The sequence below is a fragment of the Panicum virgatum genome, chromosome 6N, assembly GCF_016808335.1.
Source record: "Panicum virgatum strain AP13 chromosome 6N, P.virgatum_v5, whole genome shotgun sequence".
In the NCBI taxonomy this organism is placed as follows: domain Eukaryota; kingdom Viridiplantae; phylum Streptophyta; class Magnoliopsida; order Poales; family Poaceae; genus Panicum; species Panicum virgatum.
The window spans coordinates 5,651,298-5,773,193 of NC_053150.1; the positions used below are offsets into that span (position 1 = coordinate 5,651,298).

General features: G+C 46.5%; 13 protein-coding genes across 17 annotated transcripts in view; 6 read left to right on the forward strand and 7 right to left on the reverse strand.

The window, feature by feature from the left end:
- The window catches only part of LOC120678920 (FBD-associated F-box protein At5g60610-like), a 1,973-nt gene extending 1,049 nt beyond the window's left edge, over window positions 1-924 (forward strand). The window contains exons 1-3 of one of the 2 annotated variants that reach the window (XM_039960369.1): window positions 1-7; window positions 126-257; window positions 389-924. The exon at window positions 1-7 is cut by the window's left edge and continues 1,049 nt beyond it. In XM_039960369.1, the coding sequence (XP_039816303.1) occupies window positions 1-7; window positions 126-257; window positions 389-763 (514 nt within the window). In that variant the 3' untranslated portion in view covers window positions 764-924. The remainder of the gene's footprint in view (window positions 8-125; window positions 258-388) is intronic. The other variant, XM_039960370.1, reaches the window with a different exon arrangement.
- A 6,675-nt stretch (window positions 925-7,599) lies between these two features.
- LOC120677841 lies at window positions 7,600-8,664 on the reverse strand. Its single transcript, XM_039959044.1, has one exon. It carries the CDS (start codon window positions 8,662-8,664, stop codon window positions 7,600-7,602), a length of 1,065 nt encoding a protein of 354 aa, XP_039814978.1.
- Window positions 8,665-15,012: 6,348 nt separating this feature from the next.
- On the forward strand, window positions 15,013-16,816 carry LOC120677842 (F-box/FBD/LRR-repeat protein At2g26030-like). Its single transcript, XM_039959045.1, has 3 exons — window positions 15,013-15,954; window positions 16,044-16,181; window positions 16,297-16,816. Exons 1-3 carry the CDS (start codon window positions 15,013-15,015, stop codon window positions 16,699-16,701), a joined length of 1,485 nt encoding a protein of 494 aa, XP_039814979.1. The 3' UTR covers window positions 16,702-16,816.
- A 13,689-nt stretch (window positions 16,817-30,505) lies between these two features.
- LOC120678921 lies at window positions 30,506-33,503 on the forward strand. Its single transcript, XM_039960371.1, has 3 exons — window positions 30,506-31,850; window positions 31,948-32,016; window positions 32,109-33,503. The coding sequence occupies exon 3, from the start codon at window positions 32,354-32,356 to the stop codon at window positions 33,401-33,403; it is 1,050 nt and encodes a 349-aa protein (XP_039816305.1). The 5' UTR covers window positions 30,506-31,850; window positions 31,948-32,016; window positions 32,109-32,353; the 3' UTR covers window positions 33,404-33,503.
- Window positions 33,504-34,765: 1,262 nt separating this feature from the next.
- Window positions 34,766-39,099, forward strand: LOC120678918 (zinc finger BED domain-containing protein RICESLEEPER 2-like). Of its 3 annotated transcripts, none has more exons than XM_039960367.1 (4): window positions 34,766-34,878; window positions 35,643-37,631; window positions 37,749-37,891; window positions 38,392-39,099. In XM_039960367.1, the coding sequence occupies exon 2, from the start codon at window positions 35,666-35,668 to the stop codon at window positions 37,193-37,195; it is 1,530 nt and encodes a 509-aa protein (XP_039816301.1). In that variant the 5' UTR covers window positions 34,766-34,878; window positions 35,643-35,665; the 3' UTR covers window positions 37,196-37,631; window positions 37,749-37,891; window positions 38,392-39,099. The 3 variants fall into 3 exon arrangements, with proteins under 3 accessions (XP_039816301.1, XP_039816300.1, XP_039816302.1); XM_039960366.1 differs by having other exon boundaries at window positions 37,749-37,848; XM_039960368.1 differs by lacking the exon at window positions 34,766-34,878 and having other exon boundaries at window positions 34,953-37,631; window positions 37,749-37,848.
- Window positions 39,100-41,081: 1,982 nt separating this feature from the next.
- LOC120677843 lies at window positions 41,082-44,394 on the forward strand. The gene is made up of 4 exons (XM_039959046.1): window positions 41,082-41,150; window positions 42,721-43,018; window positions 43,930-44,081; window positions 44,185-44,394. Exons 1-4 carry the CDS (start codon window positions 41,082-41,084, stop codon window positions 44,392-44,394), a joined length of 729 nt encoding a protein of 242 aa, XP_039814980.1.
- A 9,777-nt stretch (window positions 44,395-54,171) lies between these two features.
- On the reverse strand, window positions 54,172-55,973 carry LOC120680216 (UDP-glycosyltransferase 83A1-like). The gene is made up of 2 exons (XM_039961826.1): window positions 55,400-55,973; window positions 54,172-55,307 (listed from the first exon to the last, which is right to left on the reverse strand). Exons 1-2 carry the CDS (start codon window positions 55,875-55,877, stop codon window positions 54,433-54,435), a joined length of 1,353 nt encoding a protein of 450 aa, XP_039817760.1. The 5' UTR covers window positions 55,878-55,973; the 3' UTR covers window positions 54,172-54,432.
- A 7,557-nt stretch (window positions 55,974-63,530) lies between these two features.
- Window positions 63,531-65,589, reverse strand: LOC120680093 (cytochrome P450 89A2-like). The gene has a single exon (XM_039961727.1). The coding sequence runs from the start codon at window positions 65,455-65,457 to the stop codon at window positions 63,790-63,792; it is 1,668 nt and encodes a 555-aa protein (XP_039817661.1). The 5' UTR covers window positions 65,458-65,589; the 3' UTR covers window positions 63,531-63,789.
- Window positions 65,590-74,571: 8,982 nt separating this feature from the next.
- Window positions 74,572-75,173, reverse strand: LOC120680173. The gene has a single exon (XM_039961792.1). It carries the CDS (start codon window positions 75,132-75,134, stop codon window positions 74,790-74,792), a length of 345 nt encoding a protein of 114 aa, XP_039817726.1. The 5' UTR covers window positions 75,135-75,173; the 3' UTR covers window positions 74,572-74,789.
- Window positions 75,174-76,005: 832 nt separating this feature from the next.
- LOC120678434 lies at window positions 76,006-78,435 on the reverse strand. Its single transcript, XM_039959620.1, has 4 exons — window positions 78,204-78,435; window positions 77,966-78,078; window positions 77,030-77,199; window positions 76,006-76,753 (listed from the first exon to the last, which is right to left on the reverse strand). Exons 1-4 carry the CDS (start codon window positions 78,283-78,285, stop codon window positions 76,315-76,317), a joined length of 804 nt encoding a protein of 267 aa, XP_039815554.1. The 5' UTR covers window positions 78,286-78,435; the 3' UTR covers window positions 76,006-76,314.
- Window positions 78,436-79,045: 610 nt separating this feature from the next.
- Window positions 79,046-82,267, reverse strand: LOC120678433 (protein ENHANCED DISEASE RESISTANCE 2-like). Its single transcript, XM_039959619.1, has 3 exons — window positions 82,005-82,267; window positions 79,691-80,610; window positions 79,046-79,328 (listed from the first exon to the last, which is right to left on the reverse strand). Coding segments are annotated over exons 2-3 (921 nt in total). The 5' UTR covers window positions 82,005-82,267; the 3' UTR covers window positions 79,046-79,327.
- Window positions 82,268-85,185: 2,918 nt separating this feature from the next.
- Window positions 85,186-97,752, forward strand: LOC120678458 (sphingoid long-chain bases kinase 1-like). 2 transcript variants are annotated; one of them, XM_039959649.1, is made up of 11 exons: window positions 85,186-85,431; window positions 86,027-86,401; window positions 86,663-86,756; window positions 86,851-86,888; window positions 87,400-87,546; window positions 87,778-87,877; window positions 88,629-89,071; window positions 89,239-90,993; window positions 91,279-91,377; window positions 93,998-97,171; window positions 97,290-97,733. In XM_039959649.1, exons 1-8 carry the CDS (start codon window positions 85,402-85,404, stop codon window positions 89,392-89,394), a joined length of 1,383 nt encoding a protein of 460 aa, XP_039815583.1. In that variant the 5' UTR covers window positions 85,186-85,401; the 3' UTR covers window positions 89,395-90,993; window positions 91,279-91,377; window positions 93,998-97,171; window positions 97,290-97,733. The 2 variants fall into 2 exon arrangements, with proteins under 2 accessions (XP_039815583.1, XP_039815581.1); XM_039959647.1 differs by lacking the exons at window positions 85,186-85,431; window positions 86,027-86,401; window positions 86,663-86,756; ... (4 more) ...; window positions 89,239-90,993; window positions 91,279-91,377 and having other exon boundaries at window positions 94,464-96,538; window positions 96,662-97,171; window positions 97,290-97,752.
- Window positions 97,753-98,770: 1,018 nt separating this feature from the next.
- Window positions 98,771-102,870, reverse strand: LOC120679081 (transmembrane protein 120 homolog). The gene is made up of 10 exons (XM_039960579.1): window positions 102,643-102,870; window positions 102,149-102,227; window positions 101,938-102,032; window positions 100,762-100,866; window positions 100,580-100,659; window positions 100,289-100,385; window positions 100,109-100,216; window positions 99,847-99,933; window positions 99,396-99,464; window positions 98,771-99,313 (listed from the first exon to the last, which is right to left on the reverse strand). Exons 1-10 carry the CDS (start codon window positions 102,853-102,855, stop codon window positions 99,131-99,133), a joined length of 1,116 nt encoding a protein of 371 aa, XP_039816513.1. The 5' UTR covers window positions 102,856-102,870; the 3' UTR covers window positions 98,771-99,130.
- Window positions 102,871-121,896: the final 19,026 nt, after the last annotated feature.

Here is a 121,896-nt window from a genome sequence, read left to right on the forward strand (position 1 = left end):
TTTCAAGGTAGGCAGGCGTTTCTTCCATGTCTTCAAAGTTCAACTCCATGCTGGCATGTTGCTGCTCCATGACATGGCTCTCGATCTTGCTCTGATCTTCTGATTTATTTTCATGTTCATTCCAGGGAATCGAGCTCGTCAGTCTGTCGAACGCGCTGCGTACCGTGAAGATCCTGGCCCTCATCACGGGCTCTGATCTGGATGTTGTTGTCGACTTGTTGCAGTGCTTCCCGTGCGTGGAGAAGCTGTACATCGTGGTGCCAATTTGATCATCCTACTTTGCTAAATAAACAGAACCTGCTAATGATAATCTCACACCTGCTTGTTTGAATTCTTATGTTCAACACCACCTGACGATGTGTGTTTGCAACTCCTTTCTTTCGATCAGGCATTCAGTGGGCGATGGCCGAGCTTCAACACTGCGCAGCACAGCAATGTTCCACTGGAATGCCTTGATGCGCATCTCAAGACGCTGCAGGTGACGCATTACAAGGGCAAGCCGTCAGAAGTGGACCTCGTCAGATTCTTCCTCTCGAACGCCCGGGTGCTGGAATCCATCAGGCTTGCAGTCGGTGTTGTCAACTGCTACCACAAATGGGTTGCGACTCAGCTTAAGAAGCTACGGCCGGGCACCGGATCAGCTTCTTCTCAAGGTGCTAAAATCGCCTTTGAAAACGATCGCCGGGGGTCTGACCGCGTGCCCGTGGAGCACATCCATGATTTATCGCTGGGTGATCTCTTTGACAGATCAGTAAGAGAGTAGCTAGCCACATGATTGTTCATTACTGAATTATTATCTGTCATCGTTGCAATGTTTTTGGGCTTAGCTTTCCTGTGAACCTTGTTATTTTGCTTGCAAAACGTACAAGAAGACTTCTTGTTCTTTTCTGTACACGTGCTGAGTTATAAGCTTGATTTTCTGTACACGTGCTGAGTTATAAGCTTGATTGATTCAATGCTTGAGATGCATGTCTTTTTTTAGGGGAACTACGGCGGGCAAGCTGCTAGCCTGAACGATGTATTATAAGGTGTGGCAAACCATAGATTACAACAGCAACTGCTAGCGTAGCACAACACAAGAGGAAAAAATAGAACACACAACTTAGCACGCACGATACAACAAAAAAGAGAGACTACTAGGGTTGAAAACGGGATGGGAAAATCCCGTCCCGACCGGCACCGTTTACTGTCTAAACCGAACGCCGTTTTCGCTGGAAAATAGGAAAACGGGAGAAAAAGGGAAAACGGACGGGAACGAGAACGAATTCGGTTGGGATGTTTTCCCGACCGTATTCGCGGTTCCCGTTTTCATCCGGGATATTCCCGCGGGAAATTCCTGGATTTATGTACCACAATCACCAATTCATGTCACGAACAAGAGAACGGAAGAACAGAAATGGACAGTCAGGGGAGGATTTCCAAGGGAGAAGAGGGAAGAACCGAAGAACAGAGGAAGCAACGGAACGCGAAGAAGTCTTGTTTTGACGGTTATTTCTGTCGCTGTCTTGCCAGCTCATACAAGGTCTATTTAACCACACTACTCAGGCACAGCTGGGCCTACAACCTGGGCCGTTCATGGGCCAATACAATCACACAACCCATACTATGGAATTCGAATCAGCCACTCAACAGCCTTGCCGCCTGCTGCCTCCTCAGGTCCGCTTGGTCATGACATTCCCCACCCCTTGAGAGCCAGCTTGACCCCAAGCTGGTGCAGTCGGGTAACGACGACGAAGATCGGCTTCATCTTCCTCAGTAATCAAATCAGTAGAATGTTCGCCCCACTGGACCTTGATTATTGCAGCACTGGCTCCCGCATGAGGCACAAGACGAGAGTCCAGGATGTAGATGGGCGCCAAAATAGCATCACTTTCAGAATTGACAGAAGACAAATCAGTGGAGACTGACTGATGAGCTGAGATATGTTTCTTGAGCTGAGAGACGTGAACCACAGGGTGTATGCAAGATCCTTGAGGCAAATCCAATTTGTATGCAACCTCACCAACCTTCTGCAGAATCTTGTAGGGACCATAGAAGCGAAAGGACAACTTATGACAGGTTCGAGTTGCCACTGTCGACTGCACATAGGGCTGGAGCTTAAGATAAACCATGTCACCCACCTCAAAGACTCTTTCAGAAAGATGATTATCAGCTTGAGATTTCATTCGCTGTTGAGCACGTGCCAACTGTTGTTGAATCATAGCAGTGAGAGAAGCTCGCTGTTTCAGCCATTCTGCAAGATCAGGCACAGTGCATTCCTGAGGATCCACAATTCCCAATTGTCGTGGTGGATAACCGTAGAGGACCTCAAAAGGAATTCGGCCAATAGCAGATTGGAATGTAGTATTATACCAGTATTCGGCCAACGGTAACCATTTACTCCATTTGGTTGGAAAAGAATGTACTGAACAGCGCAGAAAGGTTTCCAAGCACTGATTTAACCTTTTTGTTTGCCCATCCGTTTGCGGATGATAAGACGAGCTCATCAGCAACTTTGTATCTGACAGGGAAAATAGCTCCTTCCAAAGTGTACTTGTGAACACTGGATCTCGATCTGATATAATGGCTTGTGGAAGACCATGGAGTTTATATATGTTGCTGAAATAAACCTGGGCAACTTGCAGTGCTGTATATGGATGAGCTAGAGGCAGAAAATGACCATATTTGGAGAATTTATCAATGACAACCAAAATGACATAAAAGTGCCAGATTTAGGAAGACCCCCAATGAAATCCAGACAGATAGTAGACCATGCTTGAGATGGCACTGGAAGAGGTTGAAGAAGCCCAGGCAACTTAACATGATCACTTTTGGCTTTCTGACAAATGTCACATGATTGCACAAATGCTGTAACAGTTTCCTTGAGATGAGGCCAAGCAAATAAAGATTTAATGCGATGGTAAGTAGCATGAATACCAGAATGACCCCCAATTATAGAGCCTGAAGTATGTGGTTCTGAGCTAGCAAATTATTCCCTATCCACACTCGGCCTTTAAACCGAAGAATACCATCAGACAGGCTGAAGCCCTTATCATTCTCAGGACTGATACTCAGTTCAGTTAATAACTGTTGAGCATGAGTATCATCAGAGTAACCATCCTGTAATCTTTGTAACCATGAAGGAATGCTAGCAGAAATAGCAGCTACTAGTAGGTGATCAGGATGCCTAGACAAAGCATCTGCAGCAGCATTGGAAGTACCCTTTTGTACTGAATCTGAAACTTAAGATCCATCAACTTGAGTAACAGCCTTCTGTTGCAACTTGGTTGTGGCTTTATGTTCAGTTAAATACAGTAAACTCTTATGGTCTGTTCGAATGATAAATTCCTGAGCAATAAGATAGGGTCTCCATTTCTCAACAGCCAAGAGAATAGCCATACATTCTTTCTCATATGTTGAGAGAGCTTGATTCTTTCCACTTAATGGTTTACTCAGGTAAGAAATAGGGTGGCCTTGTTGCATCAACACAGCTCCAATCCCAAAGTCACAAGCATCAGTTTCAATGACAAAGGGAAGCTGAAAATTGGGAACAGCCAGAACAGGAGCATTGATCAGTGAAAGAGATGTAATTTGTGTGGAATAATTGCTTGATTAATTGGGAGATACACAGGTTACATATATAGGGCTGAGAATAACTTGGGGCTAAAGGAAACCCCGAAACCAAATCTACTCAGGACTCTAACTAACTATATCTCTAGCTTGGGGCTAAAGGAAACCCCGAAACCAAATCTACTCAGGACTCTAACTAACCATATCTCCCTAACCAAACACAGGGCCGGCCGGCTTATACATGCTTAGCGCAGGACCCACACACAAGTATATATAGAATCTGTCTAACACGCCCCCGCAGTCAAATCGTCGGGTGACCGAACATTAAGACTGGACCTAAACTCCGTGAAAACGGATGAAGGCAACCCCTTGGTGAAGATGTCGGCGAACTGAGATGTCGTCGGGACATGAAGAACACGCACATCACCAAGTGCAACACGCTCCCGAACGAAATGAAGATCGATCTCCACATGTTTGGTGCGCTGATGCTGAACGGGATTGGAGGACATATAGATAGCACTGATGTTGTCGCAGTACACCAAGGTTGTCTTGCGCAAAGGAGTGTGCAGCTCAAACAGGAGTTGGCGTAACCAGGTGGCTTCAGCAACTGCATTAGCGACAGCTTGATACTCAGCCTCTACACTGGAGCGAGAAACAGTGTTCTGATGCTTGGACGACCAGGAGATCAGATTATCACCAAGGAAAACCGCATAGCTTGAGGTAGACTTGCGTGTATCTGGACAGCCAGCCCAATCAGCATCAGAGTAGACCACCAAATCTGACTGAGAAGAGGGGCGCATGAACAAACCCATATGTAATGTGCCACGGACGTAACGCAGAATGCGCTTCAGAGCAGTGAGATGAGGCTCCCGGGGATCATGCATGTGAAGACAGACTTGCTGAACTGCATAAGAGATATCTGGCCTGGTGAAAGTAAGATACTGGAGGGCACCAGCAAGACTGCGAAAATCCGTGGGATCTGAAACAGGAGCACCATCAGCTAACAACTTGGGATTTAGGTCTACAGGAGTCGCACAGGGCTTGCAATCTGCCATGCCAGCCCTCTCAAGGATCTCAATCATGTACTGCCATTGAGATAGAAAGAGATCTGAACCCACTCGTTGAACCTGCATGCCAAGGAACTGACGAAGGGCCCCAAGGTCCTTCAGTGAGAATTCCTGTTGGAGAGAGGTGATGGTGCGCCTCAGAAGATCAGCGGAGGAAGCCGTTAAGACAATATCATCAACATACAGCAAAAGATAGACCACATCTTCGCCATGATGGTAGATGAACAAAGAAGTGTCTGACTTAGCTTTGACAAAACCAAGCTGCAGAAGATGTGAAGCAAACCGGCTGTACCATGCACGAGGCGCCTGCTTAAGACCATAAAGTGAGCGATTAAGCCGGCACACATAACCTGGATGTGTGGAGTCCTCGAATCCAAAAGGCTGAGCGCAATAGACCGTCTCAGACAGATTGCCTTGCAAGAAAGCATTGTTGACATCAAGCTGATGAACAGGCCAGGAGCGTGACAGAGCCAGAGATAGAACCGTCCGAACTGTAGCAGGCTTGACCACCGGACTGAAGGTTTCAGCAAAATCAATTCTAGGATGCTGAGTGAATCCACGAAGTACCCAACGAGCTTTATAGCGCTCAAAAGATCCATTAGTCTTGAATTTATGTTTGAAAATCCACTTGCCGGTGACAACATTACACTGAGATGGTCGAGGAAGAAGATCCCATGTATTATTAGACAGGAGGGCAGAGTACTCAGCTTCCATTGCAGCACGCCAATTGGGATCAGCGAGGGCGGCACGATACGTCCGAGGAATCGGCGATAAGGGCGCCGCATGATACAGAGCCGGCAGGCGAATACCACGCTTGGCCCTAGTGACCATGGTATGCTGGTTGGTCACAGGGTTGACTCGGACGGCGCCACGAGGGAGGGGAGCAGCAGGTGTAGCCGTGACGGGCGCTGGAGCAGCAGGCTGAACCACTGGGCGCCGGGAGTACACCAAGCCAAAGCGTCCCAGTGGCTGTGCAGCATCAGGACCACTGGGGGAGGATGAAGTCGTGGGTGGCGACGGTGCCGCGCATGGCGCAGCTGAAGTCGGTGAAGAAGCTGCGCATGGCGCAGCAGAGGGCGTCGTGACCGCGCGTGGCGCAGCAGGGGGGTCGAGGCCGCGCGTGGCGCAGCAAAGGGCGTCGAGGCCGCGCGTGGCGCAGCGGGAGACGTCGGGGCCGCGCGTGGCGCAGCTGGTGCAGGGACCGCAGGTGGCGTAGGAGGTACATCGCTGGGAAGGGTAGCAACCATGCGGGACTGCATGTTGCTTACGGTAGTACCTGCCGGCAACAATTGCGGTGATGGTGGAAAAGGAACAACCACCGGATTAGTGAACTCATCCAAAAAATCGAAATCCGCACGTGAGGGAGAGGGAGATGTTTCCGCAAAGGGAAAGGAAGTCTCCTCAAAAATCACATGGCGAGAGATGATGATCCGATTAGTATGACGGTCAAGACAGAGATAGCCCTTGTGGTGATGAGAATAGCCAAGGAATACACACAAGGCGGAACGAGGAGCGAGTTTATTTGTGACGGTGGCAGAAAGGTTAGGGTAGCACTTACACCCAAAGACACGCAGGTGGTCATATGACGGTGGTGTCCCAAAGAGGGAGAGATGTGGAGTAGAAAAATCGAGCGTCTTGGTGGGTAGAATATTCAGGAGATATGTAGCAGTGTTAAGTGCGGCAGCCCAAAACCTGGGGTGGATGCTAGCCTGAAACGGAAGGGAGCGAACGACATTATTAATGGAACGAATAATGCGTTCAGCCTTACCATTCTGTGGTGAAGTATGGGGGCAGGACATGCGCAGACGAACGCCATTGGCGAGGAAGAAGATGCGCGAGCTGGAGTTATCAAACTCCCTGCCATTGTCACACTGAAGGCCCTGCACACTAGTGTTAAATTGTGTGCGCACATAGGAAAAGAAATCAGACAAGGTGGAGGTGTCAGACTTAAGGCGGAGAGGGAAGGTCCATAAATAGTGAGAAAAATCATCAAGAATAACGAGGTAATATTTATGACCCGAGACACTAGCAACTGGCGAGGTCCAGAGATCACAATGTATTAACTCAAAGGGGCGCGAGGCGCGGGATGATGACATATGAAAGGGAAGACGAACATGACGACCAAGTTGACACGCATGACAAATAGATTTGCTAGCACTTTTATTACAACGAATGGCGGAAGAGTGTGCTAATCTAGACAAAACTTCATGACCAGGGTGCCCGAGACGCTGATGCCAAAGCGAGGAGGTGCTAGATGCTAGGAGGGCGAATGCCGGAAGCTGCAACGGATAGAGAGGTCCGGAGCTGTTACATCTGACGATCTCGTTCCGAGTGGGAAGATCCTTCACAGAGCAACCAAAGGGGTCAAATTCCACAGTGCAGTTATTGTCGATAGTGAATTGACGAACGGAAATAAGATTCTTAACTTAATAAGGTTAGGAGAAACCAAAACTTTATTAAGATGGAGGTTATGTGGAAGGACAGTACTGCCGGTGGAGACCACGGGAAGGAGATTCCCATTGCCAACAATGATAGATGAAGGAGAGTGACTAGAAGGAATAGTGGAGGTCGAGAGTATACCAGTATCGGAAGCCATATGAGTGGTAGCACCGGTATCAAAATACCAATCTTGTTGCGGCGGCTGTTGGAGCGACATGGTCTGGAATTGGGCCGCTAGGGCCTGCTGATCCCAGCCCGGAGACAGAGGCGCAGCAGGGGAGGGAACACCCCACTGGCCAGCCCATTGGCCAGGTGGGCCAGCGACGTAGGTCTGGTGTTGAGCTGGAGGAGCGGCCCGCGGAGGCATCGGGGCCCGTGGACCCGGCCACATGTAGATCGCGCCGGTCCACGGGTTGTAGAAGCTGGTGCCGGTCGGTGGAGCCATCGCAGGGGAGGAGGAGCCTCCGCCAGATGCGTTGCCAGAGGCGCCGCCAGCGGAGGAACCCCCGCCGCCGCCGCCTTTGTTGAAGCGCTTGCCGCCGCGCTAGAAGCCGCCGCCCCCGGAGTTGGACGCCGACTGCTGTGGCGTCTTCGGGGCGGAGTCCTGCTGCTGGGGTGGTCGAGGCAGCGCCGGGGTGGGTGGCTTGGATCCGCCAGAGTCGCCGGTGTTGGAGCCGGAGAGGGCGGTGAGGGCAGCGGCGGGGGGAGCTTTGGCCATGGTCAGCTCCTCGAGACGAAGGTTGTCGCGCACCTGGAGGAAGGAAGGGAGCGGGGTGCTGCGACGAAGATGAAGACCAAGGGCGCTGAAGCGCTCATTGAGCCCACGGATGATGTTGAGGACGAGCATCTCCTCGGAGATCGGTTGGCCGAGGTCCCGAAGATCTTCCGCCATGCGTTTGAAGCGGCGGCAGTAGTCGACGACGGAGAGATCGCCTTGGGAAAAGGCCCGGAACTCTTGGTCGGCGTAGAGAGCTCGGGTGGTACGGTTCCCAAGGAATTGGGACTCGATGGCGAGCCAGATCGCACGAGCGGAGGCGCCGCGCTCGGAGACAGAGTCGGCGAGATCGTCAGAGATGGCGCCGAGCAGCCAGGTGCGGACGACACAATTCATCCGCACCCAGGAAGGAGAAGCAGGGGCAACGGCGTCGGAGAGAACATGGCGTTCCAGCGAGTACTTTCCGAGGACGTCAAGGAAGGACTCTTTCCAGCGGGCGTAGAAGGTGGAGTTGACATCCAGGAGCAGCGGGACGAGAGTCCGGATGTTCTGGACAGAGACAGCTTGCGCATGGAGATTGAGGAGGACGGCGGCCTCCTGTTGGAGAAGAGCGGCCTGGAGGTCGATGTCGTCTTCGCCATGGTGGAAGGCGTCGGCGTCATCTTCCTTGGAGGGCGCGGGCGCGGCACGTTCGGCAGCAGCGCGCTCTTGCGTGGCACGGAGACGAGCGGCGGCGGCGTCGAGATCGGCCTGAGCGGAGGCGGCCTCCCGCTCAGCTTCCTCGGTGCGGGCCAGAGCAGCAGCTCGGGCAGCCTCGGCTGCGCGTGCTTCCTCGTCGCGTGCAGCGTTAGCGTCGGCGGCAGGCTTGGCGGCGTCATCATCGCTAGAAGTCATGGCACTAGGCCGGGCGGGCACGCAAAGTGCAGCGCCGGCAGGCAACGCAGAGGCGCGCTAGGAGCAGCGCCGGTGAGGTGGGGCGCGCGTACAGCGGTGCCAGCAGTGGAAGGAGAAAACCTAGTCTTGTGATACCATGAAAGAGATGTAATTTATGTGGAATAATTGCTTGGTTAATTGGGAGATACACAGGTTACATATATAGGGCTGAGAATAACTTGGGGCTAAAGGAAACCCCGAAACCAAATCTACTCAGGACTCTAACTAACCATATCTCTAGCTTGGGGCTAAAGGAAACCCCGAAACCAAATCTACTCAGGACTCTAACTAACCATATCTCCCTAACCAAACACAGGGCCGGCCGGCTTATACATGCCTAGCGCAGGACCCACACACAAGTATATACAGAATCTGTCTAACAATCAGGAAAGTTTTGAGTAATGTAAAAGCCTCTTGTGTCACAGGTGTCCATTGAAATTGCACTCCTTTTTTAAGTAGAGATGTCAGAGGCCTGCTTATCATAGCATAATGCTGGATAAATCTCCTATAATAGCCAGTCAATCCCAAGAAGCCTCTAAGATCTTTTACAGATTGAGGGACTGGCCATTCAGAGACAACTTGAACTTTAGATTGTTTAGTAGAGACACCCTGAGAAGATATAGTATGACCCAAATATTCCAGTTCACTCTTTGCAAATTCACATTTAGACAGCTTCAGAAAAAATTGATGGTCTTGTAGGATCTGAAAGACCTGCTGTAGTAAAGCTGCATGGCTATCAATAGATGGTGTATATATCAATATGTCATCCATGAAGACTAAGACACCCTTCCTCATGAGTGGAGCAAAAACAGAATTCATAGCTGCCTGAAATGTTGCTGGGGCATTGGTTAAGCCGAAAGGCATCACTAAAAATTCATACAGCCCATGGTGGGTCTTAAATGCTGTTTTCTTCTCATCACCAGGTGTGATCCGAATCTGATGATAACCTGAACGACAATCTAGCTTTGTGAGCCATTTGGAGCCATGTAACTCATCTAACAATTCATCAACAATGGGCAGTGAATGCTTGTCCTTGACTGTAATTGTATTTAACTGACGGTAATCCACACAAAATCTCCAGGACCCATCTTTTTTCGTGACTATTGAGTTGCATGCACCGACCAGTTCAACCCAAAAGCTTAAGCTGATGGGGAGAGGTGAGAAATTCACTTATATTCCAACACTCCCCCTCACGTGGAGGCTCCCTCAGGCCTCAGACGTGGAATAGGAGCGAGCGGCAATTATTTTATTTAATTGCGCTAACCAGAATTCGAACTCGAGACCTCTGGCTTTGATACCATATTGAGTTGCATGCACCGACCAGTTCAACCCAAAAGCTTAAGCTGATGGGGAGAGGTGAGCAATTCACTTATATTCCAACATTGACCAATAACACCGGGGATGCAAAGGAACTCACACTTTTCTGAATAATTCCTTTGTGTAACATGTCTGCCACCTGCTTCTCAATTTCTGTTTTCTGATGGGGGGCATATTTGTATGGCCGAACATTGACTGGTTGTGCTCCTGGCACTAATGGAATGGAGTGGTCAAAATCTCTAGATGGTGGTAAAGATGATGGCTCCTGAAATAAGTGAGAGTATTGCTGAATTATGGTCTGAACACAGGAAGGAACCGAAGCAGGCAATTCCACCGGATCAGAAATGGCTGGCACAGAAGGATGATCAGCAGAATTAACCAGTTCAGACTCAGCCACTTGTTGGACCTTGACACAATGAGTTACAGCATTTCTTTTGAGTAGACCTTTCAATTTGCGAGGGGATACCCTGAAGCAACTAGAAGTATCATCTTGCAGACCTTTTAACTGAATTCTGCGTCCTTGATGAGGTATTCTCATAATCTTTTTCTTCCAATGCAACCACATGGGACTGTGGTCCTCCAACCAATCAGCACCCAAAATCAGATCATACCCTTTGAGTGGTAACACTCTCACATCATAAGCAAAGGAATGGCCCTGAATACACCACTTGAGCTGAGGAATAAATTCTGTAGATAACAGAGGACTCCCATCATAAGCTACCAGTTGTAAAGAGTCACAAGGCTGCACAGACTGGTGGAGAGATGCAGCAGCCTCTTGACTGATGAAAGTGCCTACACTAACAGAATCCAACAGAATAAGAATCTGCAACTTGCCAATAAACCCTCTGAACCTCATAGTTTTTCTTTTCTTTGGAGTAACAACAGTGGTGTCCTCAGGCAAGGAGGGAGAGATAGCCATAACTGAATGAGCATCCTCATCATCATCACTGGATGGATAATCAGGAGTATCTTCTAGTTGAAAGAGCTCCAGTAATTCCTGAATAACACTGATCGATACTTGATCTGGACACTTGTGTTTCTTGTCCCATTTTTCTCCACAAGTAAAACACAAGCCATTAGCCCTTCTGAATTCTTTGCGAGCTTGCCATTTATCATCCAGAGAAGCTTTATCTGAGCGTTTGAAGTCATCTTTCTTGAGAGAAGATTTCATAGAATCATTGGTAGTGAAACCCTTGCTACCAGCCTTGAACTCCTTCCCATCAGATTTTCCCCAGGGATGCTTTTTACTGGATTGCAATTCCTCTTCCTGCAACAATGCCAGAGAACTAGCAGCATCCACAGTTGTAGGGCGATGTAAAATAATAGGAGTGCGAATCTCTTCTTTCAAGCCATTCAAGAACCGGGTAACAAAGAAAACATCGTCATAGGAAGTATTATAGAGCAAAATGCTATGCGACAACTGCTCGAAACGGTGATAGTAGTCAGCAACAGAACCAGTTTGGCGCAAAGCATCTAACTGACGCATATGGATTTGATATTGATCGCGATCAAAGCGATCACAGACAGCTGTGCAGAGATCATCCCTAGTCTGAACACGCCCGCGCAACTCAAGGGTTTGCATCCAGGTTGCAGCAGCACCATCAAAATTCAGAGCTGCAAATCTAGGCTTCATAGACTCACTGACTCCAAACACCTCAAAATACATCTCGCACCTATCCTTCCACAAACGTGGGTTCTCTCCATCGAATTTTGGAAACTCCATTTTGGGAAGGGGCAAGGATTTGCGAGGAAAAGCACGAAAATCATCACTACCACCAAACTCCGGGGGAGGAGGATCAAGACACATACCCGTGACCGGGTGTGGCGGGTGGGAACCAAGGATTCCACCGCCAACATCCTGGTGATCGTGGCGACGCGTTGCCCATTGGGCCGCTCCGAAGAGGATGCTGGTGGGCGCACCTCCTGATGCGGAGCCGTGTTCAGGTCGAACTGATTGGGCCACCGTGGCGGAGGGTGCGGCGGCGCAGTCGCTGGGCGCGCAAGTAGTCGTGCAGGCACTGGAGGTGGTATGAACTCGATGGTGTCCACGCGAGTCGCCATGCACTCTGACTGGGCGAGCAGCTTGTCCATGGAGGTACTAGCTGCCGACTTCCACGCGTCCAGAGCCGTAAGCTTGTCGAGCACCTTGGTCATGGCGGCGTCAAAGCCATCGAACTTCTTCGCCAGATCATCCATGGATGATGACATCTGGGCTTCAAACTGCGTCGGCTTCCGCGGAGCCAGTGCGAATGCGTCACGAAATCGAGGGTACGAGTGCGTCCTCCAAATCTAACCCTAAGCGGCACGAGAGAAGGGGGTAGGCGACGACGCCGGAATGGCTAACCGACGCGTGGCGGTGGCCACCGCCGACTGGGAGTCGGTGGCGGGGCGAGGACGTCGGAGTCGGAGTGAATCCAGCGGAGCAGACCAGAGCGCCGATGAGGCGGTCGTGGTCAGAAATGAAGAACGCGCTGAGAGATAGAAAAAAATTCGGATAGAAATCACAGAGAGATTGATCAGAACACAGCTCTGAGTACCAATTGTCATGAACAAGAGAATGGAAGAACAGAAATGGATAGTTAGGGGAGGATTTCCGAGGGAGAAGATGGAAGAACCGAAGAACAGAGGAAGCAACGAAACGAGAAGAAGTCTTTTTTTGACGGTTATTTCTGTCGCTGTCTTGCCAGCTCATACAAGGTCTATTTAACCACACTACTCAGGCATAGCTGGGCCTACAACCTGGGCGCTCATGGGCCAATACAATCACACAACCCATACTATGGAATTCGAATCAGCCACTCAACAGCCTTGCCGCCTGCTGCTTCCTCAGGGTCCGCTTGGTCATGACAATTCAGCCCACAGCCCACAGTATCCTCTGCTCCTCCTCCGCAGACCGCAGGCGTCAAAGGCCAAAGGCCCATAACCGGCCCAAGGCAACCCGCAACCCCCCAACCCTAACTGCGCCTAGCCTCGGTGCCTGCCCTCCCATTCCATCCCGACCCGGCGACCCCCACCTCTAGCCACCGCCACCGCACCGCGGACCTCGCCCCTTGCTGTCACGGTGGTCGTGCGTCGGAGCCGGGTGGCCACCGCAACGCTCGCCTAACGCCTCTTGCACCCGCTCGCAGCCCTCAGACCTCCCGCCATCCGCCACCGTCAGCCTCGTCCGCGCGTTCTTGCACCCGCTCGCCTGACGACCGCGGCCTGCGACGAGCGCGTCACCAGGCGCCACACTCTACTCACTCCCCCCCACACAACCACCATTGTTTCTAGAACCTTCCAGAACCCAAGGCCTCCGAGAGAGTGGTGCAAGTGGCCAGAGATGTCAGCGGCGGGGCCCATGGCTATCCCGTGCTGAGGACGGCACACACCAGCGTGCGGCATCCGGAGGAGGGAGGTCAAGACCGATGCATATCCTGGAGGGGCCCGTGCTACGTGTCGCGTCGTCCGCCGTCGGGGTGGTACGGTTGCCGATGTCCACCAGATGCTCGCCATGTTCGCCACCATAGCCTCCTTCTACGTTGCTGGAAAAAGTTTGATCCAGCCATTTGCGCATTCGAGAATTACCACTAAAGTATTCAATCCTTGGAGTCCACTGTATGCTGGAATTTAGTTGCGAAGCAGCTTGTTTCTGCAGCTTTCTGTTCTTCCAGTGTTTCAGTTCATGCGTGGAGTATTGATCCAGTTCATGTGTCTTGGTTTAACTTTATTTTTGCTTATCAGTTACATATGAATGATTGATGGTTGTAACTATTATGTCAAGCTAAATGTTTCGAGTGGTTACATATGTCGTGTTCCCGATTTGAGTTATCGATTCCCGATCGTAATCGACATGTTCCCGACCGATATGTTCCGTTTCCGATATCCCAGAAAATCAATTTCATTTTCTTGTCCATCTTTTCCGTTCCCGTTCCCATTCCCGACAAAAAAAATACAGGAATAGAAATAGTTGGAAGGTTTTCCCGACCGTTTTCAACCCTAGAGACTACAGAAGGAGGAACACAGCTCTCCAAAACAACCAAAGACTAAGACCTGCTTCGGGCGAAGGCAAACCACCGATCTCTACTGAGCACCGCAACCAAGCAACATACTTGCCAGCTTCGCAGAAACCAAATGCGCTACCCACCACCCCTCGTAGCTACACCTCGCCGCTGCCGCCCTCCACTATCCAACAAGGGAAGGAAAGCCTCGAAGGAATGAGGAACCGCCACAGCGGAAGGGGACTAAAGATGGGGGAGAACACCGATCAGAGCTTCACCGGAAACCCCGATCTCCCGTCAAGCTAATGGCAGCACCTTTCACAGCACATCCGGGTTCCCGTCTACCGCCATCCGACGCCCAACAAGGGGAGGAAGCTCGAAGGAAGGAGGCCCGGCAACAAGGAGCGCCCGGCATTTGATTTGATGAGACCACCAACAAGGAGAGCAGTGATGAAGAAGAGGTGCCAGAAGCGGGCACAATTTGAACCATGAATGCCATCGACAAACACGCTGATCAAGGACCAAGGCCAAGGAGAAGAACCCTGTAAGCTCCACGCCGGAGACCAAGACCCTACACTGCCTGTGCCCCTGGACGACCAAGGCTACTCACCCATGGGCACCACAAACAGTCACAGAGCGGTGGTAGGGCCTCGCCGACGCCGGCGAGCCGACAAGGAGCAAATTGGCAGCGACGGCCAACTAGCTTATTAGTACGTAACTACAGCAAGAAATACAGAAGTATGTACATGTTCGTGTGAAACTTAACTGAATTTCTCTGAAAGCGAATACGTGCTTGCTTAGCACTTAGCAGTTAGCACTTACATCTGCTTGACTGCTTCTTTGTGCTGGGCCCACACCGTTTCAAATCCAGGATCGCACACATCTGCTTCTTTGGGCTGGGCCCACACGGCCCGCCGTCGAGGAGGGTTTGCGGCAAAGGCAAAGGCAAAGGCAAATGGGACGGTCGGTTAGCGTTTGTTTCAGAGTCCAGACGACGGCGCGCGATCGAGTCATGGATGTGGTGACGACGAGATCCACCCAGCGGCGGCGGCTGGACCTGGATGACGAACCCCGGCCCCTGGGACAGCAACCGCCGCCCGGAGGAGGCGGAGGAGACGAACATGACGACGAGGGGCGGCTCGACCTGATCAGCCGCCTCCCGGACGACGTCCTCGGCGGTGTCATCACGCTGCTCCCCGCCAAGGACGGCGCCCGCACGCAGGTCCTCTCCCGCCGGTGGTGCCCCCTCTGGCGCTCCGCGCCCCTCAACCTCGAGGCCGATGGCTTCGCGGCCGCGCAGGCCATCCTCGCCAGCCACCAGGGCGGGCCCGGCCGCCGCTTCTCCCTCACCTGGCGCGGCCACCACCTGGACGGCTTCTCCGCGGTCGACGACGTGCTCCGGCCGCCCGGCCTCGACGGTCTCCAGGAGTTCGAGCTGCGCTACTCCCCCTCGGCAATCATCGATACGGATTTCCGTCTAGATCCGGCGCCGCTGTCCGTGTTCCGCTTCTCGCCCACCCTGCGCGTCTTCACCGTGCACTGCCGCCGAAGAAGGCTCCAGTTCCCCACGGCCTGCCCCGTGCTCCATCTCCCGCGCCTCGAGCAGCTGACCCTCAAGGGCGTCGTCATCTCCGAGACCACCCTCCATGGCATCTTGTCCAGCTGCCTCGTCCTGCAGAGTTTGGTGCTGCAGGCGAACGCCGGCTACCGCCATCTCCGTATCAGCTCCCCGACGCTACGCAGCCTCGGCGTATGGGCTAACACAAGCCGTGAAGGAATGCTCCAGCAAATCAACATCGAGGATGCTCCACTGTTGGAGAGGCTTTTCACAGATGGTGTATGCTATGGCGGCAATGGCCAACAGATCCAAGTTATCCGGGCACCCAAACTGAAGATACTGGGATATCTAGCTGATTGCGTCTCTGAGTCTGAGTTTGGAATCAGGATTCTCAAGGTAGCCGCAACAATTTAGTAGCTCAACGCATTTTATTTGCTGCTGCTCAATGATCGCTCAAACTCATTAGTTTTCCCTGTGCATTTCAGAAAATGGAGTTCCTGAGCCTACCTAATTCTAGTGCGATGCGGACCGTCACAATTCTAGCTCTAGACGTTGCTCCTGACAATCCGGATGTTGTTGTTGACTTCTTGACATGGTTTCCATGCGTGGAAAAGCTACATCTGGTGCTCACACTTCAACCTTTATATACGTTACTTAAACCTGATTGCATGCACATTCTGCCAGAATCGAACATTAATTCATATATACTCTGTTCTCACCCTGCGTTTTCCTTTCCAGTCAATGCGCCATTGGAAGATGATCAAACGGGGGAAGCCCAAGAATGCGAGGCGTCATGTTTCGCTCGAATGCCTTGATCAACATCTCAAGATGTTGGAATTGAAAAGTTATCGTGGCGACATGTGGGAAGTGAGCTTGGTCAGGTTCTTTCTCTCAAATGCTAGAGTGCTAGAATCCTTAAAGTTTCTAGCCGATCGTGGCGAATACAGCACGGAATGGATTGCAAATCAGCGTAAACAGCAACATTGGAGCACCAGAGCTTCTCGAGGTGTTACAATCTGCTTTGCGCCTGACCCTGATCATCGTCGGTCAACTTGTGCACCCACGAAGCACATCCACAATTTGGCGCTGCATGATCCCTTTGACACATCGGCATGTACATGCCTAAATGATGAATGGAACTGATGAGGTTCTCCAGAGTCCAGCTAGATTGAGCTAGCTAGACTGATCATGCGTGCCTTGTTTTTTTGTTTTTTTGTTGAAGCTTATCTATCAATCAGGCTACATGAATTTTGGTGCACACATGAGCACAAAAATTTCAGTTCTCTATACTTTTCATAGTAGTAATAGTTATAACATACTTATGAATACAATTAACACTACCAGATTCAGCGTCTTTGCCGAGTGTCGGGCACACTCGGCAAAGGCCGCTATACACTCGGCGAACACTTGACCACTCGGCAAAGCCCCTGACGGCAAAGGAGGCTTTGCCGAGTACCTTTTTTCGGGCACTCGGCAAAGAGGTTGTCGAGAGCCGCGGGACTCAGCAAAGTTGCCACGTGGGGCAACCATTGACGGCGGCTTTGCCGAGTGCCAGACAATGGCACTCGGCAAACTTTCGAAGCTTTGCCGAGTGCCAGAAGTTAAGCACTCGGTAAAAGCAGCTTTTTCTGCTGACCCTATAAAGGCCACTTTGTCGAGTGTTTTGCCTTATGCACTCGGCAAAGTGACCAAAATTTTTTTTGTTCCTCTTTTCTCTGTTTTTCGATACCAATACAACAAAAATATATCTAAATGCAGGGATATTACAGGAAGTTATTATAACAAATATATAATTGACAATTACGACAATAACACCGATACAAATAACACAAATCCATCACATATATCACAAGTCCGATACATATCACAAGTACGATACATCTGCCAACACAAGTCTGATATATAGAACGGGTCCAGAATTATACCACAATATCTAGTACTACAAGTCACTCACGGTCAGGTGGGGAGGGCCAATTTTGCCACGGGACTACCGGCGAGTTCTGGTCCGGAGGAGAGTCGTTCGATGCGTTCCACGAATGATTCTGTAAATAGGAACATATAAATTGAGTAAAAATAACAAAGATATAATAATACCTACTAACAAAGCATACTCACAGGAGTGCCAGAAGGTCCCGGAGGGAGGTAAGGCTGAGCTGGAAAGGGGAAGGGAGGAGGCGGCGTCGCATAGTTTATCGACACGCCAAGTCCTTGCATCCAGGTGACCATGCTCTGCAACATCACCGACTGCTCCTCCCTCAGCTTCCGCTCTTGCTCCAGCTTGGCCTCCATCTCCAGGCGGCACCTCCTCTCCTCCGCCCACTTTGCCTCCATCTCGGTCTATAAGATTTTAACATCCATGTTACAATACGAAGCAAAGTTACATAAAAATCATAGAACGACAACTAAATCTAAACTAACCTGTCTTTGGTGCACGTTGGCCATTGAAGTCTCAGGCCGCGGGCGTATGGGCGGGGTCGAGTCGGTGGTACTTGCCCTAAGCTGCGAGAGCCTGGGCGTACTCGCTGTGTCGACCAAGCTGTTGGCGATCCAGTACCGCCCATTCTTCTTCCTGCCACCCGCCCTCATGATGGCTTCTCCAGAGAGTGGCACGGTGGTCGGATCCCAAGTCTCCCCGTGGAGCACCTTTCCCACCTCCGTGTACGCATTGAGGCGCGCGTGGATGTTGGGGTTGGTGTAGGCATCTGGTGGAGCCACCGGGTTGTAGGCCACGTCCGACGTAGCCCTGCCCATGGGAGACGTGGCGTATGCTATGAAGTCATTGCAAGACTGGCCGGAATGAGACTCCGTCTGCCAAGAAATCAACAAGATGATTAGTAAGACATCAAAATATAGCTTTAGAAAGAATGAAGAAATTAATAAACTTACCCAAGTTTCTTTGTACTCGGCGAGGCTACAACTCCCTTGATGATGTGCCGGACCCGGCATCATCAAGCGACGCTCCCGACATAAGGCGTGCTGGCGAGCCCAGTCCTCGCTGATCCACTTGTCCACCATCATAGACCAGCACTCTGCCTTCTTTGCGCACCAGTTCGGAGGCACCTAAACGTAATCAAGTGCATGACATATTGTAATATGAAATGCAAGATAAATGAGTAGAGATGGCATTTATTTACCCTTAAATACTGGTCTCGCGTGAGGAAGATGTCCCTTGCGGCTGGTTCCTTGACTTTTCTCTTATCGAATTCGGCGCAGTACACAACAATGGCCTAGACACGCGCCTCGTAGTGCATGTCCTTCACCAGCTTGTAGCAAGCCTGGTGAGACAGCTCATTCGCCCGGGCCTCATAGCCTTCCTCGCACCTGTAGAAATCGTGCATATATACCCACAAGATAATTGCACTCATCATTCCAAAAATTGAAACATAATGCAATATTTCGACCATTTTAGTGCGAGGATGACTTACCCACAACTCCCTGACCACCCGCCTCGCTTTGGTGGTGAAGTTCCTTCCTTCGCTATCAGTAGCGTCCAGGTTGGCCATGTAGTGGTCCCACGTATATGCCGGCTCCAGGACCCCAGCATGCATCACGAGCCCGGGGAAGTGCTGCCTGCACAGAAGACCCAAGATACCATTGGTTTTCCGTTTGTGCTCACCAGGCTGCACAAAAAACCACCCCCTGCAAGAGTGTATAAGGTAAAATTTTAGTTAGTATTGTGAGTTTAAACATATATAATGCATAATAAAAAAGTACTAACATACTTACTTAGGCTCTAATGGACGAATCATCGGGCGTCTCGCTAGAGGTATCAGACGTCGCGGGAGTTGCGACGGTCCACGCAACCACACCTCCCGCTCACCTCCTGCCGCCCCCTCCTCGTCCTCCTCCTCCCCCTCCACGTGCTCCTCCTCCTCGCTCCCCTGCTCCTCCACCCTCTGCTCCTCCTCCTCCTCTACAGGTGAAGGGGTCCTCTCCCTCCTCCTCCTCATCACCTTACCTCCTCCACCCCTCCCACTACCTCCTCCACCCCTCCCTCTCCCCCTCCCTTTCCCTCCCCCTCCTCCACCACCTTTGTGAACACTACGGCTCCCGGACCCCTCGGGTGCGTCGGACCCACTACCGCCTCCTCCACCACTACCCCTGTAAAAAGGAGCGCAGCCAAGTCATCTTACCACCGCCTGGCATCTTTGTTTAGTTACCTGAAATCAAAAGGAGTGAACGAATCTGTCAAGATAAACAATACATGCAAATAGATGAAAATGAAGAAAATATAACTACAAATTAACATAATATATATTAAATATTGCGAGTCATACATGTATTAGAAGTAGTAATCATAATCGGGATTAGCTGGATCGTAATCCTCATCATCACTATCAGCTATGTCAACATAACTAGCAGAATCTGAAGGAGGAATGTCATCTTCACTATCTCTGCCTAAACGTAGTCGCTCTAGTAATTGTAAGTCCTGGATATTTTGAACCTCATCTCCACCTTCCTCGTCAACTTCTCTTTCATTGTCGACTTCTATTCCGATCTCGTCGGATAAGTCTATCTCGAAACTCCCTTGTAGCCCCTCTTCTTGAAAAAACTCTATCATTGTTGTAATCTTTGTTGTTTGGGAGAGGAAGTTTGCCGTGTGGTGATACTTTATACACAACATCCCAACCCCGAAGACAGTGGTCGGTTTGGCATGGGTATGAAAGATAATAAACTTGTGTGGCTTGTTGAGCCACAATGTACACATCATCGCCTTGTAACGTTGAATCCTGTCGAATTTTGACTAGGCCAACATTAGGGGTATGCCTTGTTAATGTTGGATCGAACCAATGGCATTTGAAAATGACTGAAGTGAACGGTACAGAACCATGAAACTTGAGTTCGTATATTTCTTCAACTCTTCCGTAATACTCAACTCCGTCTTGACCTGGCGTAAAAACACCGGTATTAGTGGTTCTTCGATTGGGTCGACTCTGCTCGTATCTCATTGTGTGGAAGCGATATCCGTTCACGTCATAAATGTTAAACGACTTGATCCTGTAGCTAAAACCATCGGCAACCTGTCTCAACTTGGCACTCATGGACGAATCACTTTGGCCCTTCAAGCGTATGCATGATAGTTTGTCATATAGTTCAAAGGACAACGAAATGAAATACAATTATGAATTGAAGACTACCTTCGGTTGAAACCAATAAATGAAATCGGGTTGTGAATTTCCTGCACCAGTTTTAAGAAGACTCTCCACTTCCATCGAGGTTGGAGCCCTTGAGCTATGCCAAAATAGCTGTTGAAATTCCCTGTATCAAAAATGACAAAGGGGGTTGGATGCTAAGTAGTGGAAATTTGTGCAACGGAAACTCGTGAAGTGGTCACAATGTTGAGAACTTACGCAATATACGGCTCCACCTCGGAAATGTTGGTCAACACGTATAGCATGATACGACGCCAGTCTTTATGGTTCAAGGTCTTATACCTCGCATCACTTGCACTTCCAACTTGTCCTTGGAAGATGCTGAGACTCGATTCATTATCGCCAGCTTTGTAATGAGGGGGTGGATTATGCACGCTGGAAAGATTGTCACCATAGTATTTGGTAGTGAAGTTTGACACCTCCTCCTGAATATATGACTCTGCAATAGAAGCTTCAATTTTACATTTATTTTTGTATTTCGTTCGAAGGACCTTCTGACATCTCTCAATTGGATATCACCAACGGTACTGCACAGCCCCCCTCATCCGTGCCTCGTACGAAAGGTGTAGAAGCAAACGTTGCATCGGATTGAAGAAGCCGAGTGGAAAGATCTTCTCCAACTTACATAGCAACACATGGGCCACTTTTTCCATGTCCGAAATAACGGCCCAAGATAACTCCTTAGCACACAGCTGGTGGAAGAAATTGCTCAACTCAGCCAACACTCACCATATATTATCAGGGAGATAGCCTCGAACCATCACCGGAAGAAGCCGCTCAATCCATATGTGGTAGTCATGACTCTTAAGCCCGTTGATTCGCATGGTAGTCAAATTAACTCCCCTCCTCAGATTCACTGCATACCCATCTAGAAATTGTAACTTTTGGATCCACTCTAGTGCTTCCTTTTTTGGGGGCCTCGTTAGGACGAAATCCGCCGGAGTCTTCCTCCATTGTCTCCCTGATCTCGGAGTCTTCATTTCGCATCTTGGTCTATCACAAAACATTGCCAGATCCACTCGAGCCTTGACGTTGTCCTTCGTCTTATCAGGGATGTCCATGATAGTTCCAAAAGGAGCCTCGCCCCAATTCTTTTCAGTGTGCATGACATCAATGTTGTGTGGAAGGAGAAGATCATTAATATAGGGAAGCCTCCACAAGCCAGAGATCTGAGTCTAGGAATATTCTTCGCCATATCCCACAAACACCTTTCGTGAAGTTCTTAATGTCTCTTCTAAATGGATGGTCAGCAGGAAGGAATTGTCGATGTTTGTCAAATGATGAATACTTGCCCCCCTTTCTCAACCAAATGAACTGCAGAGTTGGCTTGCATGTTGGGCATGGGAACTTTCCAAGAGTACACCATCCGCAGAAAATGCCATACGCCGGGAGGTCATGCAGTGAGTAGTGGAACCATACATACATTCTGAAGTTTGTCTTTGTCGCTCGGTCATACATCCACACCCCCTCCTCCCATGCTTTGATCAACTCATCAATTAGAGGCTCCTTGTAAACACTCATTTTAGTCCCTGGGTGCTCAGGAATAATCAATGACACAAATATGGTATGTCGTTGAAAGAGAACACCGGGGGGGGGGGGGAGATTCAAGGGGATAACGAACACCGGCCAACATGAGTACGATGCGGCCATCATTCCATAAGGATTGAACCCATCAGTTGCCAGCACAACACATACATTACGAGCTTCTTCAGCTTTTCTCACGATGAATCTCATCAAAATGTGTCCATGACTCACCATCTGAGGGATGCGCCATCTTATCAGGGTTGTATCGAACACCTTTTTTTGTGTCATGTCATCTGTTTCGTGGTTTCCTCAGTCATATAGAGTCTTTGTATCCTCTGAATGAACGGAAGGTAACGTACGATTTTCATAGGAATCGTGAGCTACCTCTTAGGCTGACCGTCACCAGCATCCACCTCCAGGAACCTTGAGGCTTTGCATTTTGGACAGTAAGTTTCAGCCTCGTGCTCTTTCCTAAATAAGATGCACCCATTAGGACAAGAGTGTATCTGCTCATATGGCATCTTCAGTACACTAAGGATTTTCGTCGCCTAATACATTGTCTTGGGCAGAATGTGATCTTCCGGAAGCATGCTGCCAAAAATGGTCAACATACTATCAAAGGCGTCTCGACTCAGCCCAAACTAGGACTTCAAGGCCATTAGGCGTCCAATGCCGTCCAACTGAGAAACCTTTGTTTGGCCATGAAGGGGCTTCTGTGCCGCCTCCAACATCTCGTAAAATGCCTTTGTAGTTGCCTCTGGCTCCTCCTCCTGCGGTCCTTCACCAAAATGTGCCTCCTCATAGTCGTCTAACATGTCTCCAATCCCACCAACTGCATCACATTCATCGATGCGTTGCCGAACGACCTCGTCTCTCAAACAATGCGCTTCACCGTGAAAGATCCACCGGGTATAGTCTGGCGTAAACCCATACTTGACAAGATGTTCGCCCATGACCTTGTTGTCTTTCGTTTCTGGTTTCCACAACTGCTGCAGGGACACCACATGAAACTCGACCCTTCAGCTTGCGCTCATGCCCCATCCAAGAACTCATTGGTCTTCTCAATCCATTCATCGGTCATGCTAGCTCGGGTAACCCGGCCCGTGTACATCCACTCACGGTCATTCATCTTCGAAGATATCAGCGACTACTATCAAAATTAAATGCATGTAGACGTTGGGTCTAGACTCTAGTAGGTGAAGATAGGTCCTAATCCCACCCGACCATGCGTAGATGCGGTCAGCTTCCATGATCCACTCCTATCCGAGACAGAATTTCGGCAGCACCTCCCCACTGTTCTCCAGATACACGTCCCGAAAGGGAGATTGTGTATCCCGAGAACAACAGGGAGATGATGCCGAAACTCTGCCTTGGATCGGAGCGGACCATAGAAACTGACCCATCTACGCATCCTCGAGCTGTCCAAAAAAGCGTGGACAATTCGAAATAGATATGGCCATCAATATGCAAATATCTGGTGGCACTCGGCAAATAAACGCCGTCAGCCACCCTAACGGCCGGCGCATGGCGGGCGCGCATGCTAGGCACATGCGCGGCCTTTGCCGAGTGTGGGCCCAGCGGCACTCGGCTGTTAGAGTATATTAGGGTGTGTTCGGTTGGAGAGTGAGGTAGGATGGAGCGGTTCCATTCTTATTTTTCGGGATGGAGTGGTTCTTACTAGAGTTGTTTGGTTAGAGGGACAGAGTGGCTCCATTTATTGTTTGGTTGGAGGGATGGGATGACAGAATTTTTAGATCTGTTAGCCTCCATTTGTGGGGCCCGCTCGCAGGTCATCTTCCTCCTCGAGCTCCTGACCACGCTGTTGTCTCTCGGGCCCTCCACCCCGAGTCCGTCGGTCCGCTAAGCCGCCCGCACGCCCGCCCGCCATGGCAGCAGCAGATCCGCCGGCGAGCGCGCTGATGGAGGAGCTCGTGGAGGAGGTCCTCCTGCGGTTCCTACCGGTGGACCCATCCCGCCTCGTCGGCGCCGCGCTCGTCTGCTGGCGCTGGTGCGCGCTCGTCTCGGGCGCCGGCTTCCGCCTCCGGTTCCGGAAGCTCCACCGCGTGTCGCCCCTGCTCGGCCTCCTCTGCAACGCTGGCACCGAGACGCGCTTCATCCCCGTGGGCGGCCTCCTCCGCAGCTGGCGCGCCCTTGACGCACGCCACGGCCGCATGCTCCTCCGCTGGGACCCCGCCCGCGAAGCCGCCAGCCCCGCGTTCGTCGTCTGGGACCTCATCGCCGACTGCGGCACCGGCCAATTCGTCATCGTCATCGTCGGCAGAGAGGGAGCGAGCGAACGGCGCGAGACGGCGTGGAAATGCTCGGTTCATCCGACTTTGCCGAACCAAGCCATCCCGAATCTGCTCCAAATATTTGGTCACGGGAATCGCTCCATCCTCAGGCCCTTGAACCAAACATGGGATGAAATGTCTCCGCTCCAGTCCGCTCGTCAACCAAATAGACCCTTAGGCAACCCTGGGATAACCTTCCTTATTTCTAGGAGAGGCTACTTGCCCTCCAAGCTATGTACTCCTATATATACCGCTCAAGGGGCTCAATGCAATACATCGACTGCATTATACGCATCCTACTTTCCTACATCGGCAAAGATCAATCTTTGCCGAGTGCCCTTCTTTGCCAAGGGCTAGCACTCGGCAAAATTTGGGCATGTTGTGTGCCAAAGGTTTGCCGAGTGCGCTGCCTCAGGCACTCCGCAAAGCGCCTCTTTGTCGAGTGCCCGTGGTCTGGCACTCGGCAAAGCCTAAGACACTCGGCCATTATGCGTTTTCCGGTAGTGTAAGGTGTAATTTGTATCTATAAAAGTAATTGAGTTCGTACTGTCATTTTTTTTGTACCCACCACTATGAATTCATTAGTAATCATCACTGTTACTGACTTTAGTAACTGACTTTTCTTCTTTACAAACTAGTTTATTCTGCGTGTGCAGTGAGGTATGTATTTCTAGTACTTCAATACAACCATGTATTTCTAGTACTTCGACTAGCAGTATGATTTGTTTGATTTCTATAATTTTTTCTAGTTAAAAAACATGTGTATATATTTCTTCATACCTTAATACATTTTTTCCTTTTGGAATGTCCTTGTGTCTTTGTGCTTCAACTAATGTCAAAGCCTGGCATTTCTTGCTGATTGTTGCATATGTTATCCTTACATATTTGTTCATTTTAGTTCAGATTAATCAAACTTACAGTGTTAATTTGTGTGGAACTTACATATTATCAATAGTTAATCAAGTAATTAATTATTACATAGTTATTTTGTTTATTGCTTAATTAAATATTTGGCATTGGACTTTGTTGTTTGTTATCCTTTTTCTTTACATCTTGACCATTTGCTTAATTTATTTGAAGGATATGCAATGCATGCATTCAATGGTCATCCTAAATGATGTTGTATTTAACGGTCTGACAGGTACCATGATTAGAAGGGAGCAAAAGTTTGTCATGGCTGCTAGAAGGTTTATGTGGGTGCTCACATAAAGCACACTTTTTTCCATTGATGCTGACATCATTGGCGCCGCCCCCGTAAAGCCTTCTACGGTCGTGATCCTGGGAGTGTCAGGTGGGGTACGTGCTGTCGTACGGATGGGATGCTCTGGGAGAAAGCCTTTGCCAGTATTGCTGGCAGCGATGATGGTGGCGCCTTAGGGTGTCGTTTTCCCCGTTAGGGGCGTCATCTTGTATCTCCATCCCTGCGGCACGGGTTCTCTGGGTGACAACCCTGTCCAGTTGTCTGGACGAGCAACGGCGGTGTCACTAGCGTCGTCCCCTCCATGGAGGCGTCGTCTCTTGAGACCCAACTCTGCTCTGGCATTACCGGTGATGACGGCTCTTGAAAGGCCCCTTTCGGTGGTGGTGTCGAGCGGTCTTGTGCAAGTTGGCGAGCTTCATGGGGGTTGCAAAGCTCGCGCGGTGGCGTTCGCACCTCTGATGGCGGTCAGGGGTTATCTCACTTTGTCAGTGTGACTGTTGGTAGCGGACCGTGGTGGCTGGCGTTGCTAGGCAACTGTCAGTGCAGTGCGGGACAACGTCAGGCGACGGCGCTTGCGGCATCGACATCGTGTGACAACTTGGCTTGCAGCGGATTGCGGCGGGTGGCTCAGCTCTGCTAGACTACTCCGGTGTGATACATCGTCGGAAGATGGCACAAGTAACTACCTTGGCTTGCTGGCATGGCGGCGAGAGCTTTTTGCGCGGGTGGAGCAATGAGGTGATGTTGGTCTTCTGTTGGGGCATGGCTGTTCTTTGGAGGCTCTTGGAAGCGGGGCAACTCTGCCTCTATCTTGATGGCGACTTCTGAAATTGATCTGTGATGTGGAGTGCTGTGGCGGACATGGCGAAGCCCCCGCGTGCAGTGTTTCTTCGAGGCGATGAGAGTGAGGTGGAGTCCAACAGCAGATGTGGCAAGGCCGCCGCGCATTTGTGCCTTTGCGAGACTGCGAGGCAGCCTGCGAGAGGACTGGATCTGGTGTTATCATCCTATCAGGTGGAGTGTGGTTCTGCAGCGGTACTTCGGTGATGGGTCCCGCACGGCGGTGGCCTTTTGGTGCGGTGCGGTCTTCTTCTCTAGGTTCTCCGTTGACGCGAGGTCACGGCGGGAGTTTGGCGACAACTTTTTAAGAGTGTTTGTTGGTGGACGTCATGCGCCTTCAGGTTGTCTTTCCTTCTCGCTGTGTTCTTTGTTTTTTCTGTATGTAGTCTTCCATGTCTATCTACTTGTATTTACTTCTTCTTTATCAATGAAATGGGCACCATCTTGTGCCAGTTTGTTCTAAAAAATGGAGATAACAATGATATTTACTCAACTTCTTAATTACTTGCGTGCATGCTGGGACGGAGATGGCACGGAGCGGCCGCTTCATCACCGTACCCGGCCGGGACATCTCCAGCCTCTCGGTGAACTCCACCGGCTCGCCTGGCACCTCCTTCCACTCGAACTCCCTCACCAGGTTGGCCATGAGGTACTTGAGGTGCAGCAGCGCCAGCCCGAGGACGGGGCACATCCTTCGGCCAGCGCCTAACGGCATCATCCTTGCCTTGCCGCACCAGTTAGGTCCACATCCTCCCCCTCGCCGTCCGGAGGGAAGTGCTCCGTGGTGCTGGTCAGAAATGCAAGAGAATGGCATCGGTGCATTCATCGTGCTAGTGTCCAGAGAATATGTCGCCAAGCAAAGAGTCTAGTGTTCAGCACCGGTTGAACCGATGGTGCATCGGTGTAAAGCATCGGTACAATAACGTCAGCACTGCAGGGAGCCGAGGAGGATCTCTTGGAGACCGGTTAAACTTCACACCCAGACACCGGTTTAACTGATGGTAGCTGAGTCAGTAGCAGAGCATGTCAGAAGACTCAACAGCTATGTCAGAGTCATTAGTGACCGGTTTAACCGATACTTGTGTACTGGTTAAACTGATGCCTACGCAGAAAAGTGGACAATGGATACGAGCGGCTAGCTCGAGTTGGAGGGCTATATATATGCCTCACCTTGGGTCATTTGAGGTTGCTGGAGTTCAGGGAGACCCCATACACATTGAAGAACAACTCCAAGCCATCCAAGTGGTTAGTGATCAAATTATTAGTACTTAGCACAAGCTTTTTGAGTGAGAGTGCTAAGCTAGCTCAAGTTTGAGTGTGAGAGTAATGTGTAGTGCCTTGTGTGTTGTACTTGAGGGCTGCTCAAACTTGTATCTTGGTGTGCCGGCCTCTTGGATCTTTGGTGGCTCGCAGGCAAATCATCGACCCTACTGTTTGGTGTGGAGCGACGGCGACGGCTTTGTGCAGAGGACATGGAGACTCCCATTCTTCATGGAGAAGCTTCTTAGTGGAAAGCGGGGCCAAGGTTACCGGAAACTTGGCAAGCCTTTGTGGCGTGGCCTTGGTGGCAAGTCAAGGTGTTTTCGAAAGAGACTTGGTGGCCGAGAAGCGATACTCTTTGATTGAGTGCTTCAACAACGTGGACTAGAGGTGACATCTGTCTACCGATACCATGGGATACATCATCGTATCAAGAGTTCGCTTCACTTCATTCCCTCTTTACGTTTCTACATTTACTTGCAACTTATGTGACATCACTTTACTTTCTTAGTGCAAATAGGATTGACTATAAGTTGCAAAACTCTTTTGGGATGAGGGTTTCACACTAGAAGAACTATAGTTCAATATCTAGATAGTTTGCTTTAGTTTTTAAATTTATGGAAACTAGTTAGAGCTTGAGTTAAAGTTTTAAATTGCCTAATTCACCCCCTTCCTCTCTTAGCCTACGAGCACCTAATTCCTTTCATCATGCTCACCCACCTCGCGGAGGAGGAAGGTGGGGGGAATTTGGAGAAGGATATGACAAGAGGGGCCGGGGCTAAAATGGTCCTAGTGGTCCACGGTTCAACCCCTGGCAGCCGCTGCCTTTTTCTTTCATTGTCGCCACAATTTTTGCATGGTTTTGCATGGCGTTGTGCCGGTCGTGTTTGGCCGTTCGCGCGCGCTGTGTTTGGCCGTTTGGCCGCGCATTGTTTCGCTGCGTTTGGCTGTTTGGCTGCGCATTGTTTCACGGATCGTTGTTTCGTCGTTCGGCAGCAAGCCCTTATACTGCTCCATGAAAATCTCGCAGTCAACCTTGATGCGCCCGAGCATGGCGTCGATGGAGTAGTCCACGTGGACGAGACCACAGGTAGGGCATGAATAGAACCGCGAGTGTGCACGGTTCCATGCTTCGCGATCCTCATGAACGAGACCACAGCGACCGCATACAAAAGCCCCCGGCGGCAAGGAATCCGGCACCACCTCCATGGAGTCCGGCGGCAGCTCCAGCAACTCTGGCGTGATGCCCTCGTCCGGCTCCTGCGAGTCTAGTGCCACGCCGTCCGCGGCGACCTCCTGCGAATCCGACACCATGCCGTCCACGGCGAGCACCACGATGACCTCGTCCGGCTCCTGTGAATCCTGCGCGACAGAGAGCAGCAGGTCGGAGTCATCCACAGACAGCAGCGGGTCGACGACGTCCTCCGCGGCGACCTCCTCCGACTCCGGCCCGATGTCTTCCGCGGCGAGCGCCTCCGACTCCGGCCCAACGCCGTCCGCGGCGACCAGCACCCGAGCGCCGCCGGTCTCCATAGTGACGAAACGAAGTAGGTGTGCGCGTGAGGGAGATGAAGTAGTCGTGCGCGTGCGCTTGATCTCTTCAGTCGAGGAGTCCGCGATTAATGACGAGGAGACCATGTGAACAGGCGGCGCGCGTGCCTGGCTAGGGGCAATCACGTCCAATGTTGCCCTCAGCCTCCAGAACGTCCTCTATTCACGATACGGCGGGAGTATTATTAGTCATATTTGATATGGACTCTTCATCCAATTGGTAATTTTTATATTTATATTTTAAATTTAGCTAATTACTAATCATATGTAATGTATATGTACTGTTTTCCCATGTGCGAGTTTGTTTTATTTTGAACTTAGGTATTCTAATCGTATTCGTCATGATCAAATTCAAATTTTTTATTTTTTAAATTTCAAATTTTGCTAGTTACTTATTCACAAGGATTCTTAATTATAAGTGTATTTTTTTTTACAATGTATTCTATATGTGGTTCTTGAAGAGACGTGCGCTGCGCTCCTTCTGCCGAGCATGAAGACTGAAGAGGGTGTTAAAGCCCATTCGCGTCTCCTGCTGTTCCCACCATTCCTGAATGGAAGCCTCATCCACATTATTGAAAACCTGTCCAAGTTGTGTTTGTGCCGAGCCGTGAGGCTAAACACGAACATGAAACAATGATAGCGGTTTAACTTGCAAAAGGGCTGGAATCCAAAAAAACTTGCAAAAGGGCTGAAGGATAAGAAATGAACGAACGGAAATGTGTCTAGGGGAAATCGAAAGCATGGTAAAGACGACGAAAGCAAAACAGCTGGCTCAGACTGCTACTGATGCAGGTGCATGCATGCGGAATTCCATGCATGCATGACCAGTCAGGACCCCTGCATAGGCCCTACGTAGTGCGTGGTGGGCTTCGTGGAATCGTGGTGTTCGATCTGGTGCAGTCTCACCATCAATTCTTGGACATGTAGAAATGCTGTGTTGGATTGATCTGCCAGGCTAATGCCAAAGGCAGCAAAGAAGCAAAAGGCAAATTGCTTATTGTCTTGATTGGGGGAAAAAATATCCAACTGACAGGTGGGTCCTCCCCATGATGCTGTGACTCTATATATATGAAGGAGAGGTCTCCAAAAGCTAAGAAGAAGTTTGAAGAAACCTCTCTATCTCTCAAGGCTGCCCAATTACAGCCAACACACAGAAATCATGGGAAGGACTCTCCTCTACCGATCTTCACATCATAAAGGCATGAACAGAGCAAGAACTAAATGGGAACTCAAGTAGCAGAGGTATGTGCTCATCTTCATGCATATGAGTGGTTCTTTCTTAGTCTAGTTGATCCAAGAACCAGAGCCACCTAGCTCTAAGATTGAATCCTCTAAAGTTTCAATTTCAAGACAAGAAGTTCCTGTTAACATATATGATCATGCTTTTATGTTTAAGATCAAGTTCTTCCTATGAATAAGCCCTAATTCACGTCCTGTGCAAGCAAATCATAATCATTTTCATGTTTATCTTTCAATTGCTCAAGCATGTTCATTGAGTTCATGCTTAATTAGATAAAGTTCTAGCCCTAATCAAGCATGTGCGCCGCATCAGAGAGCCAATTGGGCTCTAGGGTTTCGGTTTAACTGTTTAAGTACTACTCCCTCCTTCCTTGTTTGTTAGGCGAACGGAGGGGGAGCCCAGAGACCAAGGTAGATACGTTGAACCAGCCACGTCGCAGCCTCGTCGCTGGTTTCCCACGTACGCCCGGCAGCCTCGTCGCTTCGATTCTCGACAACAACAACTGCGCTATTTTTTCTCTCGCCAAAATCTTTCCCAACAGTTCACGCCATAACAGATCAAATTTTCCCTTGCCAAATCCAAACCCAAACCCACAACCGCGGCGCCTATTTTTCCCCTCGCCAAATACTTCCCCAACCGCGCGCTCGTACCTTCTCATGGTACCTCAAATCTGACCGAAACTTTGAATTTCATCTAGAGTTTTCAAACCATGCCAAAGCAAATGGAATTCAAGTGTATAAATAGGCCTGCCGAGCTATCCTGTTCCCATCGCCACTCCCTTTCTTCAGCTCCAATTAGCCATGGCAGATCCACACCCAGTTCGTGGAATCGATCTCAATGTTCCAGGGTCTGAAAATGATCCTGAAGAGGACGGTCAGGTTCTGGGGCAACCTGTTGTCCAGGTTTTTATAAGTAACCCGATTGACTGGGATCAGGTGCAAGAGGATTTTTTTGATTTGGGCAACCCCATATTTTTTCATCAACCTGAAGAAGGTTGTTCCATTACTTCAAGTTATGTCTTTGTTTTGCTCTTTTTTTGGTCGTTAAATAGTATGTCAAATTCGTAGGAGATTATTAAGATTAGGGCACTGGAGAAGATGTAGAAGCTCACGGCGCGGGAGAAGATGCACCAGCTCAGGGCGCTGGAGAAGATGAACGAGCTCCTGATGCTGGTGGAGATGGACGCCACAGTGGCCAGGGATCAGTACTGCCTGATCTGAATGCAATGCCTGGTAATGTCTTGAATCTTTTACACTATTGCCAGGGATCAGTACTGCCTGCCTGATCTGAATGCAATGTCTTTTCCTGTTGTATTGCCTTACTGTACAGATTTAGATGATGGTACTGATGACATATTTGAGGACCTTGGTACTAATATTGGTCTAGGTAGCAGCTCTGGTAAGATTATCACAGTAATAATTTTTGGTCTTTTAAGTTTGAATGACAAAGGATGGTGTTCATTGCAGTTGATGGCCTATTTTATTTCACAGGTACAAGTATTAGAAAAAGGAAGCAATACAGTGATGATACAAAGCGAGCAGTATACGCCATGCTATTAGAGGGATCAGTGCAAGGCCATTTGCCAGAAGGGGTGTCGTTGCATGTGTCTTTGGCTATGGATGTTTCGCTGAGATGTGTGCAGCGCATATGGAATGAAGGCCAAAAAGGGGGAGGAATACATGCTGTCGTAAACAAGAGAGTGGGGCATTGTGGACGTAAAAGAATTTAACTTCCAATGGAATCGATCACTGCCATACCATTCCAAGACCGAACAACTTTAGAAGATCTAGCAAGGAGGCTGGGAGTGTCAAAGAGCCATGTCCATAAGCACTTGAAAGAAGGAAAAATTGAACGGCACTTGAGTGCCATCAAGCCATTTCTTACAGATGAAAATAAGAAGGCACGGGTGCAGCATGCTCTCAACATGTTAGAACCAAGTACAATTCCTCACCAGCCGGTCTTTAAACATATGTACAATGTGATTCATGCAGATGAAAAATGGTATTATAGGACTAGATCGAATCAAAAATATTATTGTGCGCCGGGTGAGGAAAGGCCTCGTCGAACTTACAAGAGCAAAAGTTACATTGAAAAAGTTATGTTTTTTGGTGGACAATCTCGACCTTGGTTCAATGATCAGAATGTCTGTGTTTTTTATGGGAAGATTGGCATATATGCATTCGTTACCACTGAACCTGCTAAAAGGAAGAGTCCTAATAGGCCACGTGGTACTCCGATCACAAAGCCAATCACATCAGTAACCAGGGATGTAGTCAGACGGTATCTAATTGATAAGATGTTGCCCGATATCAAGGCAAAATGGCCAGCTGAGGGACGCCATGAGACAATATGGATACAACAGGACAATTGTCGAAGTCATATCCCAGTTGATGATCCTGAATTTTGTGCAGCGGCTCAAGCTGATGGATGGGATATCCGTTTGACGTGTCAACCAGCGAATTCCCCAGACACAAACGTGCTTGACCTTGGATTGTTTGCAGCCATACAGGCATTGTTCCATAGGAGTGGCATGCCAAAAACCATTGATGAAATTGTGAATAAGGTTCAAGCAGCTTATTGGAATTTTCCAGTTGGCAGGTCAAATAGAGTATTCCTCACTCTTCAAGGTTGCTTACGGGAGATACTCAAAGAAAAAGGAGGGCAACATTATCCTGTGCCTCACATGAAGAAGGCAATGTTGGAGAGATTAGGAACGCTGCCGAAGACTTTGTCATGTGATCCAATGATTGTTCAAGAAGCAATAGATTTTCTAGCCTCTGTCTGATCTTGTTTAGTCAACTTTGAAATCTCTGAATCTTAATCGATTATGTAAGCTGTGAATTTTGTAATCCCTAAATTTTAATGAAATTATCATTTGCATCCCACTATGACTTACTCGCATGAAAGCTTACATTAGTCACACACATCCTTGACATAACAGTACCATGCATATTTCCGGAGGGGGTACAGTTCCATGCATATTGTAAACATGGATCCTAAGATTGTTTCATCAACCAAAACATGAAATCCTAAGATTCTTAACACACGGGTAGCATCTTCTACATTGTCATTTGCCAATATGTCTAAATCATCTTTCATGGTTGCACCTCAGCGGATTGCATCCAGTGCAAATGCAGCTTCACGTACGTCACTTGTGTGGGCACCGAAGTAGGAAGGGATCAAGAGCAGCCCCATTATCCTGAAATCTTCGTGCTTGCAGAAACTTGACATGTAGACTTCCAAGGGCAAAGAAGAGAGATGCACGAGAGCTTGCGCTGCCTGTTTATCCTCGTTGGAGAGTACGACCCCGCCGCCGTCGGAGACGACGACCTCATTGCCAGCGGAGCGGACAACCTCGATGCTGGTGGAACGGACGATCTCGCCACCATCGTCGGAGAGGACGACCTCATTGCCTTCGGAGCGGACGACATCGTTGCCGGCGGAGCGGACGATCTCGCCGCCATCGTCGGAGCGGACGACCTCGTTGCCGGTGGAGCGGATGACCTCGTTGCCGGCGGAGCAGACGACCTCGCCGCCATCGTCGAAGTGGACAACCTCGTTGCTGGCGGAGCGGACGATCTCGTTGCCGGCGGAGCAGATGACCTCACCGCCATCAGCGGAGCATACGACCTCGTTGCCGGTGGAGCGGACGATCTCGCCGCCTTGGTTAGACTACGATCTCGTTGCCGGCGGTGGGAGCGCTAGCCATGGGAAGAAAAGAGAAAGAGCAAGATGGAACGGAGAAGGGAGAGATCGGTCCATCTTTGTTCCCGTCCGCTGGACTGCTCGGCTTCCACGATTTAATTCACGACATGTACCGAGGTCGGAGGAGTCCCGAGAGGGTGCGCCCTATATTTAAAAAAAGCAGAAAATGATGTGACGCCTAACAATCGAGGAAGGAGGGAGTAGCATACACAAATAGCTCACTTTGTCACATGTCAACCTGCAAATGGTTTGGGCCAGAGTGGTTTTAATGGATTGGATTTGCTCTGGGCTTGATTTGGTTGGTTGTAAATGGGCTTCTCATATTAATTGGTTTGGTATGAGTTGGATGCTGAAATGAATAGTTTGGTCTGATTTGGATTGGGCCTCAATGATTTGGTTCTAAATGGGTCGAGCCCATGAATTGGAAATGGTTACACGGCCAGGGAAAACCAAAGGAACCCTATCCATGTGCTGCGACCCTGCCCCGGACGGAGCGTCGCCCACCCTCCCCCTTCTCACCGGAGAATCTGTCCCCCGGAGTCGTCTTCACCTCAGGTACCGGCCTTGCTCCGCCCCCCCCCCCCCCACCCCCCATGGGCCCTTGTTCATTGTTGCGTGTCCGCTGGTGGTCATCGCCGCGCTTCCTGATTTGTTCTTGGGTTCCTCCGCGGTGACGGGAGGAAGGCTGCTGCGGGTTCGCGCGACGCGGTTCCTCGGGCCTGGGGTCAGCTGGTTCTTGTGGGATGCCAGACATATCTTGGGCGCATCGTTCTGCGTGGCGACTGTGTTCGGGGTGGCCGGTCGCGTTCTTGACTGATTCTGGTGCGGCTTGAATAGGGCGGAGGAAAATCTCGATGGCGTTTTGTAGCTGTTAGCCTCTGCGCTCATTGAGTTCGTTCTATTTTCCTACACGAACCCATTGTAGGCTACGGCTCCTTTGTGCCCAACGAGGATAATATGGTCAGAAAAAAGGCTGAACTGAACGTGGGATTGACTGTCAAACGTTGCCTCTACAAGACTTCTCAACTTTAGATGGCGAGGTCTTGCTAAGTAGTTTGGTCAAGCAGGGCATATAGCATGATGGATTCGTATGGGCCTTAGACTGGGGATAAGGTTAAGCCTACTACAGGATATTATAGCATATACCTCTATCTTCGAAGCGTTAGACGGTTAGGTGGGAGTGTTAGATCATCCAGGCTTCTTTGTGAAAGAAATTTAGCTAGCTGCTTAGTTCGAGAAATTCTCAACTTGTGTTAATTGTCCATAGCGACTTGGATCTTGAATTTTAAGTGGCATTACAGACTATATCCCATGTGCAGATTCATTGTGAGCTACCTCAAAAATGTCTGCAAGCACTTCCCACACAATTGATAGCTCTGGAACCGATGATGAGCATGATTCATCTCAACCACGTGTTAGGAGATCAAAGGTATGGCAATTCTTTGAGCAAGATTTGGTGATGGTAGATGATGTTTGGAAGGCAGTTTGCAAGTATTGTGGGCTGAGACTTGGGGCTCAATCGGGCACTAGTAGTCTTAGAAGTCATATTGCTACAACTTGCCCGGCTATTGGGGATGCTGATAGAAATAGGTTTTTAGACACCATAAAGAAAAAATCTTCAGATACCTTTGTGTTTGACCCTGCCTTAAGTCGTGAGCGCATGGTTCAGTTTGTCATACATGCTGAAATCGAATTCAATAAATTTGAAGACCCTTACTTTGAGCCATGGATGGAAAGTCTACAACCAACAATGAAATGTGTAGGGCGCCAAACCGTTCATAATGATTGCCTCAAGATGTATGAGAAGATGAAGCAAGATCTTCACAATGAGTTTTCAGTCTTAGACTCTCGTGTGTGCTTCACATCCAATATGTGGACTTCCCTTCAGAACTTAGGATATATGGTCATAACTGCACATTATGTGGATGCTGATTTCAAGCTTAAGAAGAAAATCATTAGTTTGAAGGAAGTCAAGTATCCTCATACCGGCTATGCTTTAGAAGAGGCTATTGTAAGCAGCCTAACCGAGTGGGGTTTAAGGGTGAAAATGCTTACTTTAACCTTAGATAATGCAGGCAACAATACCAAGGCATGTGAACTAATAGTACAGTATCACAAGCATGAGTTGTTATGTGAGGGAGCACATCTGCATGTTAGATGTTCTGCACATATTTTGAATATTCTAGTTCAAGATGGAATGGAACTTATTCATGCTGCAATAGAGAAGATTCGTGAGCTGTTGAAGAGCATAGAATCTTCACCGTCACGAATTCAGAATTTCAACTCAATTGCAACTAATAAGGGTCTTAAAGCAAAACGTGGCATTTATCTGGATATACCAAACAGATGGAATTCTACAATTAGAATGGTACGAGAAGCATTAGATTACAAGTCTGTACTTAGTACTTATGCTGAACAATATCTTGAAGTTGCACCAAATGAAGAAGAGTGGTCAAAAGCCAAAGCGATATGTGTATTTCTCAAGGCTTTTGAAGAAGCCACAAATCTTGTATCGGCTGACCGAAAACCAACTTTGCACAAATTCTTACCATTAGTGCTTTCTATTCGATATGCTTTGAATGATCCAGCATGGCAAAATAATGAAGTTTTGGTAGATTTGGCTGCTGCAATGAAGGTTAAATTTGCGAAATATTGGGAGCCTAAACCAGTGCCTAATGAGTCTAGCCTCCGGAGAAGGAAAGAGTACGATTTTAACGTTGTAATTGTCATTGCCACTATCTTAGATCCAAGAAGAAAGTTTGATTATGTGGAATTCTTTTATGAGAAAGTATGCAGCAGTTTCGATCAAGCTGATAAATGTATGAAATCAGCACAAGATTGGCTGAAGAAGTACTTCAATGAGTATGAATGACTTGCAAGGAGTGATGGCTCAGCATTTGTGTCAAGTTCAAGTGGAAGCACCTGTACTATTGGTTCACCTGTGCTTGGGAAAAGGGTACTAGAAGAAGAATTTGTTGATTTCAAATCTCGTCGTCGAGTTGTTCGTAGGCCAAAATCAGAGATTGACACATATTTGGAAGAGGATCCTGCCGAGGATAGTAAAAGATTTGATGTGTTGGGTTGGTGGAAGGCTCGTGCTGATCAGTTTCCTGTCTTATCAAAGATGGCTAGGGACTTTCTTGCTATCCCACTCAGCACTATATCATCTGAATCGGCTTTTAGTTGTGGCAATAGGATTCTTGGGGACACAAGAGGCTCGCTAACACCACAGATGTTGGAGGCTTTAGTTAGTGCGAAAGATTGGCTCACTATAGTCCAAGATAAAGATAAGGACAAGGACGATGAAGGTACCCACTGTTTCTTTTACCTTAGTTTCTTTTACCTTCAATGATCACCAAATTCTTATTTGAAATCTGCATAGATGAGAAATTATTGTTCTTAAGACAAGTTCCTCTCTTTTTTAGATGCAGGGATCTTAAGTGAAGTTGTTGGGGGTTGGTGCAAGGCAAAATGTGCCACAGGTGGAATCAGCTGGACCGGTGGGGGCTTAACCGATGGAATTAAGTATGTTATAACTATGACTCCATTTGCATCTCCCTGGAACAGGGTATATGTTCTGCCTTTCTGTCTCTCATGGCATGGCATCTAGTATACAGTTAGCTTGCATCCTTGACTTAATGATTTCACGGTTAGCTATTTTTAGTTACCAGCAACCACCATTTTTGTTGAGTGGTCGTTAGAATATCTTGTTTTCCTATGCTGCAATGCATGGTCGCCCATGAAATAGTCACCACAAATGCATTACTGATATGGATATTCTGAGCAACTCCTTCCCCTACTGTTTAGATGATGCTTTATAGCATTGGGTTATTTTGCTCCTAGTTGAGCCATTCAGTTTTGCTACCTAATTTGTGATAAGCATACTGAGTACTGACTAATGAGCATACATGTGTTTTTTTCTTTAAAAAAAGTTCTAAATCTGGTAGTATGCCTGTTGCAATCCAAGAAAGTTTACAGTTGCCAATCATACCGCAACACAGTTTACTCTCTTGTTCTTTTGTCAAATATTGAGATTGCAAATACTTACATAAGCTCACTTCCTTGCAGGGGTTACTACAAGTGTAGCAGCGTGAGAGGCTGCCCGGCAAGGAAGCACGTCGATTGGTGTGTCGACGACCCCTCGATGCTGATTGTTACCTATGAAGGCGATCACAACCACAACCGAGTGATAACCCAGCCAGCCTGATGTTTCAGGCTTTCAGTTGCAGACTGCTTCTATAGCCATCCTCCCTTCCTAGACAAGGGATGACAACAACAACAACAACCAGAAGAAGAGCCTAGTGTTTGTACATATGTTCTGCTTCTAACAGTTGGCGGGGAGAGAGTCAGTTAGCTAGCTCTTTCAGAAAAAAAAAATCAATGGTGAAAGAATGTTGTTACAATCTTGTTGAGGCAGTGGTTCTGTTTGGTCTGTCGTGCGTTGTTTGTTAGCGCGAGCGTAATGCTGCGATGGCATGGGATTGGCTCTGGATCGTGCAGCAATCGTAGCGGCATTTGTACTCGGACGTCCTGCCGTTTGAGAGGCCGGTTCCCTGCCTGCTGAGTCTGCCTTGGCGTTACCTGCATGGTGGAGACACCATGGATCCACAATGGGTTGAAACCATAATCGTGGGTGGATTGGTATAGTGTATAGGATAATGTAATATAATTGTGAGGGTGGATTGATTTTTGTAATTGACGGATTGGATTGAGGTGGATTTATTCTTTTATGATACTAGTATGGATCGGTGTGAATACAAATTGGATTTCAGCCCACTAGCAGGTTGAGTCACATGACACATGTCTTTTAGTTGCTTAATACCCATGGCACTAAAAGGCAAAATAAAGAACCACTGCTCATTCATGTTCACAGATTGAGGATAAGTTGTCCACCAGACATACTGTTTTTTTTTCGAAAGAAATCCCCCCGAACATTCTGTTCTTGCTTATAAATTCCATGATGACATGTGACGTTTTGATAAGGCATCTTGCTGTCGTTTTGATAAGGCATATAGCTGTCATTGGACGACTCCAATTACACATACACTACACATGCTAGTAAATAACGGACATTTTGCTTTCTGACGCCACCACTGATTCTCACAAATAACCAACACGGCAACACCCCCAATCGGTCTCGAGGTTTCAATTGGGTGCAACAAAAAGGCCAAATCTCCTCTGGGCCTAAAACTGGAGCCTCGCTAGTTGGACTGGCCCATGAAAAAATAGTTTCAGGCCGGATCCGAGTTTTTGGGTTTACATACGTGTGCAGGGTTCTGTCGAGTGGGCCCAATGGAGCTGCATGGGCCCACAGCCCATGAGGTTTACGTCGCTGGCAGGATGCTCCCGAGTCCCGATCTCTCTCTCTCCAAAAAAAAATGCTCCCGATCCCAGTTCCATGGATGGGAACTGATCGAGAGAGAAAATTTCTTCAAATCCTCCTCGAATTCGGATCCGTGATTCCACTTTCCACCGCTCCATGCCGTCCAGATCATGAAGACCAGCTCCGGGCCTCCGGCAATGGGCGATGAGGCCACGACACCCAAGAGGCGGCGGCTGTAACACCCCAGGTGTTTATCACCATAACTACAAAGTTAATCCCATAGTTAATATGATTGTTAGCACTAAATCTACTTGAACAAAACCACTGAAGAAATTCTTGCTAGCAATTTAACCTGTGAAATGAGAAAATCTCTTTTGAAATGATTTCTAAATAAAGGTTCGCGTCATTTTTAAAATCAAATAATATTAAAAGGCAGGAACAGGGAAAGAAGAATGTTTAGCTAAAAATATAGTTGGGGGTGCCAAATGACTCAATTTTGATGTTTGAACAAATTTTCAAAACAAATCAAGTCGACTCAATCGCAATTTATCTCTGGGAATCATTGTGAACCCGGAACTTCCGGATGTGAATCCAGAAATTCCGGAATAATCCGGATACTCCGGGTTTGTTTCCGGATACTCCAGGCGTGATTTTGTCACCGAGGACTCACCAACATTTTAAACCTCTCTCTCACTCACCAGCCCATATCAGTCTCTCTCCCTCACGCTCTCACTCCCCCCCCCAAACCCTAGGGCTCAAACCCTCTCTCAATTTGATCTCAAGGCCAAGGGAGCCTCCAATCTGCGTGGAGGACCTTCTACTCCACGTGCTCCTCTCTAGGGTGCTGTGGATTCCAAGTTCCTTGCGGGAGAAAGGACTCATCCAAAGTATTTAAACTAGGGTTTGGCAAATCCATCTTGTTAGGAGGTTTTAATCGATTCCCTTTGGTCAAGCACATCTATATGCATCCCTAAACTAGTATCAAACAGGACCTTGAGTTTTGGCGGGCTAGTTTTTGCACTGCAAGGGTTTTCAGTTTTGGGGGTAGAACTGCGAGCAAACTCGGAAACTCCGGGTATTAACCCGGATACTCCGGAAAATCCGGATATTCCGGATGTAAAATCCGGATATTCTGGGTTTTTGCAGAATTGTGGACGTCGGGTTATCTCAAATTAAACTAGAGGGTTCTGTGAGTCAGTTAAATGAAATCCTTTAGTACTCTCTTTTGCTTTTGTGTACATTCATAGCCTTCTAAATGAGTTTAGTAAGTTTTATTTAAAGGACACACTTCATGCTAAAACAAATTGAATGAACTCTCATAGTGTAGCGTCGAACCATTTTCCTTTTAAGCTTGCTTTGTCTTTATGATACATCACCCATTCATTCATACATCAATATTGTTTCGTTTCATTTAGATACGCTAGATATGCAAAACATGGACCTGAAGCACGCGATGTTGGAGCCGAACCCCAAGACAGTGTTCGGTGGACATCTCCAGAAGATGGTAGGACCCTAAGGGGCAACCGAAGACCCGGCCCAAGGTCGGAAGGGCTCAAGGCCTTGATAGCATTAACACTGACTTAGTGTTACCCCCAAGCAAGCCCCTGTGCATGTCCTATTATTTTAAATTATAACACCTATATGTATGTATTTATTACTTGTGCATTACATTTTAGGAGTTGTTTGGAACCCTAGTTGCATGATCCCTAGATTTCCCTGAGTATACTAGTAGGTATAGGTCGATAGAAGTGCTATGCTTAATGGTTCCCGGTAGAAGACGAGTGATTTCTTGTCAGTCGCAAGGTATAGGATGTTTAGAAGTCGAGTAATTTTCGGTTACTCGCGAGATATAAGATATGTCCATATTCCAGTACTTGAGTTGTGAATTTGAGATAAAATGAATGGAGAAATGAGACCGGACGGGAAATGATGAGGATGCATAGGTATGGCAGCAGGACGGGGTTTCTGGGTGCCTTAGTCCCGTCTGTGTCGGTTAAGGACCGGTCGTTGTGGCAGTGCTGATCGGGGATTGAACTGTACTAACCGTATGCCGGGAGTAGGAGGTAGTCGAAACCGGTAAGCCGAGTACTGCCTTGCTTCGAAAGTATAGAACTTCTACCCACCCCTAAGGGCGAGTCGAGTGGCCGCGGAGAATTGTGATGCATATATTTACTTTTGGTGATCTCTCGTAGGGCTCGGCTGACTATATGCAGGTCGGGCGGTTCTTTAGTTCGAGACAGGGAGGGGAAAGGTTGGTGCGTGGGGTCCGACAGGGCTTTTGCGTGCCGTGTTGGTTAGGTCCACCTTGCAAGGTTAAATCGAATTGATTCGCTGTGTCTCGCGGATATGAGGGCCTTGATCTCTTTGCTGCATCGTAGCAAAATATTAGATGGTGAATTATTTATATATATATATATATATATATATATATATATATAATGTTGAACACCTTGAATTATGATTGCTTCACCTTGTGTGCAATAGTTGAATTGTGCAAATATTAGATTGAGGTTAATCTATATAGAACCTGGAACTAAAATATTGAAAATAAGCATCCACTTTTAGATGATTTTCTGCAAAATAAACCACTAGCCAAATGCCTTGCATGTCTAGATATGTAGGCTAAGTTATACCCACTGGTCGGGTAAGTCTTGCTGAGTATTAGTTGCTTAGTGTTTGTTGTTTACTCTATTTTAGGTTTAGGAGCTAACTAGGTTTTACATCGGTGGACTCAATGTGGCGTCTTGTCTTCACGTCTCGGTAGTCCTCGACTTATTTTATTTGTTTTATTTATTCTTTAGTAAAAATGCTCTGTAAGTTAGTTTCTTTCCCGCTGCTATCTTTTCTTTTGTATATTTTAAATTTAAAGCTGTTTTTGTAAAAATCTTAATTTTATTTACTATTTTTGTAAAATTGTATTATGATGGTACCTTCTGTGCTCGCCTTCGTGCGAGATTTCTGTTGTGTTTCGATCGGCCTGTAGGTTGGAAACAGCCTGTCAAGTTACATTTAATTAAACTAATGAGCCTGATGTATTTAAATGATGGCGGTTATACTTAATTAAGCTGTCACAGAGGCAGGCGGAGGACGAGGACGCGGGGCCCGACCTCATCAGCCGCCTCCCGGACGACGTCCTCGGCGATGTGATCACGCTGCTCCCCGCCGTGGACGGCGCCCGCACGCAGGCCCTCTCCCGGCGTTGGCGCCCGCTGTGGCGCGCGGCGCCACTCAACCTCGAGGCCAGGGTCGCCGCCTCCCCGTACGAGCGGCGCGCGGCCGCCGCCCTCGCCGCCCACCGCGGCCCGTCCGCCGCCTCGCGCTCACCTGGGACGCCTACTCCAGCGGCTTCCCCGCCAACGACGGCTGGCTCCGGTCGCCCACCCTCGATGGCCTCCGGGAGCTCGAGCTCCACTACCGCGCCACGAGGTGGTTCGGCCGCGCCAGCCACGATGACAACCCCAGCCCGCTGCCGCTGCCCGTGCTCAGGGGCGGACCTAGTGGGTGGGCCACGTATGCCACGGCATACCTAAAATTCCAGCCCACCCAGTAAAAAAAATGTTAGCCAGTCCAAGGCCCAGCAGCATAACTCAGCCTGCTTAGTGCTTAGGGTGCTCAGCCTCTCATGGTCACGGATGGAAGACAGGAAGGACGCATGGTCGGCCCCGCACGGGACCTCTGGCGGCGCTCGTGCCTCTCGACGTCTCGTGGCTCCGCGCACTGCTGCGAGCCGAGCGGGACTCGGCGATGGCGACGCGCCACCGCCGGCCAACGGACGCCGATTCGTCCCTGCGCCGCATCGTCCGCGTAAGCCTCTCGAAATCGACGTTATTGCTGCCTGCTGTGCTGCTGCATTCCCCGGTTCCGCCCTTCTGCAGCCGTAACCCGGGAGCTAGACCTCGGTGCCTCGGCCCTCCACTTGGCAGCTGCACTGCCTCCACGCACATTCTAGATTTCTGGTATGATATTTGTGGAAGTGAAACCCAAACTATAGTTCTGTAGCGTATAGAAATTATGTATTCATGAATGTGTGTGGACATTAAAAATCGTAGACCAGACAAGAAATAGCTTATGTTATTCATTCGAACTAGTATATTTGAACTATTTGTACTATAATTATGCAACATCGGTATTTAACTATTGAATTTAACATTTGAAATGTAATTTTTATTCTTGATAACTGAATTTCTCGGTGATATTTATTTACTTTTTTACTGAATTATATATAAATTATACCGAATTGCAAGTGGAAAAATTAGTGTGGCATACCTTTTTTGAAATCCTAGGTACGCCACTGCCCGTGCTCCTCCGCTTCTCGCCGATGCTGCGGCTGCTCTGCGTATCCTGCGACTGGTGCAGGCTCGACATCCCCTCCGCCGCCGCCGCCGACGACGCGCGGCTAGTGTTCCCGCACCTCGAGCAGATGACGCTCAAGGGCGTCCGAGGGCACCCTCCACGGCATTCTCGCCGGATGCCCCGCCCTGCGGAGCCTGGTGCTGCACTACAACATCGGCTACCGGAGTCTCCGGATCAACTCCCAGACCCTCCGGAGCCTTAGCATCACCGACGGCCGCAGGGACCGGGAGGGGAGGTTCGAAGAGGACATCGTCGAGCACGCCCCGCTGCTGGAAAGGCTCATCCCTGACGGCCTGATGCACGACCTGCAGATCCGGGTGATCCAGGCACCCAAGCTGAAGGTGCTAGGACATCTGTATTTCGTGACGGCATCTCCACCAGGGTTTTCAAGGTAGGCAGGCGTTTCCATGTCTTCAACTTCAAGCAATTACATGCTGCTGCTCGCCATGACATGGCTCTCGATCTTGCATTCTTGCTCTGATCTTCTGATTTATGTGTTCATGTTCATTCCAGGGAATCGAGGTCGTCAGTCTGTCGAACGCGCTGCGTACCATGAAGATCTTGGCCCTCATCACGGGCTCTGATCTGGATGTTGTAGTCGACTTCTTGCAGTGCTTCCCGTGCGTGAAGAAGCTGTACATCGTGGTGCCAATTTGATCATCTTACTTTGCTAAATAAACTGAACCTGCTAATGATAATCTCACATCTGCTGCTTGTTCGAATACTTCTCATGTCCAACGCCACCTGATCGATGTGTGTTCGCAACTCCTTTTGTTTTTTTCAGGCATTCAGTGGGCGATGGCCGAGCTTCAGCACTGCGCAGCGCAGCAACGTTCCGCTGGAATGCCTTGATGCGCATCTCAAGACGCTGCAGGTAACGCATTACAAGGGCAAGCCGTCAGAGGTGGACCTCGTCAGATTCTTCCTCTCGAACGCCCGGGTGCTGGAATCCGTCAGGCTTGCAGTCGGTGCTGTCAAGTGCTACCACAAATGGGTTGCGACTGAGCTTAAGAAGCTACGGCCGGGCACCGTACCGGATCAGTTTCTTCTCAAGGTGCTAGAATTGCCTTTGAAAACGATCGCCGGGGGTCTGACCGTGTGCCCGTGAAGCACATCCATGATTTATCGCTGGATGATCTCTTTGACATATCAGTAACAGAGTAGCTAGCCACATGATTGTTCATTAATGAATTATCTGTCATCGTTGAAATGTTTTGAACTTAGCTAGCTTCCTGCGAAACTTGTTATTTTGCTTGCAAAACGTACAAGACTTGTTCTTTTCTGTACACGTGCTGAGTTATAAGCTTGATGGATTAAATGCTTGAGATGCATGCCTCGCTCCCATGTTGTGTATAGGGAAGATTGGAGGAAAAACATCTCGAACAAGCTAAGGTTGTCTAGCTACTAGTAAATACTAATCTTTGTGTAGCTTACTGAAAGTAGTGATTGGGTGTGCTCGTAGTTTAAGAGGGGAGGGGTGAATTAGACAAACTAAAAATCTTAAACTCAAGTTCCAACTAATTTGCACATAAAATAAACTAGTGCATACTATCTAGATGTGCAACTAGTGTTCTTCTAGTGTGAAAACCCTCATTCTAAAAGATTTATGCAACCTATAGCCAATCCTATCAAAGTACTGCTCCAAAAAAGTATGGCAAATAAGTTGCAAGTATGAAATACGGAAGCTTAAACGAGGTATGAGAGGAAGCAAACTCTTTGATATGAGGATTTATCCCGTGGTTCGGTTAGCCACAAAGTTACACCTACATTCACGTTGTTGAAGCACAAAAAAGTGTATTGCTTCTCGGTAATTAAGTCTCTTCCGGGGACACCGAGTCACCACAGTCACCTTGATCACGATTTTCACTAAAGAGCTTCACCAAGAAGGGTGGGGTCTCCACGTCCCCGCACAAGGATGTCGACGCCGCTCCACACCAAGAGGATCGTTGACGTACCGGCGAGGCACCGCTCCAAAGGACCGGCGCACCGAGATACAATGTTGGTTTACTCTAGAACCACAGCACAAGGCACAACAACTTACTCTCTCACTCACTTAAGAGCTAATTTAGCACAAATACTCTCAAAGGTGGGCTAAGAACTAAAGGTTTGATCACTAAGCTCTTGGATGGCATGGAGATGTTTTTTGGTGTGGATGTGATGTCTTGGAACTTCAACCCCTTCAAAATGGCCGGGGTGAGGCATATATAGGCCACCAAGTTCATAGAGCCGTTACTAGCCGTTACCCATTTTCTGTGTAGGGCATCAGAAGAACTGATGACTTGGTACCGGTGTAACCGGTCACACAAGGATCTGAACTAGCCGTTTGCCATCTGACGCGCCTGTCCTGATGACTCAGCAACCATCGGTTAAACCGATGCATTGCACCATGGGGCGTTGGTTGAACCGGTGACACTTGACCTGGCACATAGCTGTTGCACTTGATCCTCTTCTACTGACACCATTGCATCGATGCATGCTTCGATGGTGTGTCGGTTAAACCGATGCTGAAAGACTTGGCTCCTGCGCAGTTGACATCGTCTCTGGATGATAGTATGATGAATACACCAATGCCTCCAAATATACCGACGGTTAAACCGGTGCCTTAAGGATGTTCTGACTTGATTCCATTTGGCACTAAAACTTGCACCAATGCATGGGCGTCGGTGTATTCGATAACCATCGGATGAACCAATGGTGTGGTCGTCGGTTTAACCGGTGCAGCTGATTCTACTTTTTCACTGCGGTTTGGCGTCTTGACGGTGAATTGGACACATCTCTACGGCGAATTGGACACATTGGATTTTATCCATGGAACTTAAAAATCCTATAAATGAGATTTCACAAATTTATTGTTAGTATCATTGATTATGTTGTCACTCAATTACAAAAATCACAAACAATGGCCTAATGAGATTATGTTCCTTACACTAATCCAACTTATTAGTACGTAACTACATAAAGAAATACAGAAGTTTGTACATGTTCGTGTGAAACTTAACTGAATTTCTCTGAAAGCAAATACGTGCTTGCTTAGCACTTAGCAATCAGCAAAGGACCGCATTAACACGCGACAGGTCGCGTGGGTGGCGCAACGCGCGACACCATTTCAGTCCCCTTTTACCCACGCGCAGCTCTGTCCTATCAAATCAATGTCCGCTGTAATAACCTTTTTAGTATGAGATAGTTTTCTAAAAAATATTATATCTCTTTCATGCAAGCTCCGTTTTGAATACCAATTGCATCGTTATGTTCTACATGATAAGACGGTCAAAACGAGATCCCACTTGCATATATTTTGAAGATGTTTTACACTGATAGCAAGTTGCTATATGCTATATACATAAGTTGCCACAAAAATATAAAATTTTATACACATAAGTTGCCACACATATAAGATATAAATTGCCATAAGAAATATTTATAAATTATTATAGAAAAAAGTTATCAAAAAAGTATAATATACTTTACATATGAGTTGTCACACATATAAGATATAAGTTACTATAAGCAAAATCAGTTGTCACACATATAAGATATAAGTTACTATAAGCAAAATCTAGCATTCACTCATATACATAAAGTTGACACAAAATAAAAATTGTTATACACATAAGTTATTATCACCACAGCGAGTCGATACAATAAATTGCTAGAGAAAGAAATAAATTATCACATAAAAGAAGTGCAGGCCACAAGAGCATGTCTGGGTCAAATCAAGGCTACTTGCATTTGCATATAGGAGGAGATGAGTCTTAAATTGAAGGCCATAAGGAATGAAAGGCTGCTGGAGGGAGGCTATGGCCACGTGGGGGTTGTATGGAGGCGCTAGGGTGTGGCCATGTATATAAGTTGCCACGTAGCAACTTATTTTTGAAAGACATAGTAGCAACTTATGTACGTACAGTTTAGCAACTTCTTCAATAACTTTCAAACTTAAATTTACATATAAGTTGCTACTAATGTAAAACTTCGCTAAAACATATACAAGTGGGGTCAAGTTTTGTTCGTCTTGTCGTGTAGAACTCAACAGTGCAATCGGTTATCAAAACAGAGATCGTATGTAGGAGATAAAATATTTTTTAGCTCAAAACTTTTTATGTTTGATAGACTCCGAAGCTAACTGTATTAGAGTGGAGAATGTGCGGATGGAGAATCTTACCATGAGGATGAATATAGACTGTGACACTTTATTAGGCCATAAGCAGGCCGTGGTTAGATGTAGCGATCGGTGGATGGTTAGATTTTAACTATTATAAGAGGCCGAGCAGGGGTAGCAGGCCGCCAGGCCTTGGTCCGCTGGGCCAGTCTGACAATGCGCTGGTCGCGCGATAAGTCGCTAGCGCGTCGCCATGGAAATGTTGCGGGTGGGCTTACCTTGTTGATCCTTGTGTTAAGTTGTTATATGGTATTGCGAAATAAGTTTTGTTTCATCTTCGTCATATGCATGCATTAAGTTGAAAATTGCAAGTCTGCAGCATTTGGATTCCAGGATGTGTGAATTTTGGGCAGCAGAGCTTTTGCGAAAATCAATTATACATTTAATTTCTTAATTTATAGCACACATTAAGCGCGTCGGTTACATGTACCACACGAAGTTTTATATTTTGTTTTCACTGAAATTTATATCTCCATCGAAATCAAATTTGAAATTTTTTGGTCAGAATGTTTGCTTCAAATTTGAAAATTAAATATTTTAGAAGATTATTAAAAAATATTAGGGAAGCTATACACACAACTTGGGTCATAGCTCAGTGGTTTTTTTAATAATAATAATATAATATAGATATAGCTCAGTGGCTGCTCTCTACAATGCAAAACCACTACGCTACACTTCGCACTTGCTATTTGGCACTCGTTAGGTTTTATATATTGACTATATAATTCTAATTCTTATCAAAAAAAAATTTATCCGAAATTAACCTTTCCCACTGACATGTGAAAAATGCGAATTTTTGTGAATAATTTGGAACCATTTGAAACAAGCTGAACTTCACTGAAAGAGAATCACAAGATACCAAAGAACTTCGGGAAGATGTATTCTTGCGAAATTTAGCTGAACTTAGTGAAAGAGAATCACGTGTCCTTATGACTCAACCAACAAGCGAGCAATGCAAAACTAAGTAGCAGTTCACTCTCCCGTTGTGCACCGGACGATGCTGGCACGGAGCCGCCGCCGCATCACGACGGACAGCTCCTGCTTCTTGGTGGAATGCCACTAGATTTGGCACTGTTTTCATTTTTCTCCTGAGTTTTTGGGATAGACAAGATAAATTCAAGCAATGGATGATATTTGATGACTGGGAGAAGTGTATGTGGGCTAGTAAGACTGACCATGATTTCACATATGATTGTTTGACCAGCAAAAAATGGTGGAGACAAATGGAAGTGGTGTTAAAAGCTGTCTCACCAATCTACTCTGTACTTCGTTTAGCTGATCAGCAACAGAAGTTCTATTCTATCTGCATTCGTTCCAAAAATGATGGAATTTATGGCAGAAATATGTGACAATTTAAGTGATAATACCATCCAAAAAAATCTGCAGAATAGGGTGTTGGAAAAAGTCCAAGGAAGACTTGATTATCTTGTCAATGATACACTTATGCTTGCAGGTGAGGGCTGAATTGATAAATTGTTCAATTCATGTTGTTGTTTCATGCATCACTAATTATTAAGATTGCTGATTTTTTTTGTTAGCTGCTGCACTTGATCCTAAAGCACTGTACACTTCCGAGCTTGCAAGAAAACCAAAGTCCAGACATGCTGTCACATATTTTCTCTGATTATGAATCAGAATCGGATCAGGAAGGTATCCCTGTTTATGCTGAGTCAGGGGAGGGTAGTTCTGATGACAGTAAAGGCAATGGTAAGTTTAATTTTTGACGGGATTCTGCATATTGTATACTGCAGTTTTATTGAAATATTAAGCTTTTTAAAGGTGACGGTGATGTTGTTCATGCTTCCGATTATGCAAGAGAACTTGGAGAGGGAGGCTCTGGAGCTCAGGAAGGAGGTATGTTCCTGGTACCAGTACCTGAACAACTTGCTATAGGAAATTTTAGTCCAATACTGTTTAATTTCTATTCTCTTATCAGCTGGTGAGGAGCAGAAAATCCCTCTCCGTCCGATATCCACAAGGGTGAAAAAATGTTGTGTTAGGACCTTGTACTGAAGGTCAAATTCGAGCATCCATGCATAATGTACTGCTATTTGCCTGGGTTTGAGCTTGTTATTGTCTTTTCGTGTGCTTGTAATATTTAGGACCATGGACTGATTCTATGTAGTAATTGTTGGAACTTGGAACTATGTATGGAGACTGTAATATTTGGGACTTACCACCTTTGGGTGCAATATTTGGAACTCCATGTTGAACAGACTATCTGTTGCTTGATGGTAGCAATAATTCTCATTTCTATGCTTTGTTATATCTTGTTTTCCTTGTTAGATTGTTTGGAAATAATCTATGTTATCTCCTGTACAAAATGAGGATTTTTTTTTCAAATTTTGTCTGAAAACGAAATGGCGAATCCAATAATTTTCTGATAAATCCGATAAACGCGTTTATCGGTGACCTCCGGGTTTTAAACTCTGGTCCTAAGCCAACCGCATTAGTCTCGGTTTGCGAGAACTGGTTGAAAAACCGGTGCTTAAGGTCATTTCCAACCGGTTCCCATAGCCCGTTTTCCCGTAGTGACCGGGCCGTAGCGGGACTGGGCGGCGTGGATGATCCGCTCGATGCCGAAGTTCGTCCGGCGAAGGAAGATGAGCGGACCAATTAGCGACAGCAGTGGTGGACCAGGCTGGAGCGGCGGCGGCTTTCCGGTGGCCGGTCGGAGGGAAGAGAGGAGGATGGAAACGGCAAGGCAGAAGGTGATGGAGAGGGGGTAGTAGAGCCAGTCTTCCATGGCTAGCTGAAGAACGAAGGAGGAACTGAGCAGAGCGGCTTCAGTTGCATCATTTTATTATATTTTGCATGTTACATGCTTACAATAGTTAATAACATGCGTTTGCGATCGTAGCGATTGTTGCAGGTCTGCTGCACATCATGCCGCATGTGCTCGATCTCGATACATAATCATTATTATTGATAATATAGTACTACGTAGTTGTTACTTGTTAGATCTAATCTACTCTCAGTTCTAAATTACTTGTCTTTGTCCATTATGAAAATTTAGCTTAAGTACCTGCTCCCTCTGTCCCGGAAGAAACTAAATTTCTAGAAAATTTCACATACGAGAAGCAATCGATGTTTATTTATCTTCTTCTAATAAAATTTAAGAGCAAAGCTCTTGTCGTCCTTTTGGAAAAAAAATGTTTTCACTGAACTGAAGCTGGACTAGTACTCTCGGATGACAGTGCGTGATCCCTTAGAAGTTAGAACTGCTGAACTGCATGCTCCGCTAATGGAAGTTCTTAATTACTTGCGTGCATGGGACGGCGATGGCACACGGAGCGGCCGCTTCATCACCGTACCCGGCCGGGACATCTCCAGCCTCTCGGCGAACTCCACCGGCTCGCCGGGCGCCTCCTTCCACTCGAACTCCCTCATCAGGTTCGCCACGAAGTACTTGAGGTGCAGCAGCGCCAGTCCGACGCCGGGGCACATCCTCCGGCCGGCGCCTAACGGCATTATCTTGATCTCCTTGCCTTGCCGCGCCGGTTAAGTCCACATCCTCCCCCTCGCCGCCGGGAAGGAAGCGCTCCGTGGTGCTGGTTAGAAACTCGGAGCACTAACACACCATCTCCTGCGTGAGGTCGCGCTCATGCCGCCGACGCTAGCTCGGGGTGTCGGGATGACAAGTGACAACGGAGAGAGGAGCAGATCGGCCGATTCGCCGTAGCAGCCGGTGTAGAAGAGGCTCATGTGTTCAATAGAGGTCAAGCGCTGCCGCGTGCTTTACATGGTGGCCGCCCGAGACTAGGTCCTGTGTAACAAACATGGCTCATTATTAGGTCATTTTTTGTGATTTTGATGATCGAATGATAACGTAATTAATGGGATTAATTAGCTTGTGAGATTATATTTGTATGACTTTTTTTGGTGGATGAAATTCAAAGTGTCCAATCCGCTGTTGAGACGTTCAAATCTTATTTGAGGTGTCCAAATGACAGTCGCGACAAATTGGACAGTTAGATGCCAAAAATACTACACCGGTTAAACCGATGACCCTGCATTGGTTAAACCGACACCCATGCATCGGTGCATTGGACAACACTTTTGAAGATCAAGTGAAGAACTCAGTAGCACTAGTTAAACCGACTGTGCGTAGAAGGGCGTCGGTGCATTCATCACGCTATTGTCCAGAGAACATGTCGCGAAACAAAGAGCCAAGTCTTCAGCACCGGTTGAACCGATGGTGCATCCGTATAAAGCGTCGGTGCAATGGCGTCAGCACTGCAAGGAGCTAAGGAAAATCTCTTGGAGATCGGTTAAATCGACACCAGACACCGGTTTAACCGATGGTAGCTAGCTGAGTCAATAGCAGAGCATGTAAGAAGACTCAACGGCTATGTCAGAGCCATTAGTGAACGGTTTAACCGATACTTGTGCACCGGTTAAACTGATGCCTACGCAGAAAAGTGGACAATGGCTATACAAACGACTAGCTCGAGTTGGAAGGCAATATATATATGCCTCACCCTAGATCATTTGAGGTTGCTGGAGTTCGGAGAGAACCCATACACATTGAAAAACACCGACAAGCCATCCAAGTGGTTAGTGATAAAATCTTTAGTAGTTAGCACAAGCTTTGTGAGTGAGAGTGCTAAGCTAGCTCAAGTTTGAGTGTGAAAGCAAGGTGTAGTGCCTTGTGTGTTGTGCTTGAGAGCTGCTCGAACTTGTATCTTGGTGTGTCGGCCTCTTGGAGCTTTGGTGGCTCGCCGGCAAGTCATAGACCCTCCTGCTTGGTGTGGAGTGGCGACGACGGCTCTGTGCGGAGGACGTGGAGACCCACTCCTTTATGGAGAAGCTTCTTAGTGGAAAGCGGGGCCAAGGTTACCGGGAACTTAGCAAGCCTTTGTGGCGTGGCCTTTGTGGTGTAGCCTTGGTGGCAAGTCAAGGTCTTCCCGGAATAGACTTGGTGGTCGAGAAGCGACACTCTTTGATTGAGTGCTTCAACAACATGGACTAGAGGTGACATTTGCCTACCGATGCCGTGGGATACATCATCGTATCAAGAGTTCACTTCGCTTCATCCCCTCTTTATATTTCTACATTTAATTGCAACTTATGTGTCTTTATTTTACATTCTTAGAGTAATAAATTGGGATTGGCTATAAGTTACAAAAATCTTTTGGGATGAGGGTTTCACACTAGAAGAACCATAGTTGCACATCTAGATAGTTTGTTTTTGTTTAAATTTATGCAAACTAGTTGGAGCCTTGAGTTAAGGTTTTAAGTTGCCTAATTCACTCTCTTTCTTTCTTAGGCCACGAGCACTTGATTCCTTTCATCATGCTCACCCACCTCGCGGAGGAGGAAGGTGGGGGCAATTTGGAGAAGGATATGACAAGTGGGGTCAGAGATAAAATGATCCTAGTGGTTGGATAATCCAAATGTCAATATTTATAGTGGTAAACAAGTGAATCAATTCTTTGCAATGGTAAACTGGCGAAGCCACTTTTTGTATTGGCAAATTGGCAAAAGGCTTGTTTGTTTGGCTGGCCAGTGAGATTTTGGCCTCGATCGTGGATGGTGAGCAGATATAGGGGCTCTAGAAAAATAGAGGCCCAATGCGGTCGCATAGGATTTGGAACTAGTAGTATACAAATCAACTGCTAATATTTTTTTAGTTTTAAATTTATCTATTTATTAGTCATATTTGATATGGACTCTTCAGTCAACTGGTGATTTTTATATTTATATTTATATTTTGAATTTAGCTAATAACTAATCATATCTAATACATATGTACTGTTTTCCCATGTGCTAGTTTTGTTTTATTTTGAATTTAGGTATACTAATCGTATTCGTCATGATCAAATTCAAATTTTTTATTTTTTAAATTTAAAATTTTGCTAGTTACTTATTCACAAGGACTCTTAATTATAATTGTATTTTTTTACAATGCATTCTATATGTAGTTCTTGAAGAGACGTGCGTTGCGCTCCTTCTGCCGAGCATGAAGACTGAAGAGAGTGTTAAAGCCCATTCGCGTCTCCTGCTGTTCCCACCATTCCTGAATGGAAGCCTCATCCACATTATTGAAAACCAGCCGTGAGGCTAAACACGAACATGACACAATGATAGCGGTTTAACACGAACACACAGAAAATGAACGAACGAAAATGTGCCTAGGGGGTATCGAAAGCATGGTAAAAACGACGAAAGCAGAACAGCTGGCTCAGACTGCTACTGATGCAGGTGAATGCATGCATGACCAGTCAGGACCCGTGCATAGGCGTATAGAAATGCTGGACTAACTGTTGGTGAATCATCACGCACGCAGCAGGTCCACGAACTTTTGCAGGTTCTCGTACGAGGCTCCCCCTTCGCCGATGCTCCGGCGAGCCGCGTCCCTGAACAGCCGCGCTCGGTCCCTGATCTCGCTGTCGCCGACGACCTGCTCCACCTTGCTCCTCAGCTCCTCCTTGGTCACAACCCAGCTCGCGTCGGGCGACACCGCCAGGCCGGTCCTCCACACGTCGGTGATGTAGTTCCGGTTCACGAACTGGTCGGAGAAGTAAGGCCAGCACAGGAACGGCACGCCGTTCCTGACACCCTCCATTGTCGAGTTCCAGCCGCAGTGCGATACGAAGCACGTCACCGCGCGGTGCGCCAGGACCTTCTGCTGGGGGCACCAGCTGACCACCATGCCTGTGCCGGCGACGCGGGCCTGGAACTCGTCGAACCACGCCTTGCTCAGGTCGCCGGCGGTGAAGTCCGGGCGCACCACCCAGAGGAACGGCCGGCCGGTGAGCTCCAGCCCCAGCGCGAGCTCCCGGAACTGGCGCGGGTCGAAGACGGCGGTGCTGCCGAACGCCACGTACACGACGGACCCGTCGGGCTGGGCGTCGAGCCACTGGAGGCACCGGGTGTCCTCCGGCAGGAACTGCCCGACGGGCTTCCGGAGCTCCCTGTCTGAGGTCAGGGGTCCGATGGGCAGGACGTTGGGCGGCAGGATCTTGAAAGCGCCGGCCTCGAGCTCGCCGAAAGAGTTGCACACCACCATCTCGGCGTGGGCGGTGAGCATGCCGGTCCGGATGTGCATCTCGAAGACGACCGGTCCGAGATGCATCCACGGCAGCTGCGACGTGTGCAGCGGTGGAATCCCGGGGGCAAGCTGGAACGTCTCATCACGCTCTGGCCAACCTGCCGCAAAGTACGTGTGCCATTCACATTGAGAGATCGTCCGATCCAATCTAAAATCGAATAAAAATGGAGAGATCCCGGGAGAGCTTAACCCTTGTTGTTGAGGAGCCCATCCTCTGTCAACTTGGGGATCTTGAGACAAATGGCTAAGCAAGCCGCCGGCAGCGGCCAGAATGCGGCCACGCGGATGCCAAACTTTTTGGCAACGTCCAAGAGCCACCACATGAACACGTCGCACACAAGCCACTTCACCTTGGGCCTGCCGGCCGCCTCCATTCCGGCGATGAGCCGCTCCAGGTGCCCCGGCATGTGCCGAGAGTAGGAGTCGAAGATCTTGCCGCTGTCGTCGTTATCGTCCGACCCGTCCGAGATGGATGCCAGGTGGATGCCGGCCAGCGCCGCCGTGCCGCCCGCCGCCTGCAGCGCGCCGACGACCCGCGCGTGATGCGTTTCGGTGTTGACGAACGTGACCTCGAAGCCGTGGTCGACCAAGCGGTGGGAGAGCTCCATGAGCGGGGTGACGTGGCCCTGGGCCGGCACCGGCAGCACGAGGATGTGAGCCTTGGCCATGGCGCTCTCTCTTTCGCTATGGCTACAACCTACAAGAGGCAAGAGCCGCGCTGCGACTGCGATTGGGGACGAGCTGCCTGAGGATTTTAGACCAAAGACCATTGGCCCTGCTTTATATAGAAAGCAAACCCGTGGCGTGGATCACCAACAGGGTTCATTTTTCCGACCGGACCGGCCTAACCGCCGGGCTCCGGTACCGGTTTACCGGTCCGGTTAGGCCGGTTACCGGTCTGAACCGGACAAATGCGAATTTAAATTCAAATTTTGCCGTGGTGGCGGTTGTAACCGGTAAACCGGCCGGTTATACCGGTTTACCGGCCGGTTTTGCCGGTATACCGGCCGGTTGTGCGTCCCGGTTCTTAGCGGTATACCGGCCGGGAATTCCGGTTTACCGGCTGGTTTTGCCGGTATACCGGTTGTTTCGTGCAGTTTTCCGACGCTTAAAAAATAGATCCCCGGTGTGAAATAAAAGAAAATTTCGGCATTAGCTATGCACATTTTAATGTAAATGACCCTACCAAAGCAATAATTTATAATCATACATACAAATACAATAGTAATAAGCGTGCATACAAATACGGAGTCATACACCTATACACATGAAATGAAAGTTCAACGTAGGAATGGGAAGACCCCCATTTGGGACGTGGTTTGGTATTCGGCGGTGGACATCAAAGCAATACCTCGCACTCTAAGCAGCTCAGCCTTGTAGTGTTGTCAAGTTTGGCCCGTCCACGCAGATTTTGTCTGCCATTCCTGAACTAACATAGTATAAAAATGGGGGTCTTCCCATTCGTACACCCATCTCGTCGGTGGCTGCATGCTGATGTCAGGAATGGGGTAGTGAAAAGAGTGCCTGGAATCGCTGTAGGAGGAAGAAGAGTGCTGTGGACTGTCATAGTCCGTCGGTCCACATGTTCTCCTCTGCGAGTGCGGTATTCCATGGTCGGTGTCCTGAGTAGCATGTGTGAACTGGAATCGCTGTAGGATGAAGAAGAGTGCTGTGGACTGTCATAGTCCGTCGGTCCACATGTTCTCCTCTGCGAGTGCGGTATTCCATGGTCGGTGTCCTGAGTAGCATGTGTGAACTGAGTCTCCCCTGCAATCAACCAAATTTCGTAATTAGTAGTCAATACTCATAGTCAGAAATATGTGTCTATTTATATGTGCAATGTATACCTGTGAAACGAACACTACGAGCACCACTACCAGCAGCATCAGCATGAGAACCACTACCACCACCACCAGCATCAGGATCAGCACCGTCATCATCATCACCATCATCGGCCGAGCTGCTATCCTCGGACTCCTGATACGGAGGACTACGCTCACCTTCGCCATCATCAGTCTCGATGTCGCTGCTCACTGGTTTTGCTGTTCCTTTGCCTTTTCGACGCTTCGAGTCACCCTTCTTAGGCCCCTTCTGCAACTTTCTCTTCCCTAGGTGAGTGTCACCTATATTTTGACGTGCCCAATCGCTGATGGAATCATTCCCCGTAGCCTCACGTAGATCTGACATGTTTATTTGATCTCTGACAATATGGGACGGGAGAGGGATGTCGTCGTCATCATCATCCTCGTCCAGAACTGGAGCCCGGTTAGATCTAGCATATTCCATCCATTCCCGCACCGGATTTTTCTCATCATAGAAAGAAAGATGGGTTAGCTGGTCAATGAAATCATCTTCTTCACGCATCAGTGGGCCGGAGACCTCCTCAAGTCGGAGACGATGATTGTAGTTGACATAGACAAGCTTATTAAGTTTCTTGTGCGACAACCGATTGCGAACCTTTGTATGCAGCAAGGCAAAAGTACTCCAGTTCCGCTCGCATCCACTAGACGAACAACATTGGGAAACAAGCCTCATGGCAAGGTACTGCAGTTTTGGAGTACTTGATCCGAACATCATCCACCAGGACGCTGCATGTGCAACCGAGTATGTAAGCAATATTTTCGAATAGAGAAAACAACAATTTCATACGGAATAACTCTTACATGGGGATGTCTTTGGGTCCATCGCCATCCGCATTGCCATATCACTGCTATACTCGCCAATTTTCTGCCGAAACACGTCAAACTCCTGCAATGTCTGGACGGCGCTCTGGAGATCCGTCATGCGTTGAAATGTATCCTTAAGTCCACGAAACATTTGTTGAGTTGGATCCATCGTATATGCATACCCCGGATTTAGGACAGCAGCTACAAAATATAAATCACTTCAAATAAGCATTATTTCAATAGAGTTTAAAAATAGACGACTGATGTGTGCTTACCTGGACCCACATACGTGCCTATGAACATGTCACCCAACCTCTCGTCCACCACCTCAACATACTCTTTCAGTGTGGAAACATTTGTTCCAAAGAAAGACTGCAGCTCCTGTTTCATAGTCTGGTAGGCCATCACGACTTCGCACATGTTCGGCTTCTTGTCCTGATCAGCGAAGCGGAGGAACTTGTATATTGGTTGAACCGTGTCGATGATATATTTCAATGCATCCCACCACTCCATACTTGCAAAACTTGCATGAGTAAATCTACCATCTTCGGTATTCGCCCATTTGCTGTGTTGGAACTCAGTAGATGCCATCCACTGCATGAAACGATCACGTTTCCGATTGATGCTCTCTAGGAACATGTAGTTGGTTCCAAATCGAGTGGCATTCCACTTCACCAACTCACCACCGATTGCGTTCCTCATTATTGTATTCAACTGACCATGATTGTGTAACCAATTTGAAATTCGCTTGCACTGCTTGATGATAACACCATGTTCAGGCCTTCGAGCTATATCCTTCAACATCAAATTGACGGTGTGTGCTAGACAAGGTGTCCAAGCTATGTGGTCATACACGTCACTTAGTAGTTCATTGCATGCTTTTTTGTAGTTGGAGCCGTTGTCGGTGACTACGTGCACGACATTCTCCGGTCCAATCTCTTCCACCACCTTTCGAATTTCCTGCAATGGAAGACGGATTGTTTAGTAACATGACAAAACATACACAATGTGAATGGAACAGGTTTAGGGACTACCTTGAACAAATATGCAGCGTCTTGAGTTCTTCCAGTCGCATCAATAGACTTATGGAACCACATGACCCCATTGCAATATATCAAAAAGTTGATGACACTCATCCTCGTCAGACCAGTCCATGAATCACACATTAACGTGATGCCAAATAAGGGCCAGTCTTTCTGAAACTTTACGTACCTCGTCTTCAAGTCTTTCTCATTCTGATCAAGGTACTTGCCATCAATATCCCGTCCAGTGGGTGATGCGATACCTTCACCTGCAACCATATGAAAATCATAAGATACAAAAATGTAAGCTTATAGGTATCATTGCAATGAAAAGAAAACTTACCCCACTTCTGTGTCTCCCTGACCGCGCTGATAAAGTATGGACTGTCAGCCTGTCTTCCAGGTACTTCTGCAATATGGAAAAACTTTGACCAAGCTTTACCAATAGCTTCCTTTGCGTTCTTACCCTTCTGCGTCCAGGAGCCTGTATCAATCCTTTGTTGTGTCATTCCTCTTCTCCCACCAGCTGCCAAGTTATAGTCCTCCACCACAGGACTCTCCCTCTGCGAAGTGGACTTTCGAAACATCCTCTGCATAACATTCCCCCTCGTCGAACCACTACCCCCTCCACGCTCATATGCACCTCCTCTCTGTTCCACCCCCCGTCGGAACTCTGCTTCCGCTCTCGATAGATCCATGGCACGCTGCACCTGAGCCTCCTCATCTTCTTCATCACCGGAATAGTTTCCCTCTGCTGCAGCCTTCTCCCGTCTCAACCTCTCTCGGGCCCGGTCAGCAGTTGCCTTCTTTGCCCTATCCAACTCACGCTGAAAGAAGTCCCGCACATCAGGTGGCACATTCCTGCAATGGATCACCTCTGCCCCGCGCCCAGCCAAATGTTGTTTCAATCTAGTCGCACCACCTCCTCCTTTCTGCGTACGACAATAGTTACATCGCCATCCGGGATAAAGATTTTCACCGTGTTCCCATACAACATCTCTGCTTGCCATTGTCTATCTGCATACATGCACAACAAAAATATATCATCTAATATTCTTACTCCTACCTAAGTTATAGTGTCAAAAATCATCTAATACACCTAAATTAAATCTAGCTAAAACCTACTACATAGTGCAAAAAATCATGTAATACAAATAAATCTTCCCTAAATTCTAAATATACCTAAGTCATACACCTAAATCCTAAAACAAAACATCTAAATACACCTAAATCCTAGGAAAAAAAATATTTACCTGACCGCGCCTTACCGCCGCTAATTGGCGGTTTACCGCCTCTCCAGGACGGTAAACCGGCCTCCCCGGGTGGCTAACCGGAAGGGACCGGTAGATCTGCTACCGGTCCGGCTTACCGGTGGGGGAGACCGGTTAGCCGGGAGCTGAGGGCGGCTAGCCGGCAACGGGCGGCGGTCGGCGACTTCTGGCGGCGGACTGGACTCACTGAGGGGGGAGCGGATGAGGGACACGCGAGTGAGCCTTCTGGTTCTCGGACGCCAGGTTAAATGAACGCTGCAACGCGATGGGCCCTTAATGGGCCGCGGCTTTTTTTCTTTTTCTTTTTTTATTTAACTTATAAATTCCGCAAACCATACTAAATGAACGAATTTTGGAGAAAATTTGACACCATTAGATTCGTTGCACCTTGAAGTATTTTTATGAATTTTTTGAGAATTTTTCATTTTTTGAATTCAAATTTAAATTTTAAATTTGGACCGGTTTCATACCGGACCGAACCAGTACCGGGCCGGACCGGTTTGACCGGTTATGGTTCGGTTAACCCTCATCACCAACCCCCCCAACCGGGTACAACAAAGTGGCGTGGATCACGAGGTTCATTTGTATATCCCTGATTTTCCTGTTCCATGTACTACTCGATGATTAAAAAAGTAGTAGAATTAATGATTTGTACGTGTGCCATTCACATTGATTCATGATTCATGTGGTTCATTTTTATATGTGGTCATGTTCCTGTTCCATGTTCTAGATGAATGCATACTACTCAGTTATTGAAAGACTTGTAGAAGTGGGGAAAATGATTGGAAATCTAGGCCAACTGTACCACATGCATGAGTAAAGAGTTTAGGCTTTGCAAAGATTAAGTTTGAAGAACATGGCATATGCAACAAATAACTGTGGTGCTCGGCTGATGGCTGGTCTCTGAAACTCTGAATGGTACCTGGATTATTTAATTCAATCCCATACAGCATTATTGATGCTTCATGCTGATGGAATGACACATCAGTGTTGGAGTACATGCCTTGAATACTGAACCGATCAGCGGCTATTGAAATGTAGGAAAACAAGGATGAGGTCCTGGAATAAGGCGTTGCAGATCCTATGAGCCTGTCACAAGATATAGTTCTAATAAGATCCATAGAAGTAATTTAGCATACGACTGACAGTTCAAGGCTTTGAGTACTCATCACATGATCATTTTTTTATGTCTGATGGCTGATGATGTAGCATCTTAATAATTTTTTTAACCAGGGTGGCTGCATCTCGATCTTGTGTCAGTGAAATTGATTAATTATTTTCTGAGAGGTAGAGAACTGAATGATTGTTGGCTACTTGGAATGTCAGAATATTTTCCCTTCTTACGATTGTAAATCTTGATGCACATGCCCACAATTATTGTCAGAATCACCAATCTGATTAACAGTCCATGTGCCTTTAGAAATTTAGTTTTGTCAACTGCATGGTGGTGTGTATCATGACTAGAAAAAGTTGAAGACATGTGTAGTGTGCTAATAAGCTTTGATTTTGTTTGTACACGAATGGCGCCACCCAACAGTGTTGCGTTGACATATTTCAGTTGTCACAAAGCTAGAGGAGAGGTCTGGAAGTGTTTAGAGATTTCACATTTTGTGTAACTATGTAATAAGATTGTTATATATCACTTGCGACTTTCAGGAACCGAACCAGATCATTGTAGGATCTGATGAATTGCTACAAGTATGTTAAGCTAGTGTTGGAGCCACTTTTCACGTAAGAATGCAATTCGTATTAAAAAAAACTAGCCTATCAACCCGTGTTTCCGTATGAGCTAACTAAAATTAATATAAAAATAAAACTTATAGCTAATAATTATAATTATATCTATCTCACATCCTTATCTATCTAGGACCATAGTTGGTTTCACGTGGAGGCTTTAAAGGAGCCTTCAATTAGTAATAGTAAGATGTTAGTCATCTTGTACTGTCTGTAATCAATGCATGCCCAAGGAATGTGTATCTGAGTGCAGATGAAGGCTATAGCGACCACACCTTTGGTGTGGCCGTTAATGTAATGATCGCTCGTTGTGCTTGTACGGTACTAGCATGGGATCTCCGGTTGGCAGTCGGTGAGAAAGGAGCGTGCATGTTGCTTTTGGTTTAGGTGTTTAGTGTTGCCTGGCTATTCAACCGCATGCGAACTAGCCTGGGCATTCGGTTAGAACCGAGGTTCGGTTTCTCGGTTCTTGAAGAAGTTCGGTTTCTGAAAAACAGAAATCATTCGGTTCTTTTTCAGGACTAGAAACCGAGAAACTTCGGTTTCGGTTCAGTTCCGGTTATAATCGATGAAACCGAACTTCCAAGATGCACCAAAAAAATAGCTCATTCAATAGCAAATTTCGACAACATTTCACCTTTTTTCATGCAATCAACAGGGACAATTCAACATAAAACAATAGCACAAGACATAATTATTATGATTCTCTCAAATTCAAAGGAAAACAAGCAACAATCACAAACAATTCAGTGATTCACACTCACAACAGACTACAAACTAATTGGTTGATGGGCTGAATGTACAATGAGTCGGTTCCTCGGTTAACTGATTTAGGAACTGGAACCGAACCGAGTACTTTGGTTCCTGAGAACTAGGAACCGAAGAGGAACGAAATTCTCGGTTTTGGTTCGGTTTGGTTCCGGTTCTCAGTTTTTTCAGTTCGGTTATCGGTTATATTTGCCCAGACCTAGCCGTGCCTGGACATGTCCACAGAGCTGAGAATATGGCTCAGGCACGTCCCGTCTATCGGGCCCGTGCCAGCCCGAGTCCTAAATATATTGTGTGTGGACCATGCTTGGGCCGGGCCGAAAAGTGCCCCCATGGGCCTTAGGCCCTTTGGCCATCTATATCTGACAGTGACACAGCATCACTGAACGAAATCCCATAATGCTTTGGTTTATCATAGCCATACAACACGTGAAAGGGTGACTTGCAAGTTGCCGAGTGGGGACAAGTGTTGTACCAGTACTATTCCCACTGAAGCCAACTTGAGGGACACGTATGTACGAAACACCTTAAAAATATTGCCAAACACTAATTAACGTGTTCCGTCTAGCCATGAGATTGTGGGTGATAGGTAGAACTCATGGACAGTTGCACATCTACCAACCTGAATAATTCCTTCCAGAAGTTGCCAGTAAAAGTTTGGAAAAATTGGAGATAATAGTTGCTGGCATACCATGCAACCTATAAACTTGATTATGAAAAACTCTGGCTGCTGCCATGTCAGTAAAGGGGTGACTACTTGGCCACCCACTCTAGGCCGACGCACGAGGCCCACTATAATGATGAGGCACTAATAAGGTAAAATAAGGAACCACAAGTCATGTTCACAGCTTGAGGATAAGTTGTCCACCAAACATACTGTTTTTTTTTTCCCGAAAGAAATCCCCACGAAAACATTCTGTTCTTGTGCTTCTAAATTCCATGATACAAACTGGCTGATTGTACATACAAATACATGCACACTAATGCAGCATTGATGAAAGTAATATTTGGTTGTATAATCTGATGCCATGCATAGCAAGAGCAGCCAGAAGCAGAATCCATCTGTTGCCAATTTATTGATTGCCATGCTAGCTACAGATAATCGAACAGAACACTCGATCAAGCAGCTGAATTGTTGGCGGCGAGCGGCGGCCGCAGCGGCACGGCCTTGGCCTTGAGCGGCCGCTTCATGACGACGTTGAGTTCGAGCTTCTCCGCGAGGTCCACCTCCTCGCCGTCGGCCTCGCACCACTGGAACTCCCTCACCAGGTTCGCCACGAAGTACTCGAGGTGCAGCAGCGCCAGCGCCATGCCGGGGCAGACCCTCCGCCCGGTGCCGAACGGCATCATCTTGATCTCCTTGTTCCCCGTGAGGTCCACGTCCTCCCCTTCCCCGCCGGGCAGGAACCGCTCCGGCCGGAACTCCAACGGCGCGTCCCACACCTCCTCGTCCAGGCCGATGTCGGCCACCGCGAAGTTGATCAACGCGCCGGCGGGCACGCGGTACCCGTCCAGCGTCGTGTCCTCGTGCACGGCGTGCGGGAACAGGTAGTGGCCCGGCGGGTGGCGCCGGAGCCCCTCCAGCACCACGGCCTTGAGGTACGGCATCGCCTGCAGGTCCTCCTCCCGCACCTCGCCGTCGGCAGCGCCGACGACGCCGGCCACCTCGTCCCGCAGCCTGTCCTGCATCGCTGGGTACTTGACCAGGTTCGCCAGGATCCACTCCAGCGCGGTGGCCGTGCTGTCGCTGCCGGCGGCGAGGAACTCGGAGCAGAGACTGGTGATCTCGGCGTCGGTGAGCGCCCGCCCGCCGTCCTCGGGGATGGTCAGCTTCAGTATGGAGTCCACGTAACAGTCCCCGTTGGCGCCGGCCTCCCTCCTCGCCTGAACCAGCGGGAGGAACAGCTCCTCCTGGCGCCGCCGCAGCGAGACGAGCTTCTCCCACCGCCGCCGGAACACGACCTTGGTGAGCGCCGGGAGGAAGGAGAAGACCTGGAAGCTGCGGAAGCTGCCGAGGAGGTCCCGAAGCGCGGCGTCGATGTCCCGCACGCGCGCGTCCTCGACGCGGTCCCCGAAGCACATGTACACGAGCATGCACAACACGGCGTGCTGGAAGTGCTCCATCACGGCGACGGCGCGGTCCCCGCCGGCGCCGCCAGCGGCGCGGACGCGGGAGGCGAGGGCGCCGAGCACCCGCCGCCGCGCGGGGGAGAAGGCCCGGAGCCGCGACGGGTTGAGCACGCCGGCCGCGATGTTCCGCCGCAGGGCGCGCCACGTGGCGCCGTAGGGCGCGGCGCCGATGTTAAGGCTGCCGGTGGTGACCACGCCACCGGAGCCCGCCGCCGGGCGGGACGCGAACGCCGCGCCGCGCTGCACGAGCGCGCGGTGCGCCGCGCCGCGGGAGGCCACGAACACGGTGGGCAGCAGCGCCCTGCCCAGCGGCGCGTAGGTGAAGACCGGGCCGTGCTCCCGCGCGATGCGGCGGAGCGCGGGCTCGAGGTCGAAGTCGCGGCTCAACAGGAAGAGCAGCGGGCCCACCACCGGCAGCGGCGTTGGCCCCGGCGGCAGAGGCGGGAGCGCGTCGCCGGCGCCGGCATGGCCCCTGCCCCCGGCTGAGCTGCGGGCGCGGGCGCGCAGCAGGAGCAAGCACAGCAGACCGAGGAGCGTGGTGAGGGTGTAGAACAGCCAGGTCTCCATGGCCGGCGGAGGCGAGGTGCTTGAGCTCGTGCTCGCCGGGATTGTTATTTCGGGTCGGCCGGCCAGGTCTCCATGGATTTGTTCGGGCATCGGCGGTGGTTGAATCGTGCGTGATTGGACTTGAGAAACATTTGTTTTTTACTCGAGCAGCTCATCGTCACATGGATCATGAGTTCATCACCTAAAGAGGACGCGCGCACCACGTAGGTTAGCGAAGGGAATCGACCAAGTAATATATGCCGTTGTCAGCATAAAAAAGCCATGCTTCCATCGTCTGCTGAGTGAGTCCAGACCAGAGTAGCTTGATTAGAAAAGTACGTGTATGATTGCTTTCTTTTTTTTTTATTTTCGTTGTTGCTCACTCTTGCCGAAGCATAAAAAATTCCAACACTTTCTTATAATTCATGTCTTATATAGTGGACATCATTTTTGTTCTTCGCATGGCAGGTTACTTGTATTCTAATTTGTTTCACTCAATCATATCTTCACACATCCACTAGCTAGATTTTTATAAGGCAGCTAGTAGTACAAACGTATGCATATGCACGGGCGGACAATAAGCTTATGATGCATATGTAGCATGCATTGCATCTATACCAGAGATAGCAGATAATGAGGAATGTGCTCCTACTAATACAGTGGCGGAGCCAGGATTCAATAATAGAGAACCAAGTGATGAGATAGAATGAACACGCTTATAGCAATAGTCTCTTAGGTGGCGAGGTACCTATCGTGAATTTGATTCCTTACTTGCTCGAAAAATAATTTGAATGCAAACTATTATTGTATGGAGCCAGTCTTAAGTGTGGGTAGTAGAAAAAGAGGCTACGAGCACGGGAGGCAACTGTATAGTGCACCTGATTTTTTTTCTAGTCTATTATGCAGTGGCGAAGCTAGAGCAAATTGAAGGGGTGCACTGGATGCATATAGTTGAGTTACGGGGGTGTAAATATGGTGAAAATTTAGACATAATAAATATTTTTTTCATTTTTAGAGGGTGCATCAGCACCCACTATTCACAATATAGCTTCACCCCTGCTATTATAGCAACCCAGGGGTGTGGCGGATATTATGTAGGTTCCAAATGGCATTATTGTAACGACCCATCACTGATAATGCGGGATTGAAGCGTCAAGTGTCATAATGTATAATTTTGTTGACTAAGTTGATATTGGGTTATTATGGAAAAGTTAATGTGAAGTGTGTACCTTGCCATGGAATTGAATTCGAAGGTTTAAATGGTATTTTGATCATGTTTGAAAGCTCCGGAGTTCGGAGAAGCACCACAACTCAGCACCATCAATGTAATTGCTAAATCTGAAAATTTGTGGTGAGTAGCCAAGTTTAGAGGTGAATAAAACGACATCGCATGCAGCTATTTTGTACAACATGCACCAAAGTAGAAACTTGGATGTTCAGGATTCACAATGATACTATTTGCATAGATGAAGAATGGCTAGAAGCTATTTAATTTTGAAAGCAAAAACTGCTAAATGAAATGTTCCTGCTGAGATTCTGAAACTGGTTTGAAACAGCCATTTTCAGTGCAAATTTTTACTAGCTTAGAGGCAGAATTAGAGGAGGTTCCTGAAAGGAAAAATATATCCTAATGATAGGGCTACAACTTTTTTTTTTGGAGGTTTCAAAGTTTACTAGTGAAATTAGGAGAAAAAGGAGCCTGAACATGGGGGCTTCAATCAATTTAGAAGAGCAGGATGGAGGAATAGACAGAGAGCCGAGCTCGAGCTTATCCAGTTGGTGAAGCTGGCGGTGGGAAGGTTTGAACGCTCCACGCGTCGATTCGAGCTCGTGCCAGCAGCAGGTACCCAAGCAGGAGGTGGAGGACCGGGAGGCGGTAACAATTTGAATAAGAACTGCAGTAACAGGGTTCCATCGTCATCCTCCCGCCATCCTCATCCCTCAACCCCACTCTCTGTTCTTTGCTGATTTCTCCACCCTCACGCGTTCTTGGTTCGATTCCTCACACACGCAGCATCACCAGCTTCCCCTTGATAGATTTTGAGTGCTCCTAGCCTTTGCCATCGACCACAGCCGCTGCAGCGCCGCCGCCATCCCCGTTCTGTTCGCCGTCGCGCAGAACTCCTAGGTCGCCGGTGAGCTCTAGGTTCCCAGGGTTTTGGGTCATACTTGGCTTGTCTAGGAGGTGTTCTAGAGGTCATAGATGGTGTAGAAATCGCGTGCTGGTCGGTTCGTGGTCGCGGACGGCCGGAACACGCGCGCGCCGCCGTGGGCGGGCGCGGCCGCCGGGGGTCGCCGCGGAGCCTCTTGCTCCGGCACCTCCAGGGCCCAATAGTTGGCTGGGGTAGGTTCACCGCGTATAGGGGGTGCTCCTCGGCTTGGGGGATTTGGCCGGGGAGGGCCGTGGGTGGCCGGCCACCGCCGCCCGAGCTTGAGCTCAGTGCCGGCCATGGCAGGCGGCTGTAGGCATGGGAAGTGAGGGGGATTCTTGGGGTTTTTGGTTGCGGGGAGTAGGGGGTGCCGGGGCGTGCCTGAGGACCGGCCGCCAGCCGCCGGCGCGGCCGCCGCCGGCGAGCTGCCGAGGGCTCTGCCCTGCGCGCGTGCCCAGCCCCAAAAATAGGGGAGGACCGGATTGAAGAAGAAAGAAAGAGTGGAGGGGGTTAAATGCAAAAGAAGGGTCTGATTGAGAAGGGGAAAAGATGGAAGGGGGTTTTTCAAGAACTTGTTTTGATTTTGTTTTTAAAGCTAAAAATTGTAGTTTTATCCAAAAATTATGAAATAAATTTTATTAGATTTCTTAAATTATTCTATATTTAATAAAAATGTAAAAACCATAGGTTTTAAATAAATATTTTTATTTATTTATTTAGTTCCTTTATTCTAAGAGATAAAAATAAATAACTAAATCATTATTTCTTTTAAATAAAATTTTTGATAATTCTTTAATATTAATAGGTATGGTTAGGAATAATAAATAAGCAATTTAGGTTTTGTTTTCTTAAGTAAAATGAATCAAGTAATCTCAATTAAAATTTAAAGACTTGTTTAGACATATTTAATTAGAATTAAATTGAGAAAAGGAGTTTTTAAGTGTGTGTGCTTTTTTTATAACAAGTTTTTAAGTGTGTTTATTCTTGGATTGCAACTTTACAGGGGTTTAAAATTTCAATTGAATTCTTTCAAATGTTGCATTCATGCACTAATATTGCATTTCATTACGACTAGAATCCGAAGTCGCGGACGTCAGCTTCGAGTATATCGAGCTACCGCCCGAGGGACCCACCGGAGAAGAGGAGGTGATCGTGATCGAGCACGAGCCCGATTTCCAAGCCGAAGCTCCGCCTACCGAAGCAAATCAAGGCAAGCACCGGAGCATCTACACCTACTAATTTCCTAACTTTTGTTATTATGTTATGTTATTGCAAATGAATGCTTAAGTCTAGGAGTTGTTGAAATCCATTTTATGCATATGATCCACTTCCTTGGCTTAAGGACGTCTTTGCCACCTTGTCAACTAGATTAGTTGAACCAAGTGTCTAAAAGAAACCTGCACTAAAAGCAACCAAAGGTTCAGATATTACTCGAAGGTTCACTTAGTACAACAATGCAATGGTTATGGTCAGATGTGGGGATCGATGGGTACAGAGCAGAAAAAGGAGTTCTGACTCGGTACTCAAAGAAGGAATAAGGAACTATGGTATGTTTAACCTTGATCGGACGTGCGCAAACTGGTCATATGCTGATATATGGGACCAGTAAGCCCGGTAGCTTCGTGGACCTAAATTCCTGAATCGAGTTTTACCCCACCTAGCGTGGGAAGTTGGCGGGGTCGTAGCCTGAAACCCGTGTCGAGATCAGGCCCGACGGGGGGTCCTTCACGGGGGTGCGAACCCGGGTTTGGGTAAGCTTGGTTCAGGGTTTAGTATCTTCCTCGTGAAAGTTGTCATGTGCAGTTTACCGGAAGCTGTACGTGATGTATGCCCAGATATCTCCTGCAGGATGTAAATCGATTCGAATCGCCGCAATTCTCGGACATGAATGCCGTTTGATCTCGCTTAAACATCGTAACTAATTACGATGCAACCAGTATAAAAATGTTGTTTGTGAACCTAAAAGTATCTTTGTACCTGTACATTAATGTTATTCCCGAGTAGAGTCTTTATGTGAGTCCTTGAATGGGTAGTTATTGTCTAGAGTCTAAACTTTTGAAAAATGAACCAGTCCACCAAATATAGCCTTGCATACTCCTTGATCTTATGTTTATTTTCGGTTAGTCGGGTTAGTCTTGCTGAGTACCTTTTTGTACTCAGTGTTTGTGCTTAAATGTTTTTAGGCGTGCCGCCGGAGGATCCACAGGAGTGAAGCCCCAAGACTCGGAGAGTATGTTGAGTCCATACTCCTCTAAGTGTTTTACAAACTCTTGTACTATAAGAACTTGTATGGCAATAATCCCTAAGACTGTAGGTGTTCTTTTAAAAACTTTGTAGAGTTGGTTTGCACTAAGTTTGTTCTTATACTGTAATAACACTTTCTTGGCGTTATGTTCTGTAATAAATGCTTGTGTGTAATATCTGAAGCTTTATGCCAAGTGATTCTTTATGCATGATGATGGAACGGTTGTATGCTGGAGAGTTCGGGTGAAGCCCGACGGACTACCGGATTTGTTCCGTTTGAGGGACGTTGACTGAATTACCCCTTGGGGGAAATACCGAATGCCCTTATTACGAAATAAATTGGGCGGTTCCGCCACAAGTATCATCACCACTAGATCGAGGTTAACGACGTATAGTTGTTCCGTAATAAAGATTTTTTTAACTTCTAGATGGTTTCAATGTGAGGCTGAATAAATACATCACTATAGTGTCAAAATATTTCATTCATAATAAAAAATTTCTACTATACTCAATTTAACATGTCACATTTAGATCACATCTGGTCATTTATACATACTCATCTCATTCTAAAAATAAAAAATATACTACACTCATTTATAATATATGGCCATATATACAAGTAAATCACATCAACTCTCTGTACTTTAGATCAACTAAAACAAGTAAATCACATCTACATGTACAAACCTGAAGTACCACATTTGAGCTCAAATGGTTTATAAATAGAAAAACTTCAACATTTTTCCAATCTACCCCCCCTACACACACTATTATCTATTTCTAAAGCATGAAATGAGCTACGCAAACAATAAAAGATGAGTGGAATAATCTCCTAACCTTTAGAGTTTGGATGGATGGAGGATCTAGAAGCTTCACAAATAGTTGAGAAAATGAGCAAGAACTCCCCCATCCGAGGCAAGAATAGCAAGAACAAGTGACCTGAATGGTTCGGTCAAAGGAGGGAGAAGGGGACAAGAGGGTCAAAGAGTTTTGTCGTGGTTAAAGGCATCAATCGAAATCCAAGAGCACTTATTTATTCTAGTTCGTGGCTCTAACCGGGACAAAATACCTCTACCGGTGCGGCCCCTAGCGGTTAGACGGGACAAAAATCCCCTTCTAAGGCTAATAGGAGCCGGGACAAATGTGCGAATCAAATGTCTGTTCGTTGGGACTAACGGTAGCCGGGACAAATGTATCCAGTAGTGTTTCAAGAGATATGTAGGAGTACTATTGTTGATTATGCGTGGCCAACATCACCCAAAGAGTGAAAATAGAAGAGCGGATGAGACAGCCTTCATGAAGTGTTTCTACTAGTCTTATGAGCATCTCCAATAGTTCCCAATTTTTGTCCTCAAATCTTATTATTTGCCGACTCTTTAAATAGGTATGGAGAGAGAGAAAAAGAGATCATCTTCAAGAATTTCCTATTTTTACTTTTTAAATATAAAAAATTGCGGATCCACAACATTAAATCCACTCGAACCGTTTCCGATCCCCGCTCCCGTGATTCATGGACGCTGCCGTCTCTCGGTCACCCCTCCCTCCATTCGGCCGCCGCCGCCTCCAGCTGGCCGCGCCCTCCTTGCAGGAGGGCCCCCCCTCTCTCGCAGCAGCTAGTCCTAGCCGAGCGCCCCTCCCTTGCAGCAACAGCAAATCCATGGCCACAGCAGGCCACCCATCGTATAGAGTGTTGAAAAAAATGTGAGGGCAACGGCCGGCCATAGCCCCAGCAGGCAGCCCATGGGCCATGGCACGGGAGATGTCCGACGGGGACCGACGGCACAGGCAGGTGCCCCACCGGGCACTGCACGCCAACACGAGACCGGCGACCATGAACCATTTGACTACCGTCCATGGTCACAGCAGCATGCAAGAGACGCCAGTAACCCCTAATTCACCGATGGATCGGGAGCAACCCCGAATTCCAGGGGCGACCGATGGATCGGGAGCAAAGGAAGTGTGCGCATTGTTACGCATAAAGAGGAAGGATTTGTCAATTATTAAAAGCTGAGGAAAATAATTCTAAGAGACTCTTTATATTCATTCTAATTATTAGAAATAAAAATTTTGATGGAAAAAAAAGCTTCATAGAGCTTTTCTAAGCGGTTATCCAAATATAGCTATCATCTATTCCGGATTTCTCGCTAGCTAAAGATAGATAACGAAAATAGCTCTCTAAGGTGTAAACAAAATATATAAAAGCTGTTGAAGAGTGAAAATATATAGAGAGCAATTTTTATGTATATGATTTTCTAAATAAAAATTTAGAGAGTGAAATTTAAAAAGACTTTTGGAGATGCTTAGGATGAGAAATTCAAGATGCTCTTAGGATGAGAAATTATTGACGACCTCCTTTTATAAAAAAAATGATGAAGAGAGATGGGAAACTATGGGAGTCGCACCGCAGCCGTACCCGATAGTGCTGAAATGTGCGAACAAACACTCAGTAGCGCACCTGATTATACACATAACGTAGCATCAATCGATCACACACGTCGATCGACGGGTATACAAGATTTATGTCAACCAGTTGTAACCGAGTAACAATGTAACATAAATCTGAAATCTTATTCTTCGATCTACTGGTCTTTTGCAACGCAAAAACTCTAGGTCCTCGACAAAAGCTGCAAAACAGAGCATCTTGAATTTCTCATCCTAAGCATCTCCAAAAGTTATCCTATTTGGTAGACTATATGTCGTCGCATATGGGCTTTTCCTGGGTATTTTAGTGATAGGTTCTATAGGAACTGGACGATACTATTTGGTCAAATACCTAACGAAAAATTTATATTCTCCTTTCATTAAGATACGAGGGCTTCTTATTCCACAAGAATGAAAGCACCTTTTCATTCTTTCATATACTAGGGGTTTTTACTTGGAAAAGACAATGTTCCATACTAAAGGATCCGGTCCATAACCAGAGTTCCAGTGCACTAGATCTTGTAGCACTTAGCAACGAGGCCCTATCCATTAGTATTCCACATAAAAAATCCATTATAGAAACTAATACAACTAGATTAGCTCTTCATAGACAAACTTGGGGTTTGCGAGCCAAGATAAGACCGGCTCGGGATCATGGGACCCTTTTCTATCAGATAGGAGGGGATCTTGTACAAAATAGACTTCTAAGTAATAACACCATAGATCCTATATCTATCTATATAAAGAGGCAATCGTGTCAGGAAGCGGCTTTTTCTTTGGCCAAACGGTACTTCGAACTTAGAACAAGCATGAAGAGATTAACGAGACTTCTTTCTCTTTTGAGTTTTTCTGGCAAATTGGTCGCGCAAGATCTTTGGTCTTCCCCCGGAACCGATGAAAAAGTGGGTCGCTTCTTATGGACTCGCTCAGAATGATTCTTCTCTATCTATAGTTCATGGTCTATTAACTTATTGGGTATTGTACGGAGTATTTGAAATACGGGAAAGAAGTACCACTCAGGAAATATTTCTAGAGGAGTTGCAAACAGATCCGCCGGTTCACCAATCATTGACGGCTCGAGAACCGCTAAACCTACATTACACGCAATAGTACCTAGAAGTAAAGAGTCTAAAGACCATTCTATTCTGCCCTAAGACTATGGATGAATCTGTTAAAGGAATTTACTCCTAACAAATTCTTATATGATTTTTGGTAGAATTGGAGAGCATTAAGTATAAATATGATACATAACCCTTTCCCTAAAAAAGAGTAGGGGGATGTCCTGAATAGAAGACGCGGGAATAGAGAGATTTTTTTTGTACGTTTATTCCCCTTTTATAAGCAAAGGGCGTAAGAATATACCATAAAATTAGGATAGAAAAATATTTATTGGATACCTACCTTACCCATATTTATTTTTGACCTAACCATATATATAAGTAAATCACATCAACTCTCTATACTCATTTAGATCAACTAAAACAAGCAAATCACATCTACATGTACAAATCTTAAGTACCCATTTGAGCTCAAATGGTTTATAAATAAAAAACTTCAACATTTTTCCAATCTAAAAACCCCACATTATTCTCTATTTCTAAAGTATGAAAAGCTCATAAAAAATGAGAGGACAAGCTCCTAACCTTTAGAGCTGTTGGATGGACCAGGGTCAAGAATCTTCACAAATCGTTGAGAAAATAAGCAAAAACTCCCCTACTCGAGCCAAAAATATAAGAATAAGTGAGCTGAATAGTTTAGACAGATAAGAGGGAAGAGGATAAGAGAGTCAAGGAGTTTTGTTTGATTAAAAACATCAATCGAAACCAAAGAGCACTCATTTATCTCGGTTGGTAGTTCCGACTAGGACCTATAGGTCGAAGGGTTTTTGGTTCTGATTGGAGCCACTATCAGAATAAAAGAGTGTCGTTTGATCCCGGTCGGTACTTTCGGATAAAAGAGTATCGATTGGTCGGTACTTTCGGATAAAAGAGTATCGATTGGTTCCGGTTGGTACCTTCCCGGAAGGAAAGACAACCCCCGCGTGCGCCCTAGCTGTTAGATCCGAGACCCAAAAAAAAAAACCTCCCGAGGCTAACAGGAGCCGGAAAAAAAATGTGCAGATCAAATGTCTATTCCTCGAAACTAACGACAGCCGAGACATTAAAATGTCTGTAGTAGTGGTTAAAGAGATACGTAGGAGTAGTATTGCTGATTATCCGTGGCCAACATCAACCAAAGAGCGAAAATAGATAAGAGAGGATGAGCTAGCCTGCATGAGGTGGTCCCTACTAGTCTTCTATAACATCAGCCGTACCCGATGGTGCTGAAATGTGCGAACAAACACTCAGTAGCGCACCTTTGATTAAACACAACGTAGTATCAATCGATCACAGACGTCGATCGACGGGTATACAAGATTTATGTCAACCAGTTGTAACCGAGTAACAATGTAACATAAATCTGAAATCTTATTCTTCGATCTACTAGTCTTTTGCAACGCAAAAACTCTAGGTCCTCGACAAAAGCTGCAAAACAGAGCAGCAAAACACAGAGCTGAACACAAACAAAACTACCGCCCCCATGTGGGGGCTCGCTGTCACAGCTACCTACCACGGACCTGCTGCACCTCTACTTCCCTTGGCGCGCGCCCTCGGGGCGCTTCTCGGGGTCACGACGATCGGCGGCGGGGTCCCCGTGGCCGACGGCCACCTTGGCCACCTCGGTGGCGGGCACGCCGGGCCTGGCCTTCTGGTACAGCACGAGGTAGCCGATGACGCCGACGATGCCGAGGCCGACGAGCGCCATGGCGCCCGGCCCGTACGGCAGCCCGCCGCGGCGCTGGTGCAGCACTTCCCCTGGCCCGCGGCCCGGGGGCCGCATCGACGCCTCCACGCCGGCTGCGCGCACCTCCTCCGGGCTCATCTTGTGCGTGTCCGCGTTCCGGCGCCACTCCTCCGTGCCGCTCTTCGCCATCGCCCTCCGCCTCCGTGGTCTACTGCTGGTCTCGTGTCTGCCGACGAGCTTTGGAGTAGTTTGTAAGGTGCGGAGCGAGGTGGCGTGCGTGAAGAACGGCACACGTAGGGGCGGCAGGGCAGGTGTTGGACGCTCGAGGCGACACGACCAAGCGGTGACCCGGATGACGCCGCGTGGGGATGGGAGGGAAAGAACGCTGCGATTATTTATTTTGGGTGGAGGTCTATTAAGATCGTGTTTAGTTTCAACGCAAAAAAATTTTGCAATAGAATTTTACTAATTTAAAATACTAAATGAAGTCTATTTATAAAACTTTTTATATAGATGGGTTGTAAATCGCGAGACGAATCTAATGATGCTAACTAATTTATAGTTAATTCATAATTAGCGGATGATTACGGTAGCATTACTGTTGTAAATCATGAATTATGTATACTCATTAGATTCGTCTCGCGATTTACAGTCCATCCATACAAAAAGTTTTTTTACGTTCACGGCTAAAAATTTAAACAGAGCCTAAAGCAGCGAAGGACGCACACGTATATGCGTCGATGCGCGGACCCCGGGGACACCTTGGGGTGTTTGGTTGGCTGTACCAGGCTCCATCACGCTCACCACACGCAGCATCTTTCACTTTCTCGTTTCTTCGTCCAGCCAGTGCAATGTGTTTAGAAAAATTTGTATTATTTATATTAGTATACAAATCTTAGAGGTCGGATAATAATTTGAATATTATTTTATTTCGGATGTTCATATATAGGATATCCGGTCGGATAATCCAGATAGTTAATCGGATACTTATGGTAAAAGCCTAGCATACAGGAAAGGGTAAAATGCAGCAACTTTGAACACTATTTTTCCGTTAGAAATATTTGTACAATCCAACAGATTTTCTATTGCATCATATTTGTAAAACGCTATATATATTCAGAGTACAATCGTGTTTAAGTAAAAACGCTATATCTGGTTCAGCAGAGTACACTGATAAATCTCAGTCTCTTGATTTATCGATCAATAAGAATAGTGACAAAAAGGATCTCACAAATTACAGTATTCAGGCATCCGACGCATCTGTATCCATCAGGCTCATCAAAAGTTATACCGAGCCCAGTAAAATAAAGGACATGTTTTTTCTGCTCTAACAATGACGCAGAGCTGAAGTCGTTATCTGATAACATACTCAATCTCCATCGCCTCCAGCTTCTTCAGACTCTTTAAGCCACTTCTCAAGTTTCAGTTCTTGTTCTTCTTTGAACTTATTGTAAGTTTCCGCAGTTTCAGAGATATCAGTAGCAGGCAAGCTCTTGTTCGTAGTGGCTGTACCATCTGATAGTCGGCTTGAAATGGGGAGATCATCCCTTTCTGTATCAGGTGTTGATGCACCTTGTCCAGCAGCTTGGGATGATTCTGGGGCAGCAGATGATGCTGAATTCTCGCTGCTGTCATCTTTTGTCGTAAAATCAGGCTGTGGCCACCTTAGACTGGACGCCTTTTGCTTGGCAGTGTTGAACATTGAAGAGAGGTAGTTCCGGCTGCTACTTCCATTGGTAGCACCCAATTCATCCCATGTTCCTGAGCCTTTTCCTGACTGGAACCCCCAACTGGGGTTCTGGATCAACCTGAATGCAATGAAAAGTTATCTCAAAACCAACTACTCAAGATGATGTTCGGAAAAGATATAATACGTGTAACAAGGGAATATGGGTTTGTCAAGCAAAGTTTTATAGCGGTATATTGGTGCTATGAAGCAAGATCTGAATTTTGTACCTAACTGGAGAGCTCAAGTAAAAGACAAGTGATCACTTCAGGGAAAAAGTGAACCAAAAAGTCCAGCATATTTTTAAGACGATGGTTGTAAAAATAAAGTAAAGTTCCCAAGTATTAGTTATCGGTACCCTCTCTTTGGTTGAGTCTTTGACATTATTTGCAGCGACCTATTGATGTCCTTGATCATATCATCAGCAAGCGGAAGTCCAAAATCAGCCATGGATCTCACAGCACAAATAGAATCTTCCATGTCTTCTGTGTGCAGTGTTACCTCATGAGTCTTTTCCACAAGCTTACCCTGGACGGAGATAAAACTCATGTTAGATTTGTACAGAAAAAATATCGCTCAACCCATCATCTTGGTTTTTAGTACCAACTACCAAGAGCTGATCACATCATTAGACGGCTCAGCAGTTTAAAAGCAGCTAGAGAAATATTACTTTGCTAGTTTGCTTGTTCCAGAAACTTGTATGAAATAGAAGGTGGTTAATTCAAATGATTCTGCGTCTTACACAAAAATAATTGAGATGTTCCTTCATTGCCATCAAACCATTAAGAGCAGTGAAAAATTTTCATGAAACTATATTAAGCAATCTGTATTGCCGGAACCCTAGTTGCTAATCAAGAACAGCATCAAAGCTTGACTGCATCCAAGTATCGGAACCAAGTTGATACCAAACAGCAAGAAATCAGATTATACCAAACACTTGAGCAGTATCATGGTAATCTGGCAAGGATATAAATTGACCCAACTCCACAATGCAACTAACTAACAAGGTTCTAAATATGCACACCATCAGTTACTCCAAGCTACTTCGTCAGTAATGCAGCAAACACACAAAAAAAAATCCGATCTTTTCAACCTGTCTCCAATTAAGTCAAATGTCTAATTTCGTCCATTGCTTAGGGTGATATGCGACTCCAAAAGCTGAATCTCAAGCAATAAAACAACATGATTGTTAACCAAAGCACAACTCAACATGGACAAAGGCATCATCCTTAGCGCTGCTAATTATTAAACAGGGAACATATTAGAGAGGCAGAGGGAGGCCCGGCGGTGGAACCTTGACGTCGAAGAGGATGGGCATGGACGCCCGGGCGTGCTGCTGGACGAAGTAGAGCCCGACGGAGGGCTCGTTGGCGACGTACTTGATCATCCCGTCTACGCCGTCCTTCACTGCGCAGCCACCACATCGCCCAAGGAAAAAGAAAAAACACGCACGTCAGCAAGGTGCTCGACGGAAATCCACATCGGAGGAGCGAGAACGAAAGGGGAGGCGTAAAATTGGTGGCCGTGTTTACCGCGGAGGAAGCCGTCGGCGGGCGAGAGTGGCAACGACGACTCGGCGGCGGCGGCGGCGGAGGAAGAGGGGCGATGGTGCATGTCCGCGCCCGCCGGTGGGCGACCATCACGGACTCGCCGCCTCCGCTAGGCGAGGGGCTCGGATTTGCCGCCGCTCGCAGAGAAGAAGACCGATTCGTGGTTTGGGAAAGTGGGATTTGGGTCTCTCTCTCTCTCTCTCTCTCTCTCTCTCTCTCTCTCTCTCTTATGGGGGGAGAGGAGGCTGAAGAAAAGACAAATTATTGTGCTCAGCTGCAACTACCGACCGGCCAATTGTTAACTCCTGTAAAAAACCTACCGGTCCACTTTTACATGAAAACAAACTAATATTTTTTTTTCAAACTAAACTCCTGAGTAATCTCTTCTTCTTTGTAATGAATTTCTATGAAAATTTTGAGCTGCAGGGATTCAATTTTTGTGGTGTTCGTATTTGAAATTTTGATATAAATTTGTAATAGGTGGATTCTCTTCTTTGTAATAGGCGGGGGCTTGATTTTGATATAAATCATCGTGGAAATTCTAAAATTTTCTCATCGAATTTCAATGGAAGTTCACACATCTCAGATGTAGACACATGTTCAATGAAACTTATGGTGTCGACATAATAGGCGATGTGTCGCGCAAGCAAAGACAGCACCACCACCACCAGTACATGATTATTTCCTTGTGCCCATCAGTTTGGTAGCTTTCATCACACTTCATCACCAGATGTGTATTCCTCTCCATCTTTACCAGAATCAGATGTTCTGACATCTGAACAATTTTGTTTTTGAAATGCAGATACTTCATACTTGCAACTGTCATATTCTGCAGAATGAAACATTTTCGCCCTGAATTTCATACAATTCTTCCATGAGATATTTAAACATTTAGGAGGCATTCAGTTTATGTACAGAGTTATGCAGCTTGTATGTGGCCAGTGTAATAATTTTTACAGCAGATGTGGAGGCAAAGAAACAAGCCCTGGGACTATCTGATACTGATCATCCTACTGAAGAATTGTAATGCAATGATGAATGGATAAATTGACCCCCAAATGATGAAGACATGGTTTTGATCTCTTCTAGTAGGGGTCTGAAGAATATCTGCAAGAGAGAAGCACATACGATATATCATCATGTCACATGATAAATCATCATCAAACATGGAAAACGATTTTTTTGACAGATTTCAAGAGTGACATAATGATGTTAACACAGTGGTGAAGACATTTGATTGAGTAGCTTCCTCAAGATAACATAGAAAATTGCAAAGAAAAGGAAAGTGGCTGACTGTTCATGACTCATGAGGCACGTCATAACTTATCAATAGATCTCCCTGTTCATACTCATACAACAGTCGTTCGTTCTTTGTCTTATAAAAAAAAATAAGTGCCCGAGAGATATTTCCCCTATCTGTTAAGGTATACTTCTAAAGAAAAGCAATTTAAAAGACACTAAGTACTTACCATTTAGCATTTTCATTTCCTGCTTCTTTGTGCAAGTTTCCATTAGTATTCTGTAAGCTAGGGGATGGCTCCCATGGGTTGCCTTGGTTGTTTGACCAGAAACCCTGCCAGAATCCGACAGGCCGAGACTGAGTACTTTCCTGATGCTCTTCAGACTGCCTTTCGTACTGACCAGCTGAACCTGGACTCAACTCAGAGAACCTTACGGCTCCAAGAAGTCTCTCAGGGAGCTCTGATTCGGTTTGACTCTCAATAAGAAAGGACAAATCTACAGTTAGTGTTGTAATATAACCAAATGCCAAATGCACAATTGCATTTGCAACTATAGAAGATCCGATATCCACATCAACTTCAATAAAGTTTGATCCTTGAACATATTTGCATGAGAGAGCTCTTCCCAATATACAAATGGCTTGTTCACCCACAGCTGTACGAACAATCCAGGGTCCCTTAATGATATTCGCTATTAATTTAAGCCTGGAGTTCCGGAAAGCATCATCACCTTTCAAGAATTGATCCATAAGAGAGCCTTCAGGTATAGGTTCCAGCAATACAAAGTAGAATATTGCGCTGTAGTTATCCTTGGGCAGTTGCAAGTTGAAAGCCCAGACAAAAGGCTGTTTACCAAGTGAAACCTCCTCATCAATGGCTTTCCTAACACGATGGTTCTTGTCTTTCAGGATCTCACAGATTTTTGCTGGTCCTTTTATCCAATCAAATCCAAGAGGCTTCATAAGATATTCTCCACCAGGTATTTTTACCTTGTTTGTAAGATATTCTGGGCCTCTGACCATAAATGAATCACCAGGAGGTGTAGCCCAGCCATTAGGACAGCTTTCAGGTGCTAGACAAGGAACAGCTCCTCCGGACTTAAGATTCTCTATCCACTGGTGTTCAGCCTCATCATTTGAAGAAGCCATCTAAAAAATGCCAGGTCAAGTGAGTAATTGATAGTCTGTCACTCAAATAGAACAAACTATGATATATAGGTACACAAGACAAGAGACTGCAGGCCACAAGTAATTTTTACTACTTTAAAATTTACATTGCACCAACAAAGCACTTGTGTACTATTGATTCTCTCCAATTGGCCCGTAACAATGAATGTAGACGTTTACAACCTTAACACAATGTTAATATTTGACGAAAAATTCTACTTTGAAATGACTTATATATCTCAGTGGCAACTAAAAAATCATGATAAAATGTATAGAGCAGTTAGTGGTTAACATATCCTCAACTATGTTTATAGCTTGGAGCGTAGTGCCGTAGTTACTGCTTGTTCCCTTGGGCTTTTTCTTGGGCCTTATGAGGCAATTTAAAATTTTCACCTCTTTTGTTTCATATTTTTTGTAATCCCTATTTTTAACACAGTATGGGCTTCCCCTACTGTTTTTTCTAAATAAAATATTCTCAACAATAGGAAAAAACCGTTCACAAGCCAAGATTTTTGTGCTGTGGTAAAAAAGACCACACATGCCAGCATAGCACTAAAAGCTTAGGGCACGGAGCAGCATTTCAAATAAGACGTGATGCATCCATGAAGTCTGACGAAGTATTATACCATAAGAACAAGGTAACATGGAAAAGGAACAGAACGCTTGGGGCTAGGATCAAAGATCTATATGGTGCAACTTATTTCATTATTTGTGAACAGTTCATGATCTGGGATATACTGTAAAACTTGGCTTTGTGATCAGTCTCCGGAGATTTATCCATTTTCTAAAAAAATATGGTGCAACTAGTGACGCATCCCTGCCTAAGTCCATGACTAGTTAGGTTCAGCAAGAGGCCATAACTTTGCCAATCTGATGTTTCCTTTTTTTAGCGAATGTGCCTAAGCACGTATTTCAATCTGATGTCCATTCCAACTATTTGACTCTTCCATTATTTGACTGGTTTTGGCTCTTCCATTACCACAAGCTCGGTACAATTATTTGACTGACCGAATTGGGAGCGTAATCCTGTGGGCTAAGGCTCTTCAGCTGAAGCAAAGGTGGTGTGCCGGTGGCCGCAATTGGATCAGCTCATCAACTGACCAACAAAGGGGCAAAAATCCTGTACCCCCTTTGAGCAGGGTTTTGTGTTGTGCTAAAGAATCCAAGCCCTGCCCAGCTACTCCATACCGGCAAGAACTCGCCCATGCCCCATGGGCAGCGCTAAACCAAGAGGCGTGAGCTATGTGACCACCAAGCTCTCGAATCGAATGGTTCTTGCGCGTCCTACTCAGAAAGTCAGATGAACACGCACCCCGACCAGCAGCAGCTTGACAAGAACAAACAAAAGGAGAACCGCAGGAGGAGCAAAAGCTCACCTTGGGGATCCAGACGACTACCCGCCGCCGAAGTGGTACGGCCGGACGAGATCCTCCACCCGCAGCGCTGCGACGGGTTGACTCGCTCCGGAGCGGAACCCAATGGGAGCCTCGCAGAGAGAGGTGAGGATCTGATGAGGCCTGGATTCCGGATTGCGCTGGGAGTTAGCAGCTTGGATTTGTGGCCTCTTCGGGAAGGTATCGTGCGGCCCGGGGGAGGGAACCAGGAAGGAAAGCTTTGCGTAGCCGTAGCTGCGAGGAATAAACAAACAAACGGGAAGGCGCCGATGACGTGACGACGACGACCCGGACAAGCATGATTGGTGTGATACTGTTTTTTCTCTCTCTCCTTTTATTTCGTTTATTTATTTAAATTTAAAAATGGAAAAACTAGATGTACCATTGTGTGCCACTACTTTCCAAATAAAATTCTTGACTCCCCCTTTCCTCCATCCATTCCAAATTATAATGCATTTGACTCTTTAACTTCAAGTTTGACCATTAATCTTATTAAAAAAATTATACAAACATAATCAAAGTTAAATTATTTTCGAAGAACTTATATTAATAAAGCAACCTATAATAAAAGAAGTGATATTTTACACAATGTTTTCAATAAGACCAGTAGTCAAATTTAGAATTAAAAGAATCAAACGAATTATAATTTAAAATGAAGAGAATATATTTAACAATCTTAATAGGCACGGTATTTTTAACGGTAACATTGGGGCACGAGGAGGCCAGCTAAATGATTCGCTAGCAGTGGCAGGAAACCTACGAGTGGTGGAAAGGAAACCTTCAAGTGATTTTCGACTAGGCCATGACTTTCCTCTTTTAGAAAAAGATCGTTTCCACAGCTTTAGATTTTTGGAATGTTATAAACTCGTACGGACAACTTTTGTTCATAATTTATGCTTGGATCTTATACAAATATAAGAAAAAACTTGGGAACTACTTACTAATGTTGGAATTGAACTATATATCCACGACTTCTAATTATAATTGAATCATTGCATAATTTAGTCTCATACATTGCATAATTTAGTCTCATACATTGCAAATATATGACCAATGATTCATAATTTAGTCTCATACATTGCATAGTATGAGACTAAAACTTGACCGCAAACGGAGACTGATGACACATTGTTTGGTGTTTCGATATTAGAGTTCGAGTCCATGGCTCCAAGGAGCTCGGAAGGATATTTTAGGTACTAGCAATGTAGCAATTGAATCATTGGTCATATGAATTGAGTTAGTCAAGTCTACTCCTTCGTATACACGAAGAAGGTATGATAGGACAAGTGTAGGATTGCTGGTTCGGAACTTTCATCTTTTTTCTGGTGCTGCCAAGACCTGCCTCAAAGTAGATCTTCGGAAAGCCAAGGACAGCGCGGCAATTTATCTACAATAAAAAAAACCTCATCCTCCCTTCCTGCGACTTATAGATGGAATCCACCACACAAGTCAACACATAAACTCTCCAGCTAAAAATCCACTGACAGCTGGGAAGGTGGAAAGACAAGATCTCCAGTACACAGCAATGAGTTGTGGCGGTAGCAAAAGGTGTGAGTTTCATGAGAAATTTCATAGTAGGTGTGAAATATTATACCATATTAGCAAATTTGTGGTATCACGAGAAGAGGAGGGGTAGTTCGTTTTATGGGATGTGAGAGAAGTTTCATTCTCATAATATTCATCCGATTCAATTACCAAATTTATAGTTTTGTAACAGTGCAATGAATGTATGATACTCCATTTGTTCCAAATTATAAGTCATTCCAAGAATATTGGAGAGTCAAACCATCTCAAAGTTTGACCAAAATTATAGAGATAAACACAAAGATTTATGACATCAAATAGATATACTATGAAAATATAGCTAACAAAAAATCTAATGATACTTAATTGGTATCATAAATGTTATTATCTTGTTATATAAATTTGGTCAAGCTTAAAAACTTTTGATTCTCCAAGATTATTGGAATGACTTTTAATTTGGAACGGAGGGAGTACTTTTAACTTATATGCTTCACTTACATTCAAAATGCAAATACAAATAATCCACGTTAGAAGGAAGAAAATATTGAACCTTTGATCTTTTCGCCACAAACAATTTAGGCAAAATATGCACTTTGGTCCTTTAACTTTACTCAAAGGGTCAATTTGGTCCTTCAACTTTCAAAAAGACCAATTTAGTCCCTGAATTTTTATTTTTAGGTCAAATCTGTCCCTATACTGATGTAATGCTCCATAATATCATGAGACTAATGCTAAAAGTCATCGTTACCCTTGGCTATTTCCTCTCCTTCACAATTTGCATGTTTAGTAGTTTGCAACAAGTTAATCAAACATGTGCATGATATTCTTATGTGATCTAGACTAAATTAAATACGAAAGGGCAGTTCAATAAATACGAGAGACATCAAATAAGCCAACAGAATAATAGATCTTTTGTGACCTATTATTGATTAATTACAACTATACAATAATGAAAATTAAGTATGAGAAGGAGCTAAGAGTAAAAATGACTTTTCACATCTATCTCATGGTATTATGGAGCATCACATCAATATAGGGACAAGTTTGGTCTAAAAACAAAAGTTGATGGACCAAATTGGTCTTTTTGAAAGTTAAGGGACCAACTTGATCCTCGGAGCAAAGTTGAAGGATCAAAGTGGCTATTTTGCCAACAATTTATTTAGCAAGTCAAAATCTAAGTGATTTCCTAGAAGCATTGCAAGTACTACCTCCATCATAGAATATAGTTATTTTTAAGTTTTCTCTCAGTCAAATATCTTAAACTTTTTAACTAAAGATGGTAGAAATTATTAAAACTGACTTAAAGTGATATCAGTCTATTCATAATGAAAACACTATCACAACATATAATATTTTCTATTTCCAAATAATTATTTTTGAAGATATTATTAGTTAAAAATGAAAATATTTGATTTTAACTAAATTAAAAGTTGTTATATATATTTTAGGATGAAGGTAGTATACATCAGCATCACCTATTTAAAGACAGATAGACACCAGTAAACGCCCAACGCCCATGATCATAGCCCTTAATAAATACCTACCTGCAAATTGTCCAGATCGGCCGATAATCATGACCAGTCGATCAGACGGCCACAAAAATATGAAATTTTCCCGCACTGAAAAATAAAGGGCTGGATTGAGACTTGAGGGGCAGCTTGGCAGTCCAAGCTTTCCCCTCCCCCTCCCAAATCCCCGTGCCACCGGGCCTCCGCCGCCGCCCTCTCCGCGGATCACGTGCGCGGCGGCTTTGCTCAGCTTCCTTGCGGCGAGTACGGGAGGAGGAGAAGGAGGAGGTGCTGGGCCGGGGGGCTATCTCTGGATCTCGTGGAGCCGCTGTGCGCCGAGAGTGATCATGAGCTCGAGAAACCTCGTCCGATCCCCGGTGAGTCCCTCGTCGTCTGCGCCTTGTTTTTTCGTTTTGCTGTGGCCGCTTCTGTAGCTGTCGATCCGCTTTGGCTGCTGAGTGCAAGCGCGAGGAGGGGGGGGGGGGGGGATGATACGGACACGGGACATCTCAATTTGACCCTGTGAAGGGCCTATGAGCATAAAGTATGTTGCTTGTACATTGTTGTGCAGTTCCTTGTGCCCTCGTGGTGTCAAAATGGTGAAGCTAAAATGCTTTTGAGATCTTATGCACCAAGTGGATTCATCATGTAGAATAAGGTTAATTGAATGTTTAGGACATGTATATTTGTTTTTCAAGTCCAGTATTGCACCAAATTTCAGCGATACCCACGGTAATGTAAATTATCGAACATCTTACCAACTGTCTTTGATATATTCTTGTACAGTGTAACTGTTTGCTTTCATCCTTTACGAGTATGTATAGAAAAAAACTACTTTCAAGATAATCTGCTGACCACACAATCATTTTTTGGTCCATTTGCTTGACATTCTGCGGACCTTAACTAATGTTGTCAAAGTTATTGGACGTGTCTTTGCTCTTCTGCTCATATGTTATGTAATCATCATGGCAGGTGTCCTGTAGTGTTGCTAACAATGGATGCTTCACCTCCAATACATGCCGTTCAAGAAACTACTATCAGCATATTCATAGCACTAATTTGCAAAGTTTGCAAGTAGACTGGAAATTTTTGCCTCGCAAATTAAGGAAATCAACTCAGCGGAACACTTCATTTTCCACCCAGAGGAAGCTTGTACCACGCTGTTCATCAGACCTTAGTACTTCCTGCAGAGAAGAGGTGCCCAACTATTTAGCAGTCAATGTTTTGCAAGACCAATCAAATACAACTCAGTTAGCTGCTCGTAAAGTGCTTGTCATCTTGAATCCTAATTCTGGATTTCGAAGCACTCGGGATGTTTTCTACAAGAAAGTGCAATTGAAGTTAAGGGTAATATGATCCTAACTTTTCAATCAAAACCCTTTCCATTTATCATTTACACTTATTTATGGTGTATTATCTAACTTTCTTTCATATCCAGTGAGATGAATATCGTCACCAATTTAGTTATGTAAAATACATAGCATGCACAAGATCATGCAAAAAATAGATTCTAAATGTGTTGGAGTGGAAGAAATCATAAATATGCTTCTTTAGTACCTTTACCTATAATAATTATTATTTTTGCGTTTGAATTTTGATCTCGTGCAGCTTTCAGGCTTCATGATGGAAGTTGTCGAAACAGCATATGCTGGCCATGCGAAGGTTCTTGCTTCTACTGTTGACCTCAACAAATGCCCTGATGGTAATACCAGTTTTATTTTTATTTTTTTTGCAAATTTCCATCATGTGCCATTTGGTTTCACTATTCAATACGTTGTCTTCTCTCTTGTTTACAGGTATTGTATGTGTTGGTGGCGATGGAATTGTAAATGAGGTCAGCTCTGTTCCTATTTTTCTTTCTTTATACGAACTGAACCAGGATACCATTTTGCTTTGTTGCTTCTGGGTGATCTTTTTCTTTGCATTTAGTACATATATAAACCATGTATGTGCTGGATTGTTTTTTTTTTCGTTGCTCTCATAAAAGCTACCATTTTAAGTTCAGAGTTACTGCTGGCTTCTAAAAGTTCTTATCTACTCCCTCCATTCCAAATTGTAGGTCATTTTGGCAAATCTAGATGCATATTTTTTGCTATGTATCTAGACATAGTGTATATATAGGTGCATAGCAAAAACTATGCATTTAGATTTCCCAAAACAACCTACAATTTGGAACGGAGGGAGTATATTAGTTTAGACTAGCATGTAGCACTGACACTTGTCTGAGTCTTCCACTGGTGGTAGACATAAGTGCACCCTGGGCATATGTAGAAGCATTTTGGATTTTTTTTTGGGTCTAAAATTTATCCATCGTGCTAATGATATATTTCTATGTGTTAATGCAGGTTTTGAATGGTTTACTTGGTAGAGATGATTTTGAAGTGGCAATTCGGCTTCCCATTGGAATAATACCTGCTGGTTCTGATAATTCATTGGTGTGGACTGTTCTTGGCATCAAGGATCCTGTTTCTGCTGCAATTGCTTTAGCTAAGGTAATTTCTTTATACTCTCTCCGTTCTTAAATATACAACATTTAGTACAAGCAAATTAGTTCATTTTCTTAACTAATTAGCTTGTCCTAAATGCCATATATTTAAGGATGGCGTAGTATTAAGTTCAACTATTTCATACTAGGTCATCCAACCATGAAGTTATTTCTTCCTGATTTGAATTATCTTCAAACTTGACAGTACATACTAATTTGTAAGTTCATTATTCTTCAGGGTGGTTTCACACCAATAGATGTGTTTGCCGTAAAATGGATCCAAGCTGGTGTTTCTCATTTCGGTTTGACAGCTTCCTACTATGGTTTTGTAGCTGATGGTAATTTTTCATTCCTCTGCAGATATAATTCTGATGTAATGTTGATCTCTTAACTTGGTTCCAATTCTGCCAATCTAGGTTAGAAATTATGTAGAAGGTTTTTTCTTTTAAAAAAGAGAGTTGTTCGCTACCCAGATAACCTTAATTTAGGTATGGCCTCAAGCATGATTGTGTTAATTATTATTTGTGGCTTAGTTGTTAGTAAGGATAAAAGAGATTTTATGTGGGATATTTGAAACTATATAATATAGCAGGACTTAGAGGGGTAAGAAAAGAGCGTACCTAGTGCTGTCCCACACAAGGGGTGAAGGGGGGATCTGTGGAAGGAAATTTCTAGACAGCCTAACCATTGCTTAATTTTGCAAGGAGGCTGGTTTGAAAAGGACTTGAGATAAGAACAGCAATAAATAATAGAACATCGAGTCATGGTCTTGACAGTTAATTAGGATTAGAAAGGGATATGCTGGTTCATATCTGGGTAATTGATCCTTAATCACTTCTGTTTGTATTCTCAATAAATAGAGATACTATTAAATGGCTTCAAAATTTGCGCTACAAATATGAAGCATGCCATCATTGTTGTTTGTAATTCTTGCTTAACTAAATCTTATCTACTGGTAACACTAAATGCAAAAGCCAGAATTCCAGATGTTCTGGATGTGATGCGTTTTGTCCTCTATATATCTGTATTCATATACACGATGTGTTTAGTTTGCTTATAGCCTAAAACATTTTTGTTTTTTCTTCACAGTTCTGCAACTATCTGAAAACTTCCGCCTGCAGCTTGGTCCCTTCCGTTATGTTGCAGCTGGCCTTCTGAAGTTTCTGTCATTACCTCAATACAGATTTGAGGTGGAATATCTGTCTTTATCACCAGGGAGAAATCCTGAACTGAAACCACTGACTGAAAAATCTCATGAGCAGCTTTCTGGTGATGGCAAGGTTAGGAGAGGTAGGATTGAAGATAGCTGGATTACCAGGAGAGGGGAGTTTCTTGGCATTTTTGTCTGCAATCACTTTTGCAAGCCTGCACGGGGTTTACTTTCTCCAGTTATTGCACCAAAAGCTCAGCATGATGATGGCAGTCTGGACTTGATTCTTGTCCATGGAAGTGGCAGACTCAAACTGTTTTGCTTCTTCATCGCGTATCAGCTTTGCTGGCATCTCCTACTTCCTTTTGTGGAATATGTCAAGGTATCTTGACTAACTCGTATTTCTTCACATCACTCCTTGCAGTAATTAGAGTAACCAGGTTTACAATACCAGCTCTGTACATCCTTGAACTTACTTGACAGCTTCAATCAATTTCCTCGCTTTGCAAAATCATATGTGGTATTTGGTTTTGTAACAATTGCTCGCAGGTAAAACAAGTAAAGATTAGGCCGATTGGCAATACTCACAATGGTTGTGGTGTTGATGGGGAGCTTCTTCGTGGAGAGGGCAAAACCGAATGGCAGTGCTCGCTGCTTCCAGCACAAGGCCGGTTGCTCGGCCGGCATCCCGATGCATTGGAGTAGCAACTATCGAACCTTTGAGCAGTCATTCTGTTGTGTTGAGCAGTACAGTGATTTTTTTCCGATTAATGAAAAATGAAGGCATTTGTATTCCACTATTGTTTCCAACTATGTATTGTGAGTTTGTAAATAAGGGTCACGACCTTAGTGCACAAAAGGGTGGCACGTGCTAGTCATGGTAGTCCTGCGGGGACACTCAGTCTGGACTCCATATTCTACCATGTTATCAAACCTAGCAGGTGCAGAGTTGGGACTGGAAATCTGGAACAGCGCATTGTAAATTGCTTATCATGACACCCTGGTACCCTCTGTGAGGGGTGCACCACCAATGAGGAAGTTCATGTCTGGTGGCCATATTCACAGTCAAAAGCGGGAGGTGTCCTCAAGGATATATACTTAACATTGTCTTGAAAATGGGTGACAAACCTGGTAGATGCGAATTGGTAAGGTGAGATTATTGAATGGCAAGGGAGTTGGCCCTGGTATATTGCTGGATTGAAAGGGGCGTGGCCCATGGTGCAAGCTAGCTAGAAATGTGGTGGCTATGAGAGTCATGCATGTTGGTTAAGATGACAGCCCTTGATTCAATGCCAAGCTACATCAACCACAATGATACTGTAGCTTTGGCTTTGCCTCCTTCCATTGTTGAAGCTGTGCATACTGTTATCTGCATTTCTGCTATCGTGATTTGCTGAGGACGTGGGTGGTACTCAGTCTTGATCAATACAAATACACAAATGTCCGGTCGTCTGCTGAGAACATTATGAGCCATCGGACAAGTGGATCATCTATGTGCCTTTGGACTTTGGAGCCACATCATCTCGACGATTCAGCAAGCTACTTTCGTTTGTATGACAGGAAGGCTGTTCCGTCTTTAATTTATTCTTTGGCTCCAGACCCAAGCAAAGACCACACCGCACATGTCCTTCAATTTTCTGAAAGCCAATCTCGCAAGCTATGAGAGGTGAAGCTACATTCAGAAGCAACTGAAGAACGGGAAGCTCTTATTTTTTTAAGGCAGCTTTCGCACACTGACGGTACGCTGCCTCGCTGTGTCGGCCACTTCAATTCTCTCCCAGCACACACCATTTCTCTTTTTCATCGAAAATGCCGGAGAGCTGTGCTTCTCTTTTTATCAAAAAGAAGAATATGAAGTTTGTTGGGTTACACATCGTAAAACACACTCACCCTGAGAGTACATGAGAATGTAATTACGCTAAATAGAATAGAACAACCGAGAAGCAACGGACTATGACAGTTACATTCCTGTCATCTCTCCTAAATACGTAGCCTCTGCCGCCTATATGATCAGGTCGCGCAACTGCAGCTCTGAGCAGGATTTCCTCTGAAACACCCTGTTGTCCAATCCCCATCGGTACTTGTATGGTGGATGGATGACTCATTTTCCAGTAGTGTCAGTTTACAAGGGTGTAGGTCCATTGGATATTCTTTGCTGCAGCCCCAAGCAAAGAGCACGGCACATACCTTTCCTTTTCTGAAAGCAATTGCCAGAAGCTACGAGGTGAAGCTATCTTCAGAAGCAACCAATCAAACAAGGAGGTCATTGCAGGCAGCTCTCGCATAATAGTCGCATCGACGACGGTTAGTACTGCTAGATCTGTCTCCGCTACCTCTTGCTGTTGCAGCCGTTTCTCTCCAGCACACACCATTTCTCTTGAGAAAGTTAGCAAATATACTACATATATAGCACGCACACGCGTGCGCGCGCGCGCGCACACACACACACACTATATTGCAGCTAGCTGCCAAGGTATATTCTAATTATAATTTATAACATCAATCCTTCTTAATTCCAAATGAGGAATATGTTCACATAAAGTTATGTTCACCGACATTGTTGATTAACCAATTTGCTCTTGTATATAGACTTCTTTAGCGATTGGAGATCCATCTTGAAGCGACTGGAGATGGGTTAGATGTCTGGAGCTTTCTTCATTTTGCTGGTCCATCACCATGTTTCTTCAGGTATTTTCTTCTCCTCACCCTGCAGATATATGCTGCGTGCTTTCAGAATATACACCGGTACAATGGCATTTTTTATTTATCACCAGAAGCAATGACAATTTTTACTTATCACCGTTATAAGTACTCTGTCATGTCACAATATTTGCTGAGGTGATACATTATTTATTGAGAATAAAAACCCCATTAATAATGGCCTTAGAGATCATAAAGGGCGTGTTTAGTTCGCGAAATTTTTTGGGTTTGGCTACTGTAGCATTTTCGTTTTTATTCGGTGATTAGTGTTCAATCATTGACTAATTAGATTCAAAAGATTCATCTTATCATTTCCAGCTAAACTGTGCAATTAGTTATTTTTTAAAACTACATTTAATACTTCATGCATGTGTCCAAAAATTCGATGTGACGGGAAATCTTGAAAAAATTTTGGAACTAAACTGGGCCAAAATGAAACTTGTTAAGAATGTACTTATTAAAAATAAAGGATTTTGATTGAGACACTTAAAATCTTGTGCAGGGTGATTCTCATTATCACCTGCGCAATAATTAATGGTTGGTAGGCCATTAATTAAAGACATTGATGTGCTTTTGAGACATGCATGTAACTTTCTAGAAAAATAATGAGACAGGCATGTTAAGTTCCTATATAGGGTGTTTAGTTCCCTCCCTAAAAATTTTACATCCCGTCACATCAAAGAGAATCTTGCTATTTAGAAGTATTAAATAAAATCTGTTTAAAAACTTTTTATACAGATGAGTTGTAAATCGCGAGACGAATATAATGAGCCTACTTAATTCATGATTTGCAACAGTGATGCTACAATAACCATCCGCTAATCTTAGATTAATTAGGCTCACTAGATTCATCTCAAGATTTACAACCCATCCATGTAAAAAGTTTTGTAAAGAGATTTTATTTAATACTCCTAAATAGCAAAATTCTCTTTAAAAATTTTTTGGAGGAGGAACTAAAGAAACTTAAAAAGAAAGATTGAAACTGCTACTCTCCTAAACCTGTCACATCGAATCTTCGGACACATGCATGGAGCATTAAATGCAGTTGAAAAAAATAACTAACTATACAGTTCAACTGGAAATGACGAGATGAATCTTTTAAACCTAATTAGTTCATAATTGAACATTAATTATCAAATAACAACGAAAGTGCTATAGTACTCAAATCCAAAAAAATTCATGAACTAAACACAGCCCTAGTAATAGAAAGATTGAAACTGCTACGCTCCTAGTAATTATAGAGTTAGGACTAGGGCCGTACTATTTTTGGATCACTTGATGAAACACAGCCTAAAGCATGGCGCACCATAAATTTTGGGTTGTGCTGGACTGTCATGTGCCTAGGATTTAGCATGGTGGTTGGTGGATGGCATGGCACATCACGATACGTTTTAAGTAGTTAGGATGGCAACATAAGTCAAATGATATTTTTAGCCTTTATCCTTCCTTCTTTTCTCATTTTCCCACCCTTGCCACAAATTGGGTGGATACACATACAAATTATGTGGAGAATTGCAATTGGCAATACGATAAACCCTTATTAGCGATATTTTCCAAGGGTTAGGCCTTTAGCTGGCACAACACGATGATGACACGGCGTGTTATGGGTCGTGCGTATCGTGCCGGCACGACACGACACGACACGCAAGAGCGGCTCACTGGCATACCGATCAAACATGGCATAATTATGAGCACTACAACAAAACATGCATGTAGAGACACTATTTTTGGTTTCATGAGATGTTTTACGTTGTCTCTACATAATCATAGAGTCATTTTCCACTATGTCGTAGAGGTGTCACTGCATTGAGTGTCCCTTTGATAGAAGAGATAATTGTCTCTATATGTTCTATAAGACAATTTGTAATGACACACTATTATGTCTCGAACTCAAGACCTCACACCACATTGCATAATCCTCAACTTGCTAGCTATCTCAACCTTACAACAATTGTTACACATACACTTGGTATAATTCTTATGAGTATTCCATAATGTGCCTCAATGATCTAAATAGTGTCTCAAGATATTGAAAGGAATGACTCAAACTATGCCTCTACGAGGCTAAGGTCAAAAATTAAAGTATCTCAAACTTGCCCCTAATAATCTGTATTGACATTTTATGAAATGACTTAAAAATGTCTCTATGATTTAAAATGCCTCAAATTGTTTCTCATTACATGCGACGCTTTCTAAAGTTCCACAAAAAGTGTTTTTTATAATACATTGTGATATATTTGTAAAGATAAATTATACAATATCTATACAAAAGTGTCTTTAAATTATATTTGTCTTGTAGTGGAGGCACGAGGCACGAGAGGGCCGGGCCTCAGTGGCATGGTACGAGCGAAGTCCCACCTCTAGGATTACACTATAATTACTAGATTTGTGGGGGTGGAAGATAGGGGTGACACCACGTTGAGCCTCCCTGTGCCGATGCACCAATATAAACTTCTTTTTTTCCCTCGAACTAGGCTTATATTCACCATATAATTCTGGAAAAACATGTCAGTCTCTTGAGCTAGCCCACCAGGGGCAGTTTAGCTGTGGTTCCGCTCCTGGTTGAAGAGAAATATCAGCTAATTGGTGTACGGAACAAAAAATGCAGGAGATTAAAGCAACCAACATTGAGACGGCGGTACACCAAATAGTTTCTGAACACTTGGAGGATTCGAGAAAGTCTGCACCCAAGGTCTTCTACTTTGACGGATGGGAATATGGACTGGGTGCTTCTGCGGTGCTTAGAGCTATAGCGGAGCACCCTCCACCATCTTTATGGGAGAAATTTGACAAGATCATCCACATCGATTGCACGAGGTGGAAGAGCCGAAGGGCACTGCAAAGAGCAATCGCGGACGAGCTTAAGATTACTCAGCAGGTAGCTGCTGATTTTGATAGGCAAGATGAGGAGGATGATTTCAGCGGATTAGATCAAGGTTCGAGAGCTGAGATCCCGGACGTCACGATAGTGATAGCTCGATCACTAGGACAGTACAGATGTTTAGTTATCTTTCACAATGGAAGCGATGGCATGGTTGACTTGGCAAGCTGTGGCATTCCACCACCTCAACTTTTCGGTACTAAGGTACTGTGGTGCTTCAGTGGTGGACAGCTTCGTGACAACAGTGGATTTTTCGAGACCAGGACATATCACTCTTCCGTTTTCTTTATGCTTCTCATTTTCCTGGCAAATGGAATGCAATACTAGCGGTAGAGGCTAGAGAAATGGCATTGTGCACACATAAGCTTGGCTTTAATGTCACTCCTGAAATGTTTACAGAATGCTTCCTGTATTACTTATCATTGAATAGCCAAGGTGGCAACCGCATAGACTACAACTGGGCAACCCATGCTTCCTGCTACTGGGTTTGCGATGGGATCACAGGAGGAGGCCAAGACAACCAAGCATGGGAGCTTGCTCTTGCTGTGCAGCAGCATATAAGACTAGAGGACTATTCATCTAATGCGGTCAAGGACATTGGTTCTCAGTTGGATATTTCCACAAAACATTGGGTTTGTATTGCCAACTCCTGTTTCGAAGAAGTTCCTCCAGGGACGACAACGTCCCTATTCTTTGCACCTGAAACTGGAACCGGATACGTGCCGTTCCCTAACGAAAGGTTCCATCAAGCAGACCAACTCCGGGTTCTGAAGTTATGCCGCTGTACCTTCAACTTTTCATCACCTCCTTTTCATTGCTGTCGCAGCTTAAGATTCCTTGGACTAGACAGCTGCCTGGATGAACAGCGGCAACTAGGAGAGGAGGAGACAGGTGAACGAGCGGTGGAAACTTTCCAGAGGCTGTGGGTGCTAGATGTGTGGCACACGGATTGGGAATTGGATTTTCCACATGAAACAGAAGGACGACCGATGATAGTGGCTGCAGACATTAGAGAGGTTCATGTAAACAAGGGAAGGATTTGGCGCAGCAACTTTGCGTGGCGAAGATTGCCAAACCTTCGCAAGCTTCGAGTAGTCAAGCCTACAAGATCTTGGGAGACGGGAAGACAAGATGAATTCACGGATATGGTTAAGCTAGAGCTCCTTGACCTGTCTGGGAACGAGACCATGCAAGTTTTGCCGAGCCTTTCAGGTGCAACTGGCCTCAAGACACTGGTTCTTGATGGTTGTGTTGGGTTGGAACATGTTGGCCCTCAAGGACTCCCTCCATCTCTTGAATCATTCCGCTTGGACACAGGAGAAGATGAGTATCATCATGAGAGCAAAGCTAAAATATCATCTATCAGCTTGGCTGGGTGTGCAAGATTAGTGGACTTCAGACTATGTGGGTCGTTGCCAAAGCTTGAGGAGCTGGACCTCTCCCACACAGCACTCAAAATGCTTGACCTTACAAAGGTCGTTACATTGGTGGACGATGGTTGGGCAGTCATTAGGGAAAAACGTGAGCGAGTCTTTTTGGTGGGATGCGAGCAGCTCCGCTCAATTCGTTGGCCCTCTTTGCTTCATCAACTAAGGCTGCCATGCATTGACACTCGACCATCATCAGGACAAGAGGTGGCCAGAAAACCATGGCCTTGTGATCCTTTGCTGGCCTTCCAAGACAAAGGAGAGGAAGAGTACTGCCATGTATTTGTTGCCGTCGCAGACATGAGGTTCCTTGAGTCCCTTCATTTTCTCGAGCGGTATAGTTATGTATACCATAAAGTTAAGATGATTCTCTGCTGGTCATCGTCTACTAGCAAAGACGATGGAAGAAGCTGTTACAAGACGAAGATGGGCCACGAGTACAGCAGCAGCACCGGACGGGTAGCTGCTGCTGGCTCGCCTCTGCAGGCCAGGTCGTCGACCTACCATGACGTCAGCACCGAACGACAGATAACTACTACGCTGATTGATGGGAGCAGCTGTGCGTCCTCACAATTCCAGCCACTGGACGCCCATTTCGAGATTGGGGAGGGAATAGGCGATGTCACTGATGCAGTCAGCAGACGGGGACTGGTGGCCATAACCTTTGTGATGAACTGGGTCAAGTCGTTGCACGTGCACGACAGTTCGTCCATCACCACTGTTTACCCTGAACGCTTTTATCTGTCAGTGCGAGGAGATACTTGGACAGTAATGGATAAGCTCAAGTGGTGCCGCGTGGAGAGATGCCCCAGGTTGCAGACTGTCTTCGCCACAGACTATGGTAACCCGAATTTTCGTCAACTGGAAACCTTCTGGGCGGCTCATCTCTTGATGGCCCGTTCTATTTGGCACATCAGCCTAAGAAAGTCAAGGTCGAAGAAATGGCCTGATCGATCCTTTGCAGCACTGCGGGCTATTCACCTTCACTTCTGCCCCAGGCTCAGATATGTCCTCCTGTTGTCATCCTACGACGACTTGTCCAACCAGCTGGAGACCCTCACACATATTCTGCTGCGGCGACCTCAGGCAGGTCTTCCCCGTGGAGCGAGGGTTTCAAGAGGAAATAGCAGCAGCCTCGCATGAACCCAAAGGCATGCTGGGATTCCCTAAGCTCAAGCACCTGTACCTGCACCACCTTTCCAGTCTGAAGCTGATATGCGGGGCCAAGATGTACGCTCCCAACCTCAAGACCATCTTCATCAGAGGCTGCTGGGGCCTCAGGCGCCTCCCGGCCACGGACGGCCGCCGCCCTGTGGCCGTGGGCTGCGAGGACTGGTGGGACAAGCTGGAGTGGGACGGCATGGAGTCCGGCCACCACCCCTCCCTCTTCCAGCCGCGCCACTCCAAGTACTACAAGAAGCGCCACCTGCGAGGCACGGTCCTCCGGTGAACTTGCTGCTTCTACCTTCTCCTGGTACCAAGAACATCCTCCTCTCCTTCTGATGTGATCTCTTCGTTTCTCCTTCATTTTGTTTCATGTTCCGATCCACAGAGCACTCACTGATGACTTGTATATACTTTGTGCTTTGCAGTTCACTGCTTCACTCTGGTGTTGGAAGTGGAACGATTCCAAGTGTTTGCGTTGCTTCCCAAGACTTTCTCAGTGTGTTTCAATTCCTCAAGAATAAATTGGTTTCTGATGCTAGCGTACGTCCTGCATCGACCAAGTTTGCTCTATCTGTGTGCTTGCTACTATACTGCATGTGTGAGTTCGTGTCTGTCTGTCTCTCTTGAGGCTGACGATGTATCTCTATCTGGTATTCTGGTTTGGTTTGCCTGGTTATGCGTGTGGCCGTGTGCTTGAAAATAAGAAGCTGGGAGGATGCGTCCCCAGAACTGTCCCCCATGGTGTGAGAGTGTGTTGATTATCAAGAACAAATGGACACAATAATGTTTGTTTGTAATTGATGCAGCGGTATGCTAATGCTGGCTGCAAATGCCTTTGTGTGATTTACATGGAGTGTACCAATGGATCATTATTTGTTTCTGGTGGTATATGCTTTGCTAGTGTATGGGTGCCAAGTTTGTGATTTTGAGGACATGGTGCCAAGTTTGTCAGGGCGTCGTTTCGCATTGCCTTCTAACTGAAAACAGAAACAGCTTCAGAAGTCCAGTTGGGACCTCAGGCTTTTAGGGCGATTTGCAGTGGTAGCCACTGGAAGGTTGTTCTATGTTTTATACACACGCTCATGGGAAACTGAAGATGTCAGGGATGTTCATCCATTACCCATTTTTACCAGGGAAAAGTCCAATTTTCACCTTCGAACTATCGCAAAAGTCCGATTTTCAACCTTCAACTACGAAACCGGACAACATAGACCATCCAACTGTCAAAACCGAGCAAATTTAGCCCTTCAAGTGGTTTTGTATTTTCTAACAAAATTAAATAAATCTAATTAGATTTAAAAAATCAAAACTAATTCACTTTAAATCAGAAAAATATAAAACTAGTACCAAAATTTTTCTAAAATGTAACCTATCTATTATTGCTCCATTTGAATCTTAGTTATTAAAAATAATAGGCATAACTGCAAGCAACCAAATATTATGAACATAAAAAAATTAGATGTGAATAGTTCACAAGTCATGTGACAATAGATAGGTTACATTTTTAGAAAACTTTTGATACCCATTTCATAATTTTTTGACTTAAAATGAATTACTTATAAATTTTTTGTTTAAAATTGAATATTTTTAATTCTCACAAAATAGAAAATCATCTTCAAAACCACCCCAGGGGCCAAACTTGCACGGTTTTGACAGTTGGATGGCCTATGTTATCCGGTTTCGTAGTTGAAGGTTGAAAATTAGACTTTTGACTTTTCCCTTTTCATCATGCCATTCTACCAATGCACCTGTAGCCACTGAAGGAGTTACAAATCAACAATAGAGTTGTTCCACATTCTATATGTCTATGCTCCTGATTCAATGCACCTCAGAGGCACAGATGTTTCACAAGAAACTGTTGAGCGTTTATACCAGGAATTTTTAGAAACAATTGAAGCATGCCCCATGTCAAAGAGAGAATAAGCAATCACAGCTTGTATACAACTTCATATGTTGAATCTGACAGATGCCTCACAACTATACCGGGAAAACTTTGCTAAGTCTTACAGTCCTAATTTCATCTAGCCCACTCGATGTTCAGGACAAAAGTATAAACAAAAACACCAGCGGTTTATTCTCGATCACCTTAACCCTAGGACCATCAGCAACCTAGTTTTTTGATGATTACATAGAGTATGAGCTTTGACGGAGACGGTCAGGTTAGGAACTGATGGCCAAAAAAAAAAACTATTTCTTTACAACGGTAATGCGCCCTGGTTAAACATGGGTGATATTCATTGGATGAGGAGCTTCTCCTCTAGTCCATTCATGCTTTGCCTGTCGAATCTGTCGGTGATGAACCTGTTGCTGAGGGGCATGTATCCAGATCCCGTTTGCCCTTGGATTTCTTCATCTTTGCTTTGAACCTAGACTTAACCATCAAGGTGTCCACTGTGATTGCAAAGTTACCAATTGCCATTGCAATCAACAGAATCCCACAGACCACAACCTGTGTGACACAGCACAAAGCTTATAGCACAGAAAAAATACAGTGGAATCCTGTGTTGGCATTAACAGCTAAAGTCTCTGACCTGCCACTCAGGGATGACGCCAGTATGAGCTGTGCGAAGAAGTAAAAAACCAACATAACCCTCAAATCCCTAGATAAAAAGGGAAAATTAAATTATTAGTCCAGCAGGCATACATTTATGAGAAGACTACAACTTTATGCCAGATGATGCAATCATAAGCCAATCAATATTAGAAAAATGCTGCTTGACATAGAAGACTTGGCACTATCATAAAGAAATCCTTGGGAAAAGCATCGTCTATTTACAAAATATGCCAAAGCAATTTCACGAGTGAAATAGGAAAACCAAAAAATAATTTTGCAACTTTATCCAAGATGAGCTCAAATAGATAACTGCATTTAAATAGGGAAAGCAAATCAAAACGTTGCAACTTATAATCCTAGATGATCTTAACTAGATAATTGCATGTAGCCATGTTCAAACACAACGAAGTCATAAGAAGAAAGCATACCTGCAAGAGGAAAAGGAGAGGACACAACAGCAATAATTGACCTTCGACACCAGCAGTCTCTCCCCATACAACATCCATTCTTTTAGCCTGATGGCAAATCAAAATTCCAGTTACAAACTGAAGTGGCATACGAGCCCAGGCAAAAGCCATGCAACGAGTAATGTGGTCAAAAGGTCATGGCAATTGTGTAATTTCCTCAAGAAAAGTCAGATCACCACAGTAGACAAATAGCACTTTTTCCTCTTTTTTGTCAGAATATTACCTTCCCCAAAGCAATCCTAGTATATAATCTTTGACGCTGATATCTATTCTGCAACATCATGACAAATCCTTGCATTATGGCCCAGCACAGAAAAAGTTCCACGCCTCTCTGCCAAAAGAAGGACAGGTTAAGCACATGCATTTGTATCCATTACATGATGGGAAGATCTAAACTGCGTACCTGTTTACGTGCACAATCAGGTTGTGATTGTCCCTTTATCTCCCATGTGAGACTTATAAGAGCCATCAGCATGGCACAATAGTGATGGAGTATCCACCTTAAGGGGAAGAAGCAACAAGAGACAGTCATAATAAGGAACAGAATGGCATATGGAAAGTTTTAAATGGATACATAGGTCTTTAAAGCCAGAAAGTTTGCCACATGCATTAATTTACAAACTATAGTCCACAGGCCACAACACCCAAAGTTTATTCAGATATGCTTAAATGCCAGGGCTTCAGTGGTCCTTACCAAGGGCGGATATCACTTCCATTAACTCGCAGTATGTTCTCACGTAAAGCTAAAGTTGTATACAAGAATAACAACCAAGCCTGTCAAAGGTAAGTTGAGATATCAGTGTCTTCTGGCATGGCATGAAACATAGGATTCATTCAAAGGATGCTGCATTGTCACAAGCAAGCATTAGACTGTACCTGGTATAGCTGAACTGGCAGTGCTGGAAAGCAACCATTCCATAACCATTGTCGAAGAAACAATAGAATCACCGGAAAACCAAGAAATAGTAAGGCAGTTCTATCCTGGAAATGAGGGAAAGGTAATTACGAACAAAAATTAAGATCTCTTGCTGATCTGGTTATATGTCTATGCTTTATACACTTTGCTCGGTGGAATTAACATTGATATCTTAAGTAAAACTCCTTCTCCATAAACATATTAAAAGGATGCATATAGTTCCTAATTTGTGTACTTCAAGGTGTTCAAGCTTAGAATGCTGCAAATGAATCGATGGAAAATATTAATATTATTGTAGGAAGGAGTTATGAGATGTATTCCTCCAAATCCTAGATGGGTGGGTATATATAGTCCTATACATGGGCCTCTAGATGGGCCTCTATACATGGGCTCAATATACTCCAACAATTATCAGTTGATATTCTCCTAATATGTTGACTGTCCATTCGCACAGAAGGGATGCTAATTTCAGTATCACCGTCATCGCAACCTTTACCTTGAAATATATATCATAAGCAACAACGTTTTTCACTAAATGGGTGGCATTGTTGACTGGATCAATCAAGACAACAATTTAGAGTTGTATTGCTGAACTTACCAGGAATTTCTTCCCACTAAGAAAAGTGAGGGAGTCAAGAGGGTTGTTATGTTAGTCATTTCTGTAAATTTAGACGGGTCAAGTTGCTAGGCTGTAGTTTCAAAGGAAATGTGAGTGCATTATATTGACTCTATTTAATTGGACAATTTGAAATTAATTGATAGATCAACTTCCACAAGTTAGACCATTATGTTGACTGAATGGGGTCCGATACAAATGAAATATCATAAGCACCTACTTTGTCAGTTGAGCAGCACAGATGTACAACCTAACGATTCTCTGTGCTTCCCAAGTTAACTCTGATATTATACGTCTCGTGGTAAAAAAAAAATACCTTGTGATCATGCATGTTTTCAACTAGTACAATCATTGAGCAATCAAAAACATAATATCGTTCCTAAGATAATTAGCTCAACGAGCTAACCAAATCCCAAAACTCTACATTTATTGGTGTCTCCGGCACACGCGTATACGTCCTCATTTCAAAAAATACAACTTGACACCTATAATACCATGAGTAGTACACTTTCACACATACCCTGTAGCTATTGTATTCCTCCTTCACCTTGAGCTGCACCTCCTTTCTTGTTGCCCGCAAATTCACTGGGCCCAAGAACATCTTCAGAAAAGCGCCTGCCAACCGGACAGAAGTACAGAACATTACTAATAAAATACAGGCTTCACCCCTGGGAAAAAAAAGAAGACGACAAACTCAAGAGCAAGATCAAGCTTAAAACAACTCAAATTACCATGCGTCTTGCTCGGGAGCAGCGACGCAACATCACCGTCGGTGATGAGGCACGTCGCTCGATCCAAGTCCTCCTCAACCTGGCACAAGACCACGGCCGCATCAACACGAGCAAAGAATGCACATTGCGACGATCAATCAGCGGCAGGCACGCAAAATGACGCAGTGATTCAGGAATCCAAGGACTCCGAGACTCCCTGCCAGGCATCCAGACTCCACAGCGCATTGGCACCATGTGAGCTGGCACTGTTACAGAAGGCCGAATCACAGCTCCACACGAGCAGATCTCCCCGGCGATCCGGCGCCACCCACAGCCCACCAACGCGGCACGCAGAGCCCAGCGAGCAGCGGGCGAAAACCCTAGGCGCGCCGCCGCGAGCGATCCCCTCCAGCCTCTCCACCCGCCGACACGCGCACTCACGCAAGGGGGGGCTCGGGAGGCAGGCACGCACACACTCAGAGACAGAGGGCGCGAGCTCGGGTTAGCAAACGGACCTTGTCGCTGTCCGCGTGCGCGGCGGCCTTCCGCAGCCGGCGGAGCTCCCCCTGGAGCGCGGCGGCGCGGCGGCGCAGCGCCTCCTCCTCGGCCCGCGTCCGCGTCAGCAGCGCCGCCGCCGCGTCCTGCAGCTCCCGCGCCTGCTCCGCCGCGCGCGCCGCCGCGGCGGCGGCCTCCTCCCCTCCGCCCCCTCCCTTCCTCTCCTCCCCCATCTCTCTCTCCTCCTCTCTCTCTAGAGGGGCGGCTAGTCTCTCTCTAGAGAGAGAGGGGGGGGAGGCCGCTGGAGCTGGGGGTGCCAGGAGCGAGGCAGGCGGCGGAGGCTGACGGGCGGGCCCCACGGCGATGGGGGAGGAGGGGGGGTGGGGTGGGTTGATGATTCGATTTGTGCTGAGCTTCCTTAGTTTAATGGAGGGTGTGAATGTGGTGAGATTTGGGTGCCTTTAAATAGCTGTTTTAGTTCAGGGGATGTGGATGTAGATTTGGATTTGGAGGGGGGTGAGTAGGATTTTGGCCTTTTCTTCTTGCCTTTCTCAGGGGCTTTGTTGGTATTTCGGGGCCTTTTTAGGCCTCCGTTGCTTGTTGGCGATGGAGGATGTATGTGTGAGTGGGGTTGGTGGCATGCTGGCAATGGCATGGCATGGCATATGCATATACTGCCTGTTAATCTTCTAGTGGATTTTTGGGATGTGCCTCGTGATTTTCTCAATGAAGGTGTGTAGTCGTGTTTTGCAAATGGCGCCGTGCAAGTCATTGAATAGAGTTTTAGTGCTTTACACTTTTATGACATGGTGGTATTTGTACTCGATCTTGCTTTTCGTGTCGAATTCATGCGAAATGGACAAATTTAACAGATATAGCTTTTTACGTGGTGGTATGAACACCGAACAAATGTAAAATATAGGTGATACAGTCTCTAAACAAATATTCCATTATATCTACAATCTATTTACGTGTATTAGTTTTTCACATTTTCATGAGAAGTCATGTATGAGACCTAAACGATGGAAAGAAATTGAACACGTCAAAATACTAATGTTGCGTGCCACATGTTGAACTACCGAATTTCTGTACAACCAAATGTGATGTTTATTTGTCATTGCCATAGGTTTAGAGCCGCATGTTCGGGTGATATGAGCTGAGGAGTGGAAAAGTCGACAATAAGTGAAGACCGAAGTACATGATTATTTCTCCGAGAATTGGAGAAATGGTTCGTCATTTTAAGCTAGGCACAAAATGAACAGTGAACTGATCTGAGGGCAACCACAAGGGACAACCTCACAAGCACCCTGCTAGCCCATTTATGAACTAGCATTATTCTGTTTCATTTAGTTCATAGTTCATTTTAAGTATTGTTAGATTTATGGGCTTGGCCCATATAAATAATTCTAATAAATCTCAAAGGCTCATTAGCGCTAAGAGGAGGTACACCATCTATTAGCCCCGTATTGCTAATGGACGAGGGTGTTGGGGATTTTTCTCCCTTTAAATACGGACCACCTCCCTCATGGAAAAAGTGCACCATAGATCGTTATACGTGGAGTCCCCAAGATTTGGGAATTCATAAGAAGATCTAATCTGAGTTAGGGTTTTGCCTCCTCTCGTTGATGCGCCGCCACCGTAGTCTTCTCCATCCCGAGCGCCGGCGTGCACCGGCGAACGGGAGAGCAGGTCTCCGGAACCGCTCACTCTTGTGATCCTGCACCGGGAGAGGGCGAATAAGGTTTTTGGGAAGCGCTATGCGCGACTGCTCATCTTCTTCGCCGCGGCTCGTCCTCCGTCCAAGTCAGGAGCTGCGGCGTACCGTCGTCTGCAACGCCGGTTGCTACGCTCCATTCGAATGACCGTCTTCGTCTCGTCTGCACCTTTCGTCTTCCCGGCGGCTCCCGCACAATACGTATTTTGTGATCAGATCTGTTTCATAATCATATTTTCTGATATCATGTTTATGATATACATATTGTTTAGTATGTTAGAGTCATGCATGCTAGGTTTAATTCTCGTCATGATAAATCTAGTTCGGAATTTAAACTTACAGTTGTCTATTTTTCCAACAATCCAAAAACATTATTATAGGCAATCTGTTGATTTAACAATTGCTGGTTTCGCTGAGTCACTGAGGCCAGAAAAGTTTACTGGCGTGAACTTTAAGATCTGGAAGTCCAAGGTTCGCCTCTGGTTTACTGCTATGCACATCTGGGACATGAGACTTGGCAAGCCTGAGGGCGTACTTACTGCTGAAGAGCAGAAGAAATACGATGAGGCCAATAATCTCTTTGTCGGATGTATCATTAGCAATCTGTCAGACGAATTAGTCCGTATGTACATTGATGAGATAGAAGCGAAGACGCTGTGGGATGCTCTGGTTACTAAGTATGATGCAACAGATGCGGGCAATGAAGTGTACCTCATGGGGAGTTTCCATGACTACAGGATGGTGAATAACCGTTCTATGGTGGAACAGGCGCATGAGGTGCAGTGCATTGTCAAGGATCTTGATCTCCTTAAGTGACTTATTCCCGACAAGTTTGTGGCTGGATGCATTATTGCAAAGTTGCCTTTCCCAGTGGAGGAACTTCGCACCAACTCTGAAACACAAGAGACAGGAGATATCAGTTGAAAATCTGATAGCGACTCTTGATGTTGAGGAGAAGGCTCGGAAGAAGGACGTGCCTGAGAAAGGAGATCAAGGCCAGTCCAGCGCCAACCCGGTCCAAAAGTTCCCACATGGCAAGAACAAAGGGAACAACAAGCCTAACAAGACCACTACCTTCAAGAAGAAGAAGAACAAGGCTTTGGAAAAGTGCTATGCATGTGGTAAGCTTGGACACTTCTCCAAGGAGTGCCCAGATCGGGCAGACCGTAGGGCCAAGAAAGCAAATGAGTCCAAGGATGTCAACATGGTGACCATAAGCAACACTGGAGATGGGTACGGTAATTTACCTACAGTTCTATCAGTTTTTCAATCCACGAGTTGGTGGCTTGATACGGGTGCTAATGTTCATGTGTGTGCTGACATCTCTATGTTTTCTTCTTACCAGACCGTCCAGGACTTCTCCGTGCTGATGGGGAATGGTTCACATGCTTCTGTTCATGGTGCTGGCACGGTAGATTTGAAGTTTACTTCGGGGAAGATCGTGCAGCTGAGGAATGTGCAGCATGTGCCCACTATCAACAAGAATCTGGTCAGCGTGTCAGTCCTATGCAAGGACAGGTTTAAGGTAGTGTTAGAGTCCAATAAATTTGTCGTGTCGAAACATGGACAATTCGTTGGTAAAGGCTATGATTGCGGAGGCTTGTTCCGCTTTTCTCTTGCTGAATTTTGTAATAAGTCGGTGAACCATATTTGTGGCAACGTTAGTGATGATGCGAGTGTTTGGCATTCACGTTTATGTCATGTTAATTTTGGTTTGATGTCTCGGCTTTCCAGCATGTGTTTAATTCTAAAATTCACCATTGCTAAAGGTTCTAAGTGCCATAGTTGTGTGCAATCAAAGCAACCTCAGAAGCCTCACAAGGCTGCTGAGGAGAGACACTTGGAACCTCTAGAACTCATACATTCTGATCTATGTGAGATGAATAGTGTGTTGACAAAAGGTGGGAAAAGATACTTCATGACGTTAATTGACGATGCGACTAGATTTTGCTATGTTTATTTGTTGCGAACTAAGGACGAAGCGTTAGACTACTTTAAAATATATAAAGCTGAAGTTGAGAATCAACTAGAGAGAAAGATCAAGTGTCTAAGGTCAGATCGTGGTGGCGAGTATTTTCCCAAAATATTTGATGAATTCTGTGAGGAGCATGAAATTATTCATGAGAGGACGCCTCCCTATTCTCCCGAATCAAACGGGATTGCCGAGAGGAAAAACCGCACGGTGACTGACTTGGTTAACTCCATGTTAGACACAGCTGGTCTTTATAAGGCATGGTGGGGGGAGGCTGTATTGACTTCGTGTCATGTCTTGAATAAAGTTCCAAACAAGAATCAAGATCAAACTCCATATGAGATGCGGAATGGGAGAAACCTATCACTTTCTTATCTGTGCACGTGGGGGTGCTTAGCGAAAGTTAATGTGCCTATTCCAAAGAAGCGCAAGTTGGGACCTAAGACAGTGGATTGTGTCTTTCTAGGATATGCTCAGAGGAGCATTGCTTATAGATTCTTAGTGGTTAAATCTGAGATACCAAATGTGCATGTTGATACTATTATGGAATCTCGTGATGCAACATTTTTTGAGAATATTTTTCCTATGAAAGATATGCATAGTAATTCTAGATTTTCGACAGAGATAACTCCTCACCCTGCAGTACCTATCGAGTCTTCTGAATAATCCGATGAACATGAGCATGTCCTAGAGAAGGATGACAGTGAAGCTCCTAGAAAGAGCGAGAGACAAAGGATTGTAAAATCCTTTGGTGACGATTTCACTGTGTACCTTGTGGACAATACTCCCACGTCCATTGCAGAGGCATATGCATCTTCAGATGCAGATGATTGGAAAGAAGCAGTCCAAAGTGAGATGGACTCAATTCTTTCTAATGGAACATGGGATCTCACTGAACGACCCTATGGTTGCAAGCCAGTAGGATGTAAGTGGATATTCAAGAAGAAGCTTGAGCCTGACGGTACTATTGACAAGTACAAGGCTCGGCTTGTTGCTAAAGGGTACACACAAAAGAAAGGTGAAGACTTCTTTGATACTTATTCACCTGTCGCTAGATTGACCACTATTCGAGCATTAATTTCCTTGGCTACCTCATATGGTCTTATCATTCATCAGATGGATGTTAAAACAGCTTTCCTAAATGGAGAGTTGGATGAGGAGATCTACATAGATCAGCCTGATGGATTTGTAATGAAAGGTCAAGAAAACAAGGTGTATAAGCTTTTGAAGTCTTTGTATGGGTTGAAACAAGCACCTAAGCAATGGCATGAGAAGTTCGACAGAACTTTAACTTCTGCGGGCTTTATCATTAATGAGGCTGATAGATCTGTGTACTATCGCTATGGTAGGGGTGGAGGAGTGATATTATGCTTGTATGTGGACGACATACTGATCTTTGACACAAACATTGATGTGATCAATGAGGTCAAGTTCTTTCTTTCAAAGAGCTTTGGTATGAAGGATCTAGGAGAATCTGATGTTATCCTTAACATCAAGCTTATTAAAGTTGAGAATGGGATTACTCTTTCACAATCCCATTATGTGGAAAAGGTCTTGAGCCATTTTGACTATATCAACAGCAAGCCTTCTCCAACACCTTATGACCCTAGTGTGATGTTGAGAAAGAATAGGAAAATTTCCAAAGATCAACTGAGATATTCGCAGATTATTGGTTCACTCATGTACTTAGCTAGCGCAACGAGACCCGACATATCTTTTGCTGTGAGCAAATTGAGCAGATTCATGTCAAACCCGGGTATTGATCATTGGCATGCACTTGAAAGAGTTATGCGCTATCTAGCAGGTCCTATGAGTTATGGGATTCACTATTCTGGGCACCCTGCTGTGTTTGAGGGATATAGTGATTCAAACTGAATATCTGACGCTGATGAGCTATATGCCACGAGTGGGTATGTGTTTACCCTTGGAGGTGGTGCGATATCATAGAGGTCTTGCAAACAGACCATTTTGACGCTGAAAGGATCGATGGACCAAGAGGGTGGGTGAATTGGGGCTTTTTCAATTTCTAAAACACAATTAAGCAATCTTAACCTATGCAATGCTAGTAAGGCACCAATTCACCAACCGGATAACTAAGCTACCTATACAAGCTATGAGAGAAATAACGAGAAGAAAAGCCCAGCAAGGTAAAGCTAAGTTATGATCTCTAAGTCAAGCACATGAATAAATTGCATGAAAGAAAATGCTTGAATAAAGAGAATGGATAAGAGACGACCGGATTTTTTTCCCGTGGTATCGATGTGTTGGCACAAACCCCTAATCCACGTTGTGACACTCACAAAGAGTCTTGTCACCTCCCAAGTCACCGAGACGAGGGCGCTCACTAAGAGTCTCCGTTCACCATCCCGGCGTGGTGGAGATCAAGCCACGTACAATCTTCTTCTCCGGGCTCCCACAATCCTTGGCAAGCTCCGCGAGAAACACCTCGATCACCAAGATCGCCTAGGTGATGCCAATCACCAAGAGTAACAAGTTAAGGCCTTCACTTGAGTAAGAACCGATCACCAAGAACGGATGCACACAAGCTTCTCTCTACTCAAGTCCTTAATCTTGCTTCTTGATTGATTGAATGAACAAGTATGTGAAAGATGAAGCTCAAGGTGGCTCTTGACTATAGTATGAGTGTTTGGATGTTGCCTGGTGTCAAGAGTGGCAAAATGACCCATTGGAGGGGTATATATAGGCAGCTCACACGAATAGAGCCGTTGGAGAAAAGCTGCCAGAAAACTGCGTAGCGCCGGTTAATCCGACGATCCTCCAATAGCCAGCGTCGGTTTAACCGATGAATGTAAACTGCCCCTTCTGAAAACTAGCCGTTACAACTTGGGCAGATTAACCGACGTATCATCGGTTTAACCGGTAAGTGTAGTTGTCCACTGATCAACTGAAAAACCAAGTCTCTGGACAACTGCACCGACGTTAACTCAAAACCATCGTCGGTTTAACCGGTGAGTACAACTTCAGAAAACCCTGGAAAAACCATCTCACTGGTCAATTGCACCGACGTCTCAATTCAAACATCATCGGTTTAATCGGTGTATAGAACCTTGAAATACCCTGGAAAAACCAACTCTGGACTAATGCACCGACGTTCAATTCAAACGCGTCGGTTTAACCGGTGAATTGACTTGTCCAGACTCTGCTGACTTCATTTAACCGACCTATAGAAAAATGTGAGCGTCGGTTAAACCGGTGTTAAAGACTTTTTCTGATTTTGCCTTTTCTGTTTTGAGTCTTGAATGAAATCCAAATAGTCTTGACATATAAGTTGAGAACCACTTATTTGAACTTCTAGGAACCTGAGTGACCATAGTGTGCATCCATTTTTGATTGACCATGTCCATGCTTAAGTTACTTGGCCTTAACCCCTCTTAATAGTGTGATCACTACAAAACTATAAATCATATACTAACCTAAGTGTCCTTCTCAACCTTATGACACTTAGGACTAGAAAGATTCTTAGTCTTGACATAAATATGAGTTGAATACCGAGATCGCCTTTTTGGATAATGAAATTGAGGGGCCTCTTTTGACATATGACCAAATGAGCGATAATGATCTATTAAGCTGTACAAACTCATTAGTCACAATAATGGTTGTCATTAATCACCGAAACATACCTTGAGGGCCTAGATGCTTACAATATCCCCCTTTTTGGTGATTGATGACAACACAAATATAAATAACGAGAGAGCGAGAAAGATAAAACAGGATAACACACAAGCAAACTCGAAAAAGGACCAAAGAGCTCAACAGCTCAAACGAAATCCATAGATATGTCTCAAACCACAGCAAACTCAAGCGACAAATGTACATATCCATGAACTAACACCAAATGTGATACAAAACATCAAGGTCCTGATAACTACGAGCTCTCTCTAACTCTACCCTCCTCCTGACTCTCTCCCCCTTTGGCGTCAAAGCACCAAAAAGGCGAGCTACTGATCCGGCTGTCGTGGCACGGCAAGGAAGCGGTCCGGGTCGTCATCGTCGTCGTTGTCGTCGTCAGACGGTGAACCCTCGGTGACAGACGGGAGCTGCTGGTCAGTACTGCCTGCTGGATCTGAACTGACTGGGGGTGTAGCTGTAGTCGAGGCTCTCGTGCTAGCACTGCCTAGGAGAGGATCCGTAGAAGTCGTAACCGGGTCAGCAGAAGAAGTGTCAACGTCTGAAGTCGTGACTGCTGATGCTGCGGCTGCGTCGATTGTGGAAGCAGGGACTCCTCTCGTGCTCCCCCTGAAAGTAGTGTCTGTGGAACGATGGGGAGAGCGACTGTCGACGGTGAGTCCTGGAAGAGTGTGGTCGCTGGCAGTGGTGAGAAAAGCGGACGACCGGCAGACCCAAGAAGTGCTGACATCGAGAACGTGGTCTCCGGTGTCGTCGAGAGAGCAGGAGCTGCAGTAGTAACTGGAGGAGGGGCTGGTGTGGCTGCAATCTGAGGTGCTACAACACCCTGAAGTCCTGGCTGCTGCGGGGCGAGTCCGGTGTGAGAGTAAAGCTGTGAGATCATCCCGAACATCGCCATCATGCCCTGCTGCATCTGCTGGAACTGAGCGTCTGTCCTCTGAGAGACTCTATCAATAAGCCCGACAAAACGCTCCTCGGTCGCAGCCCGCTCTCGGGCGGCCTCCCTCTGTATAGTAGCAAGCTGAGCCTCATGGGCTCTCCTGGCCTCCTCCTGTGCAAGCCGGTCCTCTCTCTGCTGAGTCATGAGCTGCTGTAGAAGTGCGGTGAGCTCGGACGGCTGAGACACCTGGGACTCAGAGACTGTAGCAGCAGCGGCTGACTCTGGGGCTGGCTCTTTGGACCCCCCTGCCTCGTGGTCGTGACTAGCTGGGGCTGCTGCAGGGAATTATTCGACGTCCTCGGAGGAGTCTGACTCAAGCTCAGACCAGTGTATCTCATCGTCTCCTCCGGGAAGCTGGGCCTCGGCAGCTAGCAGTGCCTCATCCTCCTGTGCCACGCGGGCCTGTGCCTCTGGTGACAACTGTGCCATGGCAGCTCTCTCTGCCTGTCTGCCCCTTTGTAACACCCTAATTTAAATTTCAGCATTTATTAATAAATTAATTGGCTTTAGTTAAATTTTCTAAGGTTTATTGTGATTAGTTGGCATTTAATCTAATTTTTGTACCTTAATTAATTAAAATTTATCATAGGTTTAAATTTTTGTTGCATTCATGCTGGTGCATAATTTTATTTGAGTGTAGTTTGAATTCAAATTCAAATTTGAATTCAAACTTTGTTTGAATTAGAACTAGAAAGAGAAAAAAAAAATAGAAATAGAAAATCCATAGCAAACCCAGCAACCCAAACCCACCAGCCCAGCTAAACCCCAGAACCCGCGGCCCACTCCCTCCTTCCCTTCTCTCGCCCGGCCCAACCGGCTCTCCCCAGCCTAGCCCGCGCAGCGCTCCCTCTCTCCTGGGCCGCTCCAACCCCACAGCCCGCTCGCCACGCCCAGCGCACGCGCTCGCGCCAGCGCGGCCCATCACCGCCACGCTGGCCCCACCCGGCAGTCTCGTCCCCTTCCCCGCGCCGCGCTCCCCTGTTCCTTGCTCGCCGCGGTTCCTCGCTGACCCATAGCCCCGCTCCACCCCGCGTTCGCGCAGGACCCGCCGGCCAGCCTCACTGGAGCCCCCTCCTTCAGAATCTTCCCCACCCGAACCCCGGGATCGAGCAACGGTCGTTGCTGTGATCCGTTTTCCCCGCCGTAATCACGCCCGAAATCCCCGCACGCAACCATCCCCGGGGCACGCCTCCCCAGGATCTCCGCCAGCCTTTAATTGGCACCGCAGCCACACCCCGGACCTCCCCCATCCCGCAGCCGCCACCTCTGCCTCACAGCACCACCACCAAACGGCTCCGCCGCGAAGGGACCCCCACGCCGGTGAGCTCACTGCGCCGCCACTCTTTTTTCGCAGCCGGCGATTCCCGACCTACGCTGACCCTTGGAACCCCCCCTCGCAGATCGACGTCGAAGCCTAGCGAGGGATCCCGCACCCGGAGACGCCCGGCAGCGGCCGGACCCCGAGCTCCGCCCGTGCGTCGCCGCCGGACAGCACCGACGCGCCTCCGACACGCCATCTTCGCTCGATTCGAACCTAGGTGAGACCCACCTCGACCTACCCTTCCTTTTGCACCCGATATCGTGGCCTGAGGGTCACTTCTGGGGCCGGAACCGCACTGACGCGGTACGCCGGCGAACCCAAGCCGCCGGTCACCGCCGGCCATCCTCCCCGGCCGATGCGGCACTTTCTTGAGCCCACCAGTAGATCACGCGCCCCGCGTAGACCCTCCCAGGCCAAACCGCATGCCAAACCGAGCCCTGGGGCGCCAGATGGGTGAACTCCGGCGAGTTCTCCCCACGCGCCGCCGCGGGAACCCGCCGCCGTCGCGTTCCGCCGCCGCTGCAGCCGCGAAGCAAGCCCCACCGCCCGATCCGAAATAGACGGCCGCGATTAGAATCTGTTTTGTTTAGATCTGAAACGTTGGATCGCGATCCAACGGCCCACGAACAAACATACCGCTTCAGCCTGTAACAATTGTTAAAGAGCCCCCTGGGTTCTGAGTTTTCAACCCGCAGTCCAGCCCTTTTGAAAAATTTTTGCTGTGAGGCCCTGATTTTAGCGCTTAGCCCCCTGACCTTCCTAGATTTAGTACCCGCAGTCCTTGGCTGCTGTTTTTACGCGTTAGACCCTAGGTTTATCCTTTAATTACGTTTTAGTCCTCGGTTTTAGCAGAAAAGCCCCTGAAACTTCAGTTTTCTTACAAATAAGCCCCTAGAACTTGTTTTTAGCCCAGAAAATGCGTTTTAGCTCCGTTTTTAGCGTTCTTTATATCCACGCGATCGTTGTAACGCGTAGAACAGTATTAGACTAGTTTAGTGTGCTGTTTTTATGTATTGATGTATTGTTTCTTAGTTTTTGTTAGTGTTTGCTTGTATGCTTATTATTGTGCATTGTTTTGGCCATGTGTTCGTGAGTAGACGCTGAGCTACCTGAGGAGCCCCAGTACCAGTACCAGGAGCAGCCTTCTTCCGAGCAGTTCGAGCAGCAGCAGGAGCAGTACGAGGAAGGCAAGTATAACATGAACAACCTATCACTTTAATTACAATTTCATACTGCATTTTAATACTGTACGCCTTTAAGGATTTCCTAGCCAGTTTATATCCTTTAAATATACCTTTGGGTTGCATTTTGGTTAGTTGTGCTAGGTTGCTGCGCTATAACACACTCTGGTCCTTTTTAATTAATTTGATTAATGGTTTACTTGAACTTAATTCTGAGAGTGGCACTCTGTGTGGCTTGAGTGGCTCACTTCTCGTTAAAAGATGTTTTTTTTTAGAAACATGGTTTAGGGGGCCAGCACGGTGCTTACTGCCTGGTTGGCCACTCTCCATAAGGACCGGTTCATAGAGCGACAACCTGGGACAACAGCGCTACCACAAGGCTAGAATGGGATAGACTTGGCGTAATAACTAGATCTTTTTGGTTTGGAGTAACTTACCTGCGGGGCAAGAGTAGTAAGCTTCAATGGTCCCTGCTCCTCCGGCTTGGTCTGTGCTTGGATTGCGCTCCTGTGCTTGAACCCCCGGAGGTGGGCCCCATCGTCGCCGACCTAACTCTCGCGGTTACGCCTTACCAACGAGATTCTTTTTAAAGGCCTCGTAGTGAGTCGCTGGCCATCTCACCTAAGGAAGTGTGATGAACAACTGGCGTAGCTCACGACTTGTGGGTAAAGATGTGCAACCTCTGCAGAGTGTAAAACTGGTATACTAGCCGTGCTCACGGTGATGAGCGGCCCAGATCCTCCTTTTGATTAGTGAAGTTATCTCCTTCCGACGAGGGAGGTGCTTCTCGGGGTTTACCTTGGTGGCTTGGTTTTGGTTTGGTTTCTCAGTAGTAGTGTAATTAATTCTGATTAATTACTATGCAACTGGGTTAATGGTAATTCATCAACTCGTAGTAAATAGTTTTAATAAAAATTTGCCAACACTTAAAAGCTAATGCAGTTGAGTCAGCCAGCCTAGAGCCTCATAGTTTGTGTTATACTTGTTGAGTACAAGTTGTGTACTCACTCTTGCCTCTTCTCTACTTTTTCCTCCTGGCTACGCTACTGCTGCTCAGTTCCTGCCGACACGAGGGAGTTCGTCCAGCGCTACCAGGACTACGAGGACTTCTAGGTGCTTCGTCTCCCAGTCGACGTCCCTGTGGCGCCCTGCTTCAGCTTCGGAGAGCTTTATCGTATTTTGTACTTCGCTTCCGCTGTATCAGACATTTTGTCATTATTGTAATAAATAACATTCGTATTCGCTTTATTATATCTTTTTACGTGATATGTGCTATGATATACTGTTCATTCTGTTGTATATACGTGTGACTTGATCCTGGCACGTATATGATTGCTCGGTTTATGTTCTTTTATAAACCGGGTGTTACAGAGTGGTATCAGAGCCATATCGACTGTAGGACGAAGCCTAGATAGAACTGGTCGAGTTTTAGGACTCTTTCTCTCCAATCCTTGACTGCTGAAACTATTTTACTATTATACCCCTTGACCTCTATGACTTTTTACTCGTCTTGCCTTGATTTCTCTCTCTGGAGAATAGTTTCGTAGAATTTGGCCTGAATCAGTCATCTGACCACCATGAGTTAGCTAGGTGACCTTTTTATAATAACACGATAGCACGTTCTGCGACGCGTTGTGTTGGTCGAGTCTTTTGCTAAACTCGGCTAAGTCGTGAAAATTGTCTGCTTGTTATTATGCTACATGTTTGATTTGGATCTTTGAATGATTGCATAGCTTAGTAGTTTAAATTTGTTTAAAGAAAATCACTCTGATGTTAAGGTTAACTAATTAATAAAATGAGTTAGATCGTTGGGGGTAAAACAGTCAACTCTATCCCGTCTACTTTATCATGGCTGAGTCTTTTTCCGCAAAGAGTTATCATATCTATCTGAATTTACTTCTGCAATATCCTTACTCGTGAAATCTTTTGTTCAAGTCAGATGGTGAACACCAGGAGCACCGGTTCCGGTTCTGGCCAGCAGCAGGGTCAGAACAACCAGGGTACTGGGATCCCGATGCCTCCACCCTTGACTCCGGAGCAGTACTTCCAGCTCCAGATGCAGATGATGGCTACCCTGAACAACACTGTTCAGGCTCTTCAGCACGCTCACACTCAGCCTCCGCCTCCTCCACCGCCGCAGCCTCGCGACAGGCGTGCTGAGTTCCTGAGGGGTCACCCGCCGACGTTTTCTCACACGTCCGACCCTCTTCAGGCTGACGACTGGCTCCGTGCAGTGGAGCGTCAGCTGGACATCGCCCAGTGCGATGACCGTGAGCGCGTCTTGTACGCAGCAGGACAGCTGCGAGGGGCAGCTTTGGACTGGTGGGAGTCCCACCCAGTTCACGACCGCGAGTCTCTCACCTGGCTCCAGTTCAGGGAGCGCTTCCGCAGCCACAACGTCCCCGCGGGCGTTATGAAGATGAAACAGAAGGAGTTCCTTGCACTGAAGCAGGTAATCTTAAGTATAATCATTCAGCGTTTTCTTTTGAGCTAATGCCCCTTGTTCTATCCTTATGAATCTTGAGTTAATCTTCCGATATCTATCTGTCTTTGTGAATTCAGGGGACTATGTCGGTCACGGAGTATCGTGATCGCTTTCTTCAGCTGGCACGCTACGCCCCTGCCGAGGTTGCGGATGACCGCAAGAAGCAGGAGCACTTCATGGAGGGTCTTGAGGACTACCTCCAGTACGCGCTGCTCAACCTCCGCTTCGACGACTTCAACCATCTGGTTGACAGTGCGCTCAACACTGAGCGTAAGCACCTGGAGATGGAGGACAAGAAGAGGAAGGTTGTCCCCGTTGCTTCCGGCAGCAACACTCGTCCTCGACTCCAGCAGCCCCAGCAGTACCAGCCTCAGTACCGGCCTCCTCAGCAGTACCAGCAGAGGCCACCGCCGCAGTACCCGCCTCGACAGCAGCAGGCAGGTCAGGGCCCGAGGTTACCGGCACCTCCGGCTCGTGCTACTCCACCAGCTCACCCGGCACCGCAGGCTCCACGTCCGGCAGCTCCTACCGGACAGCAGGCTCAGGGACCTCCTCGCACCTGCTTTCACTGCGGCCAGCCGGGGCACTACGCCAACGCTTGCCCCCGGAAGGCGCAGGCGGGACAGCAGGGGCGCCCAGCTCAGCCCAGGGCGCCAGCACAGGGCAGGGTGAACCACGTGACGGCCGAGTCAGCGGCCGAGGCTCCCAACGTGGTTATTGGTACGTTCATGGTTAATTCATATCCAGCTACAGTGCTTTTTGATACTGGTGCTACGCATTCCTTCATTACTCAGTCTTTTGTCGAGCATCATGGTATTCATACTAGCACATTAAAGAGGTGTCTGTTAGTATCTTCACCGGGTGGACAGTTGAGGTCTCATACTTACTGCCCGAGAGTCAGTGTTTCTTTGAGGGGAGTAGAGTTCTGTACTGATCTGATGGTGCTAGACACCAAGGGCATTGATGTCATTCTGGGAATGGAGACTCTGGCCAAATGGGGAGTTCGGATAGATTGTGCTCAGAGGACAGTCTTGCTATCAGCTTCCAGCGGCCAAGAGGTTGTTATCAGTGCAGTAGAGCCTTCTGGATTTCTTCATCAGATGGAGGCTAGACCCACGGACGGTATTCGCGTGGTGTCTGAATTCCCGGATGTCTTTCCGGATGATCTGCCAGGTATGCCGCCTGAACGCGCCATTGAGTTTTGTATTGATCTCTTGCCTGGCACAGCCCCTATTGCAAAGAGGCCCTACCGTATGGCGCCTATAGAGCATGAAGAAGTTAAGAAGACTATTGATGAGTTGCTAGCCAAGGGCTATATCCGTCGCAGCTTCTCTCCTTGGGCTTTTCCGTTGTTGCTGGTAGATAAGAAGGATGGCTCGAAGAGGATGTGTGTCGATTATCGTGAGCTGAATGCAGTCACTATCAAGAACAAGCATCCACTGCCCCGTATTGAGGATCTCTTCGATTTGCTTCGAGGTGCTCGTATATTCTCGAAGATTGATCTTCGTTCGGGATATTTTCAGCTGAGGATCCGTCCTGGGGATATTCCGAAGACGGCATTCACCTGCAAGTACGGGCTATATGAGTATACAGTCATGTCCTTCGGCTTGACTAATGCCCCGGCTTTCTTCATGCATCTGATGAACATGGTCTTCATGGATTATCTGGATGTCTTCGTGGTGATTTTCATTGATGATATTCTGATCTTCTCCAAGACAGAAGAAGAGCATGAGGAACATTTGAGGCTCGTGTTGCAGAGATTGAGAGAACATCAGCTGTATGTCAAGTTCAGCAAGTGCGAGTTCTGGATTGACGAGGTGCCATTCCTCGGTCATGTTATCTCTCAGGGAGGCATTGCTGTTGATCCGAGCAAGGTGAAAGATGTGCTCGAGTGGGAGACACCGCAGACAGTGAAGGAAGTCAGATCTTTCTTGGGCTTAGCTGGGTATTACAGGAGGTTCATTGAGAATTTCTCCAAGATCGCGAAGCCTTTGACTTCCTTGCTAGAGAAGAATGTGGCTTTTGTATGGACTGATGAGCGTCAGATGGCCTTTGATGAGCTGAAGAAGAGGTTGACTACGGCGCCAGTCCTGACTCTGCCAGACCAGACGAAGAGGTTCACGGTATATTGTGATGCTTCGAAGGATGGTCTTGGGTGTGTTCTGATGCAGGAGGGCAGAGTGATAGCTTATGCTTCACGGCAGCTACGCCGGCATGAGCTGAATTATCCTACTCATGATCTTGAGTTAGCCGCAGTTGTGCATGCTCTGAAGATTTGGAGGCATTACTTGTATGGGCAGCGGTGTGATATTTACACTGATCACAAGAGCCTCAAGTATATTTTCACGCAGAATGAGCTGAACATGCGGCAGAGAAGATGGCTAGAGTTGGTCAAGGACTATGATCTGGAGATTCACTATCATCCGGGCAAGGCCAATGTTGTAGCAGATGCTCTGAGCAGAAGGAGTTATGTCAACATGGCCGTGGCTTTCCAGATGCCTCCAGAGTTATGCGAGGAGTTTGAGCAGTTGAGTCTGGGCTTCTTGCATCATACTTCCAGTGCAGCATTTGAGGCAGTACCGACTCTAGAGTCAGAGATCAGGCAGCATCAGAAAGATGATGAGAAGCTGCAGGAGATTCGTGAGTTGCTCAAGAAGGGCAAGGCTCCTCATTTCAGAGAGGACGATCAGGGTACCTTGTGGTACAAGAACCGGATCTGTGTGCCAGATGTGCATGATCTCCGGAAGTTGATTCTGAGTGAGGCCCATGATACAGCTTACTCTATTCATCCGGGCAGCACGAAGATGTATTATGATCTGAAGGAACGTTTCTGGTGGTATGGGATGAAGCGTTCTGTGGCGGAGTACGTGGCTATTTGTGACACCTGCCAGCGTGTCAAGGCTGAGCATCAGAGGCCAGCAGGTCTGTTGCAGCCTTTGAAGATTCCAGAGTGGAAATGGGAAGAAATCACTATGGACTTCATTGTTGGATTGCCTCGTACTCAGAAAGGGTACAACTCCATATGGGTAGTAGTGGATCATCTGACGAAAGTTGCTCACTTCATTCCAGTGAACACTACTTACTCCGGTGCCAGACTTGCGGAGTTGTACATCTCTCGGATTGTCTGCTTGCATGGTGTGCCCAAGAAGATCATATCTGACAGAGGGTCTCAGTTCACTTCTCGGTTCTGGGAGCAGCTTCATGATTCTTTGGATACGAAGCTGCGTTTCAGTACAGCTTATCACCCTCAGACAGATGGGCAGACAGAGAGAACCAACCAAGTGTTGGAGGATATGCTGAGAGCTTGTGCCATCCAGTACGGCACTAGTTGGGATAAGTGCCTGTCATTTGCTGAGTTCTCATATAACAACAGCTATCAGGCCAGTCTGAAGAAGTCTCCCTTTGAGGCATTGTATGGCAGAAAGTGCAGGACTCCTCTCTATTGGGATCAGATCGGTGAGAAGCAGCTCTTTGGCCCTGAGATCATAGATGATGCAGAGCAGATGGTTCAGGCTGTGCGAGAAAATCTGAGGATTGCACAGAGCAGACAGAAGAGCTATGCAGATGGCAAACGGAGAGACCTGACCTTCAGTGTCGGTGATTATGTGTATCTGAAGGTGTCTCCGATGAGAGGAATCCGCAGATTTAATGTCAAAGGGAAGTTAGCACCTCGTTATGTGGGGCCCTTCAAGGTGCTAGAGCGGAAAGGCGAAGTTGCTTATCGCCTGGAGTTACCTCTCAGCCTCTCAGGAGTTCATGATGTCTTCCATATATCACAGCTGAAGAGGTGTTTGCGAGTACCCGAGGAGCAGGCACCCCTGGATGGAGTCGATGTCCAGGAGGACCTGACTTATACTGAGCATCCGGTGAAGATTCTGGAGACATCAGAGAGGGTTACTCGGAACAAGCGCATCAAGATGTGCAGAGTTCAGTGGAGTCATCACAGTGAAGCTGAGGCTACTTGGGAGCGAGAAGATGAGTTGAGGAAGACATATCCAGAACTCTTTGCTAGCCAGCCCAGCTAAATCTCGGGACGAGATTTCTTTAAGGGGGTAGGGTATGTAACACCCTAATTTAAATTTCAGCATTTATTAATAAATTAATTGGCTTTAGTTAAATTTTCTAAGGTTTATTGTGATTAGTTGGCATTTAATCTAATTTTTGTACCTTAATTAATTAAAATTTATCATAGGTTTAAATTTTTGTTGCATTCATGCTGGTGCATAATTTTATTTGAGTGTGGTTTGAATTCAAATTCAAATTTGAATTCAAACTTTGTTTGAATTAGAACTAGAAAGAGAAAAAAAAATAGAAATAGAAAATCCATAGCAAACCCAGCAACCCAAACCCACCAGCCCAGCTAAACCCCAGAACCCGCGGCCCACTCCCTCCTTCCCTTCTCTCGCCCGGCCCAACCGGCTCTCCCCAGCCTAGCCCGCGCAGCGCTCCCTCTCTCCTGGGCCGCTCCAACCCCACAGCCCGCTCGCCACGCCCAGCGCACGCGCTCGCGCCAGCGCGGCCCATCACCGCCACGCTGGCCCCACCCGGCAGTCTCGTCCCCTTCCCCGCGCCGCGCTCCCCTGTTCCTTGCTCGCCGCGGTTCCTCGCTGACCCATAGCCCCGCTCCACCCCGCGTTCGCGCAGGACCCGCCGGCCAGCCTCACTGGAGCCCCCTCCTTCAGAATCTTCCCCACCCGAACCCCGGGATCGAGCAACGGTCGTTGCTGTGATCCGTTTTCCCCGCCGTAATCACGCCCGAAATCCCCGCACGCAACCATCCCCGGGGCACGCCTCCCCAGGATCTCCGCCAGCCTTTAATTGGCACCGCAGCCACACCCCGGACCTCCCCCATCCCGCAGCCGCCACCTCTGCCTCACAGCACCACCACCAAACGGCTCCGCCGCGAAGGGACCCCCACGCCGGTGAGCTCACTGCGCCGCCACTCTTTTTTCGCAGCCGGCGATTCCCGACCTACGCTGACCCTTGGAACCCCCCCTCGCAGATCGACGTCGAAGCCTAGCGAGGGATCCCGCACCCGGAGACGCCCGGCAGCGGCCGGACCCCGAGCTCCGCCCGTGCGTCGCCGCCGGACAGCACCGACGCGCCTCCGACACGCCATCTTCGCTCGATTCGAACCTAGGTGAGACCCACCTCGACCTACCCTTCCTTTTGCACCCGATATCGTGGCCTGAGGGTCACTTCTGGGGCCGGAACCGCACTGACGCGGTACGCCGGCGAACCCAAGCCGCCGGTCACCGCCGGCCATCCTCCCCGGCCGATGCGGCACTTTCTTGAGCCCACCAGTGGATCACGCGCCCCGCGTAGACCCTCCCAGGCCAAACCGCATGCCAAACCGAGCCCTGGGGCGCCAGATGGGTGAACTCCGGCGAGTTCTCCCCACGCGCCGCCGCGGGAACCCGCCGCCGTCGCGTTCCGCCGCCGCTGCAGCCGCGAAGCAAGCCCCACCGCCCGATCCGAAATAGACGGCCGCGATTAGAATCTGTTTTGTTTAGATCTGAAACGTTGGATCGCGATCCAACGGCCCACGAACAAACATACCGCTTCAGCCTGTAACAATTGTTAAAGAGCCCCCTGGGTTCTGAGTTTTCAACCCGCAGTCCAGCCCTTTTGAAAAATTTTTGCTGTGAGGCCCTGATTTTAGCGCTTAGCCCCCTGACCTTCCTAGATTTAGTACCCGCAGTCCTTGGCTGCTGTTTTTACGCGTTAGACCCTAGGTTTATCCTTTAATTACGTTTTAGTCCTCGGTTTTAGCAGAAAAGCCCCTGAAACTTCAGTTTTCTTACAAATAAGCCCCTAGAACTTGTTTTTAGCCCAGAAAATGCGTTTTAGCTCCGTTTTTAGCGTTCTTTATATCCACGCGATCGTTGTAACGCGTAGAACAGTATTAGACTAGTTTAGTGTGCTGTTTTTATGTATTGATGTATTGTTTCTTAGTTTTTGTTAGTGTTTGCTTGTATGCTTATTATTGTGCATTGTTTTGGCCATGTGTTCG

Excerpts from the sequence above, each read along its gene's own strand:
- LOC120677841 (XM_039959044.1), bottom strand. The coding sequence starts at position 8,664 with ATGACTTCTAGCGATGATGACGCCGCCAAGCCTGCCGCCGACGCTAAC.
- LOC120677842 (XM_039959045.1), top strand. The coding sequence starts at position 15,013 with ATGGATGTGGTGACGACGAGATCCACCCAGCGGCGGCGGCTGGACCTG. Across the intron at positions 15,955-16,043 it reads TTGGAATCAGGATTCTCAAG|AAAATGGAGTTCCTGAGCCT; the intron begins GTAGCCGCAACA and ends TGTGCATTTCAG. Across the intron at positions 16,182-16,296 it reads GCGTGGAAAAGCTACATCTG|TCAATGCGCCATTGGAAGAT; the intron begins GTGCTCACACTT and ends TTTCCTTTCCAG.
- LOC120678921 (XM_039960371.1), top strand. The coding sequence starts at position 32,354 with ATGGAATCGATCACTGCCATACCATTCCAAGACCGAACAACTTTAGAA.
- LOC120678918 (XM_039960367.1), top strand. The coding sequence starts at position 35,666 with ATGTCTGCAAGCACTTCCCACACAATTGATAGCTCTGGAACCGATGAT.
- LOC120677843 (XM_039959046.1), top strand. The coding sequence starts at position 41,082 with ATGGACCTGAAGCACGCGATGTTGGAGCCGAACCCCAAGACAGTGTTC. Across the intron at positions 41,151-42,720 it reads GTGGACATCTCCAGAAGATG|AGGCAGGCGGAGGACGAGGA; the intron begins GTAGGACCCTAA and ends AAGCTGTCACAG. Across the intron at positions 43,019-43,929 it reads GCCAACGACGGCTGGCTCCG|GTACGCCACTGCCCGTGCTC; the intron begins GTCGCCCACCCT and ends TTGAAATCCTAG.
- LOC120680216 (XM_039961826.1), bottom strand. The coding sequence starts at position 55,877 with ATGGCCAAGGCTCACATCCTCGTGCTGCCGGTGCCGGCCCAGGGCCAC. Across the intron at positions 55,308-55,399 it reads TGGGCTCCTCAACAACAAGG|GTTGGCCAGAGCGTGATGAG; the intron begins GTTAAGCTCTCC and ends ACTTTGCGGCAG.
- LOC120680093 (XM_039961727.1), bottom strand. The coding sequence starts at position 65,457 with ATGCCCGAACAAATCCATGGAGACCTGGCCGGCCGACCCGAAATAACA.
- LOC120680173 (XM_039961792.1), bottom strand. The coding sequence starts at position 75,134 with ATGGCGAAGAGCGGCACGGAGGAGTGGCGCCGGAACGCGGACACGCAC.
- LOC120678434 (XM_039959620.1), bottom strand. The coding sequence starts at position 78,285 with ATGCACCATCGCCCCTCTTCCTCCGCCGCCGCCGCCGCCGAGTCGTCG. Across the intron at positions 77,200-77,965 it reads CCATCCTCTTCGACGTCAAG|GGTAAGCTTGTGGAAAAGAC; the intron begins GTTCCACCGCCG and ends ATCTCCGTCCAG. Across the intron at positions 76,754-77,029 it reads AAGACTCAACCAAAGAGAGG|GTTGATCCAGAACCCCAGTT; the intron begins GTACCGATAACT and ends CATTGCATTCAG.
- LOC120678433 (XM_039959619.1), bottom strand. The coding sequence starts at position 80,610 with ATGGCTTCTTCAAATGATGAGGCTGAACACCAGTGGATAGAGAATCTT.
- LOC120678458 (XM_039959647.1), top strand. The coding sequence starts at position 94,615 with ATGGCATTGTGCACACATAAGCTTGGCTTTAATGTCACTCCTGAAATG. Across the intron at positions 96,539-96,661 it reads TGTCTTCGCCACAGACTATG|CACTGCGGGCTATTCACCTT; the intron begins GTAACCCGAATT and ends GATCCTTTGCAG.
- LOC120679081 (XM_039960579.1), bottom strand. The coding sequence starts at position 102,855 with ATGGGGGAGGAGAGGAAGGGAGGGGGCGGAGGGGAGGAGGCCGCCGCC. Across the intron at positions 100,217-100,288 it reads CTGATTGTGCACGTAAACAG|AGAGGCGTGGAACTTTTTCT; the intron begins GTACGCAGTTTA and ends TTCTTTTGGCAG. Across the intron at positions 99,314-99,395 it reads GCGTCATCCCTGAGTGGCAG|GTTGTGGTCTGTGGGATTCT; the intron begins GTCAGAGACTTT and ends TGTGTCACACAG.